Raw genomic sequence first — 143,683 nt, forward strand, 5'->3', positions numbered from 1 at the left:
CAGGGTGCCGGCCTCTTCTTCTTTAAGTCAGGCCACCTGAAGCCCAGAGCAGGCTTCTGCCACCAGGCTGCCTGAGGCCCAGCCCTGGGACTGCTGAGTAAGCTCCGTCCCAGAGTGGCCTTCCTCTTGCCATATCCCCACCCACTGGTCATGTTTTGGCGTTGCCCATTGTGTATGCTCACACTGCAGGTCCCAGTGCAGATCAGGTCTGCCCAGTCCCCGGCAAGAAATGGACAGGTGTCAGCACCCATAAACGGAACCAAAACATTTCAAATCTTAGCGTTAATAATAAACTTTCAGCCATAATGCAAAAGTGGAGCTTATTATAGAAGTTTATCTTTGTGGCAGGAATATCGATAGCTTTTTTCAAATATGTCTTTATGATGCATGCTTCCTCCAGCAGAACCCAGTTTTGTTGTGTTTCTTTTTCCTATGTTCTCATTTATTATGGTCCCCTCTTCTGCCACGGGAGACCCTGTGACTGACAACTTCATTCAACAACAAATCTGTATTGAGTACTTCTGTGTGCTGGGCGCCATGCACAGAGCACTTAACAAAAATCCTACCCTCATGGATCCTCCATTTTAGGGAGGGAGAGAGACAGTAAACAAAATAAATAAGGAGAATACATGATTTGTCATGTGGTGTTAAGTGCTGTGAAGAAAAACAAAGCAGAGAAGGGGCATAGGGAGTTTGGGAGGGGTGGTAGTCTGGGGGAAGTTTTCATTCTAAGTGAAAAGATCAGACATAGACTCACAGGGAGGGTGGCAGCAAGGCCCCAAAATCAGGAGGGAGGGAGTTGTGCAGATATTTGGGAGAATGCTATTCCAGGGAATGGATGACATGGTTCCTGCTGTGGCAGCAGGCCGGGCACATGGGGGAGCAGCAGGCAGGCCAGCCTGGCTGGGTGGATAGAGGAAATGAGCTCACAGAAGTGAAGCAGAAAAGGGAAGGGGCACAGGTCCCTCATAGGGTGAGATGCCTCATAGGCCACAGGGATGATGTTGGTGTGACTTGACATAAGGTGGGAAGCCGCTTCCAAATGCAAATGCATTCAAGGAGAAACAGTCCAGAGGAGTAAGCGTGAGGCCTTTTGCTATAGAATATTTTCACTTCCATTCTTTCAATAGCCTCGATCCGGAATTTGGAAGAAGGGTCCAAACCCCAAGATGTGGACTTCTAAAGCCCTGGGCTCCCCTGTGGCTGGGAGGTGGGGGACACATGCCATTTGGCTCTTGGGGTCTATCTACAACCATGATAAGAGTTTGCCTTTCCTGGGGCCGCCATCAGCCTCTTGCTTGCAGAATGCATATTTCTCTTCCTGGACATCAACTCAGGGCTGCAGGGAAGCAGTCGCAGGAGGGCAGGCTCAGTGCCACCATCCACACTCCATCACTCTCCAGGTGCCACACCACATGAAGCCTGTAGACTCTCTCCCCTCCCGCCCGGGGAGGAGCAAGAGTTGAGATGAGTGAGGTTCCACAGGCACTGCTGAGCACCCACTGTATGCCAGGTGTGCACAGGGTCTGGGATACAAAGTCCTTGCTTCTTGGACCTTAAATTCTAGGGAGGCAGACAGTGTACACATGAACTACTGTGTAGTCCTCTGTGCTGCTGATGAATGGCAGGAGGGAGGATCGAGCAGGGTGTGGGGGGGAGAGGACAGCTCTGAGAGAGAGAGCAGAGCCCTGAATGAGGTGAGGGACAGACCACACAAGGTTCCAGAGGTGTGCTCCTGGAGGAGGGAACAGCAAGGGCGAGGCTGTGAAGTGGGAAAGAGCTTGGCGGCTGGCAGGAAGAGTGTGAGGGAGGTATCGCCGGTCTCAGGGATGAGGATGGAGCCTATGTTTTTGAGGTGGTGGTCTGCTACACAGCTTGGGGCAGGGAAGTGATATGATCTGACTCCCATTTTTAAGAGATGATTTTGACTTTCTTGTGGAAGCGAGGGACACCAGTTAGGCCTTGAGAGAGGATGGTGGCTTGAAGAAGGTGACAGAGGTGGGGGTGGCAAGCAGTGGTTACATTCAGGTGTGTTGTGAAGGTAGAGCCTGTAGGACTTGCTGAGGTGTTGAATCTGAGGATCAGGAAGCAGAGGAAGGAAAGGGTGACTCTTTTAGATTTTGGGGTGACTTTGGGTAAAGCCCTAGGAAAGGAGCAGGGGTGGTGTGCATACCAGGGACAGTTGTGTTTGTGGATTCCTGGGGCACTCTCCAGTGACTTCTCTCAGGGTTGTGATGGTGAGAGCACCGACAGGAGTGAGAGCTAAAATTCACTTGACCTTGTGAGTGCCAGGCACTGGGCTGCTGGGTTTATGTGCATAGCTCAGGTAATCCACATACTTCCTTAATATCCTGGTTTTACAGATGAAGGAAACTGAGGCAGAGAGTGGTGATGAGACAGGACTCAGTTTTAGAGAAGGACTTCATTCCAGGGTGTTGCGGAAGTCTGCCTCCAGCCCCAGACCAGGCTGCTGCAGCACGCAGTCCTTATGACCGAGCAATCCCCCCTGCCTCAGCCTTTCCTTCGTGCACACACAACAGCTGGGTGTTGAGCAAGGACAGTGGTGGACTCTGGGGACCTGGGTGTAAGTCCTGCTTACTGGGAGCTTTGTTTGGGGAGAATTAATGAGAAAAGTTCACAGAATGTTGTCCAGGCAAAGTTTATTCCTGTCTGCTCTCTTTGCTCTGCTATGTGTTCCTTTTCCAGGCACCAGTCAGTTTCTGCCAGCCTAACCCCCTCTCGCCAAGTTTCATTTCCTGGCCATGCCAGCCTGATTACTTCTAATTGTCTTTGACTGCCTCCAGCTGGGTCCCTTAGCTGGCATTCTGTGGGAGCACATAGACAGTCTCCCAGCCATATGGAGGGAGGAGATGGGGAAGGAGATGGGGAGGAAGGAGGCAGCTGGTACAAGTCAACTGAGAAAGCTTTTTGCAGGATTTCCAGCCCGCTGTAATTGATAATGCTGTTTAAAGGGTTAACTCATCCAAGTTAGAGGGTAGCTCGCCTTTGACAAGACAAATGGTTTTATTTGTTGACCCTCAAAGGCAGCTAACAACCTAACTGCAAATGCTTTTAGAAAGTTATGAGAAATGTCCTCCCCCAGGACAAGTGGGGTCTGATGTCAGGTACAATGAAATTCCACTCAGTGGAGAATCAGTGAACAACCACTTTCATCATTTGTTCAACAAATATTTACTGAACGATGATATGTCTTGGGTATTGTGCTAAGTGCTCTAGGACAAATAAAATATAAAATAAGACACAGCTCTGGTTATCAATGACGCTAAAAGAGAAGACATTCATAGTAATATAGGACCTAAGAGAATGTGAAATGAATGATAATACAGTGAGAGAGAATGGAGGAGCGATCAGCTTCTTATAGCTCTTTGAATGGGGGGCGCTGTTTGGGACAGGAAAACATCTGTCCTTGATCGATATAGGTCTGAGGCAGCAGATTAGGAGTGAGTGTGGCATATGCAAAGGTCAGAGGCGAGGAAGCCCAATTCTGGAGAAAGAGCTGAAGTGTAGTGCCCAGGCAGACCCCCACAGAAGAATAAGAAATATAGTTTAGGATGATTAGTAGAGAATCTTCAATGCTGGACTCCTGCTTCAACCAGATGTTTTCTGCATATCTATTACGAGGACAATTTTGTTTTACGTACTGATTTGTCTTTGCATAAAGGTGTTTCTGGAGTTATACCTCATTAAACATGGCTGTTTCAGACAACAGGACCTGTAGTTCAAAAACAGTTACTAAGCCCAGCGAGGTTTAGGATTTGGACTTCTCTTTGGCATTCATCCCAGCTGATGGAATTAGCAGTGAACTTGAATCAAACCCAGGCATCAGGCTTGAAAAATATTTAAGGGGCCTGGATTTTCTGTCTTGTTCACCCCTTTCCTGACCTCCACCCTGGGAGGATTATTAAAGGAAAAAAAAATCTCTATTTCATTGTAAATGTCTTCTACCATTTTTGTGCCCCAAGCTTTTTTTTTTTTGCCGTAAAGTTAGGCTGATGAACAGTCTCTGAAATTTGCCTTACACCATAGTAAAGGAATTTTACATTTTCAGATAAAGCTAATAGTCCTAAAATTCAAAAAAGCCATACTCTATTAATAAATACAACACTACGGAAATTGCAAAAGCTTTTCTGATAGAAGATTCAGAATGGTTATGACTGCTGAGTTCCCTATTCCTCATTCATTAGACATTTGTTGAACATTCGCCCCTCAGGCCTTGTGCTGGTCATACATGTTACCATGTTAAAACTTGATTATTGAATCAGAGATATTAGAGTGATCAATTTGGCCTTGCAGAAACCGTGGGGGTGGGATGGCAAAGAAATCCCATAAGTACATACAGCAAGAAAACCACTTGAAAGTGTATCTTTAATATTGGAAAATGGGAACAATGAGCAGACTGTAGCAAACAAAGCAATCACAATAACTAGACTGGCGACGTGTAACGTGTGAGTAGTTGATTATAGCACATTTAAATTTGGATCTATTTAAAATAGGCGTTTCTCTGGGTCACTTTTAAGATGGGTCAGAGAGCCTCTAAGACATTGGATTAAAGACAGCTGTGCACCTCCCCCTGCCCCTTTCCCCATCTCAGAACCTTGATGGGAATGGCGCCACACTTGTTTACTGAGGAGTCCATAATGAAAGGAACTTGGTGAGGGCGGGCGAATCTTCTCTTTCAACTCTGATGTTTTAATACCAGGGGTTAAGTATGCACTAAACGCCGGCGCCTTTTATCTGGCTGCTCAACAGGTAGAATTTTGTAAATGCCTCTCCCTACCTACCCCCTAGCGTCTCCCTCGCGAGATTCTTTATTTTTGGTTTGAGGAGACACTGGGCATCCTGGGGAAGATCCGAGTCGTCAGGGCAGCTGCACTTGTTTATGAGGGATGCGCACAGTCACTGAGCGCACAGAACAAAAGCCTTCAGGAGCAGGGAGCACTGATCCACCTCCTGCAATCACCGGCATTTCAGTGGAAGGCGACGAAGGTGTACACGCACAGGCAGAGGCAGCAGACGCCCCGGTTCCTACGCGGCAGCTGCTACTATTATTGTTGAGGCTGCTTCTTCTCCAACACAGCAACCGGGTCTGCGTGCGAGCACGGGTAGACGCTCCGTCACCTCCCCATCCTTCCGTCCATCCGTCCATCTGTCAGTGCACCCACGGTCCGTAGGCCCTACTGTGTGCCAGGCCCTGGGCTGAACACCCGGCACCTAACCCACAGTCCCCTGGTTCGAGGGCGCCTCCCTCCCTCCCTGCTGCACCAGGTGGGTGCGGCTGACGGGGGATTTCATCGCCGAACGGTCCAGAAAGCCCAAGTCCAGAACCCAGGCGAGAGGCGCAGGCCGGGAGCGCGCGTCTCGGAGGCTGCGCGGGGCCCCCTGTCCGGCGCTCAGGTGGCTCCGCCGCTCCCCTCCCGAGGCCCTCCCCTCTCCAGCGAGGGTCGAGTTTGGCTGTTGCGCGCGGGGAAGGAGGGGCTACGAGGGATTTGAAAGTGCACAGGCTGTGGAGTGGAGCTCGCATCTGTTCCCGCCGCCCGCGACCGGATTAAATTTCTGCGAATTCAAACTGAATGTGGCTTTCTTCTGCTGCCTTCCAGAGGGCGCCTGCCGCTCGCTGCGCGCTGCTCTCGGGCAGGAGCGGCCGCCCGGCGCTGGGCTAGGATCGAGCGAGCCGGACCCAAGCCCGCGCGGTCCAGCAGGCGGCGGCCAGAGCGGAGGCTGCGAACGCGCCCGGCCCCGGGACCCCGGCTCCGGACCGCGCCCCCCGCCGCCCCTCCCCGGCCAGCGCAGCTGCCCGCGCACCCGAGCGGGGCGACTGTCATCAGCCACCCGGACGGGATCCGGGGCGGGCTCCCGGTGTCCGGAAAGGGGCCCGGGCGACCCTCCGAAGAACTTCTTGGGGGCGGGTCCCCGGCACCCCGGCGCCTGGGCGGCCGCTATTGTCTGCGCGCGGCGCTCGGCGGCGGCCAGGGGCGCGGGAGACGGGACCGGGCCCAGGGCGGCGGCGGGCGGAGCCGGGGGCGCCCGGCGGCCAGGGAGGAGGAGGAGCTGCGAGCGCGGGAGTCGGGCCGGAGTCGCGTGGGCCGCGGGCGAACGCGATGCCGGCGGCGGCGGGGGACGGGCTCCTGGGGGAGCCGGCGGCGCCCGGGGGCGGCGGTGGCGCCGAGGACGCGGCCAGGCCGGCGGCGGCCGGCGAGGGAAGTTTCCTGCCCGCCTGGGTGAGCGGCGTGCCCCGCGAGCGGCTCCGGGACTTCCAGCACCACAAGCGCGTGGGCAACTACCTCATCGGCAGCAGGAAGCTGGGCGAGGGCTCCTTCGCCAAGGTGCGCGAGGGGCTGCACGTGCTGACCGGAGAGAAGGTGAGCCGCCCGGGCCCCGGCCCGGGCCCTGGGCTTGGGGGTCGGGGCGGAAGGGGCGGCGGGGAGTTGCCGAGAGCACTACGCTGGGAGTCCGGCTGCCTGAGCCCCTCCGCCTGCCTTTCCTCTCGGGTTGAAAGGGGTCGAGCCAAAAGCGCGCGCAGGCCCCGGCAGCTGGTTTACCGGCCTTTCCCGAGGGGAGGTTTGGGGCTAGTTCTCTGGGGGCCGAAGGTGGGGTGGCGGGCGGCCAGTTTATTAGCTACCCCTCCGCGACCGTTTTGCTTCTCGAAGGGCGCCGCCTGGCGGTCACCAGCGCGGGTGGGTAGCGGTTCTGGTCTCGGGGCGCGTAGGGACGGCGGATTAGCGGAGAGGCTGGACCCTGGGCTGAGTGCGTGGGCCTTACTGGGAGGGTGGGAGAGCCGCTCGCAGAGCTTGCAGTCTGAGTTCCCCCCCATCCTGTGCTCTGCTAAGAAAAGGTGGGGGGGGGGACCCCAGGGAATTCTCCACCTGTGGACTGGGGCTGCTGGGGAAATTTTTCGTGCTCAGAGGAGGGTTTTCACGCGCCCTCCGCTCTGCTTCCTGATATAACGCACCCCTCCACGCCATTCATTCCCATCCTCTTTGCCCCTCTCGCGCCCTACCCCATTCATCTCAGCCCCTCGAGGGGAGCTGCAGTAAGGACCCTGCTCTGGCAGGTACAGAACTGCACGCTGATACCCTCAGACTTTGGAGAGTGAGCGATGCCTTGTTTTTCTGGAAGAAGGGAAAGCAAAGGGAGACCCCCAGAAACCTGGTGGGGCACCCTCTTCAGCCTTGTGAGAAGCTAGGTGGTTGTGAACCCTGGCCAGGTGAGACACGAGTAGCTGTACTTTGGGAGAAGAAACGCAAGCCAAGAGGACTTACTCTGGAGGTGAGGGGCCCGGACACTGGTTCGCCCCAGGCAGTGAGGCTGCCCAGCTTGCGAGCTGCCCTAAGCTTGGAACTGCTTCAGTCTCAAACTCATGGTCTTTTCTGCCTCAAGGCTCCCCGCAGGCTTGGGGGCTGTCAGCGCTGGAGGGGAGTAGCCCCTTTTTGTGGGCCATTGGCAGGGGAGATACCAGCAGCAAGGGAGGGACACGGAAGCTCCAGGCTTCCTGTCTGCCCTTCGGCCCAGCCTGGAGCTCCTGGGAGTGCTCTGCTGTGGGACCTCAGGTTGCAGGGCACGCTGTCCTTTCTCCCGTCCCCTGACTCAGCTACCTGGCTTTAGTTTTCGTCCTGGTTTCCCCAGCGTCTGCTGGAGCCCCTTGCATTTGAGTGCAGGGCTCCATCATCCTTGTCATTTGTCCTCTATTCCTACAGCTGTTCTGGGCAGGATACCCCTTTGTTTCGGTAAGTGGGTTTAGAGTGAGGAGTTGAAAAAGTGCCTCTTGCTTGAATTTCCATGTAAAAAGGGAGTGTTCAGGATGAACTCACTAATTGAGTAACTCTACAAAGAAGAAAAAAAACTAACCTCATTCTAGTGCAGAGGGAGCGTGGTGCACTTTACTCCTGGGGCTCTCAGTGGGCTGGCCCACTTATACAGTGGGCCAGGGCGCTGGGTGCCGGAGGCCAGCCTAATTGCAGGGTGCTCACTTTTCTGTCCCTGTGTAAATTCCCGTTGGCATGGGTGGTAGAACTTTGATTCATCCTGGTTGTGTTTGTTTCCTCTGGAAACTTGGCAAAAAGAGACCAGTTTTTATACCGACAGCGTAATGGCCAACATTAGGAGCATATTTGGGTCACCTGCCCTGCTTCTCAAGTGCTGCAGCTTCTCTCCAGTTTCCTACGTGCTGTTGTGTCTGCCCTCCTCACCAGTGCATGTTTGACAGTGGAGGATGCACTCAGAGCTCAGCCCCTTCTAGGTGCTGGGGTTCTGGAGCTCTGTGTTGGGCGCACAGGGCACACTGGGATGCAGCGAGTTCTTGCCCCAAAGGAGTCCAAATGTGGAGCCCCTTGCACTCGTTGGAGTTCGTGGCTGTTTCTCTCCCATCTTATCTCTCTTGAGTGATGAATCTCACTTTATCTCAGCAATGGGAACTATTTGGATGTAAAGTTATTGTGCTGGACTAATTGGTTGAATCTAGTTATTGGGGGGGATGAGGTTGGGGAAATTTTTCTGATGAGCTCTTCTCCAGCCATGAGAGTCAGTGCTCTGGGAGTGCCATTATCAGGAGAAATCTGGGTTTTAGTTCATTTAATTGCCAGCTTTAAAGAAATAATGGGTGTCATTCATAGCTTTTATCTCCCAAATCCAACACCTTTAATGCTTTTAACTAATGGATTTGGGTTTTGGCAGATTGTAGAGATTAAAGTATCCCGCACGCATGGCTTTGCCTGAGGACTGCTGAGTTCAGGAGTCCCCATCCCCACTCACAGTCTGGATATTGTTTTACTGAGGCCAAAACAAAGGTGAAGTCCACCTTACGCTATTTGCAGCCTTTTCTACTCTTTAAATGGTAAGCTAGTAAGAGAGTTTTCGCCTAGGAGAGGGCTCCTCACGTTAGCAGAACAAGGGAAGATGGTGCGGTGACAGGACCTGGTGGGAGGGAAATGAAGTGTCCCCCACAGTAGGTGATGTGAGTTCCCCAGCAAGGCCCCTCACTCAGTACTTCCCCCTACCTTTTTGGGTGCATACTTTCTTCTTTTTTAAAGGGCACAGATCACAGTGGGAGGGGAATTAAGTCATGAATACTGCAGTAAGAAATAGTAAGAAATGTTTGTCCCCTCATGCCATGCCCTGAATGGAAGGATCCAGGAGAGTTTGTAGTGGGAATCAGTTCATGAAAAAGCTGAAGGGGTGCATGGAGAAAGGGAAGAAGAGGGGGTTCCCAGGTTTGGCCTGCTTTACAGTTGTGTGTGTTGTGCCTTGACTCAGTGCACATTTGGGTGAAATCCTCCATGGCTTGCTGGGAATTACTGTTAAGTCCAGATGAGAAAACCCCCACTTTTTCCTGACTTTCATTCTAGGCTTCAGTCCTATCTTACCAAGAGGCTTCTTTCCCCATCACTGCCTGGAGGACAGTATTTTGCCTGCCTTTCCTCTGCAAGTTTGTTTGAAAGTCATTTGAATCTAGATGGCCCTTTTACTGCTTGGAAAGAAAAGATGGCTTTGGGTGAGACCTACTTCTGTCTTGCTTTGGCTTGGAGTTGTTGCAATCTCTGTGAACGTGGCTTGAAAAATAATTCACAAGGTCGCGTGAAGCTCTTAATTAGTAGGTTCTTAGTCACCTGAGTGTGTTTGACTAAGTGTAAGCTGATGATTGCAGGAGATGAAATGATCACAGAATCAGATTTTGAAAAGTATTCTCTGTCAGTTGAAGACAAAGAGCAAAGTTGCTGAGCAGGAATACCAAGTACTGACTTGGAAAGACCCATAGATTGTGTTTGCTGCCCCTTGCTTTGTTCCCTGATACTAAGAAACCCAGTCTCTGGCTCGTAATAGGTTATTTTACATTTTTTAAAAAACTGATAAAATGTAGTTGATGGCTCAGAGAGTAAAGCACAGGTGTACCTCAGGTATAGAGCAGGTTTCATAGGCAAAACTGTAAAAAAGGGGAAAATAGTTGATGACGCATTTACCTTCTTTTGTGATTAAGGCTCTAAGGTACACAGCTGGGTACATAAAATGATTAGTTAGGATGTTTAAGTATCTTGTTCTAACCCTTGGTTTAAAAAAGCAAGCCTGTTTCTCACTTTGTTGGAGCTATTTCGGGGCTAAAAATAAGGGTTGCCTGCTTAGCAAGTTGCCAATAATTATGCATTGAGCACACAGCGCCAGATACCTGGAGTTGAAGGAGTTACTAAAAATAGAATTTACTATGTTTTGCAAAGCAGGAAATATGACTAATTTTAGAGGTGGCCTTTTGGCAGATCTGTTTTTAGCAAGTATTTCTGAAACAAACAGGTGCTAAATCCTGTATTTTTTAAGTGCTAGAAATTTAGGGGTAATAACTGCAGAACAAGAAATGCTTAAAGAACTGGAAATTCCTATTAATCCTCAGCAGGAATTTCTTGGCAAGAAGGAGGTGTTTGGCAAAAGCACCTGCTCAGTATGTCGTGTGTGACAAGGCAGTGCCTATAATTTCCCAGATTGCATGCTGCAGCTGCGGACGCGTTCTTTTTGAACTTCCTGCCCAGGCTCATCTTTTTGAAGTACTTGTGAATGATGGAAATTGGCACGTTGGGCTTGGTTCTGAGTGCGCATTGATACACAGGTCCCGTGGACTTCAAAGGGTGCTTTGAGTCGGCACAACAGTGCTGAATGGTGTCCACGAAGAGGAGTCCAACCCTCAATTTTCTCTGCAGGGATTAAGGCACCCGCCCTGGCTGAGTTCAGTTCCGCATGCTGCCTGGCAGCCCTCCATCCAGTGCTTATCATCCTAGAACATGTGGGGAGTGGCAGCTGTGTCTGCCCTGGGAGGTGGGCAGGCCGGCGTCCTCTGTGGGAAGGTGGTTTGGGCACAAAGTATCATTTACCTTGGGGATATACACCCCCTCTCAATTATTTATGGTAACCCGGCGACCTACTCTCTCGGCCTTACTTGTAGCCGAGAGGTGGTGAAACCTCTTCTTCTGCTTAGTCTGGCTCTGGCCTCTGTCAAGTGCTGATCTGAATTGAATTTCACCCTGTCTTATGTGGTGCTGCTGGCTGGTAAGGCGACCAGTAGGAGAGAGGTGAACCGTGCGGTCTGAACAGTACCTGACTGGCTGATACCTGTACCAGGGTGGAGAAGGTGACTGCATGTCCTTTATCATAAGACCCTCTCAGTGGTGTAGTATTCTGTGGCTTATTCAGGGTCTTTCATGCATTACTCCCCAGATGCTTTCAGCCACCCTGGGCAGGTGACAACCTCTGGTCACATGAACTAAGTGGAGGAATGCCCTAAGTTTTCCCCCCACCTTCACTTCTCTACAGCTAACAAGTTGTCTATGTAACAAATAACCACAAACTGGGAGGCCTCAAACAATGGAAATTTGTTCTTTCAGAGCTGGAGGCCAGAAGTCCAAGATCAAGGTGTCAGCAGAGCCACACCCCCTTTGAAGGCTCTAGGGAGAATCCTCCCTTGCCTCTTGCAGCTCTGGTACTTCTTGGCAGGCCCTGTCATATAGCTGCAGCAGTCCAGTCTGCCTGTGTTTCCACTTAGCCTTCCCTCCAAGTGTTACCTCTCTCCCCAAATCTCCCTTTCTTGATAAGGACACCAGACTTTGGATCAAGGGTGGACTCTCATCCAGTAGGACCTCATCTTAATTTGATTCCATCTGCAAAGGCCCCATGTCCAATAAGGTGACATTCCCAGGTACCAAGGATTAGGACCTGAATGTATCTTTTTCTGGGACACACTTAACCCACAACACCTTCTTACTGTTAGGATTGTGTGGCAGGTGATTTCCTGAGAAGCATGCCTTGGACGGGAGACCAGTGTGGTCTTAGGGAGTATACTCAGGGCCAGTGCTTCTGGGGGTACAGGGGCAAAGCACTGTGCAGAGCAGAAGCTGAGCTCCCATTGCAGTCTCCGCTGGAGTGCCTGCCGTGCCACGGATAGCTCTGGAGCTGAGATGGCCCTTCAGAGGCGTCCAAGTGGGGGTGGGGGGACTGGCCTTTAAACCTCAGCTTGGACCTGCTGTTGGATGGGGGCCGCCCTGGGAGGGGTCTTGGCCTCAGACACTTGCTGAGGGCAGTTCCTGCAGCCGGCTCACAGCTGAGAGCCAGTGGCAGCAGCCAGGGGAGGAAGTTCTTCAGCCCTGAAGGGGAATCTGGGTGACAGGGTCGGATGGGGTCTAACTGAGTCCAGGCTGGTTCTGTAAAGAAAATGGGCAGCTTCCCCACCCCACCTTGCGGACCCAGTTGTGCATCCTCTCAACCTGAAATGGGGGCATACCAGAAGAATCTGTGTTCCAGGCACCCTTGGTGACCTGAGAATATTCTAGGATCATGTTTCTCTTCTTGGAGCTCTCTGTTGTGTTTGTGGGTAATTTCAGGATACTCTTATGTGTTTTATGTGCTTTCTCTGGAGAACTTTGTGCCAACACGAAATTCTAACTTGTCAACCCGTGTCCCTCCCCCATCACTCGTGAGCGGTGGGAAAGATCTGTCGCAGGAATTGTGGGAAATTGGATGATTGTCCACTGGAGTAATGACTCGGGACATTGAGCAGGGCAGAAAGACTACCTGGCTCAGAGACGTCTCTGAACAGCCCCTTACCACCTCCACCGTGCCTGCTCTCCCCTACCTTGCTATGCAATTTCTAATTACTGCATTTTTCTTTTTTCCTTTTTTTGGTTTTTAATCATTTCTGTGTGTTTTAGGATTCATTTAAATTTTGATGTAGTTAATACAGATACATGGTTTAATATTCACAGGTTTCAGTTATTGGCAGGGATGTGGAGAAAAGGGAACCCTTGTATGCTGTTGGTGGGAAAGTAATTGGTGCAGCCACAGTTGTTGGGAATGTAAATATGTGATGGAAAACAGTATGGAGGTTTCTCAAAAAACTAAAAAATAGAAATACCATACAACCCAGTAATTCCACTTCTGGGAATTTACCCAAAGAAAACAAAATCACTAATTCAGAAAGAAACATGCACACCTATGTTTACCTCAGCATTATTTGCAATAGCCAAGGTATGGAAGCAACCTTTGATAGATGAATCAATAAAGAAGAAGTGGCATCTATACACAGTGGAATATTATTCAGCCATAAAAAAGAATGAAATCTCACCATTTGTGACAACATGGATGGACCTAGAGGGTATTATGCTAAGTGAAATAAGTCAGATAAAGATGAATACCATATGATTTCACTTATATGTGAAATATAAAAAATAAACCAAACAGAAATAGACTTGAACACAAAGAACAAACTGGTGGTTGCTATAGGGAAGGGGTATGGGGGGATGGGTGAAATAGGGGAAGGGTATAAAGAGGTACAGATATCAAATATAAAATAAATGACAGGCATGACAAGTACAACATAAGAATATAGTCAATAACATGTAATATCTTTGTGTGTTGAAAAATGTGACTATCCTTACCTTGGTGCACATTTGTGATGTATATAATTGTTGAATCACTATGTTGAAAAAAACTCAAAAGTTTTCAAGATGGTTTATAATGAAGAGGTAATTCTGTCCCTCACCTGTGTGCCTCAGCTGCCGGTTCCTCTCCTCAGAGGCAACCCCTGCTTCTAGTTTCCTGTGTCACCTTTCAGAGACATTCTGTATGTATATAAGTGCATATAGATGTTTGCAAATGTATGGGCATAGAGAGACATATTTTTATACTGTACATGCTGTTCAGGATATTTCTTCACTTAGCAATATGTTTTGAACATCTTTCCTCAAAACTACAGGCTTGCCTCATCCTTTTAAATTAGCATACAGTATTCAGTGTGTGGAGGTTGCATATTCACTTACCTATTCCATGCTGCTTAAGTCACTGGACACTAATTAAATAATTAAAGACAATTAAGAATTTTTGTTTTTGTAAAATTTTGTTATTCCCATGCTATGCTGCAGTTAAGTATCTGTGCCCATTTATCATTTTGAACATTTTTGTTTCAAGTATATCTGAGGGATAAAATCCTAGCCTTATGTCGAAGAGCATGACTGTATTAACTGTTGATAAATATTGCCAAATTGCCTTCCGTCGAGGTTGTCCCAGTTTATACTCACATCTACCTGGCGGGGGGTTATCTTTCCACATCTTTGTCAATACAAGGTACTCAAAATTTTTAATCTTTGCCAATCTGGTAGATTAAACATGGTATCTCGTTTTATTTATAGTTTCTCTTATTTAGAGAGAGTTGAGCATATTTTTGTTCAACAACAATTTGAATATTATTTCTGTTATTGTTGATGTCCATTTTTCTCCTGGGATTTTGACCTTTTTCATATTGATTTATAGGCACTTTTTATGTATTAAGGAAATCAGTCCTCTTTCACTGGTATATTTTGCAGCCTCTTCCATCTTTCCCTGCTCTCTGTTTATTCTTTGTCTTTGTTTCCTGGTCATTGTTGCCATTGCAGAGATTATTTTCCTAGATTCCACTAACTGGGAAGGGACTATAGATGAGCTTTGCAGGTCCATGAACCCCTACAAATTGTATGTATATAATTATATTTCTGGGGAGAAGGTCCATGACATTCATGAGATTCTAAAAGGAGTTGTTTACCCCCAAAATGTTAACAGACAGTGCTTCATTGCCTACCCTGTCAGTTCTGCTGACCTAATGGAGATTTGTACATTATTGGAATGAAGATTTGGGTCATGTGTGTATGTTAACACCTGTGCTAATTGGGCTAAAATTGCAGATTACACTCAGGCTAGTCAGGCTGGTTCTGCATCCATGACCTTGGACTTGGGTCATGCGGGCATGGGGCATATTAGAGTGTAGATAGATTTTCAAAAACCTTGCTCTTGCTGGGGCAGCTCTCTCCATGTCCCATCATCTCTTCACAGGAAAGCGATAGATGAAATTTGTGGTGGGTGGTTGAGAAGAAAGAGAAAGGGGAAAAATGTCAAGGGAGATGAAACCTTTTAGGGAAGTGCAGCCATTTAACTTGGATCTAAATATACTAAGTCAAGTGTGAGTGCATGTGTGAAGATATGCCCTGGGACCCTCCCAGCTCTTCTGTCCACCCAAGGAGCCCTCTGAGGAGGGTGCTGGTGCAGTGAGCAACTGGGCCCTGCTGTTTGAAACTGGGTCAGCATGGCCTCGCCCTGATGACCTTCTCTAAAATGCTTCTGTCCCCATCACGCTCTGCCCCTTCACTGCCTTGTCGTTCCTCAAAGTGCTGTAATAGTTTGCTAGGGTTGTCATAACAAAGTGCTGCAAATGGGGACAGCAGAGATTCGTCTCACAGCTCTGGAGGCCAGAAGCAAAATCAAGGTGGTGTTAGGGTTGGTTCCTTCTGAGGGCTGTGAAGCAAGGATCTATTCCAGGCTGCCTTCCTTGGTGTGTAGATGGCTGTCTTCTCCCTGTGTCTCTTTTGTTATCTTCTCTCTATGTTGTCCATCTCTGTATCTGCATTTCCCCTTTTTATGAGGACCCAACCATATTAAATCAGGGCCCATCCTAATGACCTCACTCTAATTTGGTAACTTCAGTACAGACCACATCTCCAAATAAAGTCACGTTGTGAGGTACTGGGGTTAGAACTTGCTATAGTCTGAATATGTCCCCCCAAATTCATATGTTATCAACTAATACCCAACTTGATGGTATTTGGAGGTGGGGCCTTTGGGAGGTGCTTAGATGTGAGGGCAGAGAAGAGGTTATGTGGTTTTATAAAATAAACCCCAGAGAGCTCCCTTGACTCTTGCGAGAACACAGCAAAATGATGGTTTTCTACGAACCAGGGGTGAGCTCTCACCAGACATCAAATCTGCTTGGTGCCTTGATCTTGGGGCTTCCAGCCTTCAGAACTGTGACGAAACAATGTCTGGTGTTTATAGGCACCCAGTCTCTGGTCTTTTGTTATAACAATCTAAATGGACTAAGATAAGACTTAAACATATAACTTTTGGGGGTATGCAATTCCACTCATAACATCACCCGAGCCCATGATGTAATTTTATGTGCTGATGTATTTGTTCATTGTTCAGCTCCCCACTGGACTGTAAGCCTCATGAGGAAGAGTTCACTGCTGTACACCCAGTGTCTAGAGTAGTAGCTGGGACAGAGAAGGTGCTCAGTAAGTATGTAGTGAGTGGATCAGAGAATGCTTTAATCTTCCCAGGACATGACAACAGCCTTCTGGATGACAATGTGCAAGTTGGCTGGGAATAATTCTCAAGGGCTGTCCCTCACACTCCCTTGCAGCTCCTGGGTATGCCTGTGTGACTGTGAGTACATTGAGCAGGTTGTTTAGCTGTCACGCTTTGGGAAAAATCCCAGCCCTGGAACAGCTGAGCCTTCTGCAGGGATTTGTTAAGGAAGGCACCTCGGTATCAGAGTGATAGGTGACCAGACACAAGCAGAAAAATATTTTGCAGTGACATGGGACTGTTAATGGACCCTCAGCTCTTTCCAGAGAAAAATGTACCAATACTGCAACAGATGGCCAAAGTTGCTATTTGCAAACATACATTTTTTTGGAAGTTTCCCATGGAGATATATGGAGGTTTGGATCTATCTCTTTGCCTATAATTTTTTAATAAGTTTATCAGTCTCCTAAGCCAAGTTGCTGCCAAAATATTTTGCAGTCCTGCTTGCTTCTCTCGCCCATTCTCAGAGCCATTTCATTCATTCTCATTTCCCTCCTTGCATTACTTTGCCATTTTGATCCTTTACTGAGTTAAGGATCTCCGTGTAAGGATGAGAGGACGAAGTTCAGAATCCCAGTGATTCCTTTCTCTACCAGGAGCAGAATGAAGATTTCAGACATCTCAAATCACCAAACACCTACAGGAAAGAAAGGAGTGCTTGCTCTTTGCTTTGACTATGAGAATGTAATACTGATAATGTTTATAATGAACATTTATGGATCTTGTACCATCTGCTAGGCTATGTCCTAGATGCTTTGCTGCACAAAATAATTTATTCCATACAGTGGCCTTTGGTGGTAGGTACTCTTGTCTCGAGTTTGCAGATTAGGGTGACCAGCCATTCCTGTGATCCCAGGACCCTCTTAAGTTTAGCACTGGAAATCTTGCACTTTGGGAAACCCCTCAGACAATGGTAAAACCAGACTCACTTAAGGAAAAGAATTCAGTGTTTGGAATCCTACTGAAGGCTTTCAAATAAAAATATTAATGGGCAGCTAATCAGATCATGAGTCAGCGATGAATGAACCAAAGCCTAAAGCCCTCGGCATAACTGGGATGCTTGCAGTGGATGGTAACCTCCTCGTGTGGTGCCTGGTGGTGAAGGCGCTTCTCCTATCCCTTCTCTCCAATATGCTGGGGTCACAGTGCACTGCAAGTCTCCAGGCGTGTATTGGTCTGGCATCTTTTACGAGCCCACCATGAGATGAGAAGCCTGAGCCTTGTGTGTGTATGGATATATATGTGCACATACATATACACAAGAATATGTGTGTGTATATATATACTAGTGAATATAAGCCATATAATACTAAGCTAAATATAAATATGACACATACATGTTTTTGGTAGCAGGCTTAAAGAAGGAAGCAGGGGGACAGGTAGCTACTTTGAGTAGCTCCAGTTTGCAGTCTTATACCTTCCTTTTGCCCTGGAGGGAGGAAAATCTCAGAGGGGACAGAGGATTTTGAATCAAATGGTGAGGCTGCAGGTGCATGTCTTAGGTAGCATATCAAACAGTCTCTGAGAATCTCCTTGTTAAACCACCTTCCTACAAGAACTGAACACAGATTATTTATTAAAAACCAACCCAAACACTCGGTGCCTTCACCTTGCTTATTATGCAGTGTCTGGAGCTGGCCCAGCTTTTCAAGCCCCATTGGGCTGAGAAGAGACATCAGAGGCCAATGGAATGAGGAAGTGCCAGGAAAGTTGGCTGTGGAGTCTGGGATTAGAATATTCTAGCATTTTATCTGAGCCCTACTTTAGTGAAACCAAATAGATAAAGATAAGTGTTATCAGTTATGTAATCTGGTTTTCAGTTGGAATTACTGCTGCTCTGATGTAGAAGTCTAGCTTTCCAAGTGCATTCTTTAGTTCAGCTTAAAAATTTAATTAGAGAAACTAGTCTATGACTCAGTTCCCTGTAGAACATTTATATTTAGTAATATAAAAAAAAAATCCTTGTTTTGGAAACACTTCTCCAGGTTTGTAAAGTGTCATACCCACAGGATGATATTTTATTCTATTAAAAACTAACATTTGTGAGCAGTAGTTGGAATTTGAAGCCCAATGTGATGTAATGAAACTTGAATTTCCCTCTGGAGGGAATGTACTAGGGCTATTGTACTCCTACCTAATTAATTACTCTGAAATGCTTTTTCCTAGATCAGGAATGAGCTTTTTATCAGAGGGCTACTAAATTAAAGTACCTCAGAGTATGTGGAGTAACAAATAGTTTGTTTCTAATAATCAGGCTTAGAATGATATCGTCTAGATTTCAAAGGGGCATATTTATTTGAACATAAATACAAATCATCTGATATAAATCAGTGCTTTTCTTACAATCAACTGTAAATATTTTAAACATAATTTTTAAAGTATTTTTGACCAAGTATTTAGTGTTCTAAAATTCTCTAAACCAGTCTAGTCACAGGAACATTCTAGAATATTTGAGGTTATTAATCAGAATAACTGGGCTAATATAAAAAATTGCCCCTTTCAATTCTGATTAATTAAACATGATTTTTTTTTTATCCCTGGTTCCTTGTGGAAAATAAAGACAAAGAAGAAAGTACAAATTACCTGTAATCACACAACCCAGCATTAATCACTGTGAACATTTAGGTGTTTGGTCTGGGCACATATAAAACAGGTATATATATCTATATCTATATAGTTGATTTTTCCCCTTTGAAGCCATATGTTACAAAATTGAGACCACAATATTCATATTCTGACCTTAACTTTTTCCCCATATTAACATACAGAGAACATTTTCCTATGTTGTTAAATATTCTTTTAAAATTTTATTTTTGGTCATAAAGAGTGTTCTATTATTTGGAGTTACTTAAATTTTAAACACCAGTACCTAACACTAGACCATTGAGTTTATGTGATTTCAAGATTTTCCCAACATTAATATAGCTATTACTACCCTTGTATGTACATCTCTGAGCCATCCCTTAGAATAAATACTTAAAAGATCTGTGACATATTGCCAAGTTGCACTTAACAAAGATTATGCCAGATGACACAGTGATGTATGGAAGTGGCTTTTTTTTTAAATTTTATTTTGTTATCATTAATCTACAATTACATGAAGAACATTATGTTTACTAGGCTCTCCCCTACCCCAAGTCTCCCCAACAAACCCCATTACAGTCACTGTCCATCAGCATAGTAAGATGTTGTAGAATCACTACTTGTCTTCTGTGTTGCAAAGCCCTCCCCTTTCCCAACCCCCCCACATTATACATGTTAATCATAATACCCCCTTTCTTCTTCCCCACCTTTATCCCTCCCTACCCTCCCATTCTCCCCAGTCTCTTTCCCTTTGGTAACTGTTAGTCCATTCTTGGGTTCTGTGATTCTGCTGCTGTTTTGTTCCTTCAATTTTTCTTTTGTTCTTATACTCCACAGATGAGTGAAATCATTTGGTATTTGTCTTTCTCCGCTTGGCTTATTTCACTGAGCATAATACCCTCTAGCTCCATCCATGTTGTTGCAAATGGTAGGATTTGTTTTCTTCTTATGGCTGAATAATATTCCATTGTGTATATGTACCACATCTTCTTTATTCATTCATCTACTGATGGACACTTAGGTTGCTTCCATTTCTTGGCTATTGTAAATAGTGCTGCGATAAACATAGAGGTGCGTCTGTCTTTTTCAAACTGGAGTGCTGCATCCTTAGGGTAAATTCCTAGAAGTGGAATTCCTGGGTCAAATGGTAAGTCTATTTTGAGCATTTTGAGGAACCTCCATATTGCTTTCCACAGTGGTTGAACTAATTTACATTCCCACCAGCAGTGTAGGAGGGTTCCCCTTTCTCCACAACCTTGCCAACATTTGTTGTTGTTTGTCTTTTGGATGGTAGCCATCCTTACTGGTGTGAGGTGATATCTCATTGTGGTTTTAATTTGCATTTCTCTGATAACTAGCGATGTGGAGCATGTTTTCATGTGTCTATTGGCCATCTGAATTTCTTATTTGGAGAACTGTCTGTTCAGCTCCTCTGCCCATTTTTTAATTGGATTATTTGCTTTTTGTTTGTTGAGGTGCGTGAGCTCTTTATATATTTTGGACGTCAAGCCTTTATCGGATCTTTCATTTACAAATATGTTCTCCCATACTGTAGGATGCCTTTTTGTTCTATTGATGGTGTCCTTTGCTGTACAGAAGCTTTTCAGCTTGATATAGTCCCACTTGTTCATTTTTGCTTTTGTTTTCCTTGCCTGGGGAGATATATTCATGAAGAAGTCACTCATGTTTATATCCAAGAGATTTTTGCCTATGTTTTTTTCTAAGAATTTTATGGTTTCATGACTTACATTCAGGTCTTTCATCCATTTTGAATTTACTTTTGTGTATGGGGTTAGACAGTGATCCAGTTTCATTCTCTTACATGTAGCTGTCCAGTTTTGCCAGCACCATCAGTTGAAGAGACTGTCATTTCCCCGTTGTATGTCCATGGCTCCTTTATCGAATATTAATTGACCATATATGTTTGCGTTAATGTCTGGGGTCTCTAATCTGTTCCACTGGTCTATGGCTCTGTTCTTGTGCCAGTTCCAAATTGTCTTGATTACTATGGCTTTGTAGTAGAGCTTGAAGTTGGGGAGTGAGATCCCCGCCACTTTATTCTTCTTTCTCAGGATTGCTTTGGCTATTCGGGGTCTTTGGTGTGTCCATATGAATTTTTAAACTATTTGTTCTAGTTCGTTGAAGAATGTTGTTGGTAATTTGATAGGGATTGCATCAAATCTGTATATTGCTTTGGGCAGGATGGCCATTTTGACAATATTAATTCTTCCTAGCCAAGAGCATGGGATGAGTTTCCATTTGTTAGTGTCCTCTTTAATTTCTCTTAAGAGTGTCTTACAGTTTTCAGGGTATAGGTCTTTCACTTCTTTGGTTAGGTTTATTCCTAGGTATTTTATTCTTTTTGATGCAATTGTGAATGGAATTGTTTTCCTTATTTCTCTTCCTATTGGCTCATTGTTAGTGTATAGGAAAGCCACAGATTTATGGGTGTTAATTTTGTATCCTGCAGCTTTGCTGTATTCCGATATCAGTTCTAGTAGTTTTGGAGTGGAGTCTTTAGGGTTTTTTTATGTACAATATCATGTCATCTGCAAATAGTGACAGTTTGACTTCTTCTTTACCAATCTGGATTCCTTGTATTTCTTTGTTTTGTCTAATTGTCGTGGCTAGGACCTCCAGTACTATGTTAAATAACAGTGGGGAGAGTGGGCATCCCTGTCTTGTTCCCAATCTCAGAGGAAAAGCTTTCAGATTCTCACTGTTCAGTATGATGTTGGCTGTGGGTTTATCATATATATATATGGCCTTTATTATGTTGAGGTACTTGCCCTCTATACCCATTTTGCTGAGAGTTTTTATCATGAATGGATGTTGAATATTGTCGAATGCTTTTTCAGCATCTATGGAGATGATCATGTGGTTTTTGTCCTTCTTTTTGTTGATGTGGTGGATGATGTTGATGGATTTTCGAATGTTGTACCATCCTTGCATCCCTGGGATGAATCCTACTTGGTCGTGGTGTATGATCCTTTTGATATATTTTTGGATTCGGTTTGCTAATATTTTATTGAGTATTTTTGCATCTACATTCATCAGGGATATTGGTCTGTAATTTTCTTTTTTGGTGGGGTCTTTGCCTGGTTTTGGTATTAGGGTGATGTTGGCTTCATAGAATGAGTTTGGGAGTATTCCCTCCTCTTCTATTTTTTGGAAAACTTTAAGGAGAATGGGTATTATATCTTCTCTGTATGTCTGATAAAATTCCAAGGTAAATCCATCTGGCCCGGGTGTTTTTTCTTTGGTAGTTTTTTGATTACCGCTTCAATTTCTTTGCTGGTAATTGGTTTGTTTAGATTTTGTGTTTATTCCTTGGTCAGTTTTGGAAGGTTGTATTTTTCCAGGAAGTTGTCCATTTCTTCTAGGTTTTCCAGCTTCTTAGCATATAGGTTTTCATAGCAGTCTCTAATAATTCTTTGTATTTCTGTTGGGTCCGTCATGATGTTTCCTGTTGGGTCTGTCGTGATGTTTCCTTTCTCATTTCTGATTCTGTTGATGTGTGTTGATTCTCTTTTTCTCTTAATAAGTCTGGCTAGAGGCTTATCTATTTTGTTTATTTTCTCAAAGAACCAGCTCTTGGTTTCATTGATTTTTTCTATTGTTTTATTCTTCTCAATTTTGTTTATTTCTTCTCTGGTCTTTATTATATCCCTCCTTCTGCTGACTTTAGGCCTCATTTTTTCTTCTTTTTCCAATTTTGATAATAGTGACATTAGACTATTCATTTGGGTTTGTTCTTCCTTCTTTAAATATGCGTGGATTGCTATATACTTTCCTCTTTAGACTGCTTTCGCTGCGCCCCACAGAAGTTAGGGCTTTGTGTTGTTGTTGTCATTTATTTCCATATATTGCTGGATCTCCATTTTAATTTGGTCATTGATCCATTGATTATTTAGGAGCGTGTTGTTAAGCCTCCATGTGTTTGTGAGCCTTTTTGCTTTCTTGGTACAATTTATTTCTAGTTTTATACCTTTGTGGTCTGAAAAGTTGGTTGGTAGGGTTTCAATCTTTTGGAATTTACTGAGGCTCTCTGGTGGCCTACTATGTGGTCTATTCTGGAGAATATTCCATGTGCACTTGAGAAGAATGTGTATCCTGTTGCTTTTGGGTGTAGAGTTCTATAGATGTCTATTAGGTCCATCAGTTCTAGTGTGTTGTTCAGTGCCTCTGTGGCCTTACTTATTTTCTGTCTGGTGGATCTGTCCTTTGGAGTGAATGGTGTGTTGAAGTCTCCTAAAATGAATGCATTTCATTGCATTCTATTTCCTCCTGTAGTTCTGTTAGTATTTGTTTCACATATGCTGGTGCTCCTGTGTTGGGTGCATATATATTTATAATGGTTATATCCTCTTGTTGGACTGAGCCCTTTATTATTATGTAATGTCCTTCTTTATCTCGTTACTTTCTTTGTTTTAAAGTCTATTTTATCTGATACTAGTAGTGCAACACCTGCTTTTTTCTCCCTATTGTTTGCATGAAATATGTTTTTCCATCCCTTGACTTTTAGTCTGTGCATGTCTTTGGGTTTGAGGTGAGTCTCTTGTAAGCAGCATATAGATGGATCTTGTTTTTTTATCCATTCAGTGACTCTATGTCTTTTGATTGGTACATTCAGTCCATTTACATTTAGGGTGATTATCAATAGGTATGTACTTATTGCCATTTCAGGCTTTAGATTCATGCTTACCAAAGGTTCCAGATTACTTTCTTTACTATCTAAAAGTCTAACTTAACTCACTTAGTATGCTGTTATAAACACAATCTAAAGGTTCTTTTCTATTTCTCCTCCTTTTTATTCTTCCTTCATTCTTTATATATTAGGTATCAAATTCTGTACTTTTTGTCTATCCTTTGATTGACTTTAGGGATAGTCACTTTAATTTTGCATTTGCCTTGCAATCAGCTGCTCCACCCTCCCTACCGTGGTTTTACTACCTCTGGTGACAGCTATCCAACCCTAGGAACACTTCCATCTATAGCAGTCCCTCCAAAATAGACTGCAGAGATGGTTTGTGGGACGTAAACTCTCTCAGCTTTTGCTTATCTGGAAATTGATTAATCCCTCCTTCAAATTTAAATGATAATCTTGCTGGATAAAGTAATCTTGGTTCTAGGCCCTTCTGCTTCATGGCATTTAATACATCATGCCACTCCCTTCTGATGTTAGTCTGATGGGCTTTCCTTTGTATGTGATCTTATTTCTGCCTCTGGCTGCTTTTAACAGTCTGTCCTTATCCTTGATCTTTCCCATTTTAATTACTATGTGTCTTGCTGTTGTCTTCCTTGGGTCCCTTATGTTGGGGGATCTGTGGATCTCCATGGCCTGAGAGACTATCTCCTTCCCCAGATTGGGGTAGTTTTCAGCAACTACCTCCTCAAAGACACTTTCTATCCCTTTCTCTGTCTTCTTCTTCTTCTGGTATCCCTATGATGCGAATATTGTTCCGCTTGGATTGGTCATACAGTTCTCTCAATATTTTTTCATTTTTAGAGATCCTTTTTTCTCTCTGTGCCTCAGCTTCTTTGTATTCCTCTTCTCTAGTTTCTATTTCATTTATTGTCTCCTCCACCGTATCCAACCTGCTTTTAATACCCTCCATCGTGTTCTTTAACAATTGGATCTCTGACCTGAATTCATTCCTGAGTTCTTGGATGTCTTTCCGTACCTCCATAAGGATGTTGATGATTTTTATTTTGAACTCCCTTTCAGGAAGAGTCACGAGGTCCATATCATTTAAATCTTTCTCGGGAGCTGTATTAACAATTTTACTCTGGACAAGGTTCCTTTGGAGTTTCATCTTTGTATATGGCGCCCTCTAGTGTCCAGAAGCTCTATTCTGGAGCTGCTGAGCCCCTGAAGCAATGTCGGGGGTCACAGGGGAGCAGTACTGGGGGTAGGAAAGAGCTGTTCCCTGCCTCCTGGCCCCTGTGCCTGTCTCCACTGCCTGAGCCAGTGGGCCGGTCACACACACAGGTATAAGTTTTTGTCCCAGAGCAGCCAGATATGGATCCCTGCTTTCCACAAGCAGCTGGAATCCCAGTCTCCCCAGGAACTCTGCCTGTATTAACTTTCCAACCCAGTAGTTATGCGAGTCTCATGAAAGCACCATGAAATGTAGGTTTTTGCTGCCAGAGCAGATCTCCGGAGCTAGGTATTCAGCAGTCCCAAGCCTTCCACTCCCTCCCTGCTCCGTTTGTCTTCCTCCCGCCGTGAGCTGGAGTGGGGGAGGGGCTCGGGTCCCGTGGAGCCACAGCTCTGGTACATTACGCAGTTCTGAGGTCTGCTCTTTTCTCCAGGTGTGTGCAGTCTGATGCCGTCCTCTTTCCTGTTGCTCTCTCAGGATTAGTTGTGCCAATTAAATTTTCTAATTGTATCCAGTTTTAGGAGGAAGCCTCTGTCTCTCCTCTCACTCCACCATCTTTAATCCCATCTCCCCAAATTGTAAGTGGCTTTTTAAAAGTGCATTTTGATAATTAGGGTTAATGGTAATTTGTGTACTTGATTGAAAATTTGTGTTTCATATTAACTTACTGATTTCCCCCTATTTTTCTCCTACTTGTCTTATTGATTTGTATAAACTCTTCACAAATTAAGGATATTAGCTCTTAATCTTTGGTATGTTGCAAACATTTTCTCCCAGTTAGTCATTTGTCTTTTGATTAAGTTTGTGTCTCCTTTTTTTTGTAGGGGGGACACACATAGTAATTTTATATTTTGTCTAGTTAAATAAATTAGTCTTTTTAGTCTTATTTTTTATGCTTAAGTAAACTAGAGGGTTTGTTATTGGTCTTGCTTTATGAATTATCAGTTCATGCTAGTGTTTCATTGTTGTCTGTGGAAAAATCTTTGGGTGGGGTGGGTTTTGACTGTCTTTTCTAATCTGTTTTGGAATGATCTAATCTAATGGTGTCATGTACTTAAAGCACAGGCTTAGGGGCTGACAGCCTTGGGTTCCTGTCACCTTTCTGCTACTTAGTAGCTGTGTGATCTTGGGCAAGTTATTGAAACACACTAAACTTCAGTTTCTGATTCTGTAGAATGATGATAGTAATACCATATGGGTATTCAATGGGAATTTGATTAAATATGTGCACAGGTATAAAAACATATATATATATATATATATATATAATATACATGTATGTTATATATCCATATGTGCATGTATGTATGTATGTGTAAAATGCATAGTTAGTCTGAGAATATTTTCAATATTGTGTTTGTGAACAAAAGCTGTTGGTTATTCTCTCAGACTTTCATGTTCATATTTAACCTTTAAAGGTACGTGTTAATTAGGCTCTTTCAGATAGCAAGAGGTACCCACTCATTTTCTAAGGGGTGATGGAGTTATTTTAGGAATAAAGAGGAGGTAAAGGAGATTATGGCTGTACCTCTCACCTCTGAAGCCAACAACTCCCTGAAGACTGGAAGGCCCAGTGGGGACAGCTCACCCAGGGGGCCTAGCTGTCTGCATTCCACGAATTCCATTTCCCTCCTCTCTGCCTCTGCCAGGAACTTCTGGCAGCTTCCATGGCTCTTAGAGAACATTCCTGTCTGCCCTCCTCTCTGTCTCACAGCTTCTCACTAATGCTGGCTTCTCTGCCTTCTGGTCTTTACTCTCAGCTCTCTGTATTTCTTGGTTCCCTTACATTTCTTAGATGGGTGACATAGTGCTAGGAATCCTTACTGGTCTTACCTTCTTGTTACCCTCTCGGCACTGAACATTTTTTAACAGTAGAAGAAAGAGTAAATCTATAGGTGATTCCCCATGAGTTACCAGATGGGTGTGCAAAAATTTACTGGACAACCTAATTCCCCATGTTTTCGTTTGGTAGCCAAGTCTTCCCATAACACTCTGCAAAACGTTTAGGGGTTAATGATTTCTCCTGCATTGGTGGTTTTGGGGGTGTGCTGCTACATCTGTTAACTGGCCCTCTGCTGAAGTCCCATTATTTCCAGTGTACCTAGGATCTCTAGGTTCCCGGATGGGGCTGCAAATTTAGTCTTGGATTATTCTTATTGCCCAAGTTTCTGTATTGTCAGTTCCTGTGGTGCCCCAGACCTTCTCCCCTGCCTCAAGGCTACTTTATTCTTGTACCTTTTTAGCTACATTTGGCCACCCATGGACTTAAGATGTGAGAAGAGAGTACTGATTGTTTCCTGTTGCCTGTGGGTCAGGAATGCTTCTTGAATTAAGGCTAATTTTGGAGTTGAAAGTATTAAATGTCAGAGTTTGAAGAAAGCATGGCTAAGACCTCATTGTTGCAGCAGGGAAGGTCATCCAGGGCCGAGGGAAGGGAAGGGAAGGAGGAAAGAAGAGGGAAAATAGAAAACAGCTAATGACTTCCTTTTGCTAAATAATTCCATCCACACTCATGGAAAACCTTCCCATTTTTATAGTACCCTTTCTTTTTTATTGATTCCTTAATCTAAAGCTGTTTACTAGATATACTCTGAGGTCCCAATAGATAAATTTCCCAGTTACAACCAGTTTCGTTTTTTTTTTAAAGCATAATCTTTACTTGGCCGTTGGAGATGATCACATGTTTTTTCATTCAAACATGTATTAACTGCCTTCTGTATGCAGAGCTGCTGGTAACATTTATGGGCTTTGGTATGAATTGGAAAAGGTATTTCAAGGTAGACAGTTTAGAAAAAGGCATCCCCTCTGGGTAGACCAGTTGGAAAAAGGTGTTCCCTTTTTGGAGTGGCTGCAGCTCAGTAATGTATGGTTTGGCAAGCAGACAGCATTTTGGGAAGAAAAAAAATACCCTTTCCTCCAGGGCACACAGGTTGGCAAGTCAAGTGGGGTCTGCGTTTCTGTCCCAAATGGCCCCATCTTCTGGATATTTCGTGTAAGGCACCAAATGCACTGTGAACAGGCACGAGGATCAGATCTGCCCTCAAAGGGTCTGAGATTTTTTTTTTTTTTTTAGGTTTTTTTTTTTTTTTTTTTTATTGAAGGGTAGTTGACAACAGTATTACATTACATTAGTTTCAGGTGTACAACACAGTGATTCAACATTTATATACATGATAATTCTAGGTACCAGCTATCACCATACCAAGTTGTTACAATATTTTGACTATATTCCTTATGATCTGCCCTCAAAGGAACCTGGGTGCCAGAGTCACAATCAAGGCATGGTGGCAAATGTAACAGTTAAGGTCTTGGGGGAAATCCCTTCACTGGTCCCTCAAGACCTGTGACCCTCTCTGTCTCCTGAGCCATCATTCACCTGATGGAGGGGCCCAGGGCTGAGCCTTCTTGTGTGTGAAGAGCTGCAGCAGCTGTTCATCTGCTGTTCATCTACCGAATGGCCCGCACTCTGCATGTTGAAAAAGAAAAATGCCTCCAAAGTGTTGATTGCCTATCAGCCCCTTCTGCACAATCCCTTCCCTGGGTGGGTAAATAGTGTGACAATTTAATAAGGGATAGGTGACAATTTAATAAGGGATAGGTGACAATTACATGCAAGTGGAGAGAATGAAATATCTTTAAACAGAGGGTTCCCCCCACCCACCTTGGGAAAGGAACATGGTAGTTTGGGGTTTCTCTGTGTGTAATCTGAGAGGCTCATCCATCTCAGTGTGACAGAGGAAAATCTCAACATTAGGAAAGTAACTTCTGATTTATCACACACAGCTAGGTGGGCCATGCCCCACTGGTGCCCAGGCATAAGCAACCTTTTAAATATAGTTGCTCAGCGTGGCTTTGGCCTGTGAAAGGGCTTGCAAGCCTGTGCTTGGTGGTTCGCAGTGGTTGTCAAGCCAGTATTGTCCTGAGCATCCTCATTCGGACGCCCAGGTTCTGCTTCTGTTAAGGTCTTTGTTTATGGGCTCAACTGTGTCCCCACCAAATGCATGACTGGAGTCCTAACCCCCAGTAGCTGGCAGTGTGTGCTTGGAGATAGGGCCTTTGAAGAGGTTATTATGGTAAAATGAGGTCACGTGGGCCGGCTCTGTTCCAGTATGACTGGTGTCCTTATAAGAGGAAGAGACTTAGGATGCAGGCACTCACCAGGAAGAAAGACTGCGGGCCAAGGAGCCAGGCCTCAGGCGAAACCACGGCTGCCAATACCTTGACTTGGACTCCTAGCATCCAGAACTGTGAGAAATAAATCCGGTTGCCTAAGCCACCCAGTTTGTGGTCTTTTGTGAGGGCATCCCTAGCAAGCACACATAGCATTTATGTATCCAAATTCAGTGGGGGTCCCAAAAGCCTCAGGAGTCATGCCAGGAAACTTTGGTCAGTTACTGAGACCACTTTCTAATGGGATCCTTGTGTGTCTTCAGGTAACTTTCCTTTTGGAAAGAACTGGGGTTTTTTCCTCTCACACATCTTGCTTGGCTGAATTCTGCTCTGTAGTGAATTGCATTGTGTCCAGATACTGTAACACCTGGGAAGAGCCTCCTCTCTCAGTAAGGAAATGGGTATTGCTGACTTAACTTCTGACTCATTCTTGTTTTGTAGTGCTGTTCGCTGCCTGATTCCATGCAGGAACAGCAACAATAAACAAATAAACAAACAATCCCTCTGAAAATATTTAGCCCCAGTCATGTTTGCATCTTCTGGTGTATTTATTTCTACAGCCTTCAAAAGAATAAAGTGTTTTAAATTACTGTAGTTTCTTAAGGGACACATTTAGGCATATGAAATCATGAGGACAGTCCACAAAGGTACTTATATTTTGTTTGTTTATAGGATAGTGACGTGGGGCTTGGGAATAATTTGCATATGAGAATGATTTGCATATGATTTGCGTGAACCCAAAAGGCTATTTTGTGCCCCTCTTAAAATGTTTGCATGGAAAATGTTATTATCGTTAATAGCATTTAGTCATGCATGTTAGTTTCTCAGGGCTGCCTAACCAAGTACCACAGGCTGGGTGGATGAAACAACAGAAATGTGTTTTCTCACAGCTCAGGAGGCTGGAAGCCTAAAATCCAGGTATCTGCAGGGTTGAGTCCTTCTGAGGGTCGTGCGGGAGAATCTGTCCCAGGCCTCTCTCCCAGCACCTGGTGGCCTCAGGCAATCCTTGGCTTGTAGAAGGTGTTCTCCCTGTATCTTCGTATTGTCTTCCCTGTGTGTGTCTCTGGGGCCAAATATCCCCTTTTTGTAAGGATACAGTGAGATTAGAGTCCCACCCTAATGACCTCCTCTTGATCACCTGCAAATAAAGTCACATTCATAGGTACTTGGGGTTAGGACTTCCAGTATCTTTGGAGGAGGACACAATTCAACCCAAAACATACTGCTAGGATTTTCTTCCTCCTTATTTTGTCTGATTCACTCACTAGCCAGGAAAAGGCCCTGGGACCCTTGAAGCAAAGAGCAAGAGACAGGCAAGGTCAAGGAGGGTGAAGGATGTGGGGTGGTCAGGGCCGAAAGATACACAGCCTGGGCATTGGTGTTCCCTGGGCTTCTGGTGGGAAGTTGCCTGGACCCTCCAAGAGGCTTCTTCACCTCTGTTCCTGTGTTCTGACTTTCTGGTTCCATCAGCTGGCTTCTCCTCCCCCCACCCCCCACCCCCAGGATGCTGGTCATTGTTAGGGGTGCTCAGGGCTCACTGTGGCATGACAGTTAACTCAGGGAGAGAAGTGTGGGAGGCTGGGTGGAACAGGGGTGTTGTGGAAATGCAGATGGTCATGCCAATGTTCTGTAGAGAAGCCCCTGGGCTCTGGACGCAGGCTTGAGCGCCGAGGGCCCTGGGTGGGCTGGCTTCCATGGGAAGGCAGAGAGGTGAGCCACTCAGGCAGTCCTCTCAGCCTTTGGTTCAGCTCCCTGCCCCTGTGAATCCCCATCTGGCAAAGCCGTTTTATGTTTCATGGTTATTATCAGGACAAGCTTTATATTTTGTGGTTTTATTAGGGCAAAAGTATTGGGTATTGAATGTGTGCGTTTTGCAAGCTGTCTTCTCTTCTAGACTCTGGTGGCCTGGCCTTTCTCTGGGCACCCTTAGGGAAGGCTCAGCATTAAACTTTGCTGTGGGTGGGGTGGGACAGGTCCGGGTTGGGGAGAGGCTTCCAGATGTGTGAAGAGAGGCTGATTAATGTCAGATTAGCCCTGTGTGAGGCATGATTTGCGGACGTTTGAGAGAAAGGGCAGTTTCTGCCACCACTAAAGGAGTCTGATTTGAAAGTGAAGCCTGCATATCCGCAAAGCATCTGGTCAGTATGCCTAAATGGGTTTGTTAGGAGCTCTTGAGGAATCCCATCTGTGAACTTACTCTCTGTGTGGCTTAATGTTACAAACCTTTATAACCTGTATGTTAGAGTGGAAACAATTTTAATGGTTCTAAGTTGCTCTCATCCTCATCCACTGTGGTGGACAGGTAGGTAATGGATGCGCAAGGGAAAAGCTTGCTTCTTTTGGTGATTTTAAAGCTGGCAGTGATTTCCTGCTGAATTAACCTTACTTAGACCTTCTGTTCCTACATTCTGTATTAATTTCCTGGGCCTGTCTAAACAGTGTCACAAACAGGTGGCTTAAAACAACAGAAAATCATCGTCTCACGGCTCTGGAGACTAGAAGTCTGAAATCCAGGTGTCGGCAGGTCTGCTTCCCCTGAGATTTGCACCTCCCTGGCCCCTTTCCTGGCTGCTGGGGGTTTGCCTGCAGTCTCTGGTGTTTCTGGGCTCACAGGTGATCACTCCGTCTCCGTCCATCTTCACAAGGCATTCTCCCGGCGCCTCCTCTCCTCAGGACACCAGCCTTCCTGTGTATCCACCTTCCTGCTCCTTTGTTACCTCATTTTGCCTTAAGTAATTAATCCTTGATGATCTTAGCTCCAAATAAGGTCCCACTTGCAGGTACTGAGACCCCTAACACACTGCAAACATAAGTGCTTGTCCCCTGCCACTTCCCACCGTGCTCCCAGTTTCCATCTGTCCTTTCTGCTGCTCCTGCTCTGAGTTGTAGCACCTCGGGTTTCCTCCATCCATCGCAGCCTCTCTTGGGTTATATGTGAGCTCCACTGCTGTGTGGCTTTTCATTTCATCTCCTGTTGACCAGTCCCTTTGCCCCATGCAGGTATAGCCCTCAAGGCTTGAATCCACCCTCACTGTCCAGAGATGGACTCTGATCATGCTGTGGCTTTGCTAAACCTCCCTTGGTTGATTGGCTCCACTATTACCTACAGAGTGAATTCCAAATTCCATCCCCTGCATTGGGGGCTCTCTCTGATCAGTCCCCTAGCCTTGCTCTCATTTCTGTCCACCACCCTTGGTGTTGGCCCATGCGAGTGGGTGCTCTGTCTGAATGCCCTTTGTGGGGGGCCTGCTGGTGAGCCTCTGCTCAGCCTTCTAGCCACACTGAATGGCTCTTCTTCCAGGGAGCCTGCTCTGATCTACCCAGCCTGAAGCAATTTTTCCTGCCTCTTTGTCTTACTTCCCCATGTCTAATACCCCCATGTGATGTATTAGGCATTAGAAGTGGGTCTTTGCTTCCTGACCAGTTTGTAGGATGATTTAGGTAAAGCCAGATTTTAGTCATTAAAAAAAAAACAAAAACCTCATGTGCCTCTCCTGACGTTTCACAAGTGGTGGTTCTTGGACAGCTCAGTGGGGCGGTCTGCCTGTGGAAGCCCTGCCGCTCTCCCCAGGCTTTGTCGTGGTCCAAAGGTTTGCTCTGGACATCGTCACTCTGCTGAGCCCTGTGTGAGCCCTAAGTTAATCAGTACTCTGGAAATAAGCCTTTATCCAAAGTCAGCCGTCAGTTTATTGTGGTTTATTTTTAACTTCCTGATGGACTGGATGTGGAGCAGTTGGAAAGAATTTCCCAGGGGTCTGAGGGCAGACCAGTGCTGTCAGCCTCGAGTACTGCAGTCGCTTCCTGGGGCTGCTGTCACGCAGTAACCACAACCGGGTGGCTTAGAACAGAAATCATCCTCCCACAGCCCTGGAGGCCACAAGTCCAAACTCAAGGTGTCAGCAGGGCCGTGCTCCCTCCAAGGGCCCTGGAGAAGGCATTGTTTCGGCTTCTCCCTGGCATCCTGTGGCTCCTTGGCCTGTGGCAGCCTCACTGTGGTCTTCATGGTATTCTCCCTGTGGGCATCTCGGTCACCAAATTTCCCCTTTTTATAAGGACACCGGTCATATTAGATTGAGGCCTACCCTAGTGACCTCATCTCAACTAATTACAACTGCAGCAACTCTGTTTCCAAAGAAGGGTACGTTCTGAGGGGCTGGGGGTGAGGACCTCAACGTGAGTTTTTGGGGAGGGAGCACAGCTCTCTGTGCAACGAGTACTAAGCTCTGGTTCTCCCGCAGGGCGTGGGGCACGACTGCTGGGTGACCAGTGAGACACTGAAGTTTGCCAGGTGGGAGGGAGGCGAAGGGGGTGACCATTTCCATCCACAGCACTCCCCTCTGGCCCCGGAGAAAACAGCTGTGGGTGTGTATACTTGTCTGATGGGACGTGGCCAGCAGATCTTCCGTGTGGAGGCCTCAGGCTGGTGGCACGAGGTACTTGGGGATATAGGCAGTGGTCAGCCCTGCTTGGTCTGGTTAGCAGGGATGGATGGTGGGATCTCAGAGTTAGGACCTAGCCCAGCTGCATCCTGTGTAAACTTGTCACTCACCCTTTTCAGTTTACTGTCCCACCTGTGCTGTTTCTTCCTCTGTTAACCAAATTCTGATAATTGGTGTGATCGAACTACTTCCTCTATGCTAAGACAGCACAGGATGCCTCTTTAGGCAATGGAATGATGGAGAAGTTTGGGAATTTTGCTCTTGAAGTGCCCGGTGTGGATAGTAAGATATGTTGTTTTTGTTTTTCTTAGCTTCATTGGAATTACTGGTTTAGTGGCTGACAGTAATCAAATAACCCACTGGGTAGCCTCACTTGGGTCCCAACCCACGTCAAATGGTCCTTCTACATGGCAAGAAACAGCTTAGCTGTGGGTTGACAGCAAATCCAGGCTGCCCCATGTCCCAGCTGGGCGACCTATGAGCAAGTGTCTTCATCTGTGTAAACTAAGGGTTTCCCCTCTGTGAAAAAGGAGAACAATAGGATCTTCTTCACAGAGTTGTGGGGGTTATGTGAGACAAACGCATGCAGTGTCTTGCGAGCACTTGTGAAGTGCTTAAAAATGGGACTAGTCCCTGGCTGAGATTCATATGGTTTGGTGACTGTGATCTACCTGTGTGCCTTTTTATTTGTTTTCACACTAGGCAGTTAACAAAGAAATGGCAATTACCCAAATAGCTCATTAATTTTATGCTTATAGATACTAAACTAGGTAATTTAGATCACTAAATGGATCCCCAGCCAGTTTAAATATTTACATAGTTTAAGTTATTCAGACAGTTGCCTGCATTGTTGGATTGATTTATCTGGACCATAGAGACCCATACATAATTACAACATGAATTTTTAATACTATTCATGGCAGTTATTCTTTTCTTTCTGTTACGAGAAAAATGTATTTGATATGATAAGATTATCACCACAGATCTATTTAAAAAACTATGATAATGATCAAAGCATCCCCTTTTTCTTTTCTTGGTGGAGGGTGAGAGCTGGGTTTTACAACCAGAAAATCTTGTCTCCTGTGAAAAATAGTATTAAAATCTTTCCAGCCTGATTTGGACCTGACAAAGCTCTTAATTTTGAGAAAACATAGATAACTGGCACTTGACCCAAATTCACAGTATGACCCAATAGCATAGGAAATAACAAACTGCTCATAGTAACTCCAATCACTGGTACCCCTCCACAAAGATTTTAAAAAGATATCTCAGAATTTGCAGTGTGTTTTCATAATTAGTGATCACCTTCTTTTAAATGGGAAATGCCTCTGAAGTCTGTGGTAGTCTGTTCTCTTGAAATTATTTTATTGGACTTGACCTTGTAAACCTCATATTGCTCTATGTGTACATTTAATATTGCTTCATTAGTTACTATTCTGCCACTGGAATACTAAAATATATTTCCTAGGTATAAAAAATACTGAGTTGAAAATAATTTTAATTCCTGGCAAAACATATGAACTTATTCTTGCCAAAATGGTTACCTTCACAGCAGGCAGTTGGCTAAATGATGAATAAAAAGTCTATATTTCAAAAGAATTCTGAACATTGGTCTCCTGGATAGATGGGAATAATTGTGTTCCAGTCTGGGAACTGCCACATTTTCTGTGTCACCCTGGACCAGTTCCAGGGCCTCTATTAATACAGTCTACCCCCTTCCATTAATGGGAACAAAACTAAACTCCCAGCGCTTTCTTAATGGTCACATTTTCAGGGGGATTGTGCTAAGAAAAATGTACTTTCACAAGATGAGAAAGGTTTTAGAGAAATGTTTTAATTTTAAGTCTTTGTAAAACATACTCAAATTGTTTCGAGTGGGGTGAACAATACTGATTAAAAATGGTTGGTTTCCCTCTCTTTTTTCTTTTGATAGCTGATTTAGATAATGTTATCGTAAGTCATGGTACCTTTAGAAACCTAAACAATATCAGTGGTAGAAATAGCCTCTTTGGGAATGGGTGTGAATTTTTGATCTGATAGTTGTTTAGGGCAAAAGTTTCAAAGACCTTTTTAAGGAGAATGGAGCCCCAAACCAATTCTATTTCTTCCTAAAACCTTCTTGAAACCTCCTTTTCCTGCAAACTAAGCATGTAGACACAGATCTCTGTCCAGTATTCCAATCATGATTATTCACCACAAAGGACTTATGGGTAAAATTGTAATATTTCCAGAATATCTCACCTGGCTTTAGTGCATCTTCAAATCAACAGGCGTTACTCAGGGAGAGATAAAGATGGAAGTTCATCTCCGTATCAGTGGGTAATTACCTGGGAAACCTAGGGCTTATCTGAGCCTGAGAGGTTAGGGGGAGGTCTTGCTTGCTTCTGTCTGAGCAGGAAAGAGACGGCCCCAGACTGCAGTTTGTAAGCAATAAATGGGTTTTAAACTTTATTTCTCCCTTTGACTGATTTAGGTTTTAGAGGTATTTTTGCCCCAGGATTTCCTCTCCCTGTAGTTACAGGACTGTTTTCTTATGTTCAAATATTGAAATCCTGGCAGATTTTTGACGTGGATTTGCTTCAGGAAATCTTTCTGGGTATACTTATGTGACCCCTTTCTGTCTCTGTTTACTTTTGGCTAAACTTTAAATGAACAGTGGCAAAGAGTAGAAAGCAGAGCTTTGTGCAGCACTAAAAGCAGATGTAAAAAAAAGAAAAGAAAACCCACAGTGCCAAATGCAAATAAAAAGAAGGTGGCCCTCCTCTCAAAGATAAGCAGGAAGTAGGTGTGCAAAATTAAGATGATGCAAAAGGTACGCTTGTTTGTAGGAAAGTTAACAAAATAGGAAGTATATTGAAATTTGTAAGCAGGTCACAGAGATAAAAAGAAAGAGTACTGTGATTGTTGGAAATGAGTTTGCTCAAGTCATATTGCTTCCTCTTATTACTAAAAGCTGTGAGATTTTTCTGGGTGTTGAGGACTGAGTTCCGTCTGCCTCCAAAATTCATACTGTGAAGCCCTAACCCCCAGGAGCTCAAATATGACTATATTTAGAGATAGGGTCTTTAAAGTGGTAATTAAATTTAAATGAGGGTGGGCCCTAATCCAGTCTGACTGGTGTCCTTGTGAAGAGGAAATAGGGACACAGGGACACAGAGGGAAGGCCACGTGAGGACACAGGGGAAGATGGTTTTCTACAAGCCTAAGAGAGAGGCCTTAGGAGAAACCAACCCTGCTGATACCTTGATCTCAGAATTCCAACCCCCAGGACTGTGAGAAAATTAACATTTGTGTTGTTTAAGCCACCCAGTCTGTGGTAGTTTCTTACTGCAGGCAGTGCTTGCAAACCAATACACTGAGAGATAGTAATTAAAACAACTGAAAGAACAACCTGTATTAAAAACAAAAGAAGAGAATCAAATGCTCCAGTGTTAAATGGTTTCACCCAGGCTTTTCCATACAGCCACCACCCTGTGCCATGCACATGTAAGTGCAAATGCACATACACCTCCCACCGAGCAGCCTTGTTATCTACTTGTGAATTCCTTGCCCTTCCTGAGAGCCATTATGTGCTGTCAGTGGAAGCAGAGCATTCTAATCCCAGCGAGTAGAAGGGAGGCCAGGAGGATTTATGGTGTCATTGCAGGAACACAAATTCTGCTCTCATACAGACTGACAGCATAAATGTACGTGTATAAATCAGAGCAGAGTGGAAAAAAAGACATTGTCTTCCCTTTCTGATGAGCACAGGCGCAGGGAGCTAGCCCTGATATTTAATGTGTGATTTAAGTGGAAAGGAAGGAAGCCTTGTGTGCGTGGGGTGTAGGGAAGCCATCTGCAGAGATTTATGGGGGACCCCGTGTGAAAGGGTCACCAGCTGTCCCCAGGCCAGGAGATGGGAGAGCTGATAAGGATTCCTGTGCTCAGTTAGTGCACAACTATTATTTCGACTTTCCTTTGCTGGAATTACATCTCTTCTTCCCGTGGACCTTTGTCCTTCCCTGCTTTCTTGGGGGCCATGAACTCTTTTCTACCTTGAGCAGCACCTCCTGCCTCTGCAAAGATTTCCATGAGATCCCTTTCCCCCTCCCCCCAGAACTTTCTTTTTCCCCCATTAGCACTATCTGCATAGCTGAGTTGTACACTTACCCCACTGTGCTGTCGCTGTCATTTGCTCAGTTTTAACTGCAGCTAATGAATGAATGGTCACTGTGTGCCGAGCATTTTACGTGATGTACCTTGGCCACCATTGTTACCCCGTTTACTGATGAGCGACATGAGGTTTGCTGCGGTTGAGTTTCTTGCCTGGCATTTCTCAGTTCTGGGGCTCTGACCTTGGTTTGGTTCCAAAAGGCATGATTTCATTCTCACTACACATTTGTGTGATTGGTAATCTCCTTTGCAGTTTGCAGATAAGATAACAGAGTATTTCTTCAATCATTCACTAGAATTTTCTGTTGAGTGCCCTCGGTCAGGCAGTATGCCGGGTCCAGGGCTCAGAGGGTAAGTGACGTGGCCAGTGCCATGGAGCCAGGTCTCTGCTGTCCAGCAGTGGATACTCACCACGTGTGGCTTTGGAACACTGGAGATTTGCCTGGTCCAAATTGAGGTGTACTGTAAGTGTAAAATACATATCAGACTTCAAAGATGTATGAAAAAAAAAGTAAAATATCTAGTAAAGAATTATTCACAATAGCCATGATACAGAAGCAGCTCAAATGTCCCATCGATGGATGAATGGATAATAAAATGTGATATATATGTATGGATATTAGTCAGCCATAAAAAAGAAGAGAATTCTGCCATTTCTGATCATATGGATGAACCTGAGGACATTATGTAAAGTGAAATAAGCCAAATACAGACAAATATTGCATAATCTTACCCATGCCATTAAGGGAAAAAAAACCAGACATATAGAAACAGAGTAGATTGATTAGGTGATTACCAGAGGCTGGGGTGTGGGGGAAAAGGGGAGAATAAGAAAAGAAAGTAGGATGGTCCTGGCTGGAGGCTGAGTAGGGGGCGGGGCATGGGATTTTTTTTTTTGTCTAATGGGAACAGAGCTTTAATTCTGCAAGATGGAAAGTTCTGGAGATGGATGTTGGTGATGATTGGACAACAGTATGAATGTACTACTTAATGGTTTGTTTTATGGTAGTTGTCTTTCATCAGAAAAAATCCCCAAAAAACAAAAACTTAAAGGCTTTATGTCTCACTGTGACTATTAAAGATTGAGAATGTTGACTGAAAGCAACTGTGCGAAATTAAAATTGAAAGAACGTAAGCTAGTGAAAATGAATTAAAGAAAAGCAGAGGGGAGAGGTAAGGAGGTTTGCTGCCTCATAACGAATTTTTAACTTCTCATCAAGCAACTAAATGTATTTAAGGTTTCCAAGCACAGAAGATGGTCATAACCATCCTTAGAAAACTAATGCCTTGGGGTGGGGAAGGGAGCCGGGAGATACTTGAGGGAGTCAGGAAGCCCCCATAGGAGACTGGCTAACAACATTGGGGTTGGTGAGGAAGGAACCTTCCAGAAGAGACTTGGTGACTAGTTTCTGGGAGGGGAACAGGGGAGGGGAGTCAACTGCTCAGGCAACATGTGGGGAAGATGGAGCTTCCTGACAGAAACCTGGGGGAATGGTGATGACTGTGATCTGGAAGAGACTGGGTAGGGAGGGCTGAGGCGCAGGCTGACTGTGTGGGGTGTCCAGCGGGCAGTGGGGAAGTTGGTCTTTTCAGAGAATTGACCGTGATGGCTGGCTGAGGGTAGTCTTGCCTAACCAACCCATGATCTTTTGGGTTCCATGGGTCTAGTTGCTTTTTATATGATGTAATTTGAGGCGTCCTCTTTTTTGTCACAGAGTTATAGTCTGGTGATTAAAAATGGGGCCAGATTGCAAGTGCAGTGTTGCCATGAGGGGCCACTGGGAGATTGAACGGTATTTGAGACAACTGGGCATTGAGTTTTTTACCTATATATTGATTGATTCAATATATTTGGCACTTCTGTAGCCAAGCATTGTGGGGAATACCCAGATGAATTTCACATGGTCTGGGAAGACTTGTAATCTGTTGCTGAACTGGGCCTTTTGACTCTCCCCAAACCAAAGAGAAATAAAATGGCTTTATCATCACCTGTTGTAATTCATACCTCATCTCCCCTTAAGATTCCTGAGTTTTGATGAATTGTGACTGGGCAGAGAATTTGGAGTTACTTTTATCCTTGTGGATAATAAGTACATTTTGACGACAAGGAAAGCACGCAAAACTAAGTAGCCAGACTTTTGATAAAAATTCCAACAATTGCACAACTGCCGCCATTTATGTGCATACTGCCGGCCTACCTTGCTACCTCAAAATCCTCCGTTTTGCGTTTTTTCCTCCCTTGCCAGAGTCGGTTTCTGGTTTCCCACCAGCAGCATATCTCCAGGGTGTCAGGACGTGATTTGCTTTCTGAATCGGAGCTGGAGTCAGGAGGCAGAGGATCCCACAGGGTAGACGCGGAGGGTCTTCCTGCTCTGCCTTGTGAGCTGACTTTATTTTTTTTTCTTCAGCTAGAATAGAGTTCTTGCCTTTACCCGGCCCGGTTCAGTTATCACCAAGATCAGTTCTAATGAGCTCTTGTTTAAACTGGGGAAGGAAACTTTTCCCCTCGTTTACAAAAAGACAGCTTTTAGCGGGCAGCAGCGGGTGGCGGCGGCAGGGAGCCAGGGGTCAGAAGCTGCCACGTTTTGCTACGTAAATAGCAGCAATTAATGGGCCTCTGTAAAAGGCAGCAATGTGTGTTTGCGTGTCTAGCACGATTCTCTCTGTGAATTGGAGCAAGCCCGAAATTAATTATAAAGCCAGCAAAGGATATTTTCTGCTTTCTGTTAAATAAGTCTCCTCCACCCAGGAGCACGTTCCACTCTGATGCATTTACACATATCCTTTCCTGGGAAGAAGGCATTAAACCAGTTTATTTCCGAAACTTCCCACCGTGTCATGTTAATTACCACAGTTTTCAGACCTTTTATACCGAATTGAGGCTTGGGCTGGAGCCTCAGTCCGTTGAGTCCCAACTCCCCACTATTCAGTTCATTTTATCCATTGCTGTCACCTCGATTTTATTGTTACAATGAGATTTACAAAGTTAGCTATTCTATTATTACTAATAACTTTCTTAAAGCTTCTGTATTATTTTGCTAGGGTTGCCATAACAAAATACTGCAACTAGGTGGCTTAAAAAACAAAGTTTTCTCATAGTTCTGGAGACTGGAAGTCCAAGGTCCAGGTGTTGGAGGGTGTGTTTCTCCTGAGACCTCTGTCCTTGGCTTGCAGACAGCTGCTTTCTCCCCGTGTCCTTAGCTGGCTTCTCAGGTATAGTGAATCCTCTGTCTCTTCCTCTTCTTAAAGGACACCAGTCCTATTGGATTAAGGTCCCACCCTGTTTTTCTCATTTAACTGTAATTACCTCTTTAGAGGCCTTGTCTCCACATAGTCACATGAGGGTTAAATCTTCAACATAAGAATTTGGTGGGGGAGGTGGGAACAGATGCAATTACATCCATTACAGGTTCTGATGTAGTTAATAGAGTGTTTTTCTTCCAGTGGCACTTGCATTCACTCACTCATTCATTCATTCATTCAGGAAATATTCGCTGTCTGCCAGGGACTGTTGTGGACACCGAGAGCATGGCAATGAAGGAGACAGAGGACAGTCCCCTCCCTTCTGTTGCTTGCAAGAGTCAGATTCCACACTCAAGTCAGTAAGTTCTGTGAGATTTAAGAGGTGACAGGTGCTGTGGGAAACAGACTGGAGCAAAGAGGACTGTGAGTGCCAGGCAGGTGTAGCTGTGATAGGTGGGTCAGGGAAGCCTCTCTGAGAGGTGACACGTCAGCAGAGTCTTAGAGGTGAGGGCTTGAGCCTGCAGTCGCAGCCCGCAGGTGGGAATACACCTGTCACATCTGAGGAACTGTGAGGAGGCCAGAGGGTGAGCTGAGGGAATGAGGGAGACAGGGAGGTGAGGTCAGAGATGGGCCAGCTGCGTGATGGGGGCCTGCAGACAGAGTCAGGACCTTGGGTCTCTCTCCAGTCGTAATGGGGATTCCGGGTGCATTTGGTTGGTCCTCACTTCTGGGGAGCTTTCCTGCCGCCCAGATAAGCTGCTCTGGAGAAGGTGACAGATGGTCCAGACAGGTTTGGGATGGAGAAAAGGTACCTGGCAGGTGCATAGCCCAGAGTTTGTTGAGGTGAGAGGGACTTGGGGTAGCATGAGTGGGTGGCTGATGGGGAATGAGGGTGCCCAGACTGCATGCTGCGTTGCTGGTTGTGGCATTCTCTCCAGCATCCTTTGTCTCTAGTAACTTCTTCCAGCTCCCAGCCATAGTGGGCAGAAACTGCTTTCTGCAGGGATGGTGAGACGGTTCCAGTCCATGCAGTGAGCAGGGGCTGACAGTCCCCTGCCTTTTGTTTGGCTGTGATCCTAAATTACTCTCTGAGTCACCCAGAGAGGGTCACCAGGTATGCCCTCTGTTCAGTGGCTCCTTACCTGCTTTCTAGCGCTTGCATTTAGTTTAAGTTGTGTGGCTTTTGCCAAGTCCAAAGTGGGGTCGCAGGCCAGTGGGGCAGGCTCTGGCCATCCGTCCTGCCTCCCTCCCTCTCTTCCTTCTTCTCTCCTAATTCACACGTACATGCATCGGCTGTGTCACTGTCTAGCACATGTTTACTGGGCCCTTCTCTGTTTCTTACTCTGGGCTTGGCACTGCGTATGCAAGGGTGAGCCACCATTGGAAGTGACAAGGGGGATTGGTGCCAGGGAGAGGGTTCTAGAATAGTGTTCTAGAGAAAGGATGAGGCTTGAAAAAGGGTGAGAACGGGCCAGCAGGGCTGATCCCAGAGTCTGGGAGGGGATCTGGAGGTATGAGAAGTTTGTGCTGTGAAGGAAATGCCGTATCATAGCCCAGTAAGAAAACACAAGAGGGGAAGTGTGGGACTGTGGGTGCCACGGTGTCGTGCGGGCAGTGGGTACACCGTGATGTGCAGCATGATGAGGCTGGTCCGGAAAGCCTCTCTGAGAAGGTGACTGTTAGTCTGGGGAAAGGAAATCCCAGGACAAAATACCTCTAAAAACCGAAATCAGTCAAAGGGAGAAATAAAGTTTAAAACCTGTTTATTGCTTACAAACTGCAGTCTGGCCCATCTCTCTGTCCTACTCCAGCAGCAGCAAAACCGGCACTCCCCTCGCCTCTCAGGTACAGATAAGCCCTCCATTGCCCAGGTAATTACCCACTGAACTTCTCTCCACCCCTGAGGAATTACGTAAACCCACTAAAGCCATACTTCTCTCCACCCTTGAGCTCCTGTTGATATGCATATGTACTAAAGCCAGGTGAGATATTCTGGATGAGTAACAGTTTTACCCACAGGCCACCCCTTAGAAATCTCACTTTACAATTTACTCCTTCCCCCTCTTCCAACCAAACTAACGACAAACAATAGCAACAGCAATAAAATCATGATAATCCTCAAACTAGAGGATTCAGCCTATGCAGATTAAATAAATGTACTTTACAGCACAGTCTCTCACTAAGCACAAAATATGTTTCTACACTTGTTTATTCATTCCTAACTTACTCACAAAACTTTACCAAACATTAGACAAAGTCAGGTCTCTTTTAAGCAACACAATCATGATTCTTAAACCAGAGGATTCAGCTAGGTTCAAAATCCCTTGCAGATTAAGTCCAAAGCTCATTAATTCCAGCCATCACGTGGCAGCTGCAGCCAGGGGGCGCATCCAGGGCACAAGGACTGTAGAAGCAAATAACCATGATTGTGGGGGACCACTTTGCTATTATTCCAGGAATACAAAGGAGGCCAGCTTCCAGGCCTTTTCCCCAAGGTGCCAGAAGAACCAACCACCACTGGTTCATGTAACAAAATGTCCAGAGCCATGTCCATTCTATTCCTAATTGCTGCACCCATCCTTGCAATGCATGTCCAATAAAGTGGGTGCCTTGATTGCTCTCAATCACTGGTGACGGGCCATAGGCTGCAAAGAGGTGCTCTAGGCCTCTCTTGGTGGTTTGCTGATCTGCACAACATGCAGGGCACTCCTTCCAGGATTGGCTGACTTCTCCAAAGGTCAATGTCAAGCCCCACTGACGGACTACAGCCCACATTGTCTTTTGCCCCACATGCAACAAACACTGATGTAGCCACTGAGCCATGTCAGAGGCAGGCTTTCCTTCTAGCCAGCGCACCTGGGTCAAAGGCAAGTGGCCAGTCACATGATATATGGTAGGTGTCTGTGCCACACCACTCCGTGGCCTTTGGGTGCAATCTCTCCCCCACCCCTTGATGGGATAGGTGGTTATTACCTTGGTTGGAGCTTTTCTGGTGATGGGCTCCATAGTCAACAAGGCGTGGTACACAGCAGCCGGTTGCTTCTCTATGAAGATGTACCAGACCTCTGCTCTTTTCCATAGTTGTGACAGGCTCCAGCCGGCAGCAGAAGCAGCAGCAGTGGCAGAAGCAGTAGCCTTAGGCTCGGGCCACGCACGGGCTGGGGTCAGCATAGCCAGCAGCAGTGGTGGTGCCTCCACGATCACATGAGTGTAGACACATGACCCTTGGTGCAAGTGCCACTTCTCCCCATCATTTCTAGGGGCGGCCCTCGCAAAGGTTGCACCCATTATGACAGATTTCAGGTTTAGAGGAATCCTACTGACTGCTCCAGATGTAAGTCCAGGAAAAGGGAAAAGGAAATCCCAGGGCAAAATACCTCTAAAAACCGAAATCAGTCAAAGGGAGAAATAAAGTTTAAAACCCGTTTATTGCTTACAAACTGCAGTTCAGCCCGTCTCTCTGTCCTGCTCCAGCAGCAGCAAAACCAGCCCTCCCCTCGCCTCTCAGGTACAGATAAGCCCTCCATTGCCCATTGATATGGAGGTGAACTTCTCTCCAACCCTGAGGAATTATGCAAATCCACTAAAGCCATACTTCTCTCCACCTTTGAGCTCCTGTTGATATGCATATGTACTAAAGCCAGGCGAGATATTCTGGATAAATTACAATTTTACCCACAGTGACATTGCTCAAAGAGGGGGGTCTGTGTCTGTCACAGTCACGCACCCGCTAAAATCACATTCACAGGCGGCACCGCATCTTACAGTTTAGTGGTTGAAGGGAAGATTTGGGTGCCTGTGTTGTAGCTGAGCAAGGACTCTAATGGTCGGACTTACCCAAGGGTGAGCAGAGATGACCAGGAACTCACCATGGGGAGGCTGGGGCAGGCTGGGGAGACCTCCCTCCAGGCTTCCTCTCCCTTGTCTGCTCCGAAGAGCCAAGCCCTGTACGAGAAGCTGCAAAGACAAGCAGGGGTCAGGCCTGACTTCCTGGGAATCACAGTGGAGTGTGTCCCAGTTAAGCGTACATGGCCTGAACCAGTCTGCTGTGGAGAAGCAAACTGTCGTCTGAGGTCAGGGAGGAGTGGGATTCAGAGTTCGTGGGCTCAGAGGGCAAAGTGGCTGTGTGGGGGGAATGCCAGGCTGGTGCGGGGGCGGGGGGGGGGTGGCGGGGAGGGGTAGGGAGTGGGGAGATGAGGCCGGGAGGGGAGCAGAGAGGCCCAATCCAGGCCAGAGAGGAGGTTGATGTCCACAGACAAGTCACAGCTCAGGAGACAGGTGTGAGCAGTCCAGGGGTTTGGACAGTCATTCGAGTCACAGCAATGGAGGAGATGGAGGCATGTGCCTAAGGTGAGGAGGGGATGGCCTGGGCAGAAGGAAGCACCGGCAGGCTGGGCTGGGAGGAAAAGCAGGAGGTGTGCCCTGGAGTGCAGGGGGCAGCATGGCCTCCTGGATGGGGTGGTCAGGAGGGCACAGAGGCCCTGGTGAGGATTTCAGGGAGTGGTGGGGAGAGAACCTACCTGGCTTCTGTTTCCACTATTTTAACTGTTTGCACTGTTATCTCCCCTCCATTTTTTAAAAGAAGTGAGGAAACTAAGACTTAGGTCCAGGCTACCAGGTGGCATAGAGAGGCTTTGAAGTCAAGGCACCTGGCTGCGGTGCCCTCACGCCAGCTGCTCTGCTGGGCTACCCTCTGGACTGCCAGAGTATGGAAGGCAGGGAGAGCCCAGGAAAGACCCTTGAAGGTCCTGCCCAGTGCTGGTGAATGCACATGAGCCCTTACATTTCCATTCTTCTGCACGATAAGGGAATCCCACGGGACTGTGTGATGCTCAGATGGGCTGAGTCCACCTGCCCTGCCATAACCAAAGACCACAGACTGGGTGGCTGGAACAGCACACTTTTCTCACAGCTCTGGAGGCTGGATGTCCAACATCAAGGTGGCAGTAGGGTTGTTTCTGGTGAGACCGCTCTCCTTGGTCTGTAGGTGGCCATCCTCTTGTTGTGTCCTCACATGGCCTTTCCTCTGTACATGTGCAGAAAGAGAGCTGTCTGGTATGTCTTTCTCTTCTTATATGGACACCAGTCCTATCAGATTAGGACACCACTGTCATTAACCTTCATTACCTCCTAAAGGCCTTACCTTCAAATACATTCAGGTTGGGGGTTAGGGCTTCAACATTTGAATTTTGTGGGGGACACAAGTCAGTCCAGAACAAATGGTAAACTTTTAAGGCACTAGAAAGAATCTGAGAAATGGACCTGAAAAGCCACGTCTTTTTCATACTATACACTTGGCATGTAGCATAGTGTTGAGTATAGTTTAGGTGCCTAATAAATGTTTGCTGAAGAAGAAATGATTCATTTGAGCTTAACAAAGATTATTCATTTAGAAACTAATCATCCTGGAAAGAAAGCTGTTTTTGGCTAATTTCCATGTAAAAAGAAAATTTGGTTGACCAGGGCCTCTTATTCCCTGTGCATTCTGGTCACTTAAAACATTATGGTATATATTTGCACCAACATGGATAGAGCTGGAGGACATTATGCTCAGTGAAATAAGCTAGGCGGAGAAAGACAAATGCCAAATGGTTTCCCTCATTTGTGGAGTATAAGAACAAAATAGCAGCAGAGTCAGAGGCTCCAAGAATGAACTAGTGGTTACCAAAGGGGAGGGCTGTGGGAAGGTGGGTAGTGAGGGAGGGAGATGGGGATTGAGGGGTATTATGTTTAGTACACATGGTGTGGGGGATCACGGGGAGAACAGTGTAGCACAGAGAAGGCACATAGTGGACCTCTCTGGCATCTTACTACGTTGTTGGACAATGACTGCATTGGGGTATGGGTGGGGACTTGATAACATGGGTAAATGTAGTAACCACATTGTTTTTTCATGTGAAACCTTCAGAAGAGTGTATATCAATCATACCTTAATAAAAAATTTAAAAAATATGGTATAAAAGCTCTTAGATTAAAGAAAGACTATGAACTTTGGAAAACACAGTATACCATGTGTAATGGGTAAAACACATGTGTGTGTTTTTGTGATATTCAAGAGTCATTTCTCTGATCAGTTCTTTTTTCTTTCTCTCAGTCATATGGAAAATCAATTTTATATCTGACTTTTCATTTTGGAGATTGGGTACATCAACAATTCTTGATAAAGTTTCCGAGTAATGAATTTTAAAGGTGGTGAAGGGTGATCGAGGATGAAGGGATGAATTTTAAATCCTGTTAACTCTGATCTTATGTAGACAGTCTCAGCTAAGTCAATATTTAGAGAAGATGAGAGACTAGACTGATATTAAACCACTGCCTTGGGATTTAAAAGCAACTGTATTCCAGAGAGTTCCAAACGCTGACATGTGGTTCAGTTTTTAATACGCTAAAATTGCTGGTCAAGGAAAAGTATATTTTTTCTTAGCTGAACTAAGCTTGAATGCCTTTTCACCTTTTCCACATGTTGCTTCATGAACGTAAATGGTAACAAGTGTCAGTTTAAGGAGATTTACCATGTGCCAGACCTAGTGCCAAGGGCTTTCCATACATTATATTAGGTACCACTTAGTTTAAGGAAGCGTGTGCCGCGACTGGGGCCATATACTTTTGTGCATCCTCATTCTAAGTAAAACTCTACATGAAATATTTTCTCCTAATACATAATGGCCATTAAGCATGAATTCCTTTCTGCAACTGATCCCACTCCTGATGAATGGGATCCACGTGCTGCTGCTCCTAGTCCTTCCTGGTTGGAGCGAGTGGTTTTCCCCTTCCCCGAGGAGCAGACCCACCACCTGTCTTCCTTTCCTTCCTCAGTGTCTCCTGGCCTGCAGACACTGCTCCTCTCCTGTATCTTCTGTTTCTCCACCCCACTCATAGCTGCTGCCTAATCATCTTAGATCTACTCCTTCTTCCTTTTTCTTTTTTGTGTTGGGGGATTTCCTTTTCTTATGAGCAAGTCTGCATGCAGCAAGCGGGTCTCTACCTCTGGGCCTCTCTACCCCTACAGCCGTCTCAGTCTCTGTCCTCGGTGCTGCCACAACTCCAGTCCCCTCTCTGCTCTCCCGCAGCCTTGCAGCCCTGTGGAGCTCTTTATATAGAGTCAGTGACAATATTGCTCACACATGTGTATTGAGCTAGCCGACCACAGGAACCTTCACTTTATCCACAGCTACTTATCTTGGAAATGGGGGACAGTCTTTGAAAAATGGATTCCTTTGTAACATTTTGGAAGGCATTGCATCTTGGGTGGATCTTCCTTTTATTGACCTTTCACAGCAAAATTGTTTTTCTTGATTAGCTCAGGACAACATCCAGGCTTAGACATTCTCCTGATGGCACCCGCCCCCTCTCCCCAGCACACTCCCAATCTGGTCCTTGGACTTGGTCCTCAGTGAATCTGTGCAATGGGTAAAACATGTATGCATGTTTTTGTGATATTAAAAAGTCTAATTTTACTCTAATACTCTCCTCACCAAAGCAGTTTATCTTTGCAGCTAGAGACCCATCATCATGCCAGGCTTCAACCTGGTATCATCAGTGTTAGGTCTCCTCTGCTGGCAAATCACATCAAATTAGATGCCTCCCTTTGCTGATCATTGATTGCCTTTTCCTTAATTTCCTATTCAATGATTCCCACTTCAGCTGTTACAGGTGAAGTTGATTAAATAGTTTTGTGTAAGCAAGAATGGCTTTCCATTTTCAGTATTGTTAATGCAGAGTTTATATGTTTAGAAGCCTGGTGATGAGCTGGTGTTTGGAAATGGAGAGGGGGCTTTATGGGAAACATCCAGTGAGGTAGCTTTCATGGAGGGACTCTCAGAACCAGCAGAACCTGGCAACCAATACACCAAATGATGGTGGAGCACACGCCTATCTGTTCTAGCAAATTATGACAAACTTGGTGGCTTAGAACAACAGAAATGTATTTTCTCACAGTTCTGAAGGCCAGATGTCCAAAATCAACTTTACTGGACCAAAATCAAGGTGTTGACAGGGCCATGCCCCCCTCTGACGGCTCTAGAGGGCATCCGTCCTTGTCCTCTTCCAGCTCCTAGAGGCTGAGGCATTCCTTGGCCTGTGGCCCACCACTGCCAGCTCTGCTTCCTGCTTCACACAGCCTTCTCCTCTGTGTGTTTGTGAAAAGTCCCGCTCCCTCTGTTTTGTAAGGACACTTGTAATGATATTGAGGGCCCACCTGGATAATCCAAGTTAATCTCATCGCATCTCAAAATCCTTCACTTTCTCCAAATAAGGTCACATTCACACATTCCAGGGATTAGGAATTAATATCTTTGGGTGACCATTATATAACGTACTACAGCAATTAAGAAGCTTAATTGTTCTAGTAATAATTGTGTGCTTTGTTAAAAAAGGCAGATCATATTACTGCCAGGATTTTAGACTGTTGTTTATTCATAGACTTTTAAGAATTTCATTGCCAGAGGGTGTAATTTTTAAAACATTACAACACAGACTCAAGGAAAGACAGAATCTAATTGTATGTTACAGCATCCCTCTTTGTTCTCACCAGTAGAAGACAATGAATATACATAGGTACACACATGTATATATGTATGTATATGTATATGTGTGTATTTGTATATATATGTTTTTGGTTACAAATAATTACAGCTTTTAAAGCTTTTAGTCTAGCAGCTATTGAACTAGTTGGGGCCAAACTACAGCCAGAGCATAACTTTTTCTGAGCAGACAGTACCAGCCTCAGATTAACTTGGGATAATGCAGGCCTCCAGCCTGTCTGTCCCATTGGCTGATTGTCCCTTTTTAGTCATATCTTTGGATCAAGGCCTGAAAATGCCCCATTTTTAAATGGGTGAAGACAGTCAAAAGTTACAAACGTCCAGTTACAAATAAGTCCTGGAGATGTGAGTCCAGCTTGATGACTATATTTAACAATACTGTATAGTCTATTTGAAAGTTGCTACGACGGAAGATCTTAAAAATTCTTACAACACACATACAAGTTGTAATTGTGTGATGGATGTTAACTTATTGTTGTAATTCATTTTGCAGTATGTACACTTAATCAAACTACTATGTTGTACACCTAAAATTAATACGATATTATGTGTTAGTTATGTCTCAGTTTAAAAAAATGGGACTCTGCTCTCCAGAAGGCATAATAGATTAAGCTCTTTACAGCTATTTTTGCTCCAATGTTTAAAAAAAAACTGGTTCAATGATTCTCTGGGCTAGTAGTCTCTGGGGCTGTTACTGGCCTTTATTATCTATACAGTGTTGTGTGTGGTGAAGAGGGGAGGGTCCCTGCCTTAGGGTTGCTTCGGGATCACAGGTGGTAGGTGTGGTGGGCATTAGGGAAGGAAAGTTAAAGGAACTCTGGGAGGGAGGTGGGATTTGAGGTAGTAGCTGAAGGAAGGACCGGGAGTTTGAGTGGGGGTGGAGTGAGCTTGGAAAGTAACCAGACCTGTTGCGGGAGAGTGAGGGGACGCCCGGGGGTGCATCTGATGGAGGAGAAGCCCCAGCTCAGGGCCAGGGAGTATGGATCTTGTCCTTTGGGCAGCAGTGAGCCCCTGAAGGGCTTTAAGCAAGAAGTCAGAGTTCCAGACCCGCTGGTTTCCAGGCGGAGTATAGAGTGACTCCAAGAGGCCAGGATGGGCAGCAGGGCAGAGTGGTATGACACTGATGTCATCATCAGGGCTAGTAGTAGCCAGACTTTTATTTTATTTTATTTTGTTTTTTAACCACAAATTTGTGTCAAGAAAATAATGTTTGCGTTCCTCACTACAAATATCTGTCATTTATTTTTTGATCTATATCTATGTGCTAATATACTCAGTGTATCCTGAAATAATTACAAGCTATAATTATAAAAGAAGGAAATAGATAGAAATGGAGGGTCCCCTGTTTTCGCCCTGCACCCCCAGCCTTGCACGAGCCTGTCCCTTGGTTGCCTGAGTCCTCCTTAGAGACAGTGCGTCTGGGCACTGGGGGCATTGCCCTGAGAGAGCCCAGCTGGTGGTGAGGGGACAGAGAGGAAGGCAAGGTGAGGGGGCTTCACAGGGAGGGCTCGAGATGATGCTGGTGGCCGGTCACATGGGGGAGAGGAGGGGAGGCCTAAGGGAAGAACAGGGTGGAACAGAACAGTTGAGGGCCTGGTGAACGGCGAGGTGGCTGTCACCGAAGTAGAGGGGAGGGAAACAATGATCTTCCCTTGCCCGCCCACCCTCCCACCCAACTTTATGTAAAGCTGGGGGATTCATGCATGTGACAAGTGGATTGTGGGGGCATCACCCAGGAGGAGCACCCGTGGGTCACTGAGTCACAAGCCTGGAGCTGTAACTGGCTGGGGCCTAGCACAGGGCCAAGAGTTAACCTGCATGGTAACTCACCACAGAAACAAGCTGGTCACTGGAGGCCAGCAGCAGCCCAGCTGGAGGGCTGGTGCAGGACAGAGAAAGGGCATGGAGGAAGGACGGGTTCCCTGTCATTGGGCACTGCATCCCCCAGCCCCCTAACCATGCCTTAAAACTGAAGATGGGGGCAGGTTTGGCTGTTTTGGAAGTGGAGGCACAGCTGGAGGGATGATGGCGAGTCCTGGGAGATGTGGGGAGAGGCCCTTGGCTGGAGTAGAACTTGGTATTTCATCCTGTTGAGACCCAACTTTGATCCATCACCGAGCCTTCCAGATGACCATTCAAGTTCCCTTATGTAGATTTCATTCTCTTCCTTAATAACTGAAACTTTTGGTCTTTCCTGATGCTACATTCTTCTTTTTCTCCCTTGGTGCTATTTTAGATAAAGTTTTTCTCTTAATGTAGAGAAGTAGCTGTGTATTTTCCTAGGGTCCTTTGAATAGTCAGGATTAACCTTTGCCTGCGATGTCTGACAATGGCCATGTTCTTGGTGTCTCCTTAGGTGGCCATAAAAGTCATCGACAAGAAGAGAGCCAAAAAGGACACTTATGTCACCAAAAACCTTCGGCGAGAGGGGCAGATTCAGCAAATGATCCGCCACCCCAACATCACCCAGCTCCTTGATATCTTAGAAACGGAAAACAGCTACTACCTGGTCATGGAGCTGTGTCCTGGGGGCAACCTGATGCACAAGATATATGAGAAGAAGCGGCTGGAGGAATCTGAAGCCCGCAGGTACATCAGGCAGCTCATCTCTGCAGTGGAGCACCTGCACCGGGCTGGTGTAGTCCACAGGTAAGGGCCATGCCAGCGGGGAGGATCACCAACTAATGCTGATTGGACAGCACCGTGCTTTAGGACACTCTAAGCAAGGCTATATCACCGTGGCGTGTTTTACAATACTTCTACATTTTTGTCCATGGAGTTATTTTGTGAGCTGACTTACTGCCAGTGCGGGGGTTAAAAGAGTGGTGCCTGAAGCCCGAGTGTCTCGGTTTGCATCCTAGCCCTGCACTTTAACAGTTGTGTAATCCTCGGAAAATTACTTAACCATTCTGAACTTCAGTCTCTTCTTCTGTAAAATGGGAATAGTAATGATAGTTATCTTACAGTTGGTGTAAGGGCTAATATGTAGAGTGCAATGAGTTAATATGCATGAAGTGCTTGGAAAAGGGCTTGGCACCTAGCAAGGACCATGTAAGTGTTGGCTATTTATCTTCTTATTTGTAAAATAATGAGATCAGTTGCTCAGGTACCCAAAAGAAGAATCAAGAATCAGTGTTAGAAAGCATGAGATTGCCTTTTTTAGGCAAGTGCTGGGGATGGTGCTTTCATTGTATTTTCATTACATATTGTAGTTGCTCTGTAGCTGTTTTATTCAATTGAATTAAATCTCCATTTGAATTGTGAATTTGGTCTTGAAAGTGAGGGGTGTTCCCCATAAGCTAAACAAACCTTGCAAATTATTATGAAAATCTGATTTTTTTTTTTTACCAGCCAGTTCCCTCCTGAGGAGGAGTTCCCACAAGGAACATGAATGGAAACAGCATTCCTCTCAATGTTGCCGTGGGGGGTGGACGCCTACTTTCAGTGCTACATTAAAATAGAATAAATTTTTTTTTAATGTCCTCTTTTTCTCTGAAGAAAGTGTTGACCTCTTCCAGAAATACACAGTTCTTTCTTCATGGAATGACAATCAATAATTACTTATGGGTTGTTAAGAAGAAAAATATCATGTTCAACTGACTATCATTTAAACAAGCAAGATCAAAGCATGAAATGTGTGTGTGTATATATACATTTACATTTATATATTAATAATTTATATTTAAAATTTATAATATATTTAAAATTTTTTACACTGAGATACAGTTCACATACCATAAAATCCACCATTTAAAGTGTACAATTCAGTCATTTTAAGTATTCACAGAGTTGTATAACCTTCATCACTATCTAATTTTAGAATATTTTCATCATCCCAGAAAAGTGACCCTGTGTTCATTGTCCGTCACTCTCCATCCCTCCTCCTGCCATGCCCTCACATCCACTAATCTACTGTCTGGCTCAGTGGATTTGCCTATTCTGGGCATTTCATATAAATGGAGAAAAGCAGTATGTGATCTTTCATGGCTGGCTTCTTAGCATAATGTTTGTAAGATCCATCCTTGCTCTAGCATCTATCCATACTTCAATCCTTTTTGTGGCTGAATAGTATTCCATTGTATGGATAGACCACATTTTGTTTATCTAGTCATCAGTTGATGGACATTTGGGTTGTTTCTACCTTTTGGCTTTTATGAATAAGGTTGCTATGAACGTTTGTGTCTGAGCTACAGTATGAACACATATTTTCATGTCTCTGAGAATTCCCCTCTTAGTAGAATTGTTGAGTCATATGGCAACTCCATGTTGAACTTTCTAAGGAAACATTAAAAAAAATTCAACTTCTAATGGTGCCTTTTATCTGTTTGAAAGCCATTCATATTCTGATCAGAAAAGAAAGCAGTTCTAGGCCTTTAGTTAGAACGTGTAGGCTTTGAAGATGGAGATGGGCATTTCCTTACTAATAGGATTGGCATGGGAATGCTCTGCCAGTCTACCCTGTTGTACTGAAACCTAGGGACACTTTGGGGGAGGTCCCTCGGTTCAGGGCTTTCCTGGAGCCATCCTTGGCCAGGCATGTGGGTGGATCATTTCCTCACTGAGGTGAGAGGATCTCTTTATGGACATATTTTTAGTCACGCGTGTTGTCATGAAATCATGCTTCTCTAGAACTCTTTGAGGTGAGATCAGCAAGGAAAGGAACATTCAGAAATTTTAAGCGAATAATGCTATTTTTGGCTCTGCCCAACAATACTCCTGTGTAGCCTGCCGTGTCATAGCTCTGCCATTATTAGGAAAATGATGGTCGTAAGTGTGCCTGGTTCTATCTTTGCTTATGGAGATGACAAAGGCAGAAACCTCAGTAATGAATCAGCTTGGATTACCCACTCCTTTGGTCACAGTGGAAAACGGAACCCGGGGCGGAGATTTCTGTGGAACTCGGGGTGTTATTACAAGGGTTTCGTGCTGTCAGAAATCAGATGAGCACGGAGCTTCGCAGGATTTCGCCAACAACAAAGGAGAAGCAGGCAGAAGCTGTGCATTGCTCACGGTTGCTCCCGCAGGAAATTCTCAACAACCCTTTTAAAGTAATTTCAACAAAATCAATCCCGCTCGGCACAATTACTGTCAGAATGTCAAAGGAATGAATTTAATAATGTTTTGATAGCAAAGACACGGTGCTTTTTCTTTCTCTGATCTCCAGCGCTCTGCTTCTTCCCCTTGCCTCGGAAATATATTCACAAGCCAGCAATGGCAGAGGTTCAGATCTTTTAAAGTTAGGGAATACTGGAAGTAGAGGTATGAAGAGGAAAAGTTCCCCATTTTTCTCTCTGGAAATCATGAGTGAGTGTCAGCACGCACAGACTTAGGTGACTAGATGGTCGAGATGTCATATGAAAGTATTTGTGCAGAATATGTTCATGGGTGGCTTTAACTGAATGTCTTGACTTGCAAAGACTATATAATATCAATCTTTAGCAAACCTCATCCAGCTCACCACTGACATACTATTTACTCTAGCCCTTTCCCATGGTGGAGAATTTTGTCCTATGTGCTGCAAACATAGAATGAATCTTCATAAATTATTTTGAGGTTAGCGTTTTCAGATGAATAAGAAGATAGCATTTCAGAGATGGCCTGGAGTCCCTCATGGGAAGATTTCTGAGCACGTGGATTGGATCATCCAGGAGGACACAGGATGAATTTTGGTGGCAACATTTATACAATGATTCAAAGGGCTTTTTAGTTAAGTGTGTCAGAGGGTGCTTTCAAAATGCAGTTTCTAATTAGGCTGATACTATATTGTTATGTCGTCATCAACTTAATGCTTGCACAGCCCTCATTGCCTGCGATATTAAATCTAAATGTTTAATTATGTACTCAGAACTATTTAAATATCCCTTAAAGGAAGCAAATCTTTAAAAATCATGTTAATACTACAAATAGAAAGAAAAAAAGGACACTAAACCTCTAATCCCCTGTGTATTCCCTTTGCTAGAAGAGAACTTCAGTGTCAACTTGGATCTGCCAATATGTTTGTGTCTTTTGATGCAATAGGGCTGTGGTTAAGTCTTACACAGGCAGAATATGATCTAACTTCTTCATTATTTCGAGTTAGGGTTGTCTGAGATATACTCCCCATTGAAAACATAAGGAGTATTTTTTTCTTTTTCTCAGCCTGCTCACCCAGCAGGATGCTAAAATCTCATAATTTGCATACTGTATATAGAGCATTGACTCTTAACATCAATCAGCAAGAAGTCTGATTCCGCTGCAAGGCTAATTTGAGATTCTTCTGTTCATTCAAAATAACAGAGTCCAATCAAACTTACAGACAAAGCATAACAGGGTAACAATCCTGCTGTCCCTAAGCAGGAAGAGACAGGTCAGCGGGGGCCTGCAGAACTGAGAGAGAGGCATGATCAAAGGGGCGCGAGCCTGTGCTTGGATGTGCGTCAGCACAGCGGCTCCTGGGCCGTGACCTTACCCATTCATCAGTACTGGGAAACGGCCCTTCACACGCAAGAGGAATGCAGGGGACAAGAGGGAACCCTTCTTTGTTGCTGGGGCCTGACAAGAAGCAGGCACGACCTGTACTGGTGGGCTATGAAGAAGTCCTTTTAACACTTAGGTTTTCTTGGGGTGGGAAAGGGAGGGAGGCAAATGAGAGAGTAACGTGCTCACATCCAGGAGCTGTTTGGATCCCAGGGCCTTCCGCAGAGAGTGAGCTCAGAGCTGGAGGTGCTGGTTATGTGTATCAAAGTTCTTGTGTTTAATTGCGGTAAAAAATATGATTGGAAATAGGAGATTTTACAAAGCTCTAACCCAACAACTTTGTGGAGTGGAATGTGCAGTGCTCAGCGATGTTGTTGATTGTAGAGCAAGACCACTTCAGCCACAGGCCGGCTCTGCCCTTTAAAAGCTGCGCTAGGCAGGTCTCCCCCAGGCTTTGCTGCCTCTCTTTCCGCATCTACACAATAGGGACGATGGGTGATCCGCTCCACGTGGCTGTTGAGAGGATTAAATGAGTCAATTCAATTGAGTGCTGAAAACCAAGACACTTAGTAAGTGCTGAGTACCTGTGTGCTCTAATTAGTATTGGGTCTGCCTCATTCATTTTGTACTTGGGAAACTGAGGCTCAGAGGTCTGTGTGCGCAAGGCCTCACAAAGTTCTGACTCTGCCTTCTCTAGCCAAGCCCTGCTCACCCTTCAGGTCCCAGCTCTGAGCTCCCCTCTTCCAGGAAGCCCTCCAGGCAAGGCCCCCTGGGCATTGACTCCCGGGGGCCTTTCTACTTGGCTTTCCAAAAAACTCTTCACATGATAACTTACTTGTTTGATGTCTGTCTTCTGCACAGGCCACAACCTAGCCTGGCAGCCAGCCCAGGGGGCACACAGTACGACTTTGTTGAATGAATGAAGAGAAATTGAATGAGTATAGCTAGTGTCAGAGATAGCACATTCTGGTAGCCGGTTCCATGCTCTTTTTGGAATATTCCATATTGTCCTGGGAATTTCAAGGGAGTTGTTTCTTCCTTGATTTTGTATGAATTTGTTTTGTTTTTCAGGTCACAGTTTGTAGAGTGGCATCTTTTTCGTGAATGAAGAGTTCTTTTCATTTTATAAACAGAGGTCATTTCTGGAGCATGGCAGGAATTCAATAAAGGTTTCATTTTGGATAAATAAATCAGGTCCATGCTTACCAAATTATTCTTGTGCTTTACCAAAATGCCCATATTGTGTGTCAAAGATGAAAAAATCAATTGGTTTTAATCCAGTGCTTTTGAAGATAAAGCTCAACCAAGAAAAACCCTTGTTCCCTGTGACATGCCTTGGGGAGTTAGGTGCTTTTTGTAATGTTTTATTCTTAGCTTGTTACTAAAATCCATCGTAGGGCCATTCCACAGGCAAAGGTTTCTTCCTCAGACCCAGTCCTGTATGGGTTTGGTAGAGCCCACCCCCCACCCTGGCCTTTCATTTGAGGGCGGATGCCCCCCATACTGTTTGCTTATCACCACATTAATCATCCCTTTTTAGTCCTGTCTGGGCTCTTCCCCTGCACATCATCCTAGAATCTTTAACGTTGTTCTTCTCACCTCCAGCCTCTTGCCTTTTACCTGTTAGTGTTTGGTTAGCCTTGGGGTGGTCTGCAAACCACGGAGGCCCCACTAATGGTCCTACTCGGTAGCCCCTTTTTATGATGCCATTTTTCAAAGATGAATCTGCTCAGGGAGTTTAAATGCCTTGCCCAGGGCTGGTCAGTGGGTTGGGTGGAGGTCCTGACCCCAGAGCATGTCTTTCTCCCTTTCCCGACGCCCCCCATGCTGTGGGGCTTTCTTAGCCACTCTGCCCTGGGTCGTCAGCAGCCTTCTCTGCCCTTCCCTCCTGTCCTTGAATCCTAGTGGCTTCTCTTTTATGCCATTCTTTTCACTTCTACCTTTGGTCTTAATGCTGAGGGGCAGGACTCTCTCTGGTTCCTGCGCTCAGTCTGGGCCTAAGGTTTCTTAGAAGCCTGGCCTTTGACCCTCTCTGTGGGACTGGCCATGGCCTGGTGAGGCCCAGGGGAGAAACTTCCTTCATTCCCATCCCAGTATTCTGGATCTGTGTGTCTGTACATGTACACATGAATGTGTGTGTGCTCACACATATATATGGTCATGCACACAACATACATTCTCACATGCATGCATATTCATATCCAAATGTGTGCACATACACACACACATGTGCTCACATTCAAGTGCCTCTCTCACACACACATGCACACACCCCTGCTCCCACCTCCTCAGTACTGCTCCTGTCCCAGCAGATGCTTATCCTGCCTCCAGTGACTGGGCACCAGGCCCTGTATGTTTGTTATGGCCACAGGGGTCTCCCTGACTCATGCCCCTCCATCTGGGAGGGCAGTGACTGGAGTTCACCCTGGCCTGCTTCCAAACCTTAGATATTACCATCTTTAAAGAAGTATCAGGTGAGTCTGGGTGGGTGGGTGGGTGGAGGTGGGGGCCAGGGGAGTGCTTGGTAGCCTGTGGGTGAACTTGGAATTGTTCGCCAAGGCCTGTTTGAGCTTGTTCTTTGGAAATAACCTACAACAAAGGGCTAGTGATTGTGGCTCTTCCCTTGAGCTCTTCCCCAATGCCTGAAGAAACAACTCCCACCCCTGCCCTTCTGTCCCCAACCCCTCCAAGCCACGGTAGAGATGGGGCCCAGAGTCAGGTCTTGGAGCGCTGTGAGGATGAGCCCCATTGGGCATCTTTCCCTGGAAATGCACCAGTTGGCAGAGAAGGTCCAGAAGCCTCTGTGCCTGAGCCCTTGATGGCCTCTTCTGGGCTGGGCTCCCTCATGGTGATTCCTTTGTGCTGCCCCACCCCCCAAACTGTCTTGATAACCATTCTCCAGGCGCCCCTTATTTTAGGGCATGCCTGTCCCCTTTCTTCCTTGTCCTAACTCATCTTTGGAGCCCCTTTGGCCAAGGAAAAGCTATTTCCTCTCCATCCAAGGGCCATTTTCTTCTCTTCCTTTTGTTCTCAGTTACGAGTTCACATTAAGCTTCTAGTTTTCCTGCTGCTGGGAGGAACTCCTCACACTGCCTGACACAGGAAGGGTCATCTGCTTCTCGCTCCACCCTGCAAAGTGATTAATACAATCAAGGAGAATTAATGTGAAATTGAGCACTACATCCATCATCAAGTACAGGCCAGACAGCTGTCAGAACCTTCCCACATGGTAAATCTGACACTTTAAAGAGACAAATATTTTGATCTTGGGGATGGAGCTAGAGTGAGCATCATGCTTTTCACATGGACCACAGGGCGATTTTCTGGATAACTGAGGCCTACCATAAAGGTACTTTGTAATACACAAACATTAAAACCTTATGAATAAACCCATCCTTCTTCTATTCAGGAAGATGCCTTTCAATTTTGTGGTCTCTCGGGATCATTTGTGGCTTCTTTGGTTACAGTTGAGTAGCTGGCTGGAGGGTCCTAGTGGCCCACTGTGCTGAATGGACTTGTAATTAATTTCATGTGGTAAGGATGCTCCGCAGTGAACACTGAGTGAGGCTTGGTTGTAGCCATAGCATTCCTGGCACTGATCTCTCAGGAAAGGAAAAGATATCCAGAAGCTATGTAAAAAATTGATAGAGTTTATTTTTTAGGGCAGTTTTAGGTTTGTAGAAAAATGATAAACTACAGAGTTCTCAAATACTTCCTTCCACATTTTTTTTCCCTATTACTAATATCTTGTGATAGTGTGGTACAACTGATGAAGCAATACTGATACATAATTATTAACCAAGGTCCATAGTTCACATTAGGGTTCTCTCTGTGTTGTACAGTCCTGTGAATTTTGACAAATGCATGATGTCAGGTAACCACCATTATAGTATCATACAGAATGATTTCACCACCCTCAAAAAAGATGTTTTTTTGCATCCTCCTCATACTCTTCAAGCCTCTGGCAACCACTGATCTCTTTATTGTCTCCATAGTTTGCTTTTTCCAGAAATTCATTCAGTTGGAATCATACAGTATGTAGTCTTTTTAGATTGTTTTTTTTTCCACTTAGTAATAGGCATTTTAGTTTCCTGCATGTCTTTTCAAGACTTGATAGCTTATTTCTTCTCATCTCTGAAGAATATTGCATTGTGTGGATGCACTACAGCCTGTTTATCCATCACCTACTGAATGACATGGTTGCTTCCAAGTTTTGACAATTGTGAATAAAGCTGATGTCAACATTCATGTCCATAAGTTTTCAACTTGTTTGGATAAATACCTAGGCAAAGGATACTTAAAAAAATTTGATTTTAGGGGGTATTTTCCTAAAGGGTCTGAAGGAAAATATTTTCCCTGTCTTTTCTAGATAAGTTTCAAAAGACAAGGCAGGAGGTAGAAATAAATAAACAAAAGAGGCTGAATGTTTCTTTAATTTGGGTAGATTAGGTACAGTGATCTCCTGGACCAAGACAAATGTAGCTCACCTTTCCATTAACCACCCACGGGAACCTTTAGGTAGTTAAGATTGGTTATTGCTGAAATCTTTTAAAAACCTTGGCAAAAAGGTAATATTTGGGTAAACAACTGGTTAATCAGGGTTTTTCTGCACATTTTTCGCAGGGGCTGGTGTGGATTACTATGGGATGCAGTAGGTGAATTTGAAAACTGATTTCCTTTTTCTTAGTTTGCCTAATAATTAGTTACATTCTTATACTTCTTGCCCTGGTTTTGTGACATTGTCCTGATTTTAGAAGTGCATTTCTTATATTTTGTCTTCCATTTATATCATTCTTTTGATCATTGTGGTTGTTCTCTAGGCTTTTGTGGCCCAAATTATCCAGCTTAGTTTTATTATTCTTGGCAATTACTTCCTTTTACCTCTCACTCCTTTAAGCTGTTTTTCTCCACAGTATTTGTTCTGAGCCAAATTTCCCTTTTAACGCCTTAGTGTGGGTTCCATTTTTCCAGGGAGTTTTAGTTTTGTTGGAAGCCAACTGTGGACTTCCTTGAGATTTAAATAGTGCTGCTGCTTTATAATCAGTGTTCACAGAAGCACAGTTTGGGCTATTGCTGGCATGGTGGATGCCTGTGTTTTGGAATTACCTTATATGCTTGAATATAAGGTCAGATTGTTATTATGTCCTAATTATCTTCAGAAAAGACAAGTGCCTTACACAGCCCTTGCAAAGTCTCTCATTACGGGGGCATGATCTCAATTATTTTGTTTCCAACAACAAAGCACTAGTTGGAGAAGACATATTAACCAGAACTGACTCATTGATGACCCTGGAAGCTCTAGAAATCACCCCAGGAAACTGGTAGAAAGGGAGACCGAAGACCTTTTACGTTGTTATCATAACTTGTAGGGATAGGACCTCAACACCTGCAAGGGTTTGTGAGACTACTCTAAAAACAATGTACTGAGTGGTTAACTTACAGAGATTTTAAGTGGCACTTATTATTTAAATGGCTTGGAATAAGATTTCCAGCAAGTGTATCATATACAGTTTCACAAAGGGCTGTATACAAACATCCAGTCAACCTAAATATCACGGTTCACTGGAAGCACCACACAAGGACTGTCATCCCGGTCCTGCCAGTGACAAGTTTTAATAAAATTGCTTCATGACATATGAGGGTGTGGGGACACTATTTCTAAATATTCTAAAATTTTTAAAATTGACTAACATTATAGTATATGCTCTTAAATATAATGGTGCGGCTTCATAGGTAAATAATTGTTTGATAATTCCATTGTGTTTCCAAAAATTATGTATTTATATTTTCCAAAAACCTTTTTCTGAGGAACAGGATCTTCCTGTTGGAAAAATGATGTGTATGTGTTGGGGGGGATCAACCTATGTATTTGGGGTCACCCTGCATTTGGACATATGTGCTATCTTTCAAAGGCTGACAGTTTTAAAGGCTGTGTATTATTTCATTTGAATTGAAGTGAAAGGTATACTTCTTCTATGGTGGGTGGCCATGGATTGGGGAATATCCATATTCCCTGGCTGCAGGTTTCAACAAGGATCTCCCTTCTCATCCAAGTGTCCAGCCCTAAGGCTACCCATCTTCCAATCTTGAAATCCATTAGACACTTTTTAGACTCGCCTCTACACTTGGCTCCTTCACTCTTCATCCCATCTTGAAATGTTACCCCTTGTGTCCCCATGACAACAGCATCCCTGACTGGTCCCCCGCATTTGGCTCTGAAGGTCGGTGCTTCCCACCCACGTGTCATCCTTGGTCTTTTCTCCCCCTGATTCTGTACCTTCTCCCCCCACAATCTCGTGTCCTTCCAAGGTTCAGCTTCCACTCCAATGGAGGCTGAAAATTGGTAGTCTGCAGGCCTTCCCTTGCCTGCAAGGCTGGCCCATGCAGTATGGTTGTTAGTGTTTTAAATGTGAATTTGTCGCCAACTTTGAAAAATTGAGATCAGATCCAGATTTCTAGCTGGTCTTGTAAAATGGGATATGCTGGCTGTGCTGGGACCGAGCGGTGAGTGACTGTCCCCTTTAAATGGGCACCACTCTCCTGTTTACTGCAGTCCTAGCCACTGTTCTCTTTGTCTTGGGACTTTGATGTAGTATTATCAGTTGCCATTTTTGCCTATCATGATTATGCTATTCTATTCCTTATGATAAAGCTAAAAGGGAAGAAAATATTTCTTTTGCCCATGTCTCTATTTAAAAGTGGGAAAATAAAGTTGGACTAAGAAGGCTATGTGTTTCAAAACAATGGAAAAGAACATTGTTATGGTGTGTGTGTGTAGAAGAGAAGAATATTCTTACCCATTACCCAAGGTGTGTCTGAGCTGACAGGCTATAACTTAAGATGTTTATAGTCATTGGCCTAGATGGTTTGAAAACCCAAATAATACTTTTACCCACATTTTTCTCTTCTGAAATCCCAAACAATCATTTTAATGGTGTAGGTTCAATTGGTACTTACTAAACTAAACCTGGGGTGTGCAAAGGCACTGAGGTACAGTGGTTAGCAAGGCAGATAATGTTTTCTGCCTTAGGAGCTTCCTGTCAGGCTATCCCCAATACTACAGGCTCCTTGCACTCAGCAGGACCCCGAGTGCATGTCTCCCTCCCACCTCATCCAGACTCCCTCCCACCTCATCATGATCAGACTCACCCAAGAACTGATTAGCAATCTCCATTCTATCTGCAAACCTAATTTCCTTGGGTAATGTAACATTAATATATATCCTGGCATAATACCAGGGATTAGGGCCCTGATATCTTTGGTGTCTGTTTTGATCCCCACCATAATATCAGCTTGCTAAACAGATTAATTTCTCATCACCTGCCAGTTTGTGGATGATGTTTGGGCTCCAAGCACGGAGTTTGTCATTGGACTGATAAATTATGTCAACTTCCCATGTCTTTGTAACTGCTTCCCCAGATCCGTTCCTTACTGTGGCTGGTGTTGCTCACCAGCTCACCAACACATTTGTATTCCCTGCCTGCTCAGGCAGCGCCTGTCCTGACTGATGCTTTCCACTTCCTCCCAAACCCATTTCTGTTTAAATTCCAAGTTTCAGCTTTGTTCCCACTTCTTCCCAAAACATTTTGTGATTTGTTCTGCCCTCAGTGCTCTCTGTTTTCTCTGAAATCCTTAGGCTTTTTTAGTCTGCAGCAATTAATTATGTCATGTTTTATAAATATTTACTTATTGATTGTGTGAGTTTTGGCAGAAAGCTTTGTGGGGTGGTTCAAAGTGGCTATAACACCCTTAGTTTGCTTTCAGAACAAACTGTTATTCCGTTGTTTCAAATGCCTATCTGAAATGGTCTGTGCTTTTGTTTATTTCAGAGACTTGAAGATAGAAAATTTGCTACTAGATGAAGACAATAATATCAAGCTGATTGGTATGACTTTTTTTTTTTTTTTAAGCTAGATTATCCTTTAAGTGTTGTGTTGTCAATTCTCAGTTACTTATTTCTGGATTACTGACATTGAAATTATCCATGGTCTCTTTCTAGTCCCCAGACACTACTTCTAGACTCCCCTTTTTTACCTCCAAATATTTAATAATGGTTTTGAAACTGAAAAACCAAATTAATAATAAACATAATTAGAAAGGTAAAAATAGTTTAAAGAGAACATAAAATGAATTTCACAGCCACAAATAAAAATCTGTTAGTTCCTTCTTTTTTGATTTATTCAAACATGAGCCTCTGTGTAAATTCAGGTGGATCTGAACTTTTTAGACTTTTCAAAGTTTGTGTTAACAATTAAACTTACTGAAAGTGGTGGAAAATGATTTAGGTCAGAAGTACTACCCTTAGCTTGGTCATGTCTAACTCACATTCTCTTTCTAATATAATCTTTATCCACACCCAGTAGTATAATGGTGGTTGTGCAGAGAGGAATCCCCACCAAGGGATAAGTTAGAAGGAAAGTAATCAGAAGGTAATCAGAAGGAAGGGCAAGGATAGGCGAGTCATAATTGGTTCATAATTCAGGGTTCATAAACGAATTCACTGTGTGACTTAGTCTCTAGAAGAATTCTGTTTTTGTTTGCCTGTGTGGTTGCTCTTGGCAAGATCTTGGGGCATCATTTTTATACCCAGATGTTCACACCATCTTTATTCCTTTCCTTTCTTTCTTTTCCCACCTCAGGTGCAAGTAATTTCTTCTATTTCAATGGCCTTAAAAAGATTTTATATTAGGAGAAAGGAGAAGGATCAATAGAACTTTGCAAACTTAACATTGTACGCAGGGAAGAAATTTTGTTTGGCAAATGCTGAAAACCATCTCAAGAACCTCTAAAACAAATCATTCAAATGACCAATTAGATTCTTTGGAATTACTGTTGACTCCCAACCCAGAAACAGGCATGGGGCTGGAGGGATTCCAGACCCCTCCGCTGGGTAATAACACCCACGATTAAAAGATAAATAAGAGGAAACCAGTTCCCCCGCCCCCTGCCCCAGAGATTTTAAAGAATGTACTCTTAGAAGATTCTTGGACAATTCAAAGAATTTTCTTTTTTGTCGTATTGTTTCACTATTGCATTTCAGTTGTCCTGAAGGCCAAATTCATAAGCATTAAACAAGGCAGATGTTGAAATGCCTGTCAGGTGTCTTTCTGGTCCTGGTCTCCAGGATCTGTGGCATTAAACAAATACCTGACCTGGTGAGGGGTAAGGAATGGAGGAAAGGAGATTGTTTTTAGGTACCCTGGCAGGCTGACCTGTAAATTGTCTTCAGAAAATATGGAGGTGATGGGACAGAATTGCTCTAACAGCTGTGGAAATTGTAAGAAAACAGACTGTGTGAAGGACAGGTGTACATTACAGGAAAAGTTACAGTAATTCGTTTCCACTGCATGTGGTCCAGACCAAGGCTGGTGATTCTAGCAAAATGCCATTCACCTGTGGGTGGGTGGTTCCTGTCTCCCAATCCAATATGACCTATCCTGTTCCTTTCCTTTGGTTTTGCCTCCTTTCTGCCTCTCTGCATGCTTTCTCTCCATTCTCTCCCCATAGCCCTAGATGACTAAATATAAAAGTAGAAATATATGTGTAATAAGCACTGTTGAGAGCTGTCTTGCCAATGGGTTTCAGCCCTGGTGTGGATTCAGTGTGACCAAAGAAAATGACAGCAAAACGTTCTTTGGGGTGAAAGAGTTATACCCAACTTTATTTCCAGGTGGCAGGTCAGTCACTAGAATCCCATTCACTCAGAGCGAGTCTGTATGCAGCAAGCTGGTCCCTGCCTCTGGGCCCCTCTGTCCTCACAGCTGTCCTCTGGGCTTCTTTTGCACAGTTGTCCCACACAGCCGTCCTCTGGGCCTCTCTGTCCTTGGCGCTGCCACTACTCCAGCCTCTGCTCTGCTCTCCTGCAGCCTTGCAGCCCTGTCACAGTGTCACACCCAGAGTACTGGGTGGAGCTCTTTTTATAGAGTCAACAGCCATGTATTGCCCACAGGTGTGCAGTGAGCTAGTCAACCAGGGCCAGGTGAGAATCTTGGCCACAGGAACTCTCATTTTATCCACAAGAGCACAGATGTTTTTCTTGGTTAGCAGTTTGCTCTGAAGATTCTGGAAGAAGCAATCTCTATAAACAGTGGATGCATTTCTAAATAGCTCACACCTTGGCTGCCCAGCAAACCTTCTTAGAAGAGACCTGTACAATCACTATGCAGATAGGCTATACCTAAATGAGAGCCCACAGCTCCCCTTGGGGTGAGTGGGATGGTAGTTAATTTAGATACCGTTTTATTCAAATGCCTCAGTCATCGTGTCTCAGTTTGGCAACCGCTGGATTGGCACCCAAGCATTTCAGCTCATCCAGACAAAATGGGTCCTGTCAGAAGCCAGAGTTCCCAAAACTGCTGGAAAGGAGGCTCTGATAATTAGATTTCTCTGTTAGATTTCTCCACTCTCTCCTGACCAGCTGAAACAAAAGACCCCAAGTCACACCTGTAATCAAGAGACACTCAACTACCCAAAAGGCAACTGGGATTTAGAATCTGCATTTCCTCTATTTTTTCTTGCGATGGGGAAGGGTAGGTGCTGGAGGCAAGGAGGGCCAGTGTCTTGTGGGTTTTAGTGGCCCAAGGTTGGGCAATTTGAATCAAATGTTTCTACCACTGTCTTTCTGCAACTTGAAAGCCTTTTGGATGTTTTCTTCAAAGGAATTACCTCCTTGTCTTCAAAGGTTGATTATAGCTATTACCATTTCCTCTTAATAGTGTCTCTTTCTTTGAAATAATTTGATTTAAATAAATGTACTTAAGCCTTGTAAGCCATGTTTCAAATTAACTAGAACTAATGGATTGTAACATTCGATTTAATCAGGTTTTCCCCCCTTTCTACAAAAAGCAGTCTGCTGTGTGATAGTTTAGTATAATCTTAAAATGTAAGAGCCACAGGTTATAACAATTTTGCACTTCACTTTTCCAAAGCAATGCTCACTTGGGCATGTTTTGAGAATCATTTTGCAGCTCTCAGAGAACCGAGTGATAATTGGCTTATGTATTCCCCCGGTGGAATTGAGGCAGACCTGGGGGACATCCCTGGGAGGTGGACTTCTCTTTAGTTCCACCGTTCTAATGACAGGCATGTGTGTAAGATCCTAATAGTTATGAATATAAAATGTAGTGGTTATTTCTCTACAATGTATTTTAAATTAAACCGTTACGGCTAGGTCAACATTAAGTCACTTAGAATGCAGATTTGTCTCCTCCACTCCTCAAATCCTCTGCTAATTTATCTTCTTGAAACTGCTTAAGACAAAAGTAAGACTGTGTTCTCAAGCTTGCCTGGTGGCAGAGGGGCCTTGTCCCCTGCCTTCTCTGCATCCTGTGCTTCTTTACAGGGAAGTGAGCTGAGAGAGGCTATCCTTTCATTGATGGGACCCCACTGAGATTAGGAAGGGAGTCTTTTGCTTTGATCTCAGAAATCTAGTAATACATTTTCTGGGACTCCTAAGGGATTGTACTTCTAATAGGATTGCTTATGAAGCTTTGCTTAAAATGTTACCCCAAATAATATAATCTTTATTCCCTGGTGCTGTTTCCATTTCCAAAGAGCCCAGATTGGGTGCTCTTAATGCATTTTTTTGTTACAAGTTCCTTTAGGTTGATTTTCAAACCCAAAGCATTTAAACAACCATCCAGTTTCAAGCATGCTGTCATTTTTTTCTTAAAAAAATATTCCCACCCTCTTCTGCTCATTGGTGACAAAGGCTGGTGTCTGAGACCAGGATGCCTCAGATCCTTTGCACAAGAGAGGAATCCCAGAGCCTGGGGGCTCCTGGAGGGCCTTGGTGAGCAGGTGCTGTGAGGCCTACTGGTGCTGGTTGGGCTGTGGGAAGGAAAATGGGGGCCAGGGAGGTTGCAGGTGGAAGAGAGGAGAAAGGAGGTTATGAGGAAAAAATAGGATCATTAAAAAACCAAGAACACCAAAGAGTTAAATGTGTGCACATGCAGCATCCCGGCTGCTTTGCTAGTGTCTGGTGTAGGCTCTGATTCTTCCCGAATCTCCACCCCTGAGCTGCAGTGCCTGGGTGACCCATGGAGCCTGGAAGCATCTTCTGAGCTCGGCCAGGACAGGGTTCTGTTTGGAAACACTGTCTCATCACACAGCATGACCCAGCGACTCTTGGGAGAGTTCTTAGGAGTGCATCTTGGCCCACAGCGTGTGAGGACCTCTGTGAGCCCGCACAGCCTCCCCACTCATGTTGTGCCTTTCCTGAGCTTGCTGCACCTTTCCCGGTAGTCGTGCGCTTTGCAGGTGGGGACACGTGAGTCAGGGAGAAAACTCAGTAATGAAATTAGATGTAAATCCTGTCGGCTGAGAAAGTAAGAAGAATTTGTTCGTGGAGCCTGTCTGTGACCACAGCCCCTTTCTGATGGAGCCCTGTGGGTGGAGCCTTCTGTGCAGGAGCCAGAACCCTAAATATTACGTTCAAAGGAGGAACCGTGAGCTTAATTCTGCGATCCGCAGAGGTTGAGGAGGGCTCTCAGCCGAGGACAGGGCGCTAACAGCGCCCTGCTGACCTGTCAGTTGCAGTATCTTTAGATCAGAAGTAAACAGCGCAGCTTTAGATGCACTGGGCTCTTCGGTGCTCCTTCCGGCTGCCTTACTCATCCAAGGACACAGCAGTGCTAGGAGGTCCCCTCGCCTAGTAGTTCCCGTTGCAGTCTTTCTGGCGTTATGTTTCCAGCCAACATTCAGCGTCGTCTAAACCATTGGGTGTATTTTTTTCCCCTCTTCAAATCACCATATGTTGCCCATATGCATTGGGAGCATTTTTAAGAGACTTAGATGAAATGAGAACATAGAGCTGAAAAAGTCAACCTTAAGTGGTGGGATCCCATGCCACCTAGGGTGACACCAATACCAGCCAGGAAAAAAACAACCTCCCTTTAGCTTTTCCCCACTTGGTCACTGGGAAGCCAGGTCACTGACTCCAGGGGCGCTCTGCTTGTTCTTTCTTGCTGCCTTAGTCCTAGGAAGCGAAGCCTCTCCTTTTCCTGGATGACTCATTTCCAAGGTTTGATGAAAATATGCTTTGGTTCAACATAGTTTTATCTCTAGTCAGATTGTGCAGTGAGGCCTGATAGAAACATGGCCATTAGGCCAGGGAACCACCACCTGACATTCTTTTGCCTTGAATCCTGCACCCAGAGGTCATGGTTCACAGCCTCTGGTTTTTGTTTTGGATGCTAAATGATGTGTGAGCCTGACAGAATGTTTCCTTTTCTGCTGCCTTTCCCCCGACCCCCTTCTTCATTTCCACAGTTTACTAACTTGGACCCTCTTTGCAGACTTCGGCTTGAGCAACTGTGCAGGAATCCTGGGCCACTCGGACCCGTTCAGCACTCAGTGTGGCAGTCCGGCCTATGCCGCCCCTGAACTTCTGGCCAGGAAGAAATATGGCCCCAAAATCGATGTCTGGTCCATGTGAGTTACTGAGCTTATAATGCAAATGCTCCCTCCCACTGTCTCTGCTGTCCCTTTCCTGTGAAATAACATTTGAGTGTTGATGAGAATGTATTATATTATAGGCTGTGGGATATATATTTGGTGATTCTTTGGGGCCTGGCTTTCCACCTCTGTTTTTTCTGGCCTTTTCTCCACAAACTGCTAGAGAGGACTTGACTGACATTCATTTAGGTGCTGGGGAGACAGGAAAACAGTTGTGCACTCATAGACCTCATGGTGTGGTTTCATGAGTCACTCCTATCTTTCCCCTCTTACAATGCTCCCATAGCTTCCGTCAGCATCAGCATAAAATCAACCTGGGTGCCCCACCCAGCCCCTTTCCAGAATTCCCCTGGCCTCCACCTGCTGCTCCCCTCTGCTCACATCTTAGTCTCTCCCACTTCTAGGCTCTGCACTCACTATTTCCATCACCTGGAATACCATTTCCCAGCCCTTTAAATGGCCTGTCCATTCCCACATTCCGGTTGTAATCCAGGGTCACCACTGTGGATACCATCTCTGAGTCCCATGTCAAAAGGTTCCCCTGTGACTCTGTCTCCTACCCCTTTTAATTTCCTCTCTAGCATCCTGTCCTTTTCTTGTTTGCTAATCTGTTCATTGCTTATCTCCTCAGCCAGAAGGGAGGCCACCCAAGGGTAGGGACCTGGTTGGTCGGCTTCACCAGTGTCAAGACAGTGTGGGCCACTCAGCGAAAACTCAATAAATAGTTGAAGGAATGAGACACAGGTTGCTGCAGGGCCCTGGTCCCCGAATCCAGGTCCCTGCTGGTGCCCACGCTGAGCAAGGCCCTTATCATCATACGTGAATGGCACAGGGAGCCATGCAGAGTCCTGGGTTCTGGGGTAGGGACTAAATTCCTTGCCATGGGGAAACGGACTCTAGACAGAGAGTGGGCCCCTGATTAAAGAGATGAGAGGGCCTCACCTGAACCAAGGGTGTGTTCATGCAAAATATTTCTGGACTCCCCCACTTCTCTCCATCTTCACTCGCTTCTGTTGTCGAAGTTGGAGAGAAGCTATTGTTGGGTGTATGGCAGGCACTGTGCCGTTTAATTTTCATGGTAACCCAGTGAAACTTTAACTCTCCATTATCCTCCATTTTATGGGAAAGGAAACTATTGATAAGAGAAATTAATAAAATTTCCCCAGGTCACAGAGCTACTAAGTGGTGGAGTTGAGATTTGAACCAGGGCAGTCTCCAGGGTGCCAAGGTAAAGTACTGAGTTTTGAACATGACACACGCAGCCCTTGCTTGGTCCTGCTGCCCTGTCGGAAGCCGTTCTCTCCCCTCACCCTGCCATCCTCCCTAGCTAGCTCCACTTTGCGTCCTGTCCCTCGAACTCAGCCTGCCTCCCTCTAGGTTCCGGCCCTCACAGCACAGTTCCTTCTGCCAGGAGTTCTTTCTCCTGGTCCTGTACTCTCCCTTTCCCTTTTGTTTTGCTGGATGCCAGTTCCCCTGGGCAGCCCTCCTCCCTGTCTCCTTCAGGCGGCTTTGAGGCCCCTGGCATCGCCTCTTGTCCCTGCCTCCTGCTCCCGGGTCCTCACCCCGTGGTCAGTGCTCACTTGCTGGAAGCCCCTGGACCACAGGCCAAGGGGGAGGGACCACTGACTTGCTCCACGGGTTCCTCAGCATCAGGCCTGAAGCCTGAGCTAGGGACAAGGAAGGAAGGAAGGGCAGGAGTGGGCGGGGAAGGGAGGGACAGACATTTCATCCCGGTGAACAGAAGCTACAGGGTTGGGACAATAGTTGGCAGAGGAAGCAGACAGAGGAATGTGACCCAGTGCAAGGGCCTAGGAGTGAGGGAATTCAGGAAGTTCTGGTTGGAGAGGAGAGGAACCAGAGACCAGAGTGAGATTCTGAGCACAGCAGAATTCCCTGAGCTTTTCCCGAAGGGGCCGACTTTCCCCGGAGCCCAGACGCTGGGTCTGCCAGGGAACTAAACGCATTCAGGGATCAGCTGCCTTCCTGGGCAGGCTGAGTGCTCGGGGCTAATTTTCGCTTTTGGTCCTCTGCACAGCCTCTGGGGCATGTCTCCTCCCAGCTTCACACAAGCAGGAGAGAGCTCAGTGGTTGGTGTGGTGCAGAGAGGCACACACAGCCTGTGAGCCGTGGGGCTGTGCTTTGCACACAGACCTGGGCTCCAGGTTTCTCTTCTGACCTCTCAAGAGGAGGTGAGGCAGAGGCTGCAGAGGGAGAATGTGGACTGCACTGTGCCGGACGGGCCTCCAAGTCCTTCCCAACACAGCCATCCGGAAGCCACTCCCAGGGCATCAGAGTCAATACCTGAGATGAAATCCTTCCTTGGTCTCTTCCAATGCTTAAGGATTCTCAGAAGTGTCTGGCATATAATCTGCTCTCAGTAAATATTTATTAATGGATGAATATGAATGTTTGAATCTATGATCACCTTCTTAACAGTTAGAGAACTCATTTATGTTAATGAAAGTTATGAAAAGGACAATTTGTGCCAAAAAAATGAAGGTTTTGGAGAATGGGGAGGGTGAAAGACCAAGAGATCCAGGGGTGTCCTGTAGCTGTGGGGACAGGGAAGGAGGCGGGAGATGTAGTGACCAAAGGGTAAGAGACGTCAGTAGGCTGGAGAGCAGGTGACGGTTTGCTTCTGAGGTCCTGCTTTCTAGGGGACGGTGTTGTCACCACTTGTCATGGTGATGAAGCTCAGCCTGAAAATGGGGAACCCTTTCCAGTCCATGACTGGCAAAGTAGGCATCTCCCCAGAGTCTAGAACTGCTGGCAGAAGGAAGAGCCTCGTGGATTGTCAGAGCTGTAGGAGAGTGCCCGGCCCATTCAGGCAGCCTGGGGCCCCTCACCCCCTTGTGCCGACTGTAAGATGGGAACAAGTCATTTGTCCCTTCTGGGGAAATACAATGGGAGATGAAAAGCACTGGCTGCCTGGGGCAGCACCATCTCAGACTTTGTTCCCGTCCCTTCCACCAAGTTGCTTGATGTGGGAAAGGAACCCACATTTAGTGGCCACAGATGCTCTATTTCTCAGTTTAATAAAGGAACGTGCTGGGTCACCCCCTTTTACATCCCTGTCCACTAACTAGAGCAGCAGTTCCACCCAGGAGTAATGGTGGCATCGAAGGAGGGATGGACACGACCCAAGACACTTCCCTCCGCCACCCTAGCTGCTGGTTTGGTCAGGCTGTCTGTGGAGCTGGCTAATTGAAGGTCTTTTGAAAAGCACTGTCAGGCCTCATTCTTAATCCTGGTGCCATAAAGTAATGTATGTGAAAGCTTTTCATAAATGGTGATGCCCCAGACAGACACGGGCCCTTCAGTTGTCTGTGACATGGCTCTGGGGGCCAAGGGGACCTCCAGATGGACCAGGAACTGCAGCCTGCACGTCCGTGTTCTGGTGCCCCATGCTGGTTTGTTGAGGTGGAGATCCTCACTCTTGCTCAGCCACGAAGGACAGTGTTTTGTTCTTTCTTATACATGAGGTTTCCCTGGAGTAGCTCTGTGTTAGCTGACTCTCTGGAACATTCCCTAGGATATGAGGCCTCATGACCTATGCCTAATTCATGGGGATGGCAAAAATTAGGCCCTTTTTAAAAGCTGTTGGTAAAGCTTAAAAGACAAAAAGAAGCTGTGTGAATAATATCTGGCTTAGTAGAGATGTGTTCATTCGGCACATATTTGTTGAGCCAGGCACTGTGCCGAGTTCTGAGCACACAATGTGAGTGAACCAGCCTTGGCAGGTCCTGTTCCTGCAGTGCCCATCAGTAACCCCCATGTACCTTTGACTCTGTGACACAGTGTTCCAAGAGCTTCGCATGTGTTCACTCACCTCATCTGCCCTAAAAATCATGAAGGGAATGGTTAGTTGCCCCCATTTTGCAGATGAGGAAACTAAGGCATGAAGCACCTTAGGCCCAGATAGCACAGCCAGTTCGTGATAGAGCCGGCATTTGACTGGGTGGTTTCGCTCTAGAGTCAGCCTCTAATTACCACCCTCTGCTGATTCTATTCTGTTGTACTTCCTCTTGTAGGGTGTATATTCTAGTGGGGCAGACAGACAATTTTTTTTTTTTGAGAGGGCGTCTCTCATATTTATTGATCATATGGTTGTTAGGTTAATAACAATAAAATTCTGTATAGGGGACTCAATGCACAATCATCAATCAACCCCAAGCCTAATTCTCAACAGTTTCCAATCTTCTGAAGCATAACGAACAAGTTTTTACATGGTGAACAAGTTCTTACATAGTGAATAAGTTCTTACATGGTGAACAGTGCAAGGGCAGTCATCACAGAACTTTCGGTTTTGATCACGCATCATGAACTATAAACAATCAGGTCAATTATGATTATTCGTTTGATTTTTATACTTGATTTATATGTGAATCCCACATTTCTCCCTTATTATTATTATTATTATTTTTAATAAAATGCTGAAGTGGTAGGTAGATGCAAGATAAAGGTAGAAAACATAGTTTAGTGCTGTAAGAGGGCAAATATTGATGATCAGGTGTGTGCCTATAGACTAAGTATTAATCCAAGCTAGACAAAGGCAACAAAACATCCACAGATGCAGAAGATTTCTCTCAAAACAGGGGGGGTGAGGTTCTAAGCCTCACCTCTGTTGATCCCCAATTTCTCACCTGATGGCCGCCCTGCAACTGTGCCTGTCTTAGGTTGTTCCTCCCTTGAGGAATCTTACCCATCTCTGGCTAACCAGTCATCTTCCAGGGCCATACAGGGAAATGTAAAGTTGGTAAGTGAGAGAGAAGCAATATTGTTTGAAAATGTTAGCTTTTTACTTTTTTGCAGATTTATGCCCTGTGGCTTCTATGCCCAGCATTTGTCTTGAGGTATCTTTACCACTTGGAAGAATTATGATACTTGGTAATTTCGATATGAGGCACGAATTCTACTTAGGGGGTGTAATTATGAAGGAAGAAGAGAAGCTATAGAAGTAGCAGATGGAAGAGAACATGGGAAGATTGATTATTTCTTTGACATATCTTCTTGTAGTGTAACATAAGCATGTATAGGTTTTAACTTACTAATTAAATTGCGTGCACACATTAACATAATAGGAATACAGCTACATAACCAAAGCAGACTTACAATTACCAGCCATAGCCAGTGAAACCAAGAAAACCAGTTAGGCACCCTAGGCATTTGTGAAAAATTATCTATGATATGATGGATATTGTCTAACTGAATTTGAATATTTTGAGAAAAATCAGACAAATTAAAACAACACATTCCTGGGAACTGTTCACATCCCATATGTTCTTTTAACAGTAGATACTCTATAGTCGCAAGATTTTGGAGCGCTGCAACTTGCACTTCTCCTAATTCTTGGTTGAGTTCTGACAGTATAGATCCAGTCAAATTTGTTGTTTTACTGTATGCGCAGGCCAGCTTAGATATCTCCTTCTTCATCCCATGGCAAGTCCAGGAACCGGTGGGATGAATGCAGCTACAACTGCAGCATCGCCTGGATGTTTGTTGAGGTTTTTTGATGATCATCTTCTGGCATGAGTCTTCCAGAGAGTGCTAATGTTGGAAGTTCTTCTTCATATCGTATCTTAGTTCATTTTCTGGGTAGCCAAATTAGGCTTTGATCCTCTGTATAAACACAAACAAACCCTTTGCCCACACTTTGATATGCCCTTTATACCATTGTGAAGAACTTATTGGAGATAACCACACAGGAACTGCTTTTTTTTTTTTTCGTTAAGAGAAAGGAATATTATCAGAAAAATGTACTTCCATAGCTGATCATCTGACACTCTTTAAGTGATCAAAATTAAGGATATTTAAGGCATGCATTAATTGGTGATTTGCAGTTTTATCCTATCAGTGAGTAATCCCCCTTTTCTTTTTTTTCTTTTTTTTTTTTTGTTATTATTAATCTACAATTACATGAAGAACATTATGTTTACTAGGCTCTCCCCTATACCAGGTCCCCCCCCACAAACCCCCTTACAGTCACTGTCCATCAGCATAGCAAAATCAGACAGACAATTTTTTAACAAGCTGTGAGCAGAGTGTAGTAACTGCTGTGCCGGAAGCGGGTGGGGCACAGGAACAAGAGTGGGGAGGCCTCTTGACTGGGGGATCTCAAAGCCAAATCCTAAATATGAGAAGAAGTCCGGTGTGGGAAGAAGGAGGAGTCAGGGCGGAAGGCTCTAGGCAGAGAGACAGGATGTGGGAAGGCTGTGGGGTGGGCATGTGGGCAAAGGGTTTGGATTTTATTCTAAGGGTAGTGAAAGGCCACTGGGCAATTGTAACAGAATGTTATAGGTTGAATTGTGTCCCCCTCCCAAAAGACATGTTGGAGTCCTAACCCCTAGTATCTCAAAATGTGATCTTATTTGGAAATAGGGTCTTCACAGAGGTAATCAAGTTAAAATGAGGTCGTAAAAGCCAGTGTGACTGGTGTCTTTATAAAGGGGGAAATTTGGACCCAGAGAGACATGGGAGGCCATGTGAGAATGAAGGCAGAGATCAGAGTGATGTGCCTACATGCCAAGAAATGCTGAAGAAAGCCAACAACCCACCCGAAGCTCAGGGAGAGGCACAGGACAGATTCTCCTGCACAGCCTCAGGAGGGACCAACCCTGCTGACACCTTGATTTCAGACTTCCAGCCTCCTGAGCTGTGAGCCAAGATATTTTTCTTGTTTAAGCTCTGAAACTTCAGGAAACGGTGAAAATAAACTGATGAGTAAGAGCTCACTCCTCCGGATCCCAGGAGCGTTCTCCCTCCTAGTCAGCATGAAATAATTCCTTTATTGAATCGAGTTCACTAATAGACAAATGGAGGAGACTGAATTCTTGGCCACCCCTTACCCAACCGTGCAAGCCTCCGTCAGCTCCCACCCAGCAGAGGTCACCAAATGGTCAGGTCATAAAACCAAATTCTCATTCATGGCTGTTACCTATAGATGATAAATTATTGGCTGCATGAAAACCAGAAACAAAGCCACAGAATATGTAGAATTTCATCTGCATGGGGGAGAAAGAGTCCCCTGGAGGAAGGGAGGCCAGGCTCTAGTTCATAAGCACTTTTCAGGATGTTTCTGTGTCTCATTTGTTAAAGTCCCATTGGGCAGAGCAGGTTGCATGGCCAAGCCTGGAGTTAAGAGACAGACCCCACCCTTGGCGTGGGGAGTAGCGAAGAATTTGTGGCTTTTTTTCTCTTTTTTTAATCTAACACATTTACCCACTGCTGTGGACTGACTGTTGTCCCCACCCAGCTCATAAGTTGAAGCCCTGACCTCCCCGCGTGATGGTTTCCGGAGGAGGGTTCTCTGGGAGGTCATGAGGGTGGAGCCCCCAAGATGGGATTAGTGCACTTATACGAAGAGACTCTGGCAAGCTTGCTCCCGCCCCCGCGTGTGAAGGCGAAGCACGAAGGTGGCCAACAGCAAGCCAGGAAGAGAGCTCTTACCAGAACCCCACCATGCTGGTGCTCTTCAGCCCTCAGAACTGGTTAAGCCACCTAGTGTGTGGTATCTTGTTATATGGCAGCCACCGCTGAATAAGACACCCACTCACCAACAAGTCTTACCTGTAAACAAACACAGCATGTCAGGAGGCTCAGTGCAGAGCATGAACGAGGCTATACAGCTGGGTCAATTCTAGAAGGCATCAGAGGAGAACTCGCCAGGTGGAGAAGAGGGGGAGAGACTTTTCAGGCAGTGGGAACAACATATGCAAAAGCCAGGAAGACTGAATATCTGATTACTCGCACTCTTAATTGTGGAGAAAATGAAAAACTTGAGAGCCTTCTTTAAAGAGGTAAATTTTCTGTTGCGTTAGGGTGTGTTGTGTGAGATACAGTTAGGTTTCTGTTTGGTGCCCATGACTTTGTTGGCAGAAGTGGAAATGGAAAGCCCAAAGAAAATATAATTTAAAAGGCTGTTTAAAAAAGTGAAAATGGGACCAATGTTCTCCCTGGGCGGGACACTGTTGTTAGAGAACATCCCTTTTTATTGTTCTGAAACAATAGAATGAAGAGTTCACTTCCAAAATCAAAAGCAAACTCCCCTCTCTGGAGGTTTTGGACCTTGACAGGTGAATGGAGCCTTTCTCCAAGACTTCTGAGATTGGCTTAGGAAGAAAACCAGTCATTCAAGGAAACCTTGGCAATGAAAGCTCTTCTCTACAAATGAGGCCCCCAGGATCTTCCTTCTCTAGGGAATCAGGAATTAGCCATGTAAATGGGAAATGGTGCGTGCTCCCCTGGGGCTTTACCATCATTTTCAATGGTCCTTATTTTCATAAATGGACCATGTATAAATACCTTTAAAATCATTCACTTCTTTCTTTTAATCCCGATGACTGTAATATCTGTATTTCTATCTATATCACCAATGAACTTTGAGATTTCAGACACAAAGCCAAAAATGATCATTCTGGTGCAGTGAAGCTTTTTATTGTTAACTGACTTTTCCTTAGAGTGGCATACATGCTTGTTCAAAAGAGCTTTAATGCAGATATACTTCTTAAATGAAAAGAATCAAAATTAACTTTATTTTCAGATTACAGTGCTCTTTTGAGAACTCTGATGACTCTCTAAGGGTAAGGAAAATGGAAATGGAGAGTTCTATCACCAAAAGATTAAGGATGCAACATTTTTTCAGGCAAAAAAATGCTCTTTGATCTCATAGAGACTCCTGGGGTGGGGGAAGCATTTGTGTGAAGACCTGGTGCCTAGTGGGGAGTCATGCACAACACCCAGACCACTATCCCAGTCTCAGTAGGAGAAATCTCTTGTCTACAGTGCTGTCCCTTTGGGTCAGCACGTTGGCTGAGGGGGCCAGCCCAACCATCCCGTGGGGACCTGAGCATTCAGGAGGGAGAGTTGGAAAAGTTCTTCTGGGCCTCAGATTATTTTGTAAAAGTACTACCAAGACATTATCAACTACTGCCAGGGCTCAAACACGGAAGGACAGCATTTTCTCTCCAACCAGTCCTCTTCAATACGAACGAAGGCAGGAGAAGGAGGTGGAAAGTGGAGACGTGTGACTCCTTTTGTTTGGTTAAGGACTTTCAGTTTTCAATAGAGAAGCTTCCTTTAGCCTCTGAGGTTTTTCAGTGATAAATCTGAGACTTTTTTTTTTTGTAGCTAGCATGTGCATTTAAAATAGAAGAAGGGAAGGAAGAAAGGAAAAGGAAAAAAAGGCTTAAAATCCACAAGAAGATAATTTCTTGCAGGGACACAGACCGTTTCATGGAGCGGTTGTGAAGGTTGAGATTTTCCAAATGGATGGATCTGTTACCCGCTACTTTCAAGACCTTAAATTGGAAGTAGTATTGAACACTGATACTGAAAGATGGGAGGGTATTTCATTTAGGTGGAGAGTTATTTTTCGTTTTTCAGAGGCAGTTTCTTTCTTGAAGACTCACACAGAAGCCATGTGTGTCCTCTGATGTCTCCCTCAGTGCAGCTGGTATAAACTGGGCAGTTTCTGAGGATCCCACCTAGTGGCCCAGTGAGAAGGAGGTATCAGATCCTCTACGTGCCAGCATTGCTCTGTCAATTCCTTTGTCCCCTGTGTCTTGTTAATTAACTGCCTCCACGCCTCCCCAGGGAGGTGTGACTTGCTGTCTTCCTTGTTTTGGATGGCAGGTGAGAGTCTAGCTTTTCCTCCAGGGAATGTTTTGTTACTAGACTAAATATCAGGACCACCAGTTGGCTCCTGACTTAATCCCAAAGATACCCCATTTATGGGGTACTTTGTTGGGCCCCATCCTCTCCTCTTCCAGCTGCCCTTCGGTGTCATTTTTTTTTTCTCTCTTTTGATACAGAATATTCCACCGTGTCCACCTTTGGGTTTTCCTCTACCCGATCATGACTTGTCTTTCTTCCTGCTGGGAAAAACCCAAATCATGCACATTCATCCCGTCTCTCACTTGTTTCTTTAAAACTATCTGTGATTCTTGGGAGCCCCATGCCTGCAATGGAGACACTAGAAAGCCCCAGGGCCATATTTCATAAGACACATCAGGAAATTCTGAACATGTTTTGAAACTCGTACTAATTCTGTGAGATTACAGAGGTTTATACACTGCATTCCACTTTTTTCCCTGTGGTATTCTCACATACTTCTGAAATGGCAAAGGGACTAGATTTCTCTTGATCTGATATTAAACATGTAAGAAAACTCTGGGGGAGAGGAATTACAATGCTCTATCTGGTTTCCCATGTAAACTCTCCTAGGACTGAATGATTGTTATTGTAAGTTTCCATTATTATTTGGCAGTGAGATACAAACGTAATTGTAGCTTTGTCTGTCGTTTTAAAGTGTTTTGTGATGAAACGGTAGATTGCATTTTTCAGGAACTGAATTTATGCCAGGCACAGCACCCAGCACTTTCTGTGGCTTAGTTTGTTTGACCCTCCTGCAGCCGGAGAGGGAGGTACTGTTACTGTCCACATTTCACAGATGAGAGATTCTGGTAAGAGAGCTGGATCCTCAGTAAGGATGTGTGAATGTTTTTCTTGATAAACTTCTTGAAGAGAAATGGAATTGTGGAGGTTTGGTAAAATACTTCATTATAAAACCTGCTTGCTTTTCTTGCTGGGACCACTCTGTGCTGGTTCGCTGGCACCAGCTTTAAGATAAGCATCTGTACCCTTTATCTGCAGTCCATCCCAGCCAGATAATGGAAAAGGCAGTAACTGGACACTTCTGTCACCAAGCCAGTTCGTGACAAGGAGATGAGCAGTTTGATGTCTCAAAGACTCCTTGAAGAAAGAAACTTTCATGAAAGTTTTGGAGTCAGTCCTCTGGCCTCATATTACATTCAGCAAACTTGTTCCATTGGATTCCTCTCCCATTACCATAATGTCTTCCCTCCTGAAGCGTTCTGCCCTATTTTATGCACCCCACCTGTGACTGGAAGCCCTGTGTCCCCTAAAGGTAAAGGGAAATATCAAAGGTCATAGGGTAGTCTTCTTGCAAAGGAAGAACCTTCTTGGTAACCCCTCGTGTTGACTTAAGTTATTTTTATTTAAATTTTACTTAACGTGCATAAATGTAAAATTAAACTCCTTTTATTGGTGGCCCCGTACAAGTAGAAAACGAAGGCTAACTTACAAGTTAAATATAACCAAGACTAGAAAAACCCCCAAATATTCAAATTGGCAACATCAGTTACATGCATGGCTGTGGTTTGTGAGAGGCGAAGTGATGTGCAGTCAGAGTGTGGTTCTTACTGCTGGGCACAGGCTTTCTAGCTGCTCAGCCCTTTTGTGTGATCATCAGCTCACCCACCACTTTTCAGTCCTACAGGGGCTTTCAAACTTGAGCGAGTATCCAGAGCACCTGGCGGGCTTGTGAAAACCCTTGTGGGTCCCACCCCCACAGTGCCTGATTCAGTAGGTCTGGGTGGGGCCCAAGAATGTGAATTTCCAGTGAGTTCCTACCTGCCGCTGCTGGTCTGAGGACCACTCCGGGAACCCCTGCACCATTCAGATCATCAGGAGACTCTCTGCCACAGATGGAAACATCGTTGACACATTAAGTCCACCTCTGTTCCTTTCTCATTAGCCTGTGACAATAGAAGTGATGTACTTTAGCAGAATTTGTATGTTGGTAAAGACAAATGTGAAAGTAGACACTGAAATTGAGTGTGTGCAGCAAAGGGTACACTTGGTTACATGGTGATGGCTGATGTCCCTGGTCAGGCTTTGTAGAAGATTTTAATTGATCACCAGAAGAAGATCAAAAGGAGAGCTGCTGGACCCCCAAACATGTGTCCATGTACCTCAGTTTCAGAACGTCATACAGGTTGGGGATTATAAAACACTTACCTGTGGCAAAAATAATACTGTGTAAGTACCTGGCTCTTCAGCTTTGAGTGTGAAGTCAGACTGAGATTTCGGGCACAGGTGAGCTCACACAGGTGAGCAGGGACAGTCACTGGTTGTGTCCCACACTGTTGTGTAGAAGGTGGAGGCTGGCTTAGTACTGGGGACCTTTCCTTGTGCACAGGGTTGCTTGAATGGAATGAGCAACGTTAGGAAGGTGGGAGACAGCTTGTCCTGAAGACTGCTCAGGGGTCCCCAACAACTCTGCGGGGTGTTCGAGGGGATTCCCATCCATAAAAGCCACATGTCCAAGACCCCTTCAAATGCAACAATTTGACAATTTGGGGGCCTTCTTAGCATTCCCTCTTACAGTCTCCGAGGGTCCTCCAAGCGGGGATGGTTAGCTCTATCTCAGCCCTCTCCAAAAGGGGGCCTGTGGGTCTCAGACGTGTTGCCAGCTCCCGTTCCTTCCCTCCACCCCAGACTGGCTCTCCTGCCCAGCTTCCTCAGTTCTCTCACTGTTACCACCGGTGATCCGGCTTTCCAACTTGGTACCTGGCACACCCCCTCTGAATATCTCTGTTGCACATCAACCTTTCTCCTTCCACTGCTGCCAGTGTGTGGATTTCCTGCCCTTCTCCTCATTCGCATTTGGGACCCCTTTCATCCATTTAATACCAGATGGCTACTCCCCACATTATTTGGCCCTAGCACTTTTATTCACCCAACATCTATTCTTGTCCTTGGGAATGTGTTCCACTAACTGCACTTGGAGAAATGCTGCTCTGAACAGCGCCATATATGCCTGGTTCATTCTTGTCTGCATTTCTTACTCGGTGGGGTTTCTGTTCCCCAGCCTCACAACCAACCAAAAACATAAGCTCACACACAAGTACTCACCACCAGAGAGGCCTCCTGTCTCCCAGTACTTATGATAGACCTCTTTCTCCCTTAATTGAACTCCACTGTGGTCCAAAGCAACACAGGTGAGCATTTTCTTATCCCCTCTGCACTCATCACCACTTCAAAGAATTGTGCTTGTTCATTTGTTTACCTGTTGACTGTCATTCTGGTCTCAGCCTCCCCAGCATGCTTCCAAGTTCAAGATGGCAGGTCCTTGTCTGGGTCACTGCAACCCTGCCCAGCACCATGCTCGGGGCAGAGAGCCAGCCAACAAGCATTTGTGGGCTGAATGCTTACCTAGTCTCCCTAACTCGACTGTGAGTTACAGAGCAGGAACAGAGTCTTCACGTGTCTGCGGTTTTGAGAATGATTTCTAGCTGGAGCTGGTGAGCTCTGTACCTGTCATGATCTGGAGCACTGTAATTCAGAGGCAGCTCAGGGGAATTGGGCCTCATGGGTCTTAATTTCAGTCAGTCTCCCTGGATTTGTTTTGACTGGAAATCCTATTGCCTGTTTAAAAACATATTCCCTTGGGTGCTTTTGAACACTTGAGACTTCTTGGCAGGCAGGCATTTCATCCCTATCAAGAAATCTCATCAAAATGCTGTTAGGTTTGCACATCAGGAAAATAAAAATCCTCCAAGAAGATGTTGCTGTTCTCTCGATTGGCTTTGGATGTAAGTAGGTAAGCCCTTTCAGAAAGTATCTCGAGCACATCTGATAAATTGGGTCAAGGCTGGGTGGCAGAATCTCACAATAAACAATGACGAAGAAAATGAGAGGAGGAAGGAGACACCTCCCCCCAAGGGTTTTCTCTAGTTACAGGACAAAACAGTTCAAGGGAAGGACAGTGCCTTGAAGGGAAGGAAAGTGCCAGTTTGAGGTAGGAGATTTTTGCTTTGAAGGGCTGAGCGGCCCCCAGAGCATGCTGATTAGGCTGTGACTTGCCCTCCCATGCAGGGTCTTGCTCTGTGTTTTTGGGTCTGGCCTCCTCTAGTCTCCACCTTGTAAACCATACCTGGAAAACCAGATAATGGCAAGACTACTTTTATTCGAGGTTCCTAACTTCCACCTGAAATTTTTCACATAATTTGGTCTGGACTTGTTTCCAGAAGGAGAGGCATGGTTGCCCCTCCTTAGACGGGCAGCTCCTGACGCTCTTTAGATTCCTCTTCTCCCCATAGTCCCTTGTCCCAGCCTTCACAAGTGTGCTTTAAGCCATGCCTTTCACTTCTGCCGCTTCAGTGTGGTGCAGAGGGTTCCAGAGAGAAGGCCTCTTGAGGTCAGCCCAAAGGTGACAGGATTGAAGCATCACAAACCTGGGTGCCCCTTGTCTTGCCCTCTGGGGGCCTTATTCTGGTCTCATGTTTTGTGTCTCTCTTTTCAGAGGTGTGAACATGTATGCCATGTTGACTGGGACCCTGCCTTTCACGGTGGAGCCTTTTAGCCTGAGGGCTTTGTACCAGAAGATGGTGGACAAGGAAATGAACCCTCTCCCCACCCAGCTCTCCACAGGTAACACACCTGCCTCTCTGGACTCGGTTCAGGACTTGGGCCCCCACCCGACTTGCTGCATCTGTAAAGCAGTGTTTGTTTTGCAGCAGTGGTGTTAGGACTCTCCATGTCAGGTCTCTTCTTAGTAGTAAACCTAAGACTTCAGAGTGGTCGGGTTTCCCGTCCCTAAGTAGCCACTCCCCTCATCTCATCTTGATCCTTTCCTTTTCCATTATAATTCTGAACCCCTGACTCCCTCCTTTCTCCTTCCTCTTCCTGCACAGAACCTATGTATGAAAAGGATCTGTTCTCTAGTGGAAAAATAGTAGCTTTGATTGTTTTAAAACTCACCATATTACGATATTGACTTTGAAAAGAACGTTTATAATTACACTTCTATTGTGTCTTCGTCAATTTTCTGTAAGGAAATACTAGTTTCATCCCAGTTTGGTTTCTGATTTGTTTTGCTATTTGTATTTTTGAGCCTGTTCAAAAGCTTTTAAAAACATAAAGGTTCAATTACTTGGTTAGACTGAATCATCAGGTGTGTCTGGAAAGTCCGTTCAAACTTTAGCTGGTTCACATTTCAGTGAACAGTTCATTTTAAGGTTTGGTTTCAGAGCCAGTAAACTAGCACAATTTGTTGTTTTGTTTGGATCCCAATTCACTTCAAGTTCCTGGCTTCAGCTTGGTCTTGATTATTTAATTGGCTCTTTAAAATAAACTCAGCTTCATTGAGATAAGGCATGTGACCATACACACACAAAAAGTAATTACTTAATTTCTACTTATGATTAAGACATAGCATTTTAATTTTACTACTGTTATATATTTTTTTCTTTTGTGTTTATAAAGCCATCCATGAAACTGACCCTAGATTTATGCTTGCCAAGTGGAATCCAAACTGAAATGCATGCATTCTTGCATGTAATTACCTAATTTGATTCATACATCCACCTTTGCTAGGGAGCATGGAAGTCTCTTGTACCCTCATGCCTAGAAAAGGCAGACAGTGCTCCCTTTGAATCCCAGCCAAGACTCTGAGGAGCTAGAATACTGCTTCTCATTGTATTAGTCAGGATAGGCCAGGTTTTGCTGCAGTAATAAACAGCCCCCAAATCTCAGAGGCTTATGGTAACAAAAATTAATTTCTCATTCATGCCACATATCTATTGAGAGTTGGATCAAGGTTTTGAAGGGTTCTGCCCATGCTAGTCAGTCAGGGTCCCAGACTGATGGAGGAGCCACCACTTCAAACATATCCAGTCCATACAGAGGGAAATAGAACTATGGAAGATTTCTCATTGGCAATTAAGTGTCTCATCAACATTCCACTCCTTGCTCCTAACTTTCTAAAACATGTCACATGGGTTCACCCAACCTAAGGGGGTGGGGAAGCAATCCTACTGTGTGTCTAGATGGCAGAAAGCCAGATACATCTATTGAGCCACAGGCTGTTGGGGGAGGAGCAGGCAGTTCAGCTTACATTGTCCCTGGGGTGGTTTGGGTAGCAGGGCGTGGGTGGTAGATCAACACCACCAGAAATCAGTCTCATTGCTTTAGAACCAACCTGTTTTAAACCCAGTAATATTATGCAGCCTTAGCAGGCTGAGCTGGAAGTCTTTTCTGATTGTGAAGATTAAATTTACCCCTCAATAAGTGAAAGTTACACTTCTGAAGATGTTAAAAAATAGTCAAAAGGAAATTTCTAAGCAGATATATTAGAAATGTTCTCTGTGACTCAGCATCCCTGGAGTTGGCGCCCAACCCTGCACAGCTCCTGCTCTGAGCAGGCAGCTCTGACTTTGGCCTTTGGCTCTGTATGTGCTTGTTAAGATCCTCACATTCCTACAGGACTTTGTTATTCTGACTCGTCAAACATGAACAAGCATGAATTGCAATTCTCTATCTGCTTTTTCCAGTTAAGGAACCTAGGGTCCGTCTCCTCGCTACTTTTTTTTTTTTAACTATTAGATACATACATATTTTTCCTCAAATAAGGCTTTAACCCTTGGTGCCAGGTAGCAAGCATAGCATTTGCACATAATAAATGCTCAGGGAATCTAGGTTGCTGACTCTGTGTTAAAGTATGTGACCTGGGAAGGCAACCCATGGATTCACTTGACTGCTCTGGGTGGTGGGTCCTGGAGCTGTAGGCCTGCCACTGAGGAGGCCCAGGTCATCATTTCGTGTTTACTGAGTGAACGACTTCAGTTTTGGGGACCAGTCATCGCCCTCTGATAGGCCCCTGTTTCTCCAATATGCACCTCACCAACTTGACCACTTCTCCCTTCCAGCCAGCCTGGCCCACCATCAACCATGATACTGGATGGTACCTTCTTGTTTATATCCCCAAATATTAGCTTACCAGTAACAAGAGTAGATGCCATTTATTGAGTGGCCATGTATAAGTGCTTGTCATGTTATCCTTTGTTCCCATAACAACCGTGTAAGGTAAGAACTATTATTCCTAATTTATCAATAATGGAAATGACCCTCAGATGATGAGCTTTCCTGTTTTTGAATTCATATTTGCTTGACCCCCAAACCTGTATTTTCCTACTATGCTGGGCTGCTTCTCTCCCTTTCCTTATTTTGTTTAGTATAAGATGCTCCCCCTCACCCAGATTTGGGGGTATTATCTGTTGTCCTTATGTTTTGAGTAATGTCAAAATTGAAATGTCCAAATTGAAAATATGCCAATTTCATTAAGTGTCTCACTAACTCATCTGTATTCATTTAATGATTCTGTCACTCATATTTATAGTGATCTCTGTCTATTGTATAATACTACTCTTTTTTTAGATTAAATTGGAAGAATTTTTGTCAATTTGAGTTGGAAAAAAAACAATGTTATTGCCCTTGTGAGTCCATTGTGCATGCATTTGAAGAATTTCCGCTCGTCTCTACTATGTAGTTTGAAACTAAGTTTTTGGGACCTTTTCAATTCTCACTTCTAGACTGTCTCTTTCTGCTTGTTGGCACTTGCATATCAGAGAGTTGCAAAAGCCTTTCATGACTTCTACACATTTTTCAGACAGCTTACCTTTCCATCTCTACACCTCAGTGATGGCACTTACAATACATTCCAAACAGTCACTTCATTTCAGGAGGTTTTTGCACTGTGAAGTCGCTGAAGTGAAGCTGAAGGTTAAATGTTGGCATTTGTTGGGGTGAACCAGTGTCAATAAAGATCTCTGAGGAGGTTCGACTGTCAGGTAACTCTCGGTGCTTTTGCCTAGGAGGTGATGAGGAAAGGGGCCTCATGTGGGGATAGGACCCCACTTGTATCCAATAGGCTATACTAATGCAAAAAGCCCCATGGCTCTGGCTGTGTCCTCTGGTCCTTTCCCTAAGCTCAGTGTCGTGATATCTGCACAAGCCAGTCCAGACTTTGCAAAGCTAGTGCTTCACAGAGGAAACTAGGTTTTGCACCAGAGGCATGTGTACTGTGTGTGATATGGAGCATGGAGAGGGAGCACCCCATGTGGGTCATCCCTGCCCTTGGGCTTGAATGGAGATCCCAGTTGCTAGCTTAGAAGGGTGACCATGCACACCATGCTTTCTGGGACAGTGAAAATACTTTAATCCACTTTGTTCATGAGATATAGGGATGCTCAAGACTCTAACACAAACTTTGAAGAGCTCTAAGGGTGTTTTCAAAGTCCTTTTTGGATAGTAATGCAATGTTCTTGATGTTCAAAGAAATAAAATATGTCAGTAGAGATTCTAACTAAAATTACTTGTGCTCATCAGCAATTTATGAAGATGCGGAGTTCTGAAAATAGAACAAAAACACGCATCCAGACTGTTGTTAGCTCTTCTGGTTAGTCATATCTGAAAATGCCTGGCAGTAGCCTGGCTTGTTCAGATCCTTTGAGGGTAAGTGACAGGGGCACCTCAGAAACATCATTAACTCACAGATCCATGTTTCAATTCTTTTTTTTTTTTTTTTTTTTTTTTAATAATTATTTTTTATTGAAGGGTAGTTGACACACAGTATTACATTACATGAGTTTCAAGTGTACAACACAGTGGTAGAACATTTATATACATAATTCTAGGTTCCAGCTATCACCCTACCAGGCTGTTACAATATCTTGACTATATTCCTTATGCTATACATTACATCCCGGTTACTAATTTATTTTACCATTGGAAGTCTGTCCTTTTTTTTTTTTTTTTTTTTTTTTTCTGAGGGCATCTCTCATATTTATTGATCAAATGGTTGTTAACGACAATAAAATTCTGTATAGGGGAGTCAATGCTCAATGCACAATCATTATTCCACCCCAAGCCTAATTTTTGTCAGTCTCCAATCTTCTGAGGCATAACAAACAAGTTTTTACATGTAGAACAAATTCTTACATAATGAATAAGTTACATGGTGAACAGTACAAGGGCAGTCATCACAGAAACTTTCGGTTTTGCTCATACATTATGAACTATAAACAGTTCAAATATGAATACTGATTTGGTTTTTATACTTGATTTATATGTGGATACCACATTTCTCTCTTTATTATTATTATTTTTAATAAAATGCTGAAGTGGTAGGTAGATACAAGATAAAGGTAGAAAACATAGTTTAGTGTTGTAAGAGAGCACATGTAGATGATCAGGTGTGTGCCTGTAGACTATGTGTTAATCCAAGCTAGACCAGGGCAATAAAACATCCACGTATGCAGAAGATTTCTCTCAGAACGGGGGGGTGAGGTTCTAAGCCTCACCTCTGTTGATCCCCAATTTCTCACCTGATGGCCCCCCTGCGACTGTGCCTGTCTTAGGTTGTTCCTCCCTTGAGGAATCTTACCCGTCTCTGGCTAACCAGTCATCTTCCGGGGCCATACAGGGAAATGTGAAGTTGGTAAGTGAGAGAGAAGCCTTATTGTTTGAAAAAGTTAGCTTTTTACTTCTTTGCATATTTATGCCCTGTGGCTTCTATGCCCAGCATTTGTCTTGAGGTATCTTTACCACTTGGAAGAATTATGATACTCGGTAAATTTGATATGAGGCACGAATTCTATTTAAGGGTTGTAATTAGGAAGGAAGAAGAAAAGCTATAGAAGTAGCAGGCGGAAGAAAACATGGGAAGATTGATTATTTCTTTGATATATCTTCTTGTAGAGTAACTTCAGCATGTATAGGTTTTAAGCTACTACTTAAATTGCACACACACATTAACATAATAGGAGTATAGTTACATAACCAAAGCATATCTGTAATTACCAGCCATCTGCAGTGAAACCAAGAAAACCAGTTAGGCACCTTAGGCATTTGTGAAAACTTATCTATGATATGGTGGATATTGTCCAAATGAACTTGAACAGTCTGAGAGAAATCAGACAAATTAAAACAACCCATTCCTGGGGACTGTTCACATGCCATATGTTCTTTTAACAATAAATAGTTTGTAGTTGTAAGACTTTGGGGCGCTACAATTTGCACTTCTCCAAATTCTTGGTTGAGTTCCAACAGTACAGATCCAGTCCAATTTTGTTGTTTTACTGTATGCACAGGCCAGCTTAGATATCTCCTTCCTCATTCCCATGGCAGGTCCAGGAACTGGTGGGATGAGTGCATCTACAGCTGTAGCAGTGCGTGGATCTTTGTTGGGGTTTTTTGATGATCATCTTCTGGCATGAGTCTTCCAGAGGGTGCAGATGTTGGAAGTTCTTTTTCATATCATATCTTAGTTCATTTTCGGGGTAGCCCAATTAGGCTTTGATCCTCTGTATAAACACAAACAGACCCTTTGCCTACACTTTTATATGCCCTTTATACCCTTGTGTAGAACTCGTTGGAGGTTACCACACAGGAACTGCCCTTTTTTTTTTTTTTTTTTTTTTTTGCTATCACTAATCTACACTTACATGACGAATATTATGTTTACTAGGCTCTCCCCTATACCAGGTCTCCCCTATAAACCCCTTTACAGTCACTGTCCATCAGCGTAGCAACCTGTTGTAGAATCACTACTTGCCTTCTCTGTGTTGTACAGCCCTCCCTTTTCTCCTACCCCCCCATGCATGTTAATCTTAATACCCCCCTACTTCTCCCCCCCTTATCCCTCCCTACCCACCCATCCTCCCCAGTCCCTTTCCCTTTGGTACCTGTTAGTCCATTCTTGAGTTCTGTGATTCTGCTGCTGTTTTGTTCCTTCAGTTTTTCCTTTGTTCTTATATTCCACAGATAAGTGAAATCATTTGGTATTTCTCTTTCTCCGCTTGGCTTGTTTCACTGAGCATAATACCCTCCAGCTCCATCCATGTTGCTGCAAATGATTGGATTTGCCCTTTTCTTATAGCTGAGTAGTATTCCATTGTGTATATGTACCACATCTTCTTTATCCATTCATCTATTGATGGACATTTAGGTTGCTTCCAATTCTTGGCTATTGTAAATAGTGCTGCAATAAACATAGGGGTGCATCTGTCTTTCTCAAACTTGATTGCTGCATTCTTAGGGTAAATTCCTAGGAGTGCAATTCCTGGGTCAAATGGTAAGTCTGTTTTGAGCATTTTGATGTACCTCCATACTGCTTTCCACAATGGTTGAACTAACTTACATTCCCACCAGCAGTGTAGGAGGGTTCCCCTTTCTCCACAGCCTCGCCAACATTTGTTGTTGTTTGTCTTTTGGATGGCAGCCATCCTTACTGGTGTGAGGTGATACCTCATTGTAGTTTTAATTTGCATTTCTCTGATAATTAGCGATGTGGAGCATCTTTTCATGTGTCTGTTGGCCATCTGTATTTCTTTTTTGGAGAACTGTCTGTTCAGTTCCTCTGCCCATTTTTTAATTGGGTTATTTGTTTTTTGTTTGTTGAGGCGTGAGAGCTCCTTATATATTCTGGACGTCAAGCCTTTATCGGATGTGTCATTTTCAAATATATTCTCCCATACTGTAGGGATCCTTCTTGTTCTATTGATGGTGTCTTTTGCTGTACAGAAGCTTTTCAGCTTAATATAGTCCCACTTACTCATTTTTGCTGTTGTTTTCCTTGCCTGGGGAGATATGTTCAAGAAGAGGTCACTCATGTTTATGTCTAAGAGGTTTTCGCCTATGTTTTCTTCCAGGAGTTTAATGGTTTCATGGCTTACATTCAGGTCTTTGATCCATTTTGAGTTTACTTTTGTATATGGGGTTAGACAATGGTCCAGTTTCATTCTCCTACATGTAGCTGTCCAGTTTTGCCAGCACCACCTGTTGAAGAGACTGTCATTTCGCCATTGTATGTCCATGGCTCCTTTATCAAATATTAATTGACCATATATGTCTGGGTTAATGTCTGGATTCTCTAGTCTGTTCCATTGGTCTGTGGCTCTGCTCTTGTGCCAGTACCAAATTGTCTTGATTACTATGGCTTTATAGTAGAGCTTGAAGTTGGGGAGTGAGATCCCCCCTACTTTATTCTTCTTTCTCAGGATTGCTTTGGCTATTCGGGGTCTTTGGTGTTTCCATATGAATTTTTGAATTATTTGTTCCAGTTCATTGAAGAATGTTGCTGGTAGTTTCATAGGGATTGCATCAAATCTGTATATTGCTTTGGGCAGGATGGCCATTTTAACGATATTAATTCTTCCTAGCCACGAGCATGGGATGAGTTTCCATCTGTTAGTGTCCCCTTTAATTTCTCTTAAGAGTGACTTGTAGTTTTCAGAGTATAAGTCTTTCACTTCTTTGGTTAGGTTTATTCCTAGGTATTTTATTTTTTTTGATGCAATTGTGAATGGAGTTGTTTTCCTGATTTCACTCTCTGTTGGTTCATTGTTAGTATATAGGAAAGCCACAGATTTCTGTGTGTTGATTTTGTATCCTGCAACTTTGCTGTATTCCGATATCAGTTCTAGTAGTTTTGGGGTGGAGTCTTTAGGGTTTTTTATGTACAGTATCATGTCATCTGCAAATAGTGACAGTTTAACTTCTTCTTTACCAATCTGGATTCCTTGTATTTCTTTATTTTGTCTGATTGCCGTGGCTAGGACCTCCAGTACTATGTTAAATAACAGTGGAGAGACTGGGCATCCCTGCCTAGTTCCCGATCTCAGAGGAAATGCTTTCAGCTTCTCGCTGTTCAATATGATGTTGGCTGTGGGTTTATCATAGATGGCCTTTATTATGTTGAGGTACTTGCCCTCTATTCCCATTTTGCTGAGAGTTTTTAACATGAATGGATGTTGAACTTTGTCAAATGCTTTTTCAGCATCTATGGAGATGATCATGTGGTTTTTGTCTTTCTTTTTGTTGATGTGGTGGATGATGTTGATGGACTTTCGAATGTTGTACCATCCTTGCATCCCTGGAATGAATCCCACTTGGTCATGGTGTATGATCCTTTTGATGTATTTTTGAATTCGGTTTGCTAATATTTTGTTGAGTATTTTTGCATCTACGTTCATCAGGGATATTGGTCTGTAGTTTTCTTTTTTGGTCGGGTCTTTGCCTGGTTTTGGTATTAGGGTGATGTTAGCTTCATAGAATGAGTTTGGGAGTATCCCCTCCTCCTCTATTTTTTGGAAAACTTTAAGGAGAATGGGTATTATGTCTTCCCTGTATGTCTGATAAAATTCCGAGGTAAATCCATCTGGCCCGGGGGTTTTGTTCTTTGGTAGTTTTTTGATTACCTCTTCAATTTCGTTGCTGGTAATTGGTCTGTTTAGATTTTCTGTTTCTTCCTGGGTCAATCTTGGAAGGTTATATTTTTCTAGGAAGTTGTCCATTTCTCCTAGGTTTCCCAGCTTGTTAGCATATAGGTTTTCATAGTATTCTCCAATAATTCTTTGCATTTCCGTGGGGTCCGTCGTGATTTTTCCTTTCTCGTTTCTGATACTGTTGATTTGTGTTGACTCTCTTTTCTTCTTAATAAGTCTGGCTAGAGGCTTATCTATTTTGTTTATTTTCTCGAAGAACCAGCTCTTGGTTTCATTGATTTTTGCTATTGTTTTATTCTTCTCAATTTTATTTATTTCTTCTCTGATCTTTATTATGTCCCTCCTTCTGCTGACCTTAGGCCTCATCTGTTCTTCTTTTTCCAATTTCGATAATTGTGACATTAGACCATTCATTTGGGATTGCTCTTCCTTTTTTAAATATGCTTGGATTGCTATATACTTTCCTCTTAAGACTGCTTTTGCTGTGTCCCACAGAAGTTGGGGCTTAGTGTTGTTGTTGTCATTTGTTTCCATATATTGCTGGATCTCCATTTTGATTTGGTCATTGATCCATTGATTATTTAGGAGCGTGTTGTTAAGCCTCCATGTGTTCGTGAGCCTCTTTGCTTTCTTTGTACAGTTTATTTCTAGTTTTATGCCTTTGTGGTCTGAAAAGTTGGTTGGTAGGATTTCAATCTTTTGGAATTTTCTGAGGCTCTTTTTGTGGCCTAGTATGTGGTCTATTCTGGAGAATGTTCCATGTGCACTTGAGAAGAATGTATATCCCGCTGCTTTTGGATGTAGAGTTCTATAGATGTCTATTAGGTCCATCTGCTCTACTGTGTTGTTCAGTGCTTCCGTGTCCTTACTTATTTTCTGCCCAGTGGATCTATCCTTTGGGGTGAGTGGTGTGTTGAAGTCTCCTAGAATGAATGCATTGCAGTCTATATCCCCCTTTAGTTCTGTTAGTATTTGTTTCACATATGCTGGTGCTCCTGTGTTGGGTGCATATATATTTAGAATGGTTATATCCTCTTGTTTGACTGAGCCCTTTATCATTATGTAGTGTCCTTCTTTATCTCTTGTTACTTTCTTTGTTTTGAAGTCTATTTTGTCTGATATTAGTACTGCAACCCCTGCTTTCTTCTCACTGTTGTTTGCTTGAAATATGTTTTTCCATCCCTTGACTTTTAGTCTGTACATGTCTTTGGGTTTGAGGTGAGTTTCTTGTAAGCAGCATATAGATGGGTCTTGCTTTTTTATCCATTCTGTTACTCTGTGTCTTTTGATTGGTGCATTCAACCCATTAACATTTAGGGTGACTATTGAAAGATATGTACTTATTGCCATTGCAGGCTTTAAATTCGTGGTTACCAAAGGTTCAAGGTTAGCCTCTTTAGTATCTTACTGCCTAACTTAGCTCGCTTATTGAGCTGTTATATACACTGTCTGGAGATTCTTTTCTTCTCTCCCTTCTTGTTCCTCCTCCTCGATTCTTCATATGTTGGGTGTTTTGTGCTGTGCTCTTTCTAGGAGTGCTCCCATCTAGAGCAGTCCCTGTAAGATGTTCTGTAGAGGTGGTTTGTGGAAAGCAAATTCCCTCAGCTTTTGTTTGTCTGGGAATTGTTTAATCCCACCGTCATATTTGAATGATAGTCGTGCTGGATACAGTATCCTTGGTTCAAGGCCCTTCTGTTTCATTGTATTAAATATATCATGCCATTCTCTTCTGGCCTGTAGGGTTTCTGTTGAGAAATCTGACGTTAGCCTGATGGGTTTTCCTTTATAGGTGACCTTTTTCTCTCTAGCTGCCTTTAACACTCTTTCCTTGTCCTTGATCTTTGCCATTTTAATTATTATGTGTCTTGGTGTTGCCCTTCTTGGATCCTTTCTGTTGGGGGTTCTGTGTATTTCCGTGGTCTGTTTGATTACTTCCTCCCCCAGTGTGGGGAAGTTTTCAGCAATTATTTCTTCTAAGATACTTTCCATCTCTTTTCCTCTCTCTTCTTCTTCTGGGACCCCTATAATACGGATATTGTTCCTTTTGGATTGGTCACACAGTTCTCTTAATATTGTTTCATTCCTGGAGATCCTTTTGTCTCTCTCTCTGTCAGCTGCTATGCGTTCCTGTTCTCGGATTTCAATTCCATCAATGGCCTCTTGCATTCTATCCATTCTGCTTATAAACCCTTCCAGAGTTTGCTTCATTTCTGCGATCTCCTTTCTGGCATCTGTGATCTCTTTCCGGACTTCATCCCATTTCTCTTGCGTATTTCTCTGCATCTCTGTCAGCATGTTTATGATTCTTATTTTGAATTCTTTGTCAGGAAGACTGGTTAGGTCTGTCTCCTTCTCTGGTGTTGTCTCTGTGATCTTTGTCTGCCTGTAGCTTTGCCTTTTCATGGTGATAGGAATAGTCTGCAGAACTGGGACGAGTGACGGCTGGAAGGACTTCCTTTCTTGTTGGTTTGTGGCCCTCCTCTCCTGGGAGAACAGCGGCCTCTAGTGGCTTGTGCTGCGCAGCTGCGCGCAGACAGGGTTTCTGCTTCCTGCCCGGCTGCTATGGAGTTAATCTCCGCTGTTGCTGTGGGCGTGGGCTGGCTCGGGCAGCTACTCCAAAATGGTGGAGTCGCGTTGGAGCAGGAGCTGCTGGGAGGCTATTTATCTCCGTAAGGGGCCTCCCTGCTCCCTGCAGCCCAGGGGTTAGGGTGCCCAGAGATCCCGGATTCCCTACCTCTGGATTAAGTGGCCCGCCCTGCCCCTTTAAGACTTCCAAAAAGCACCCGCCAAAACAAAACAACGACCACAAAAAAAAACAAGAAAGAAAATTTTTTTAATCAAAAAAAAAAAAAATTTTTTAATTAAAAAAAAAAAAAAAAGGTGGTCGTTCGTTTTTCTTTATTCTCCGGTGCCAGCCTCAGGCCTCTGCTCACCGGTCTTTCTGCCCTGTTTCCCTAATATCGGGGTCCCTGTCCCTTTAAGACTTCCAAAAAGCGCTCGCCAAAACAAAGCAGCAAAAAAGCAAAAAAAAAAAAAAAATGGTCGCGCGCTTTTCTTATGTCCTCTGTCGCCCAGCCTCCAGTGCCTGCTCACTGTTCTTGCTGCCCTGTTTTCCCAGTATCGAGGGCCCTGCACTCTGGCCCGGATGGCTGGGGCTGGGTGTTCGGCAGCCCTGGGCTCCGTCTCCCTCCCGCTCTGCCTGCTCTTCTCCCGCCGGGAGCTGGGGGGAGGGGCGCTCGGCTCCCGCGGGGCCGGGGCTTGTATCTTACCCCCTTCGCGAGGTGCTGGGTTCTCTCAGGTGTGGATGTGGTCTGGATATTGTCCTGTGTCCTCTGGTCTTTATTCTAGGAAGGGTTGTCTTTGTTATATTTTCATAGATATATGTTGTTTTGGGAGGAGATTTCCGCTGCTCTACTCACGCCGCCATCTTCCGCCCCCTCCCATGTTTCAATTCTTTAAGTCCACATCTTTCTTTGATCAATAGATGCCCCGGAGTAAGCATCCAGATGACTCTTAGAATGTAGGGAAGTCAAGAGAAGGGAGATAGAGTTTCCAAAAAGAGACATCTCTTTTTGATGATCTGTTTGCTTTTCAGATCGTGGAGGAATATTTTAGGAATGTTTTACTGGGAAACCTGGCTATAAAACTTAGAGTATGAAATGTACCTCATGACTGCTCTGGCATCTACACATGTATTTTTATCCACGACACTCTTAAAGGGAAGTGACCTTCTGGTGACCTCATCAATTGTACAGGCACCCACCTGGAGGGGTGACCTGGGGGCCTGACCGAGCAGAAGTTGTTTCTTTTGGGTTGATTCTGGCATCACCATCAGCCCCTCTTTTGACAGCTTGATTTTTTACCCCGCAAAAAAAGGGTTGACAGAAATGACACCCATCATTTTGTAAAGAACAGTATTAAAGTGACAACTGAAGCCTATGAGAAAGTGAGAGATTTGGTTTTTTTGTTGTTTTTTTTTTTGAAAGGTTATTTTAGAAAACTGAAAAAATAGCTTTGGAGAGAAGGATTTGGGAACTTGGTATTATGGAAACTGGATATTGTGTACAAATCTACACACCAAAATATTTTGTATATTGCAAAGACAGTATGACGATGCTCTATTAAAAACAGGATATAGAATAAGAAAATATCACAGTCCCTGAGTCTGTGAGTGGCCATGGAGAATGGCTTTAAAAGAAAGGACCAGAAAGAAAGCAGGACCTCCCTGGCTGCTTGAGACCCTGGGTGCCACATGGTGAAGGCCAAGTTAGAGGGTCTGATTTCTTTCTCTCTTTTTTTTTTCTCACACCCGGAAGCCATGCTGTACCCACTGAACACTTGTGCCTGACCTCTGCTGGTATTGTCCCTCTTATTTCCTATTGATCTGGATCCTCGTTCCCTCAGAGATATCAGTAGATTTCTACCATCCCTGGTCTCCTCTGGGAGTAGTAGACTCTCCCAAACATGTCTACAGTTGGTCTGAATTTACTTTTACTTTTCTTTTTAACTGAGGGGTATACAGTAAAATGTACACATCTTAGTATACAGCTAGATGCATTTTGACCTGTGTAATCATCACCTAGACTAAGATACCAGACATTCTCACTAATGTTTTTTTCTCCAAGTTAGAGGGTCTAAGTCAGTATGCCTTTACCCTCTGGTTCCTTTCTGAGTGGTTGAGAAAGTATTTTCTCTTCACTTTCTCTCATCCATTCAAACCTGTAGTAGAACCCCTTCACTCACCTTCACCGGTAGACCACGAGAAAAGACCACAGGTTGTTCTGGCAAGTGCATGGGGAGACCTGAATTGGTTCTTGCTTTACTGTGTACCCGTTGCATCCCTTGGACAGATATCTTAGACCCCTTGGACTTGTGGCACCCAGAGATCCAGAAAGTAGATCTAGCCTGGCAGTGGCTGAGGAGAGGTGGCGGGCCACCTGCCCCGAGTGTCAGTGGCATCTGTGTTCAGCCTGTAATAAGGGTGTGTTTGCCCAATGTCTTCACAGGAGCCGTCAACTTCCTGCGCTCTCTCCTGGAGCCAGACCCTGTGAAGAGGCCCAATATTCAGCAAGCACTGGCGAATCGCTGGCTTAATGAGAATTATACCGGCAAAGTGCCATGCACTGTCACCCATCCCAACAGGTAATCAAGTGCATGCAGGGGTCCCTTCTCGGGCCCTGTGGGGCCTGCCTACAAGCCCTGAAGAATTCTGGATGGGAAACTGTACATGATTCAAGGAAAAGTTGTGTCTTCCTTTGGCTGCCCTCCCTCTTCCACACCCACACAAGCACAGGCAGGCCCACCTCAGTGTGCAGGAGAAAGTGGAGACTGGGCCGACCCGTGTGGTTATGCAGAGGGCACCCTGAAGGGGGTGCCAGCTGAGGGGGCTGGTGGAGACCACACTCCCCTTGTGAAACCCACTCCTGAAGGCCTGCATCTTCCCAGAGTCGTGCCTCTTTCTAATTCACAGACAGGGACCCTTTACACTAGCTATGTCCTGAGAGAGAAAGAGAGGGTGTGTGTGTGTATGTATATGTTATATGTCTATGTGAGCATGTGTATCTGTTGTGTATATGTCTATGAGTGTGTGTTATGTGCCTGTGAGCGTGTATGTGTGTTTATATGAGTGTGTGTAGGTATGTGTTACGTGTATGTGAGTGTGTTGTATATGTGAGTGTGTATGAGCATGTCTGTCGTGTATATGTCTATGTGTATATGTATATTAATGTGTTATGTGTCTGTGAGTATGCGTTTGTCATGTATGTCTATGAGTATATATATGTTACATGTTTGTGTCTGTTGTGTATATGTCTGAGTGTATGTTATATGTCTGTATGTGAGCGTGTGTGTGCCGTGTGTATGTCTGAGTGTATTTGTGTGTGTATATATTAATGGTGTGTCTGTGTGTATGTGAGCATGAGTGTGTGTCTGTTGTGTACATGTCTATGAGTGTGTGTGTGTGTGCATGAGCAAACATACATGAGATCCACTCCTGAGCTCTCCTGCCAGCATCAGGCAGGAGGTGGTAGAATTTCCCCATCTCTGCCTAGAAACCCCCCCTTGGGCTCCTCTTCTGCCGCATCTTTGCTCCGGTGTTTATTACACCACCGAAAGTGTCAGGGGCAGGAAGAAGAGGCAAGAGAAGAAGTCACTTGCTTCCGGCCAGCCATGCATCCCTGTGGATTCTGTGAGGGCTTCACTGTAGCGCTTTCCACAAGGACAAGGCTTTAAGGAAGGCTTCCAGGCAGGATTCCATGGCACAGAAACATGGGGGCAGCTCTCGATGACCCACACATCTCCATGCTGGGTTGCTGACTACAGATTTGAAACCAAGCTAGGAGAACATCTCCCTATACTTCTTTCGTATTCATTTGACATATTGTTGACTGGAGGGAGGGCATGAGGACCCTGACCTTGGTGACTTTAGAGCAAACTTGAAGACCACATGGGTAAAATGCCTTCCAGGACTAGGACCCACTTCTTCCTCAGGACCTAGAGTGGCCTGCACGCTGTAAGTCTGAAGCTCAGCCGAGGACAAGAAAACCACTGAGAATGGGGACTGATGGCAGGGAAAGAGGCATTCTCCATGATTGTATTTTCAAAATGCCCAGGAGTCTGGAATCATCCACATGCCTTACAAAAGCTGCACTGCTGCGTTTTCCAAATGAGATGGAGCAGACAGGGCTCTGTCTTGGGGAGGAAGTTCTAGAAGAACTTAGCGGGGTGTGGGTGGACATTCTAGGATCGGCATCCACACCACTGGGCCAAGTTTACACTTGCAGTGGCCAAAGATGAGGTGTTTTCAACTCAGTTGCCATCTAGAATTCTAGCATTTGAATTACTCATGGAGGTCATCTACACAAAGTCTAGGTTACTTAGGTTACCAAGGGAACCTCGAAATAGACTGCTGGTTTCCAACACTGGCTTGATTTAAGCCAGGATCTGAAACAGACACCAGAAATACTACCCTAACAGCAAGACAGAAAGCAAGGCTGAGGGGCCATGCCTCATTGCCAGCGCTCATATGGATAGCAGCATACAGGCATGCTTTCTGTTAAGGGAGGGGCCGTTGGTGGCAGCCAGATGGGGCTTTAAGCTAATGTAATCACTGCCTAAATGGGTATCATCAAGCCACTCAAGGTGGCAGCTGCGGAAGGAAGAGGAGCTGGTAGTAGAAACAGCCTCCACCTCCTTGCTGGCCGCATCTTCATTCACAAAGACACGTGCTGGGCTGTCTCCGGCTGTAGCTTTTCCGCAGGTGTAGACAGGCTTTTGTAGATTAAATCTTCAAGTCAAGTATCCTACTCTGGTTTTGTCAGATTAGTAATTTTTGCATTTGAGGTTGGTTAGAAGCATGAAGGCTGCACATGAGCTGGTTAGAAAGGCAGTAAAAATGGTCAAGATCTTGTACGTTAAAGGAAACAGCAGCTACATGTCTTCTGTGTACACAAGGCCCGTAACTCATTTTATACCAGAGGCAAATCAGTGTTCAGTTTTTAAGTGATGAAACCAGAATCTAAACTGTTGGTGGAGGGCACATGTTAGTTATAGTCTTTATTTTGAAAAAATGTTTAAAGCCAAAAAGAAAAATACACTTTTGGTAATTATTTTTCTGGTTTTAACAGCACACAGATAAGCGGGCTAAGAGCATGTGACCAGGGAAATAAATATTTTCTTTATAATGTGTATTTTATGGCTTCCCAGCACACCTAGCCCCAGATCTAGTTATTTTGGATGTTGTCAATGTTTTACTCTTGGGAAAGAGATTCTAAAGGTCCTGTGTTTCATATCACTCTTCTGTAAAGCCTTCTGTTAGGTCATTTGGGCCTCCCAAGTTGATCTCCAAAAGGCAAGAGGAAAATGTCTTTAAAAGTAGACTTTTTATATAAATGTTCACGCCAGTCAGTCAGTAGCTGTTTGCTGTGTGCTGGGCTGGCCTCACTGTTCTGGGAGCAGACTGTCTGACAGAGCACACCTTGGCTGCTTCCCCCCCTGCTCCCCATTGGGGCCTGGACAGTCTCTCACCCCTCCGCTCAGTTCTGGGGATGGGTGGGAGGGGAAGGAGGCCATTAGTAAGACAGGACAGAATTAGGGCAGAATGGTCTAAAAACATAATATGAATGTACTCAGAATTATACCTAGTGTTCTGGAACATTTGACTATTGTCTGTATCATTCAAATGAGGAGAGATAATACAAATTCAATAGCTGATATTGGAGGGGACCAAGTATAGGCTTTGCTTATTGAAAATGTTTAAAACATTCTTCTCAGTTGAGCGTCAGTCTGCGGTCTGTACTTTGGCAGAGTTCTCCTGTGTTTGAAGACAATGAACATGAAGGGCAGGGATGGGGTGTCTGCCCCTGCTCACTTCCCTCCTCTCACCTCCTTCCCAGCACCCACACCTGGAGCACTCTCCCTCCCAGGACCCGCTCCTCAGGGATGGGCCATCTGGGGGGACCCGGGAGTGATCTGCCAGGGCCAGGGTCATAAGGTCCTGATCTGATGAGCCGGTGCCAAGGCCATGAGGCTGTGGTCTGACTGGCCAGGGGCATGGCCACTCCCACACTCATTAGTTACCAGGTAGTGTCAAACAGCCCTTTTCTGTGTTGAGTGTTCTGGCAAAGTCAGGCCATTGTATGCTTTTTCAACAAACACTATAGTTTTTTACCACTAGTTATCCAACACCCCCACCTACCCCCCAGCTGGATTCTGTGGCCAACAGGAGAGAGGAAGGCAGATTTCATGGTTTCTGGACGTGTGTTTCATGGCCACACTTTAGGGTCAGCGCAGGGAGAGTGGATACAGGTACGTTGACCGTGGAAGTCAGTCAGCAGACCCATGTTGGCCTTGCCAGCCTTACCAGCGGGCCTGTGTGATCTCGGCAAGTCAGTTTCCTCCTCTGTACCATGGTGGGGTTGTACTGTGTGGTTAGAGTTCTGAGGTTCCATCCAAAATGTCTTCAGACCTTTCAGGGCTGTAGAGTTCTGCAGCCAGAGGTACTTCCTTCTGCTTGTAGATGCCCTATTTGTGTCTCTCTTAAGGGGTTTAGAAGGGCCTGTCTGATGACATATCCCCGCTGCCAACACACTTATATACTCCTCAGCTTTCTTCTCCACAGCCAGTCCACAAGTCTGTTTATTTGAGAGGCAGTGAGTGTAGAGGTTTAGCATCTAGACTGTGAGCTGCCTGAATGGCTTTGAATCTGGGCTCCATGCTGCTGTGTTTATGAGTGTCCCCGGGATGCCCCAGGCCTCTCGGTGAAGGTGGAGAGGTGACCGTCCTCTCTCACTGCTCCAGGATTTCCCTGGAGGACCTGAGCCCAAGTGTGGTGCTGCACATGACGGAGAAGCTGGGCTACAAGAACAGCGACGTGATCAACACTGTGCTATCCAACCGCGCCTGCCACACCCTCGCCATCTACTTCCTCTTGAACAAGAAACTCGAGCGCTACCTGTCAGGGGTGAGTGGGGCCCTCATGGCGGGTTTCCCTGGTCTCTGCGGAGAAATGAGCTCTCCATGCTGAGTGTTGCCCAATTGCTGACACTTGATCTAAGCTGTCAATTCAAACTAAAGTGAGGCCGAGTTTCCTGAATGTGGGAGAAAATAGTAGCAAAAGCTGCTTCTCAGGTAGCCAATGCTTGTCACCTGAGATGTTTTTCAGATACTCTCCCATGGCATTACCCCTGGTCAGCACAGTGACGGAGTCCCCCCTCTTTTCCCCTTAGCTTTTTTGTATGCTGTCTCTTAGCCCCTTAGGTTCCCCATGTTAGAGACATTGGGGACTTGTCTGGTATAGAAGTTGGGGAGCACTCAGGCATTGATCTCTAAAGCAGGGTATATGAGAAAGCCACTGTTGATATTACTTCTTCAGAAGTAAGAATGGAATTGAGCTTCCCTAGCTTGACCCCGGCCCCTCCTCTTAGCCTGGATGTGGGTGTGTCTGGTGTGTGTCGCATGTGAGTCACAGCTGGGGGTCCCTCAGCCTGGGGCAGACACTGCTACCCTTACAACTTGGTTTCCTCATCCTCTGCCACAAGCAGTTCATATGTGAGCCTGGGCAAGGGAATTTATACACTTCCTTATCAGGTCTCGACTAAATCATCTCTGTCCAAATGGACAATGGCTTAGAAATAATTCTGTGAAGAAAACAGTATGCATGCTGTATACCATGCCTATTTTTCCTGCTCAGAATGGGGGAGGCTGACAAGATCTAACGAAGTCAGTCGGAGAAATTCAGAATTGCCAGGAAGCCTCTCTGAAGTTTGATTTTGCATCCGCTGTTATGAAGTATGACCTTCACCCTGTGTCGATGGCCTTGATTTGATTGCATGGGGTCATCACTGATAGGAAGATGCTTCGGAAACAGAACATGAGGACAGACTTCTAGGGTTTTTTCAGTGCTATTTAAAGTCATGTGATAGTCAACCCACTATTTCACAAAATTCCGCTGAACAAGAGGCTTAGAAACCTTTTGTGAGGTTTCTATATTAGAGCTAAAGATGAAAATTCACCTGTAATTGGGGACGCAATGTTCTCCCTGCCATGGCAGAAATGACCAAAATAAGGCCCAGAAGGCAAGATGGTCAGAATGTGTCTCTTGAGCAAAAAGGATCTGGGAGACATCTAGAAAGCTTGCTGAATAGATAAAGCAGCTTGTCAGGAGGTTTGTTAAACAGTTGGGTGAAAGTACAGATTTTTCTAAGCTGATTCAGCTTAGGGTATTTGCTAGATTTTGCTTCAACAGGAAATTAGCCACAGAACTACTTTTTTTGGTGACACACCAAAGGGAAGATGTACATGAGAAGGCGCCTTCTCAACAGTAAAAGGCTTTTAAAAATAAGACCAGTGTTCATGAGGAAAAATGTGCTCTGTGTGAGCAGGGATGGGATGACACTTGAGGACAAATATGCAGCTTTGAGGCTAGATTTTAGAGACGGTGTCATGATTGCAGGGAAGCTACTGCAGGAGAGAAGTTGAGGCCAGAAAGACAGGTCCTTTGATACATACTATAGTATTTATATCATTTTATTACATGAGAAGGAATGATTAAGAAAATATTTTTCACCATGCAGAGATTCTCTGTTCTCCCATGATGACTGAACTTAGGACATTGTACTTGAAGCTGTTTCTCATTTTTCTTATAAGACCGTATGTCCCACATCACTTTCTTACCTTTTCCTTTTAAACTCCTAGTGTGCGATGTACTAGTACAATGGTACATGCTTATAATTTATAAATAAAGATGCATATATTGTAGATACAACTTTTTCACTTGTCACTCAAGGTCACACCATTTGGGGACCACCATGGTAGAGGAACAATAGTTATGAATTTAAATAGCTGTCAGGTAGAAGGAAGAAAAGAGGATCAACACACTGATTTCCTTTTCAAATTTTGAATGTTGTTCAAAAGTTAGTTTTGAAAAAGTGTCCCCATGAAACTAACTGTGAAGTTCATGATTTCACATATTTAAAGGATGACATTGCTGTTCTCATGAGTTAAGTTTGCAGATTCAAACATTCTTCCTGTGGCAGAACTGGTTATTGGTCTTAATGCTGACCAATAAGATGGAGGGACTTTAGTTTTTTAAATGCTTTTTTGCCCTGTGTCTACCTCTACATCCATGGATACAAACTTTGGTTACACCCTTACTTTTCTGGAAGCTCAGGCTGTGTCTTGATTTGTCTGGGTGCCTTGTTATCTGCTGTGCTTCTGCCCCTCTTCTTTGCCCAGCATCAGGGCTGCAAATGTTGACATGTGCTAGGGCTGAGCAGGGCTTTGTCCACTGAGACTGTTCCCTGGAAACTCAGTGAATGTAGTTCTAACTGGAGAAGGTTTTTATTTTGTCGTGTTTAACACTTAACCTTTAAGTCACAGGATGTACCTGATCTGAGAACCAGGGTCTAGGCCAATGGCTGCTTTTAACTAGAGTGAATTAATCCCCACAGACGTACAGCTGGTCTGCGCAGTAATTTCCATGCATGGCAAATTTAATTGCACTATATACACTCTCCCAGTTATTAATCTCATCAACCAATTACCAACAAACCATCTATCATTTTGAAATGGAAACTGTAGAACTAAAAAAGTAAGATTGTATACTTAATTGTTGGTCATTTCTCCCCTTCTCTCTTGGTTCTGATTTCTTCCTTCTAAAACCAAAAAGCATGGGTTTTACACTGGAGAGCCTGGAAGGGGTTCTGTGAATATTTTGGTTGATTAACTAATTAATCATTTAGTTCTACCTGTCACCAGGCGGGATTGTACCTCAGTCAGGCACCGGGGTCATCTGAGGTGCAGTTGTCTGTCATCTTCTTTAAGCTCTATTATGAATTGCTGTGACTTTCATTGGGGGAGGGTCATTTTTTTTTTTTTTTAAGTTCCCTGGATAATTCCACTGAGCAGACATGGTTGGAAACCATGGTCAGGTCTTCAAAAGGTGGAAATGAGATGCTCAGAAATACAAATGAGTGTAACTCAAAGTGTCAGACAACAGAGGAGGAGTGGGAAAAAGGTTTTATTTTTAAATCAGCAAATAAGCAGGACTGGTATCCTATTTAGTAGTTGAGTAAAATAAGTTATTGTTAGCTTGTGCACTTGGTTTCTGCTTCCCCATCTTAGAGTAGCCTTCACTGCACAGATGAATCAGCTGAGGCCAGTAAGGAGCAGAGACATTGCCCAGAGTCGCCTGGGCAGAGCCAGTACCAGAAGTAGGTCACCTGACTCTGGGTCCAGGGCATCCTGCCTGCAGGCCGGCCTCGGATGAGGCTTTGCCTTGTGATTAACTGGCTTGACAACCACTGTCGGCGCTCTGTCAGCCGAGCACTGGCTTTAAAAGTTAATGGCTGCTTAATGGACATCTCTGTTTCCTGTGAGTTAAGCCATGCTTGTTTCCTCTCCTCCCCTGGTAGAAATCTGACATCCAGGACAGCATGTACTACAAGACCCAGCTGTACCAGATCGAAAAGGGCAGGCCCACCAAGGAGCCCTATGAGGTGAGTGATTCCCCAAAGCAGAACTCAGGACCGCTTAGGGAGAATGGATTTCTATCTGGGGAGGAGAGTGGAAAGGAAACCAGTTATTGTGGGACACAGAAGTAGGAGAAGGCAAAGGCCTACTCACTTAACTGAGCCCCTGAGAGATGGTTTGCAGTGGAGACGCCACCACTCAGCGCGCTGTGGCTGTGCGTTAGAGTCACCGGGAAGCCTTTAGACATCTGCGGGCTCAGGCTGCCCCTCAGACAGATCCCATCACATCTCAGGGTATGGAATCAGGGGTCAGTCTTTTTTTTTTTAAGTTCCCTGGACAATTCCGTTAGGGAGACAAGGTTGGAAACCACTGTCAGGTCTCTAGAAGGTGAAAATGAGATGCTCAAAATATGTAAGTGAATATAACTCAAAGCATCAGAAGACAGAGGAGGAATGGGAAAAAGCTGTGGAGGAAAGCAAGCTTTTCCAGGCAGCTCTGCCCAGTAACCTGATGCCCCCGCACACATGCCTCGAGGAAATACCAAGATTCTTTCATTTCAGAGTAAATGCTAGTGTCATTTGGCATATTGCCCCAAGTTCGCACCCCAAGTTAGTCTCGTAAAGAGCTTATGCCTGGGAACTCCAGATTCTTCCGTCCCTGGACTTCCTACTCGCCGTTTCATCAAGTGGGGCTCCTCTGCATCTCAGTGATTTTCCCAGAGACCTACGTCCATTTCCCTCTGGAGCCACATGCATGTGCCCCATGTCCCCTGTCACCGGAGCCTCTCCCAGGAAACCCAGGAATCCCAGGAATCCTCCCTCCACTCCCCGTGTGAGGCCGGGGGGCTGCCGTGCCCTCCTCCCTTTTCCTACTTAGGCTTCCTTCTGATTCCACAAGCCCTGAATGTCACCAGGAAAGAAGTTCTCGGGGCTTTTTCTTGAGTGTGAGTCTGTAGGGAGGCCTGGGCGATAATAGCTGCTATCTGCAATCAAACAGGATCATGTCACTTCCCTGCTCGAAACCTTGGAAGGCTTTCCTAACCTGGAAGGCAAACTCTGACATGGCCTTTGTCATGAACTGGACTGGCTCCTGCTCACTTCTCCAGCCTCGTTCCCCAGACCTGCACACACAGCTCTGCTTCTTGCTTTGTATTCAGATCTATGGGCCTTCCAGACTTCTATGTTCTCTTGGCTGCCAGGGCTGAGCACACCCTGTTCCCTCTCCCAGAGTGTTCTCCCCACCCTTCTTTGCTGAGTTAATTTCCACATCCCATGGCAGGGTCAGTTCCTTGTGGCCCTCTGCCATTCTCTGGCCTCTGCCCCTGGGTCACATCCCTCCAGTACAGGCTGTCACACCACATTCTGCATCCTGGGGTTCACTGCACCCCTTTTGCAGTGTTTTGTTTGTTCGGGAATTGTTTGCTCAATGTCTCTCTCCCCTGCTGCACTGTGAATTCCAAAAGACCAGGGAATGTGTCCCTTTTGCTCCTCACAGTACCCCTAGAGCCTGCAGGATGCCTGGCACAAAGTAGGTGCTCAATAGATATTTGCTAAATGAACAAGGGAAGAATCAAGTGGATCCTGACCTGAGTCTCAGAAAATGGATAGAACTGGGACAGCAACTGGGGAAAAGAGGACCATTCCAGGTGGGACACCGAGCTTGATTAAAGTAGGAGGAACACCTGCAGAACAGTGCGCAGCTCACATTGTCATCATCAGACCGCCGAGCCCTAAGGCAGGGAAGGACCTCTGATGGTCACCGGCACTGAGGGTGGTCACCTTGGCTGGGGCCCAGGGGGTACAGACTCACTGTGAGGCCCCTTGCCTCTTGGTTTGCATTTGGTTCTTAGGACCTCAAGTAATCATGCAAACTGAGGCACACTTAGTACCCCCATGTGTGTGTGCCCTCCATGGCCTCTAAGCCACGTTGCTGATGCCCAACTCCTTGGATACCCTCATACCTGTGCCCCTGCAGCTGTGTGTTTGAAAGTTTCAGAACTGTGGTGGGAAAGGGCCCTCTTTTTTCATCCAGATTATTTTTCTTAGATAATTATTTCTTTTGGCCTAAAAACACATGGTGAGCATTTTAAACATTTGTTGAAATATTTAACAGTTAGGGTTTAAATGGGAGCACTCATGGGAAAATAGCATTTCAATTTCGTACGATCCATTTGTTTCCTCCACACTGAAATGATACATCTGCTGATTCAGTTACAGGCTATTACTGAAGTATCTGACTTGTCCCTGTTGGAACCTAGGAAGTAGAATGGGGCCAGTTAGAAAAAGTGTTAAGAAAGTCTGAAAGAACCCAGATTTTCTAGGTACATCCACTCTGTGGTTTCACTCTGGCTGCCGTCAGGTGGTGCAGGAAGGGAAACTGCCCAGGTGGGAGAGGCAGGGGTGGAGGGAAGTGCTAGCTGTGCACAGCCGGCGGGGTGGGGCCCAGGGCTGTGCCCCTGCACTCACAGAAAGCAGGCCTCCTGTTCTTAGTTCCAGTTTTTTCTCTCCTAGGAGACAGAGGAGCTGAATTAAGTTGAAAAAAACTTCCCTCTGGGGGTTGCAGTGCTATGATTTTAAACCTTTACCACATTTTCTATCACTTCTTCCTGAACAAGGCAGGGAATGTGTCTGTAGAAGTGGGACAGCCTCTCATCTAAAACACCTCAGGCATGTGCCCCTGGGACATTTCTTCCAAAAAAAGAGGCCCTTGAGGACTGAGGGCTCAAGGCACGGCAGTCACCATTTTTAAACTGTCTTCTTATAGCCATAGGAGCCATTTCTGTTCAAAGTTTTTAAAAATAATGTTAATTTGTAGGAGAATGTAAAATGGAACTAATTTGGAAGAAAAGTCATGCAGTCGGTTTGCTAGGGCTGCTATAACAAAGCATCACAAACCTGGGGGCTGAGAAGTGTATTGTCTCATGGCTCTGGAGGCTGGAAATCTGAGCAGAAGGTGTGAGCAGGGCTGGGTCCCCCTGAGACTGTGAGGGGGAACCTGCTCCAGGCCTCTCCCCCAGCTGCCGCTGGTTGCTGGCAGCGTTTGGCATTCTTTGGCTCAGAGAAGCGGTACCCCAATCTCTGCCTGCATCTTCACATGGCCTTCCCCCTAATGTCAGTCACATTGCACTAGAGTCCACCCCAATGACCTCATCCTAACCCGGTGACCTCTATAGAGGTCACCAACAGGCCACTTCCCTGAGGTATGGGAGAGTAGGCTTTCACACTCCCCTGACCTCAAGGCTTCAAGGAGGACAGAAGGGGCCTGTCCTGGCCCTGTCTTTAAATTAGGTCACATTCTGAGTTTCTGGGGGTTAGGACTCCACAGTGGGAATTTTGAGGGAATAGAGTTCAACCTGCAATAAGGACTATAAATTTAAAGGTAAAATATTAGAATGTTTACTTTCTATCTCATTTCAAAATCTATATAACTTTTAAAACTGAAGTTTGGAATCAGGTGAAAGAATCTGTGTTGTTAGAGATCAGAATGGAAGTTACCTTTGGGGACTGGAAGGGGACACTGGTGGGGGTGGGAGGGACTTCCATGCCCACTGGGTTCTGTTTCATGATCTGGGTGCCGTTTCCATGTGTGTTTTTGCTGTTGGAGAAGATAAATTGAACTGCTCACTCATCAGTGGAGCACTTCTCCTCATGTGCCTTAGACTTCTTAATAAAAAGCTTACCTAGAAAGTCTATTTAGTGCATGAATAAGGACATCTGCTGCCTGCTTCCATGACAGTGTAGGAGTTTGGTTTCTTGTCTATAAACATTGAAATAATTCTCAGAGCTGCAAGTGGTAGGAGAGAGAGTTAAAGGAATCAACAGCAGGTGCAGTTTCTTGAGTTGTTGAAAAATGCTGCTTTTCACAGGCCTCCCTGGACACTTGGACAAGAGACCTTGAATTCCATGCTGTGCAGGTAAGAACTCGGGGGGTTATGATGGATTAGTCAGAGCTCTCAGAGAAACAGAACCAAAGGGGGGTGGTGTGTGAGAATCTCATGCTTGGACATCCAGGGAAGAGCTGACAAGCCGCCTACAGGCAGAATTTCTTCTTCCTCAGGACACCAATCTTTGCTCTTAAAGCTTTCAACTGATTGCACATTGTGGAGGGTAGTCTGCTTTACACAGAGCCTACTGACTTAAATTTTACTCCCATCTCAAAAATACCTTCACAGCAATATCTAGACTGGGGCTTGACCAAACACTGGGTACCATGGCCTAGCCAAATTGACACATGAAGTTAACTTTCACATACGGCCTTAAAGGTTGGTGGGTATCTGCCCGGGGCTCTGGACTCTGCGCACCCCTGTCCTTGTCCTGAGTTTAAAACATGCGGATTCCTGTTGTGGGTGGGTTTATTGGAATTCCCTCAGATCAGATCAGTGCTTTCCATGTTTAGCTGACTTTTTTTTTATTGTCCTGCTGTAACTACATGCTTGGCTCTGCCTGTGACTTGCTGCAGGTCATCCTGCCACACCCTAATGAGCAAGCCTGGGAAAGAAGGGAGTGAGGTGTGGCTCTTTGGAAGGCAGGAGCCTGGAGTCACAGCAAACAGTGTCGCAGGTCTCCAGCCAAGGACCAGCTTCCTTCTCCCGCTGGCTGTGGGACCTGCAGACATCTCCCTCCAGAAGCCCAGTGGGTCACCACTCACTGGCTTCTTCCTCTCCTACATCAAAGAGTCCACAGTTTTTAAAGGGTACATACTCCTTTACAGGCCACATTTTCAAAGTGTCCAGTTTGGTGACTGTCCATGCACATGTGCAGTGGGTGGGAAATGGTTTAAAGAAAACAGGGAGTTGTTCTGTGTAGGGCTTGTCTCTGAGGCCTTGTGTGGGCCCCTGTCTGGTCTGCCTTGAGAGCCTGGAACTGGCCTGAGGATGCAGGCACACACGGGTGTGGGGGGTATTGCCCCAGTGAATCATTAGGAAGCCGGGGAGGCCTGGCAGGCAGCAGCTCTGCTGGGAGGGGTGCGTGGGGGTGGGAGCAGGCATGTTGAAGAGGGAGCATAATCAGTCCCTCTGAAGATCTGTTTCTGTTATATAAGGCAATTCAACATCCTGCTTCCTAGAAATAGGCCACGCAAAGGAAAAGGTGCAATTGGAGGGTGGGTTGTATTTGGTGACCTGTGTGTGGAAGGCACTGTGATTGGCTGGTTGTGAACAAACATGGTTCCTGTGGGCTGTTGACCCTTCCCTGTGGACCATTGACCCTTCCCTGTGGACCGACCCAGTGGAGAGTGGTCAGGTGGCGAATTCTTGGCATCCCCCTAGAAACTGGGCACTATGAAATCACCCATTCTTCTAGGCTGGAGGAAGGCATTCTGCAGGGGAGGAGGGGGTTGAAGGAAACACCAAGGTGCAGGACCCTGGGACCTAAGCTCAACAGGGTGGCCTTAGCAGGGTTTCCTGGAGTTGCCAGTCCTCGGCCCATTTTCCTTTTCTTCTGCCCCACAATGAGCTGCTCTTTGCCAAATACCCCCTGGTCAGTTACAGGAGAGATTTCTAGGGTCAACACTGGTCTCTTTCTACAGAAAACTCACATGCCGTGTATGCCTCTTGGAGCTAATGAAGTCTTCTGGGTGGAAACACCGGCCCCCAGAAGTTTTACGTCCTGGTCCTTTAGCGTTAGAGAACCTGGAAGAGCAGAGTGGAGAGGAGGTGAGCCTGTGAGGCCGCCTGCAGTGCCAAGCGCAGGCTCACCGAGCAGCCCAGAGGAGGCGGTGGGCTTCGTTCTAAAATCCTGGAAAGGGGGGAACTGCAGTTTCATCTTTTCTTCTAAATACTGTTTGACAGTGTATCGCAAAAGTGCATTTGATTTTTTTCTTTCTCTATTTAAGGTGTTAATAGGTAGAATGGGTGGCTTTTCTCATAAGAACAGAGATAGAGAGAATGGGGCAAAAGGAGGAGATTCTGCCCGACTTTTCTGGACAGGCCTGGCATGGTCCCCTTTGAGGCTTGGGATAGAGGGTGTGTGGAAGCTGGCTCTCCTTTGCCTTAGAGAGTGGGGGCCCGGGGAGGTTTCACAGAAGCAGGGAGAGGTGGTGCCCTATGATTGGCCTTGACCAAGCCCCTTTTCCTGCCTCTTAGCATCCGCACAATGACCTGGAGCACATGGCCTCCTCTGTGGCTTCCCAGATACCGACCTGGAGCCCCACAGCTGCAGCCTGCTCCCTGCCCCTGGCCGCTGCTGTGTCTGGCCTTTCTCTCTGCCACTGGGTTCGCCTGGCCCTGTGCCAGGCTTCCAGAGGGTGTCCGGGAGGCAAGGGTTAAGAACATTGGTTCCTGGGTGAATTATTTAACCTCTCCGGGCATTCCCTCCTCTGTAAGAGGGGATAGCAGGATTTGCCCCACTGTGGGTCATGCCCTTGGTGCAGCGTCTGGCTCCCAGTGTCCTCAGGAAGGGCTGGTGGCAGCTGTTCAAGCTGTTGGGGAAGGAGTTTGAAGAAACTTGGCCTCCCCTTTTTCCTGCCTCACCTCCACCAGGGACGAGCCACCAGGGTACAGACCACAGGGAGCTGTTATCCTCTCAGTGACACTCAAGGCCTGGCTGGGCATGCCCACATCCCATTTCCTCCCACTCAGAACCAGGACATAATGAACCCCAACTCAGAAAGGCTTTGAAATCCTCCTTAGAAAGGGCTGGACCGACACAAGATGTTTCCCTGAGAAGCCTCTCAACATCAATGAAAAATGGATGAGCTCTCTCGAGTTGCAAATGCTCTTAAAGTTTAAGGCAAAAATGCAAAAATCTGGTTTTTTTTTTCTCCTCATTTGAGGTGAGGCCAGGGATTCAGTTGCCTGTTGAACAAGAAACACCAAACACAGTGTTTAGGGCCAGAAAAAGAACTTTTACTCTTCCCAGAAGTTTGAACTCAATTTAAATCTGTTTGTTTTCCACTGGCTTTTTGTTTTTCTTTTTTAGCATTTCAGTAACTGTTTGTTAAACTTCACATGTCTGGCTTTATGCCAGAGGCTGTGGGGTTGAAGATATATAAAAGAGCCAAATTCATTCCCGCCAGAGGAATCATAATCGAGTTCAATAAGGCAAGACTTACAGCAAGCGTGGCTGCCTAGCACCAGTCTTAAGTATACAAGCAAGTGCTCGTGTGACCAGAGGGTGGAAAAGGGTCAGAAACTCACCAGGATGCTCAGGGCTCCGTGAGTTTGTTGTCTACCCCCTCGGCTTGACTGAAAATGCAAAAACTGAAGTGAAGATGGGGTGGTTACAGTGTTATTTGTAAAGTTGCCTCTACCAAACCACACCCTGGGCAGCATCTTAGGGCCCGACTTTAACTAAGATGGCAGATTTCCAGAAGTCCTCCTCTGCTTGTTCATGCAGCCTGTTCTAGAATGACTGACCTCCTAGAGATGACCTTGCTCTTGCTGGAAACCTGAAGCAACGTGGTGCAGGTTGCTGGGGACGCCCTGAGCCCGCTCACAGCTCAGGGACGGGGGAGGCGGGTGCCCTGGAGAACCTGCTGGGCCTCAGCTCCTCTGTTGTTCAGCATGCCGCTGAGAGCAGAGAGTTTTGAGAAGCTGGGCTTTCTCGCATCTACTTCACTAACTATCATGTACATCTGAGTACATACATTTGCTTCTGATTTAAAGGATGAAAAGCCCAAAGAACAAGAGAGAAGAGGGGATTTTCTTCATCGGCCATTTTCCAAGAAGTTCGACAAGAACCCGCCCTCGCACAAACAGCCCTCGGCCTCGCTCGCCTCACAGATTCAGAGCGCCAAAGCCCTGCTCAAGGACCGCAAGGCCCCCAGGTCCGGCTTCCCTGACAAAGGTGGGTCAGCACGGTGTCCCCTCCAGGCTGCTCGTGTCGAGCTGTGTGGCCGCGGGGACCCTGAGAGGCACTGGGGTGTGACTGACGGAGGTTGGGTTCTGCTGCAGGGCTCCGTGGCCTGTTGTGGCCCAGGCTCCTTACCCTCTGAGGATACTGACTGGTTCCCTCACTTGGGAAGGGAAGCCTGTCTGTCAGAGCTATTTGGTGGATTAAAGGAGGGAGACACATTGGCTGGGTCAGCGTCCAGTGCATCAAGTAACTGACAACCGAGTATCCCTCCCCTGGGACGAACACTGAGGGATGCGGGAAGGAAGCACCATCTAGGCTTATCATGCCAAGAGGAACGGGAGAGGGGGCCCAGGGAGCCAGGGGTGTCCTGCAGCAGAACCATAGGGTAGAGGAGAGGTTCTTATTTCTGCAGGGGGATGGGAGAGATTGTGGAGTTCAGTCTTCAGTCCCTCTGTTTTAAATAGGAAGAGGGCTTACATGAGGGGAGACCTGGTTCTCGCCAGGAGAACAGCCCCACTGCAGCAACTCTGCTGGTCCTCCTTAGTAGGTGGGGCCTCCTTTCTGGCTTTGTAATCAGCAGCAAACTGGGGCCCTTAACAGTGGCACCCTCTGGCTATCACCAAGTGAGTCTGGGCTTGCGCTGCACATTTTTGGGTAACTGCCACCCCAGAGGTGGAGTTAGTTCCTTGGTACTTTCCTGGGCCAGCTGTCACTTGTTCCTTTGCATTTTTCCTTCATCCTGGGATTTGAAAGCATACTTTCTTAGAAGCTCCTGGAGCTTAGATAATGGCTAACATGTGCCCTTCACTATGTGGCAGGCACTGTTTCAAGCTCTTCTCCACCCCATGAGTTTATTTCACCCCCATTTCCAGAGAGGAGGAAATAGGCACAGAGAGTTGTCCAAAGTCAGAGAGCTTGGTAAGTGGTAGAATCCAGATTTCCAAGCAGGCAGCCTGGCTCTGTCCTGACCAGTGTAGCTGCTGCCTTCCAGATGGTGGGATGGGGAGGAGCTGGCATGTATGCTCACAAGGTTAGGCTGGCGACCAGTACAGTGTCCAGGTCAGGGGCCTGGGGGCTGACGGGAGATGGAGATTGGCAGGCACGTGTGGGAGGTATCCTTTCAGGATGCACACCTCTGAGGAAGTGGAGGGTGCAGGACCGGGCAGAGAAGAGGTTTCGGTACAGGTTGGGAGCAGGCAGCCAACCCTGGAAGGGAGGGGATGCATACATGCCAGCTGGAACCCTGGAGACATTAGCTGTTAATGGAATTTTACTTTTTTCTACTGGTGAATCTCAGGCATCTGTGCTGGCCTAGGGAAGAGATTTATTTCAGCATCTGTGTATTTATTTATATAAGGGGATTCCCAGCACCTTCGGCTGCTCCTAAAATCACCGTGGTGGGCAACAGCTTGTTCCTGCAGCTGGGCCCCCATGGGGGCCTGTAAAATGTGATGGTATAAAAAGGAAGCTAAGACAGAGCTTGTTCCCAATGAATTCGGCTTGATTTCCCTCAGCTCCAAATTTGTGGGGGTATCCCTTTCTTTTCTGGCACAGACTGCAAACCTGGATCCCAGTCTGTGCCAACTTGGGATGGAAACCATGGGGACTGGCTTGTTGCCTTAAGTATATAGACGAAGAGAGTTTCACTGCTGTTCAGAACTGGAAGAGGCTCTGGTGAGACCAAGGTCATGAGGGAGCCTTTTTGGGAGCCAGCCACAAGAGGACAGGTGCTGTGGATGCCACTGACATGAGGCACCTAGTGTGGTCAACTGCAGAGACAGAAGGGAGAAGGCTGGTGGCCAGGGGCAGAGGGAGGGGGGCTGGGGATTAGTGTTCAGTGGGCACAGAGTTTTAGATTTGCTAGGTAAAGAGATCTGATTTCCAACAGAGTGAATATACTTAACATTTCTGAACTGCACACTTAAAAGTTCTTCTAGATGGTACATTTATGTTATGTATTTTTTAAGATTAAAAAGAAAGTCATGAGGGATACACACCTCCGATGTGGGTGATCTGAGGGCCAAATCTGCAGGTCCTCAGGAAGCTGGGCAGTGGCCTCTGGCAGTTTTGTGTTGTTCTGTTAAGCCACATACCTTTTTCATCCAAAGGCTCTTGGCTCCTGGAGCAACCAAAAGAAGGGCAGGTGTTCAGTGGTACCACGAGGTAATGGGGACCCAGGAGACTTCCTGTCCCAACCTTCTCTCCCCTCCACTCCAGGGAGACTCTCTGGTCCTCTGCGGGGACAGTCAGGTGCTGAAGTCATTTGCTTCCAGTTCCTCCGAGCTCCTTGGGCACGGCGCCGTCTCAGTTGAGCTGGAGGGAGGAGCAGGCAGGAGAAGGGCACACTGTTCACGGGGCTATCCTTACGACTTCCTTTGCTTTCCTGGGTGCAGATTCCTTCGGCTGCCGCAATATTTTTCGCAAAACCTCAGACTCCAATTGTGTGGCCTCTTCTTCCATGGAGTTCATACCCATCCCACCGCCCAGGACCCCCAGGATTGTCAAGAGACTGGAGCCCCCTCAGCAAGGGCCTGGGAGCAGCAGCATCCCCGCCCGGGAAGACCCCCTGCTACTGGACATGGCGCACTCCTTCGAGTCTGTGGACCGTGAGGACCACACAGACCTGCTCTCCCCGACCCATCATTGCAGGATTCTAAACTCACCTGGGGGCTTGGCTCGTGGAAGTCTGGGTGAGCGGGCACTCTCCCCAGTCCTGCTGGCCGGAGGCCTGTCACCTCTCCAAACTCCTTTGCATCCCACTCTGGTGTCCTTTGCTCACGAAGACAAGAACAGTCCCCCAAAAGAGGAGGGTGTGTGCTCCCCACCTGTGGTTCCCAGTATCAGCACCACACAGCCCCTGGGGAGCCCAAATTGTGTGAAAAGCCGAGGCAGGTTCCCCATGATGGGCATCGGACAGATGTTGAGGAAGCGGCACCAGAGCCTGCAGCCCTCCGTGGACAGGCCCCTGGAGGCCAGCATGCCTCCGCTGCAGCCCATGGCCCCTGTGAGCCTCCCCTTTGACATGGCAGATGGGGTCAAGGGCAAATGCTAACCTGGGCCCCTGGTGGGATTCTGGGTGTTTCTAAGGAAAGCAACCAAACAGAGCTCCACACATCTGTGAGGGTGTGAGGATTCAAAGGCCTAGCGTGGAGTGTTCTTCCTGGCTTCATCTCCTCCTGCCATGCAGTGTCCCAGCTAAAATCCATGGACCCAAGCCTGCGCAGCCCAGTCTGTAATAGGGACCCCTGGAGATGTGGAAATTTCAGTCATTCATGTCCTCTTCCTGCCACCCACTCACTGGCTCTCCGCTCTCATCCCTCTGCTGGGCTTGGGGCTGAAAAGCACATATCCACCTCTGGGCTACTCAGATTACAGACTGTTTCCAGATCTTTCTTCACTTCAGGCTTTATATGTGCTTCTCATGGAATTGTTCTCTTTTCAACAGTTGGCGACAGTCATGGGGACTGACGGTGGCATCATAGAGTGGCTCCTGCAGGCCCTGCTCTCCTCCTTTCTTGTAGGTGAATCCCTACAGGCTGGCGGGAGCTGGTAACCCACTGCACTAGACCCCAGGAACCTCAGAGGAAGCTAGGCAGAAGCCTTTACCACCAGCACCACCCCTCTGAGCAGACAGGGGCGGCTGGGCAAGGACTGCTCCAAACGGTGGGGACCCAGATGAAAGGAAAGATCACAGGGGACACTCATTTGCCAAGCAAGGTTTTGACGGATTTCTTTCTTTTTTGGTTGATACCTGCTAATGGTGGAATTATCTTCTCCAAAGATGATTTTCCTTTGTGTGATGCTTTTCAACTGAAGTAACAATTTTTTAAAACCTGGGAGGAGAGACAAGAAGTGATTCCATCAAACTTGTGTTTTCATGAGCGACTGAGCATGGAATACATAACAGCTCACCAACTAATGTTTTTAGTAGCTGGTGGCCTACAGTAGCCTGTAGGAGGGGCATGATGATAGCCACCCTATGTTCTTTCCATCCTATCAACATAGCCCCGTCCTTCCAGAAGGTGTTGAGCAGAGTTACAACTGGTTATTTAGAAAAAAAGCAAATATTTGGGTTGAATTTTGATGCATCTGGAAGTTTGCTGTGAGCTGTGAGCAGGCTTGCCTGATGGGGATCATCTTAAAAATACAGTATCATGTCTTCTTTGAGCAAAGTGGTGTTCCTCAAACAGGCTTTGAGCCTATGTTCTGTTTTCACACCTTTTGCCAAGGATCGAACCAAAGATGCGTCTCTGGTTGTGTCCCTGTCTACACGTTTTGTGGACCTCAGTGTTGTCTGACTGTGTCTAGCTGGAGCCTGCGGGGTGGCTGTCTCCACATGGGCCCTGACACTTAGTGGGGACTGCTCGGTCATGAGCAGGATTAGAAAGAGAAGAATACTTAGCACAGGTTGGATAGTGGTTGACTCAAAAAACAGGTTATACAGCAGCTTGGAGTCTTCAGCTCTTGACAGTGCAGGCGTGACCAGAAACCACCACCGTAGCCACCCCAGGGCTGGTCCTCTCAGCCCACTGATTCTGAAACAGACCATGGCCCATGAGAATTACAAAGCCCACCTTCGTCTCCACTGGCAGACAGCCTGTGCCAGTGAGCAGTGGGGTGGTTCTTCATCTTCCTCATTTACCGATGGTGACCTCCTCTTCCCCACCCGTCTCTGACACAGCAAGGAGACAGCCGATCTCAGGCTGATCCCTGAAGCACTGCCACGCTCAGGTGGCCGACCTTGGTAAGGACCTAGAGCTGATGCTTCCCCCTGGGTGGGATCATCCCAGCTCTAGGGCCTCTTAGACGGGACTCAGGCTCCTGGCTGTCGGTGTTACTCTTGTGTCTGGCTTCAGACAGGGTTCTGGAGCTTTCCATTGAACACAGAGCTGTTTAAGTACAGAGAAGAAAAGAAGCCTCTGAAAAAGACCCCTCTCTCCATTTGACATGAAGCATTTGGCTTTCGACTGGTGAAGATGGTGGCCCGCTGTAAGCATTCTGCTCCGTAGGCTCGTGTGCCTGTGCCTTGTGAACTTCTAGGCCTTCATTTCTGTCTCTTGTATCCAACTTCCCTTGAGAACATGAGTGTTTCTGTAGCGCTGTTGGCTTGCTGGGACATGTTTCTCATTCCTCGCATGCTTCAAGAACAGCTGCAGACCGTCGAACAACTAACTGACCATGTTGCCATTGGTAACTTGAACTGTGAACTCAGGTTTATTCCCAACCCAGTGAGAGGTGAGGGCAGTGAGGAAGGGGGGTAAACTGTATTTTTTGTATGTGAGCACCTGACAAATCTATGAAATTGAGTGAAAGAAGAAATGTTAAATTCTTTATTATTTTATTATATTTATATGGAAAACTTGACTATCCCTTTGGTAAGTACGAAGCGTGTTGTCTGTTGTTGACCCCCGACTGTGTCATCCATCTGTGCCCGTGATCTCGGTCAGTCTGTAGTGACTGATGGAAGTGACTGAGCTATCATCGTCTGAAATCGGGAGGAAAAGTCAACTTTAATTGTATGATTTGTTCATAAGTAAGGACTGTATCTATGTCACCATTATTAAGTATATGTACTTTTATAATGACTGTGAAATACACTTTTCCCTTACTGTGACTGCTTCATTTATTTTGCTGATACATCTTAAAAGTTTTGAGTATGTTACAAAGAGTCATACCATCTTCTATGTAGGTCTTGGCCCAGCAATGGACAGGATACAAGTGGAAATCGAGTACTGGGGTATTTGAGGGCATTTTCTGCTCCAGGATCCCTGCTTCGTGTCACTTGGCAACAAGTGCATCTGTGGAAGTCGGTCTGACTGACACATGGCACATGGCAGTTCAGGACGTAGCAGCATTTTTCTTTTATGGGGGGATCAGCCTCTCCTATGGAGACTCTGAAAATGGCACATAAAGGATGACACCTGTGAACATTACTCCTAGATTTGTTGTTTTAGGCTTCGGTGGGGGTGGGGGAGGGGAGAGGAGGCAGAATGGGAGGGTCAGGCTGTCGGATTGTCCCAGTTCCGACATTGTAACTATTCACAAAAAGGTTTTCATACATGTCACCTCACTTAAACCCTTGTTTCTCCCTGAACACTGTGGCTTAGAGGCTGGCCTGGTAGGTAGTGAGAGGTTCACAGTTTCCACAACATGAAGCTCTCTCCAAAGTTTGCCAGAGGGTGGGTGGCAAGAATGAATATCTAATTTTGATGACGATGTTTTCTTTTTGCAGTCAGAACTTTTTAGAACAGAAAGTGATTTGAGGACTCCCTAGCATCCCTGAGCGAGCTAGCCTTAGAGCAGGTCTGGGGTGCAGGACCCTAAAACATGGAGAAATCAGAGTGTGTGGCTGCTGTGGACAGAGGGGAGAGTCCACAATAGATCCAGCCATTTCTACAATAGATATCTTTAAGGTCCCCACATGGGCCAGGTCTTTTGCATTTTTAAATCATTCTTGAAGTTGTGTCACTTCCTGAGACTGAGCATCCCCCGCTTTCCTCCATGTACTACCGACTCTTGAAGCTGGAGAAAGACTTTCTCACCAGTCTCCCAAGTAAGCAGCAACCCCTGGGTAGCCTTGTTATTTACTTCAGCTGTGAAAAGGCTGTTGGGTTTTACTAGATTAAACCAATAAAACATTTTCTATATAGCCATGTTGGAAAGTAAAACAAGTTCAGAAAGAATGCAAGCCTGATGTTTTTAGGGGGCTCTGGAAGCCCTTAGTTACTGTGTTTGTTTTCTTTGTAGGACCCTGTGTGTGCTACAGGCACTGTAAGAATAATTCAGAGCAGTTCTGGGAGCTGGTTCAACTTAATGTCATCACTTTTCAATGAAAGGAGCGTATTTCCTGAGTAGTAAATGAGTGTATTATTTGTGGCAGTTTTTTTGTCAAGGGAGGTTTTCAGACATCTGTTTCCAAAGACAAATGGAGTATATATTTGTGCTTGTTTTCTGCGGACCTGTTTTTTATATCTGAGCTCAGATGTTTGTGGCATCAAGGGATTGGGGGTGAGGGAGCATTTCAGCCCTTGAAATGCCCTTTCCGCAGGTGTATCCATGTCTGAGCTGGTGTGCAGATAAGGAACATTTGGGGGAACCAGCTCTGGGAGTGTAGAGTAGCTTGAATGTAGAGCAAACTCAGAGATCAACTGAGCGATGTAGAACTAACCAAGGCACATTCAGGGAGAACAGTGCCAGGAAGCTGTATTTTCTGCAGCTGACTTAAGGGCCTGAGCTATTTACACACATATTCTCTGCTTAAAAGATGGCTCAAAAGCTATTTTGAAGGGAAAGCCTTTGGCTGATTATGCTAAACCCTGAGGAATAACAAAAAATTTATTCTTTCTAGGCCTTGTTACCATAACCAGCTGGAATAGGGCAGGATGCAAGCCTGGGTCAGGAGCAAAGCTTCTCATCCAAAGTCAGGCAGTGAATTCATGGCAGGTCTGAGATGAGAATGCCTCCCACGACCCCACCCTCAGGTTTCATCTCTTCTCTGCCAAGCAGGGTGTTAGATGGATTAAGCTTGGCTGTGATGATAAATTAAACCCCAGATCTCTGTGACTTGCCCAATAAAGGTTTATTTCTTACACCATTTTTTGTGCAGTTCAGCTGACTCCAGAGCAGCTGTCTTCCATGTGGTGACTCTGGGATTCAGGCTTCTGGCTCCATCCACTAAAAACTAAACTGCTCTGGCTGCTATAGCAAAGAAAGGGTGAGCTGGAGAGTTTTCCACTGGCTCCTGAGTGCTCTTTGAAGGCTGAAACTAGTGCCTATGGTCTTGGCCTATATGAGTAAGAGACTGAGAAATGGGGGAGGGGGATATGGATATTTGGGTTACAGTTAATCAGTTAATGTTTCATGGGGAAGGTACAAAAACCGGACTGGTCTTTCCCATTGTAACACAATTATGGCTCCTCTTAGTATATAAGGATTATTTGTTCTAAGTAAAGGGATAAGCGTTGTTAATTTTTAATATAAGGGCGGGTATTATGAGCTAAGTTGTGTCCCTCCACTCCAAATTCATATGTTGAAGCCCTAAAGCCCAGTACTTCAGAATGTGACTGTGTTTGGAGATGGGGCCTTTAAAGAGGTAAGTTAAAGTCACCAGCAGGTGAGCCTTAACTCAATCTGATTGGTGTCCTTATAAGCAAAGGAGGTCTGGTTAGACAGAGGGACACAGACAGAGGAAAGGCCAGGTGAGGACACAGTGAGAAGACTGTCTACACGCCGAGGAGTGAGGACTCTGGGGAACCAAACCTGCTGGCACCTGGATCTTTGACTTCAACTTCCAGAAATGTAGAAATATCTGGAGTTGAAGCCGCCGAGTCTGGTATTTTGTGACGGCAGCCCTCACAGACTGACATGGGGGAGGTCAAATAGAGATATTTATATATTCTGCAAATCTTGCAAATTTTGTCCCATATGCTGAATCTCATTTACCCTTGTCTTACTACTACCATTATCCCCAAAAAGTTGTTTTTTTTGGACAGAAGTCTCACTTTTTCAAAGTGGCCCCCATATGTGAGGCTGTGTGCCAGTAATTTCCAAGTATCTCTCTTCCTTGAATTCAGCCAGAGATCTGCAAACTTTGTCTGAAGGGCCAGATAGTAAATGTTTTATGCTTAGTGGACTACCGTGCAACCTGTTGTTTGTGTTTGCAGTCTTTTTGTTTGTTTGTTTGCAACCTTTTAAAAATGGAAACCATTTTTACCTGGTAGGCATGCAAACACAGGACACAGCAGACATCACCTCCAGCCCTCCTGCTAATCTTCCCACAAGCCCTGTGAAGAGGCCATGTTGGCTCTATTTTGCAGGTGACTTTGGGTAACTGGCCCAATTTGCACACCAGGACTTCTCAGTCACACAGTACAAATGTTCATTTTAGGAATTCAAAGCCTGAAAAAAGAGAAAAGAGCTCCTTTTGTTTTCCCTGGGCTGGTGAGTGCTCAGAAAGAGCCCATTGATCATGGTGATGAACTGACTGAGGGCTTGGGAGAGGATTTAGCCAAGGGGAGTTGGGAGGCGGGGAGAGACCCTGGCCTTTCTCTTAGCTGCTCCTGCATTGCTTTTGGTAGATTTCCAGGCTTGGTTGCCATCCTCGGACATGGCAACGCTTCAGGAGAGCCGACCCAGTCGTGAGTCTGTTGCTCGCATTTAGTCCGTACGCTGGAACTCACCCCTGCCTGCATTTGTAGAGAACAGAGCACAGCCCTGGTGTGCAAATCATTTTCCATTCGGGACGTTCCCCGTTGCTCTTTGTGAATGGCCTCAAAAATAGGTTCTTGCTTATGAAAAGAGCTTATTCAAAGTCCTAGGGAACAAATTAAATCTAGAGCAGACGTGAAGCTGAGTGATGTCTTGTAGACAAATCATCACCATTACTCATACTTGAGTGACGCAGTATCACCACAGATTGGACAAATGTTCCCTGCACCGAAAATGAGTTGTGCCACTTCAGTCATAGAGCCGCGATGAGCCCATTCAGAGTCCTTCCCATCCACAGCCACTTCAATTACATGAGCCATTTTCACGTTCAGAGCATTCAGGACCAAGTCACGAAACCACAGGGACCTTGGGGGTCACTCAGCCCTGGGCTCAGTCCCTTGAGAGTTTGGCAGTCTACAAAGAGCAATGAGAAACATGAGGTCTTAGAATAAGCATGAAGCAGCTTCTTGGGGCAGAGTTTTTATAACTCACTGTTAATTTTTAAAAACTTTATTACCTAAAACTAATGTGTTATGTATTCAGATGCAAAATCAGAGTGACTCTTCGGAGTCCAGTCTTCATTGTCCTCTCTGCTTTGTACATTTCAGGGAATAATTTTATGGGACAGAGGTCAGGGTCAACCTCCCTCATTTATAGGTGATGCATTTTAGGCAAGAAGGGAGAAACAAGGCCCTGGAGAGGTCACAACTTGGCAGTGGCAACATCTGCTCCCATGGTCAGTTCTCTTCCTGCCACCCCAGTTGAAGAGCCCAGTATTAAGGCAGGGCCTGGGGTTGCTCAGGGGTGTCTGGGGTCTATTAACCCCCCTTTTTAAGTGTTGGGCCACAGGGAGGGGGGCATGATAATGACCATACTAGAAAGAAGGAAATTGATCTGTGAGGAGTGTTTGAAGGAAGAGGGTATGTGTAAGTGCTTTCCACCTTCCCAAGCGTGATTCATCCCGCCCTCTTGAGTACTAGCTCTCTGTGTTGTGCTGGGTACACTGTGTGGTAATTGTTAACACATTGCTGTGTCTTCCAGGGCTTTGGGGTGCTGTGTTACCTGTGTATTTACACCACTATCTAAACACACAAATGGCTGGCTGGCTGCATGTTTAGGTAGGTGAATGGGGGGAGATGGCTGGATGGGTGGGGAGACTGATGAATGAATAGCACTGAGAGTAAGTATTGATGATTAGACCAGTGGAAGGCTGCAGGGCACCAAAAGAAAGGAAAATCACTCCCCTAATCTTGAATATAAGCCCTCAAGTACATTATAAACATAAAAATGGAGGGCTTGGGGAAATAAATAGGGCTGTAACATTGGGTGCCAACATCCTTCACAGAAGGCAGCCAGACCACTGCCTCCTCCTCTAGGTCCATTCACCACCCTGGAAACAAGTGATCATGGAATTTGGTTGCATGGCAAAGCCACTGCCCTATTTATCAAATACATGTATGTCCATTTGACAACTTTTCTGTGGTAACCTTACAAATTTGGCAAGAAGATGTGACAGCTATGCAAGAAGCTGGGACGGTTACCTGGCCCACCCTCCCTCAGCACACGGTTACTAGGCCATATCCCATGGCCCAGACTCTTCTCTGCATCCTAATACTGACTTGGAAATACCCCGTTATCCCCACTTTCCCATCTTGTCACTGCAGCCTCCCAGCTCTGTTGTACACAAACCATCTAAAATCTATAAACAGGTAATGCATTTTTACAAGGGAGAGACATGGCTCATCAAGATGGCATTCACACAACTCTGTCTTACCCAGCTGACCCACTCTATTCCCCACTGCAGTGGGCTGAATTATCCTCCCCAAATTCATATACCAAAGCCCTAACCCCCCAGTATCTCAGAATGTGACTGTGTTTGGAGACAGGGCTTTTAAAAAGGTAATTAAGTTACAGTGAGGCCACTGTTAGGGATGGCCCTAATCCACGCTGACTGGTGTCCTTATAAGAGGGAATTGGACCCACAGAGAGACACCAGAGATGCTCGGCCACAGAGGGAAGACCACATGAGGACCCAGTGAGAAGGTGGCCATCTGCAAGCCACGGGGAGAGGCCTCAGGAGAAACCAGTCCTGCTGGCATCTGGACCTGGGACTTTCAGCCTCCAGAACGGTGAGAGAATTCATTTCTGTTTAAGCCACCCAGTCTCTGGCATTTTGTAATGGCAGCCTTAGTAAAGTAATATACGCACAAATCCCAGGTGTGGAAATAAGGAAGACATTCCAGCAAGGAAAATCAGAGGCTATTTATGAGTGCTCGCTGTAGCAAAGGAGTTAGAACCATCACTTGAGTTTGGCAGAGACTCAGTGGCAGGCAGAGGAGTGGGACAGCCTCATGGTGGAGCAAAGGGAGGTTTCAGGTGATGGTCTGCACAGGTGGGAGGGAGGTGCTGGCTGAGGCAAAGGGTCCTGTCTCAGGCAGAGGAAGTTTCCTGACTCATCAATGGGGGAGCTGGAGGCAGGCTAACCAGAAGCAGGATGTTCTATGTGATTGGTGAGGGGAGCATATTTGGCCTTTTCTGATTGGTTCTGAGTTGGAAGGTAGGGAGGGCAAAGGGCAAAACTAGGGAATTTGGCAGTCACTGACCAAGCCCTGACCATCTGCACTAATTGCTATAGAGGCTGAGCATCAGAGTTGTATTTTCCTAGATGATCTGCCCATTGTCCATTTGTATGTCGTAGGTCTCACGGTGGTGGTAGGATGTTCTCTCCCGTTTATCTGGCTGTGTTAGTTTCCTGGGACCGTGGTTGGAAATCACAGACTTGGTGGCTTAAAACAACAGTGGTTTACTTTCTTTTGAACGCCACCAATGGTGGCAAGTCCAATTCCTTTGCGAGTGGATTTTAGAAATATTTTAACAACTGAAAGTCATTTGGAATCCTATCTGATGAAAGACGTTGGTAATCTTTCATCAACAATAATGTGACAGAACATAGGTGGCAAACCAGAGCACAGACATGGTTGAGAAACAAAGCAGAGCCAGAGTTTTTTTAACAAGGAATCTGATATTTCCTCATCACTTTTGTATTTATGCATAAAAAAACTGATCAACTCTCTGCTTCTGTGGGATGAATTGAACATGAACAATGTCAGTGAAACAAACGAGCACATTCTACACTTCTGCTTGGCAATGGGTGTTTTTTCTAAGTCTTAGGGATGTTGAAGCTTTCTGCCACAGGCGGTGACGTTTTGCTTCTGGATCATAACAGAAACACTGTTCTGGGATCAGTTACTATTCTTCTGAAAAACATGTGTTCTTCTGTATTTTTTCAAACTGCCGCCCTTGAAAAACCAGAGCAAATGCTAAGGTTTTAGTTTTAAGTTCATCCTTCAAAACCCTTGGCAAGTTTTCACAGAAATTTCCCTGGTGTTTAAGTTCTCTTCCATCTGAATGGAATACTTCGGGCATCCTGCTCCAATCACTTGTCAAACGAGCTGACCTTTCACATTTCCATTGCTCTTGTGAGCGACAAAGCAACTCCTCTGTGCTCTGTTGGCAAGCCCCCTCCTGCCTTTCTTCAACTTTTGTGACAATCCAGACATTCTCATTTGCCATCTGTTCTTAGCTTTTTCTCCAAATGCTTCCTTTTAGTACGTCAAAACATCTAGCTTGCCCATTGTTTTACTTCATAGAAAATTTGAGACTCTTTGCTTTTAGAATGGCTATCGTTTTTACTCGGGCGTGCAGCACCTTGGACATCTTCTTCAGTCCTCTGCCTGCTTGTGTGGGGGGTCCTGCTGAAGCCAGGCAAAGACCACTGCAGCAAGCCCCCTTCAGGATCGCTCTTGGACCTCCCCAAGCCTCCCAGGCCTTTCCTTGGGATACACAGAAATCCCTTGAGTGGATGGACAGATATTCATGATGTAAAGAGCTACAAATGGGCATCCTGTTTGTGATGATTAATTCTGCCTGTCAACTTGACTAGCTGTGGGGTGCCCCGATTAAAATCACTTCTGTATATATATATATACACACACACGTGTGTTCTTCCCAGTTGTGTTCTTATGGGGATATTTCCAGATGAGATTAGTATTTGAATTGGTGGGTTTAGTAAAGCAGATGGCCCTCCCTACTGTGGGTGGGCCTCATCCAATCCATTGAGGGCTGAATAGAACAAAAGTCAGAGGAAGGAGAAATTCTCCCCTTCTTTCCTGCCTCATGGATTGAGTAGGCACATCTTATTTCATCTTCTCTGGTCTTTGAACTGGGATTTAAACCAGATGTTCCCCTGAGTCTCGTGTCTGTGGACTTGGACTAAATTATGCTACTGGCTTTCCTGGGCCTCCCCCTTTGCAGATGGCAGACTGTGGGACTTGTTGGCCTCTATAATCCCATGAACCACAATACCTTATAATAAATCTCTCCCCTCCTATGTACATACATATGTTTATGTGTGTGCATGTATATATATTATTGGTTCTGTTTCTCTGGAGAACCTTACTAACATTCTGTCCTCAGAGGGATCAAAGTCATCTGGCTAGAAGGCAGCCCCAGAAGTGCCCCACATAGCCTTATTCTGCAGAGCCCCATACATAGCTGTAAGTCACTCCAGTCTGCCCTAACTGATGCAACACAATCCCAATTCAATCTGCACTTTGTCTTCCAATTGTTTCATCCCATTGTATCCAGATTAAGTGAGGATGGTCTCACTCTATGACTCATTTAACCTATTACTTCCTTAGAGGTCCCATCTCCAAATATAGTCACATTGAGGGTTAGGGCTTCTACTTAAGAATTTTAGGGGTAGACAATCCTGTCCATTATGTCCCACCTGAGGGCTGATCTTGGCTACACTAGTGAGACATACGAGCTTAAAGACAGCCTTTCTGGGCAATTACCCTGCCTCTAGCCTCTGGGTGATGCCACCATGCTGCATGGATGATCTGGTACCCCTGCCTTGGCTGCCACAGACACGCCTGTGGAGGGGGTGGGCGTTCCAGGACCCCACATGTCTCCCCAGCCTCATCTTCCGCTTTGGCTGCTGAGTGCAGCCACTGCCAGTCGGGACCAGGAGTGTGAGTGGCAGGGGATCCTGGTCATCGCCCTCCGTCAGGGTACCCCAGGGGGAAGCTCCCAGAGGAGCTCACGTTGGCAAAGGGCAGGCAAACTGTGAAGGAAGGAGCCTCTCAGACATCCCCACGCACTGCCCAGGAGCGGCATGCCGCTCTGGCGCCCAGCTGTTCCCATCCACCTGCTACCAAACAGCCCCTGGGCGGCACCAGCGGGAACTTCATGGCTATCATCCCTGCTGGCCATAAACCCTGGCTTTCTGGTTTCAAAGGCTTGAGGCCAAGTGTACCTCCACAATGTGTTATGAGTTTATAAACGAAGCCCCAGATAGGAGGCTTGCCAGCATTTCTGTATCATGTGGTGATTTAGGGGTTGTTGATTTAAGGGTTTAGTAAACTTTGATTTAAGGGCTTAGTAAACTTCCCTCACGGTCTTGGTGCTGGCAGCCAATGAAATCCCACCAAATCTTACTGTGTTAATTCTGGAAAATGGTTCTGAAATTCTCGGCGATCACAAAATGTCCCCCTCTCCGTCTCATTTGGGATGATTGCACAACTTTCCGAGGATCTGCTGGATTCCCTGTGGAGATGGCTCTCACCACCCTGCATTCCTGACAGTTTGTCAAACTTCCCTTTTGCAGGTAGGGTAGGGATGGACCACTGCACAAGAGGAAGGCCTTATGGCAGTTTCTGCAATGCTGGAAGCTTCTGGTTCATTCCCACCACATGCACCGTACGCGTGGCCGCCTCTTCTCACTGCACCTGTATGCTACAGAATGTGGCGCAGAGGTGAGCAGCCCCCAGCCACTCTGGCCTTTTTCTAAAGGGTGACCTTGGTGCTGTGGCTGTGGGGTCCAGACAGTCTGTTAAGGAACTAATCAGACTAATTGTTAAGTATGAAAGGGATTCCGCTGCGGACAGACAGCTGTTCATGTGTGTTTGTAGATTAATCAGTTAAGATGATGCAGCTCTAGTGCCTCAAGATCCCATCTTTAAAAAGAGTTTTGCTTTCAGATATTTACCCAGCCTTACTGAACAGAATCCAGAGAAAGCATTCCTATGTGGTTGTCCCCCAAGCAGAATTCCTTGGCATTGGCACTACTGGTGCTTGGGGGGCTTCTTTGTTTGGGGAGGTGGGGGCATCAGTGTGTTGCAGGGCTGCAGCAGCACCCCCAGCCTCAATGGGAATATGCCCCCCCTGAGGGCAGGGCCCTTCTCCCCCGCATTCACGGCTGTGTTCTCAGCCCGCTCAGAGGAGGCCGCCACTGGTGAGGGTCAGTCACCTACTGAAAGGAGTGGATGAGCAGGAAGGCGCGGGTCTGTCCTCTGAGATGTCCCAGGTAATAGCGAGCTGCAGCCGAGATGCTGGGCAGAGCACCGCAGCAGGAAAAGTGGGGAGCCTGGGGTCCCAGGGGCAGGGCTTTGGGGGAAGCAATCGAATCAGCTTGGTGAGAGTGGCTGAGAGACAAGCAAGGGCCCAGCTCTGCTCTGGCCAGCCCTGAAAAGCACTCCTTCTCACCCCACATACTCCAGGCTGATAGCAGACCACCCAGAGGGGCGGTTCCCCCATGCCCAGTGGGGAAGAGCAGGCAGTGAAGCCCACCCCAGACCAACAGTGGTGCTCAGTGGCCCACCAGCATACACACCCAGACCTCGACACAGAGGCTTCAGGAAAACTGCATTGGCCTTCCTCTGGGGAATTCCACCTGCGTCCATCACTGTGCATTTGTCAGCGTCCCCTGTGTCCTGCCTGGGCAGAGGGATGGGAGGGCTGCACAGCTTTGTCCAAGATGAGTCGTGCAGGGATGAAGGGGTGTGTGTTAGAGACTAGGTGAGCGATGTGTGTGTGTGAGAGTGTGCATGAATGTGAGTGAAAGTGTTCGCCTGAGAGTGTGAGCATGTCTGCGTGTGAGTGAACATGTGCAGGAGTGAGTGTGTGTGCACATGTATGTGTGTGTCTATATGTGAGTGGATGTGTGTGAACCCGTATTCTAGTGAGTGAGTGTGCATACACGCCCCTCTGTGTTCATGGGAGAAGCCCCATAGGTGAAGGAAGGGCCACCTGCCCACCTCCTCTCACTGCCTTGTTGTGGACCTCCTTCTTCAAGACTCACAGGAGGACGGGGGCACTTCCCTGTGGGGGACCCTGAGAGGTTATTCTGGTATTGCTGAAAACACTGGATCAGGACAACCTTCCAGACCTGAAATAAAGGCCCTTCTAGCCTCATCCAGGAGCAAGTCCACCCCTCACAGGATGACTGGCAGATATCAACTCCAACCTCAGACAGCAAAGGCATCCATGTCCTGTGCAGGGAGGCAGAGGAAGTGAGCCCCATGGACTCCTCCTGGGAGGGGCGTGGGTTGGCACTGCACCTGAGTGGAAGCCCCCAGTGGGCGGGGGGTCACAGTTAAGGCCAGGTGATCTCTGGTGACTTCCGTGGTGCCCGTGATGTTGGTGTCACTGTTGGGCACCCACACATGGGGAACCAGGCAGAACAAGGCTGTAGACCTCGTGTTCAGGTCCTCTCTGATCCCCGCACTTCAGACACTTGGGTTGAACTTCACACACTGCCCCCTGAGTGATGGGTGTGAACGTGAACTTGCTTCCTGACCCACCCCCACTCCGTCCAGGTGGAGGTTCCAGCAGCGACCCCAGTCAGAGACTCAGGATCACCATCCCCATGGCTGGCCCGAGCCCTCGTCCACAGGCAGGCTGCACAGTCAGGCCTGGCTCTCTGTGACCACCACCCCTTCCTGAGGGGCCCCTGAGAAGCGTGTGGGCACACACATCTTAGTCTGGGGACATGTGCCACTGAAACCCAGAACACCACTGGGCTGAGCAGCAGACAGCATGGCTGTGGTGCGCCCGGACTTGTGTTTCCAGGATTCCATAAATACTGGCAGAGAACATGTTCATGTGACACCCACAGTGACCAGCACCAGGAGGGAGGGAGCCTCGGATGACGGAGATGCCGGGACCCTGGTGGACAGCAGTGGAAATCCCTGAAGCAGAAGAAAATGTAAAATCAAGAGGCAGGGCCTCAGCTGGAACATGGCCCAGCACCTCTGCCCTGACTTGCCTTCATACACAGAAAGGGACCTGGCCTGGCTCTGTGTTGTCCCCTAGGTCTGCTGCAGGGCCAGGTGGGCCTAGACTGTCAGAGCTCCTGGCTCGGATGGGCCTTTCCCTCCTGCCCTGTGGTGACATCACTTCCTCCATCAGAGCAGGTAGGGAGATCAGTGCTCTAGAACCTGGCAGGCCTCCCCTCCTCCTCTAACTGACCTGCCCCATTGGTATGGCCTCTGTTGCCCTTAGCGACGGAACTCTGCAGGGTTCTGAGCAGTCCCCTGTGACCAGACACTGGCACTTGGAGGCAGAGCTGTGGAGCCCCCGCAGCCGTGGAGGGCCTGCTGCCTGCCACGGGACCCATGTGCCCACTGATGCTGGAGCGCCTGTGGGGGGCCCTGCTGGTGATCGCTGAGAGCTGGGGATGCCTAACAGGACTCCTTGGAGTCCCCTGGGGGACCCTGTTATGTTGTGTGGGGCTGCTTTTCATGGTAAGCAGAGGATGGAATTCACGAAGCACTGAGGCTCAGGGCAGAAGCTGTCCCGCCTGCCATGAAGTACCTGGAAACCATGGTGACACTACAGAACGAACAACTCCAGCCGATGACACCGGCAGGCCACCTACGGGGGAGGCCAGTCCTCCCACCCTACAAAGCCTGAGCTTGGCAGAGGTGACCACACACCTGAGGCTGTCCCTTCAGATCACTCTGGGGCTTCTGGCAAAGGAATGGGGCAGCCAGTCTCCCACACTTCCCAAGGCCACTGATGAGAAACCCACCCTCAGGGCCTCACAGAAGGATGGAGAGCAACTTGGAGAGAAAACGCTGGAAGACTGGAATGGAAACACTGCTTTTCCAGAGAGGGCAGAAGTGCTCGCCCAGGACTTCGCAAGATGCAGGCAGAAGCTGAAGGACGAGGAGAAGGAAGGACGGTTGCAGTTGAATGCACGTGCAGAGCAGGACCTGAAAGGGAGTCAGCTGACTACCGTCAGTGGCTGGGACCCTGCTCCATGCAGTCCCTGCACCTGCGCCCCTGAGACATCTCCTGGATGGCAGGAGCCTGGACATCAAGCAAAAGCGGGAAGCGGGAAGCGGGAAACTGCAAACACCCCATCCTCGGAACAGAGGTGGCACTGAAGGCTGACATGCACGATGCTGACTCCCCTGTGTCCCCTCAAAGTCCTGAGAGAGCCAGATCATGGAGGGAACAAAAGCAAGTGAATGAAGAGCTGAGAAAACAAACAGCTGCCCTCCAGGCAGAGAAATCATCTCTGAGGTGTGAAATTCTACAGCTGGAAAGTCACCTACTTCAGCTGAAGCTCCAGCGTCTGCTTGAACTACACCAAGAACGTACCATGCAACTTGAGAGCCAAATCGCTGAGGAAGAAAAGAGGTGGAGAAATCGAGAAGAAACTGACCTTGTGCAGAAACCAGAACTCCGAGTTTCAGATTCTCCAGCTTCACAACAAGACAGTCAAAGACATGAGCAAAGAACTGGAGAGAAGCAGGTCTTTCTACCAAAGGGAGTTCCTCTTGCATGAGAAAAGGGCTCAGGAAAGCTGGAAGGCAGCCGTGCTGACAGAGAGAAACTGCATGGAGCTAAGAAGAGAAGGTGACCACATCAGACAAATACTGACCGATGCCCAGGCCATCCTGCAGCCTTTCCCAAGTGGCCCTTCTGCTCCTGTTTCTCCACCTGCAGCCCGCAGAGGCCACAACCTGTCCCAGGATCCCCTGAATCCTCAGGACCCCCGCCAGGAAGGAGGAGGGTGTCACTGTGAGGGCCCAGGGGGCGGGGTGACCTGCAGGTGTGACTCAGCTCACGGCAGCCAGGTCCTGACCACCCACAGCCATGGCACAGCTCTGCAGGTGTTTCTGTCTTTAAACTAATTTTGATTTATGTCTTTTAGGTTTAGCTACTGTTATTTAACTGATACTACAATTCCCTTATCCAAGTAAGCATAGCATTATAATTTTAAGAGTATTTTTCAAATAAAGTTTCATTTAATATAATTATTTGGGATACGTCCTTTCACATCATTGGGATCTCTAAACTTAGAAGTATTGTATTTTGATTTCCACAAAAGCTCCACTGTTGTTTAGCTATCTTTGACATGTGGCAATGGAAACAGACATTGGAAATGTCAGGAGCATATTGCATGCCATTCTGAAATACGTGAGCATGTGTTAGAAATCTGGAGAGTAAGTAATCTAATGTTTACCAGAATAAATTTTGCTTGATCTTTAAGAAGCAATTGGGAAAAAAAGGCCTAAACAACAACATGCCATTCAAACTTCATAGTATTTGAGTTAGATTAGCTCTAAATTCATAGATTAATTTGGGGGGAAGGGTTATGTTTTGCAATCAAATTTTCTTATTTGTAATTTTTTGAAACTTTTTGTTTTATGACATTGTTTCTTAGATGTTTTAAAATTTTACACAGTTAAACATTTTCCCTTGATGGTAAACATACACACCCCATCCCAAGAGCAGGCCCAAGGCACTTTTAGTCCACATGCCAGTAACTGGATAATACAAAAAGATATTTTTTAGATGCATTTTTTTTTTTAATTTTAAGGAAAGGTCATGCACACACGATTTGTATGTACAGAGAAAGTACCGAAGTCATATACACACACAAGAAGGGTTGCCTGGTGGATCAGAGAAGATGCCCACAGGGAGCACTTGATTCCCAGGGGTGCCGAGGAAGGCTGAGTCCGCAGAGCTGTGGGCAGGGGGAAGGGAGGAGGAGGGAGGGGAGCCTGCCAGATGCTGGGGGCAGCTGTGCCCACCCTGGGCCTGGAGGCAGGAGGGGGTGTCAGCAAGGAAGCAAATCAGGGAGGGGCCAGGGGAAACTGCCCCAACCCCCCATCCCCCCATTTAGTGCTGGAGCAAATGCTGAGCAACCTGGGGCCTGGGGTTGTGGACAGTGGAGTCAGCCTCAGGCACAGGGCAGACAGAAAGGTCCAGAATGAACCTGGAGAATGACCAGCATCCTAGAGTGTGTGGAGTGGGAAGTGTGCATGCTCACTGTCTTCATTCACACCATCTGAGTCAATCTCTCTGGAGCATCTACCAGGTCTTCACAGTGCTCTGGGGGCATGGAATTTGGTGATGGGAAAACAACCCATTGAGGCCCGCGGACCCCCAGAGCCTGTGCCCTAGTGAGGGGCAAGGTTGGAAATGAAAAGGAAGCAGCAGGAGGGATGGGGGAATGGGGAGGAGACCTTGGCGGTGGAGACAAGATCCCGAGGCTAGTTTGGAGCTGTAGCTGGGCCGGCTCCTACCTCTGCAGGGAGCACCACGCCGGCTTCACCTGGAAGCCTCTTCCTTCCTTGCTGGTGTGATCACTCCCACTGGGGGGTTTAGTGTCTGGACCTGCCTCCTCCCCGCTGACCGGGGATAGCATGGTGGGGCAGAGGCTGACCCCCGGGACCTCCTCACGCCAGCTGTGTGCCCTTGCAAGCCTCTTCAGCTCTCTGTGCTTAGTTTCTCAAGCACATACAGAAGTGCCAATGCCTAGGACCTCCACCTGCAGTTGGTGTGGAGTGCGTGAGGACAATACCAGTGAAGGCCGAGCCCAGAGCCTGGTGCACAGCAGGTCCTGTGCCCGTGTTTGCCAGCAGCAGCCATGGTGGCCGTTTCCCTCTTGACCAGATGGGGCCCCAGGTGCTGAGCTGAGCCACCTGCGGTGAGACAGGTGTGTGGGGCCCCAGGAGCTGATGGGGATGCAGGAGGTGCAGCCAGCCTGGTAGGGCTGGTGTGAAAGAGTGGGGGGTAGTGGGTGGGCTGGGCGTTCAGGAAGCCAGGGCAGGTGTACAAGAGGGAATGGTGACCACAGGGAAGCTGGCATGGTCCCAGGCCACTGATTCTGAGCCATGGCACCAGGCTCCTGCCAAAGCCCTCCCTCGGTCTCCAGGAGAGGGGCAGGGCTGAGCTTGCAGGTTAGCTGCTCATGGGGACAGAGCTGGGCTGGGCACCATGCTGGCTACCTAGAGGGGGCACCACCAGCACAGACGGGAATGGAGCTAATTCTCTGATGCCCTTGGGGACAGCAGGGGGGTGGGTGGGGGCAGATCTGGAAAAGGGAAGCTGAAAAGCTCAGAGGTGGCCCAGACACCTGGCCTTGCTGGGAAGCCGGGGGGTCCATTTTCTAGGCTCTGGAATACCCCTTTCCCTGTTGCCATGTGCCTGGGCCTTCCCTGCTGCCCTTGGCTGGCCACTAATGATGCCCACTGAAGCCTGACCTTTCCCTACCGGGCTGATTCGATAACAGCACTTTCTGCTCTTCCTTCCTCTCAAAGGCCCTTTCCTGAGTCCTCGTCAGGATCCTGGGCCTGGGATGCAGAGCATATACTGCAAGGGTCTGACAACCCTCAGGAACATTTGTGTTTTTAAAAATGCTGCCCAATATCCAAACGCATGTGGAATTTGAAGAGGTCTTGAGCAGCGTTTTTTCCCAATACCACCACTCCTTGATGATCTCCTCTCCCATCCCTTCCCCCTCCCCGTGGCCCCCAGCACCCCCCCGGGGGAGGTGCCATTCCTTCCTAAAGGCGTGCAGCCAGAGGCAAAGGGGAGAGAGGTGTCATCAGAATTTCTTTTTCAAAATCGCACTGCTCTTTCATGGTATCTGCCCAGAAATGAACATTTCTTCAGGTCTTTATGATTTTTTTTTTGGTGGAATTTCTGGTCTTCCCTGGAGTTTTTTAAAAGAAAATTTTAACTGATACCTAATATACATGACAGTGTGTCTTACACATGTAAACATCGTAAATGTACAATTCACTGAGTACAAAGGAAGCACTGATGTAATAAAATAGAACCTTCCCGGGACCTTTCGGCTCCCTCCCAGTGGCTATGCCCTTCCTTCCACCTCAAATTCTAACCACACAGGCTTAGTGCTGAAACATCTTATATTGGTCTTGTTTGAACCTGGCTTTTTTCCCTCCATTTTATGCTTTTGTTTGCAACTGTGGTGCATTCATCTCATTGCTACCTAGTATTCCATTGCATGAGTATATCATACCTTCTTTATTCATTCTTTCCTTAATGGACATTTGGGTTGTCTCTGCACTATTAGTAATAATGCAGCTATGAGCACTCTTCTTTGGGTCTTTGGGTAAACATACGTTTAGGCACAACTTTAATAGATAAAGCCAAAGTTTTCCAAAGCAGTATTTATCTTCTATTAGCTGCATGTTAATAGTTTCAGCTGCTCCATTTTTTGGCCACCAGATAGTATTGTCAATCTTTTTCATTTTAGCTTTTCTGATGTGTATGCTTGGTTTTCCTTAGGTCTTAGTTTGGCATTTTTCTTATGGCTAATGTGATCAGGCATCTTTTATTTATTTTCACTTATTTTATATTTTTGATCTGATTAAACATCTTGTAGCTGTAGCCTCAGGAGACTGATCCATGGAAGATCCACGATGGGGAATTTAAGATCTAAATCCATTTCCAAAAATGTTCTGGGCATCTTGTTAATTTCCTAGGATTGCCATATCAAATTATCACAAACTTAATTTTTAGTTTATTGTATTTATTTGTATTGCTTATTAGGATAGCCTCTTCTGTGAGGTGCCTGTTAAGCTTCTTAGCCATTATTTTCCTTTATGTTGTCTTTTTGCTATTGTTTAATTAGAGAAGCTCTTTATATAGTATGGATACAAGTCTTTCGTTACTTATGTAGAAAGCAGCTTATTCCATTTAATGATTTTATTCTCCACTCTTTAGTACTGTCTTTTGATGAATACAAGTTCTCAATTTTGGTGAAGTCCAGTAGATCAACATTTTTCCACTGTGGTTAGAGTTTTATGTATCTTTATAATCTTTGCTTGCTCTTGCCATTAATACATTCCCCTACTGTACTTCTAGAATTGTTATTGCTTTGCTGTTCACATTCAGATTTACAACTGATCTGGAATTGATTTCTATGTAAGATGTGAGGTGGCTGTCAAGAGAAATATTTTTCCTTATGGATAACCAATGGACTCAGAACCATCTATCAAAAATCTCTCTCTCCTGTTCTACATGTGTAAATCTTTTGTTCTATATCAAAAACAAAGGTGTCCATGTATATGTGGCTCTGTCTCTGGATGCTTTATTCTTTTCATTGCTCCATTTAGTCCCTTTTTGCCAGTAGCACACTACCGTCACGGCCATAGCTTTATAATAAGCCTTGATTTCTAGGTAAGGTAACTACTCCATCTTTCCCATCTTTGCAGGTGCTCTCCACAGTTATCTTGGCTATTCTGAAACTTCTGAATTTCCATACACATTTTAGAATCTACTTACCAAATTTCACAAATACGTAGATTTTTACTATGGTTACATTTGGTCTACATTGTGAGTGCATTAGCCCCTCGGGGAAGAACTGATATCTTTACATTACTGAACCTTTCAATCCATAAACATAACACATACCTTAATTGTTTAGACCTTCTTCAATTTTTCTTAATAATATTTTATATTTTTCTGTGTAGAGGTCTTGCATAGCTTTTGTTATATTTATTCCTCCATACTTAATATATTTGATCCTATTATAAATGGTGCAGTTTAAATTTTTTATATTTTGTAATTATTCATTACTTTGGGTATAAGTACTATTAGTTATTGATTTTTTTTCAAATTGATCTTGTATTCAATAAAAATCTAAATCCACTTCTAAAAATATTCTTATCAGTTGGCATCTGTGTTAGTTTCCTAGGGCTGCCGTAACAACTCACCACAAACCTAAAACAGGTGGCTTAAAACAGCACACATTTATTCTGTCATAGTTCTGGAAGACAGAAGTCCAAAAACAAGGGTCAGCAGGGCCACCCTCTCTGAAAGTTCTGGAGAAGAATCCTTCCTTGGCCTCTACTAGCTTCTGGTTGCTCCAGGTATTGCTTTGTGGCAGCATAATTCTAATTTCTGCCTACATCTGCAGTGACCTTCCCTCTGTGTGTCTCAAATCTCTTTTTCTTTAACTCCTGTAAAGACACTCATCATTTAGGGCCCAGCCTAAATCCAGGATGATCTCATCTCAAGATCCTAAACTTGCTCACATCTGCAAAACCCCTAGTTCCAAATGAGATCATATTCACAGGTGCCGGGGGTTAAGACTTGGACCTATGTTTCTGGGGGATACAATTCAACCCACCAGATTATCCAAGCAAATATATATATATTTAACCCCTCTTCACCCAAGTGAAATTCTGCACATTGCATTTTTTCACTTTGCAATGATGAGTCTTGAAGACTGTTCCTTATCAGCCCTTCAGGAGGGCCCTCTTTCTCTCGAAGGCTGCATAGTTCTCCATGATGGGGAAGTACCACCATTTATGAGACCCATCCTTTGTTGCTGGACACTAGGAGAAGCCAGAACTGCAGTGCCCACTCAGCCACATTCCGGCAAGTGACCCTCCCTGGGCAGCTGCTTCCAGTCCCTGGCCTCAGAGTCCTCCTCTGTAAGATGAGCGGTGGGAGAGAGGGTCAAAGCCTGCCTTCCAGCTGCCACGTGTTGAGGTATATGCTTCCCCAGTTCCTCCTCCTGTTTGTGCTCAAGTTGGGGTCTGAAGGAAAGGAGAGGGCCGCCCTACCTCCCCTGCTTCCTGCGCTGGCACAGACTGATGGTGGTTTGCGCACATGGGAGGGACATGCGGAGGAAGCCAAGGGTCCTGTCTCAGGCGGAGGAAGCTTCCTGAATGAGGTCCAGATGGCTGAACACTCCTGCACCGTCAGTCACATCAAAACCAGGGGCTTGGGCTATTGGCTGGAGAGAGATTGCCACTCTTAAAAGCACAAGCAGCACTGTCCCAGCCTTCATAAGGTCCAGGCCACTTTTCAACATCTTGCCTTTGTTTTGTGATCCTCTTGGTGACCTCCATGACTTACTGAGGTTTGGGTTTCTAAAATAAAAACCAGATGTTTGATGTTTCAGCTCTGCGAATGCTTTCTAAAAACCCTTTCTGAGCCACTCGCCTCACATAGTACGCAGCAGCCGCAGCAGTGTGGCTGGCGGGGGCTGCAGGAACTCAAAAGCTCTGCCGCCAAAGTCATGTGTCATAATATTTTTCCTTAGACTGGGCTAATTAGAGCAATTTTTCTCAGCTCGCAGCAGCCAGAAAACTCTCTGTGACATGTGAGAACCCAGGTTGGTGGGATCTGGGCACATCTGCACTAAAGGCCTTCCCCTTACCTTGGCTTACCCAGCCACTGCTTAGAAGCTGCCGTCTTTATTCCTTGGGTCACTTGGTCTGGGTGTGGGCAGAGGCCTGTCTCCATGATACAGGCCATTCTACCCTGACCTGCTGGGAGGTAGGGATGCAACTGGCATGTGATAGGTAGAGGCCAGGGATGCTGCTGGACACCCTAAATGCACAGGACCCCCTCCCCCAACTGAACAAAGTATTGTCCTTCCTCCAATATCAATAGTGCTGAGGTTGGAAACCCTACTGTCAGGGAAATGGGGGCCAGTGGAAAGTGCTAAGCTGGAGAGAGGTGCCCACAGCCTTTCTCAGGAAGCCACCGTAGGAGCCCCAGCAGGCAGGTCTGAGTGGGGAAATACTGGAGGAAGGGTGTTCTGGACAAGAGATGTGATGTTCCAAGCTGTGAACACACAAATCATGGCTGTGGTCCAAATGTGGCCTGCCATCTGTTTTGTATGACCGGAAAGCTAAGAATGGGTTTTAAATTTTTAAATAGTTGGGGAAAAAATGAAGAATAATAGATCATGACATGTGAAAATTACATTATATTCAAATTTCAGTGTCTATGAATGGTTCTATTGGAACATAGCCACGTTTATTTGTTTACTTATTTTCTAGTATTGCTTTTGAGCTGTGATGATAGAGTTGAGTAGTTGTGACAGAGACCACATGGCCCATGAAGCCTAAAATGTTTGCCGTCTGGCCCTTTATGGAAGAAGTTTGCCAACTCCTGCCTCGAACCAAGGCGCTAAGGTGGAGATGGTAGCAAGTTAGGGGGGCTTGGCCGCCGATTGAATATGAAGTGAGGAAAAGATATTTTCCAGCTTGGGAGCTTTGGTAAGAGAGAAATAGGATCCAGATTTCAGGGGAATATGATGAGTTAGATTTTGGACATACTGAGTTTAAAGAAACTGTAAGACATGTAGGTCAGATCCTCAGGACAGGTGCTTAAGAGCAATGCAGGGGCTGCGGATCTTCAGCCTGTGGAGGGTTGATCAAGCTGGGATGGCGGGTAAAATGACCCAGGACAGGAACATTTCCCTTGTATGGCTGCAGCACTCTTAGGGAATCAGCTGAAAGCTTTTTCCCTCTTTCCAGAAAAATAGCACACCCAAAAATCTTTGTCTGGTCTCTGCTCCAGAATCATGGACATCATGAAACCCTGGACTCAAGATTAAACACCTGGCCTAGAGCAAACTTGAGAGCTGAAGAGGATCAAGCATGGCCTTTTGGGTCACATCAACATTCAAGGTGTGGGCCGAGGAAAAGGAGCCTGCCAGGGCGGCTTGTCAGGGAGACGGAGGACAGCCAAGATGCTCCGAGGACCGAGCCAGGGCGAGTGGGTCCCAAGAGGAACTGAGCGAAGGGTCAAAGTGTTCTGTGCCTTTAGAGAAGTTCACCTACTGCCTGGGTGAAGGGAGTCTGTTCGGCAGCGGTGGTCACAGGTGAGCTTTGTCTGGGCCTCTCAGCAGCAAGGGGAAACTGGGCGAGTGCCGGAAAGCGACTGGGAGGCTGGGCAGGGTGGGGAGGGAGTGCAGGCTCACCTGCTGGGGGCCTGGGTGTGAGAACAGAGGAACAGAGGATCGCTGCGGCCGTGGTTGGGCAGGCCACGAGGAGCTGAGGGACAGGCAGCGTGTGGTGCTGGTATTCATCTGAGGGGACTGAGTTTTAAATGTTGGCAGTGAATGGGCAGACAAAGAGAGGTTGAAAAGAAGAGAGCAGAGAATACTGAGAGGCAATATTTGGGTCCTTTGGGAGAGGGTGCAGGCAGGAGTGGGTAGGGAAGACAAGAGATTTAGCTGCCGACTCTCCAGGTTTCCACACTCACCTTCACCCACCAGGCAAAACCTTGCCCACCTGCCATGGCTGGAGTGACGCCAGCTGAATGTGTGTGGTCCTCCTTTAATCCTTCCTGCTGGTCTGTGATAAACACTGACCTGCTTGGAAAAGTTTTTAGAACTTGTATCCAAAATACTTAGCCTGACTTCAGTCTCACCAAAGTCTGGGATGTGAACAATACTTGAGCTTGAATTTATTGATGCCATTAGCTGCTTTTAAGGGAATGAGTAACTGTTGATAACTTAATGATACTTATCTTGTTGAATGGCATATATAAAAGTAGTCATTTTAAGGTGTTTAAACCAGTTAAATACATACTATGTCAAATGAGAGGTACAAATTAGTAGTAATATATAAAGAACCATCATTTCAGAGGTATTGCTGAGTTTAAGAATTCCTATATAGGGAAATATAAATTGTATTACTAATTGATCAGTTACATTTCCGGAGAACTTGCTAACGTAGCCTGTGAATGCTGACTGTGGGGGCCTATGCCTTTGATGGCCCCCAGGGAGTGCTGGCCCCTCCTAGGCTTCCCTCCACTTGAACCTGGAATGGACTGGGCTGCTTTAACGAATAATGTGGAAGAAGGGATGCTGTATTAGTTAAGTGCTAGTTCTTAGAAAGGCTCACCAGCTTCTGATCCTGTACACGGGGGAAGCCAGCTGCCATGTCAGAAGCCCAACTACCCTTCAACTACCCAGGAAGAAGTCCAAGCTGTGTGAAGCCACGTGGAGGAGAATTGAGGACCACCACCCCCTCCCTGGCAGTAGTGAGAGGCAAGGCTCCAGACATATAGCCCAAGTTGAACCGTTTCAGCAGCCATCCCTAGCTGGTCAAGCTGCCAAGTTGACACCAAATGGAGCAGAGACAAGCGCTCCCCCTAGACTATCCAAATTGCAACGTCTTAAGCAAATAATAAAACGGTAATGTTTCAAATCACTACATTTTGGGTATGTTGTTTTGCGGCAATAGGTAACAGAAGCATGGAGCTTTCTAGTATGTTTAAAATATACAGAATGGGAGAAAGTCATGCGCATTAAACATTTGCAGAGGATCAGTCAGTAGAGATGAATCAGTTGGTTGGCCTTGGGTGAGGAGGAGAGGGATAATGTCAGATCCTTCACTTCAACCTAGACAAAAATGAATTCCAAATAGTATTTGTATAGCACTGTGAGATGTTATAAGACATATCAGTGAGACTGTGTATTATCAGCTTTTGTCAGGATGTAGGGGTGGGAAGGGAGCAGGGACATGAATTATGTATGTTGATTATATAAAAATTCTGGAGTCCAGATAAGGAAAAAAGGAGAAAAAAAAATTATCCACAATCCCATCACACAGAGATAACTACTGATTACATTTTTGTTTATGTACTTCTAAGGAATTTTCTATGTATGTTAATCATCATAGGAAGTGCACTTATATTGTATATAATTGTTATCTATTTTTTTTACTCCACACTGTATCGCAAACATTTTTTCATGTATACCAATAATGTATGTATCAGGGCCGCATAATATTACCTCCAATGGATGTTCCATAATTTGTTCAACAAATTTCTGATTGCTGGACATTGAGGCTGGTTCCAATTTTTTTCAATTCCACGGTGAATGAATGCTTCAGTGAACATCTGTGTAACCAGAGCTTTGTGCACATATGTAATTATTTCCTTAGAACAAATTCTGAAAAGTGGAATGGCCAAGTAAATAAGTTTGTATATAGTGAAGGCTTTTCAATATGTAATTTCTAGTTACTGTGAAGACAGAGACTAAAAATGTCCATCCTCGCCAGTGGTATTAGAGAGTAACTTTCCCTGCATATAAACTCTCTCAAACTAATAGCTAATCTCACTATTTTAGTTTTCAAAGAAGGCCCTACTTTTTGAGAAGTGTTATTAATGTTGCACTAAAATGCACATATGCTCCTACTCCAAATAGCTAAGCCCCAACTTGGTGGGATGGCGGGGGGTGGGGTGGGGCCATGCAGCTAGTAAATATTTTAGGTTTTGTGGTCCAAAAGGCATGATCAAGGAAATTATATAGTTATTTAAAAATATAAAAACTGTTCTTAGTGTGTGGGTGTGCCCAAACAGACAGTGGGCCAGATTTGGCCTGCAGGTCTTGGTTGCTAACCGCTGCTCTGAACTGTTGCTCCCCTAGCCTGAGGCACTTCATCTGACCATTTTTTGAAAGTCAGGATGGTGAATCTACATTGAGTAACTATTAAGGTGGAACTTTGCATAGAAGTCCCCTGTGGAAGAATTAACTGGAACCCTAGGTAGCCATCATGTTGTGTGGCCTCTTAAAATTCCCCGCCAGAGCTCCAGCATCTGGGTGGGCCGTGGGCCTGTGAGGGTGCAATCGGGGCTGCGGAGCAGCTGGCTTACAGAACTGTGCTGTCAGCTGTATGGCATGGGGCTCATTCTCACTGTGAATTTTATAATATGAAGGAGGGTTTTTTTCTGATTGTAAAAGTATTATGTACTTGTAAAAAGGTACAACAAATTACTAATACCTTCCCCCTCTCCCCATTCAGACATAACCTGTATTAATATTTTGGTTAATTTCCTTGTAGTCATGTGTGTGTGAGAGAGACAGAGAGATGAAGAGACACAAAGAGAGACAGAGACAGAGAAATGGTGGGAGACAGAAAAAGGAGAGAGGAAGACAGAGAGACAGACATAGTGGCCAACAGAAAGAAAGAAGGGCGAAGAGAGAGAAAGGCAGAGAAGGAGAAGAGCCAGAGAGGGGAAAAAAGGACTCTCCAAAGCTGGAATCGTTTGCACAGCATGACATAATTTTAGTCACTCAGCTTTGAGTTGTATCATTGGTCAGCTGATAGTACGTCATACTATGCACCTCTTTCAAATGAATTCGCAGCTGGTGGCCACTGGGGCCTTTCCCAGTTTCCCAGTGCTATAAGGAATACTACTGCAAATATCATTAAATGTGAGTCTTCATCCATGTCTTTATGTCTTTTATTATTTCCTTAGAATAAAGTTCAAAACCAAGAATTGCCTTTCAAAGAGTAGATGTGTATTTCATATCTTTTATGCATATTGTCACCTTGCACTCAAAGAAAAGTTGCACCAATTCATGGCCATGTACTCATGGGATCATGATCACGTTTGGAACAACATAATTTTCAAAATATTGTCTAGTTTTGATGGGTAAAATGATATTTGATTACTGGTTTAAACAATATTTATTTGATTTCTAGCTGCTTTTACTACCTTTATATTTGTATTTCCATTTGTATTTCTTTTGACAAATAGATATTTTCGTTCCTTATCCATTTTACTATTTTTTCATGTTCTTGTTTTGTAAGAATTATTTTAAATATTAATCATATTAACCCCACTGTATATGTTGCAAATATGTTGTGACTTGCCCTTTAATTTTTGCTGAGGGTGTCTTTTTGGTCCAGTGAAGTTTTGTATTTTTATGTTTTCAAATCCAGCAAGCCTTTTCTTTGTGATTCCTTCCTTTGCTTTTATGTTTGTTTGGAAGGTTTAACTGTGGGATCATCTTCTAACCCGTAGCACCTTTGAAGTTTCTTTTCTAATGGGTCCATGTTTTATATTTAATTCTTAAGCCATCTGGAATTAATTTTAGTCTAGGTTGAAGTGAAGGATCTA

The 143,683-nt window shown here is 45.7% G+C and overlaps 1 protein-coding gene and 1 long non-coding RNA gene across 3 annotated transcripts; both read left to right on the forward strand.

Annotated features, from left to right (window-relative positions):
- Positions 1 to 6,083: 6,083 nt before the first annotated feature.
- On the forward strand, positions 6,084 to 118,325 carry HUNK (hormonally up-regulated Neu-associated kinase). 2 transcript variants are annotated; one of them, XM_036880267.2, is made up of 11 exons: positions 6,084 to 6,380; positions 51,530 to 51,822; positions 63,459 to 63,514; positions 68,925 to 69,060; positions 83,189 to 83,316; positions 96,956 to 97,091; positions 101,247 to 101,409; positions 104,861 to 104,944; positions 108,784 to 108,831; positions 112,522 to 112,702; positions 115,105 to 118,325. In XM_036880267.2, the coding sequence occupies exons 1-11, from the start codon at positions 6,120 to 6,122 to the stop codon at positions 115,761 to 115,763; spliced, it is 2,145 nt and encodes a 714-aa protein (XP_036736162.1). In that variant the 5' UTR covers positions 6,084 to 6,119; the 3' UTR covers positions 115,764 to 118,325. The 2 variants fall into 2 exon arrangements, with proteins under 2 accessions (XP_036736162.1, XP_057360014.1); XM_057504031.1 differs by lacking the exon at positions 108,784 to 108,831.
- A 9,280-nt stretch (positions 118,326 to 127,605) lies between these two features.
- LOC130682962 (uncharacterized) lies at positions 127,606 to 141,076 on the forward strand. The gene is made up of 3 exons (XR_008996473.1): positions 127,606 to 127,734; positions 139,346 to 139,649; positions 140,748 to 141,076. It is a non-coding gene; the product is annotated as an uncharacterized LOC130682962 (long non-coding RNA).
- Positions 141,077 to 143,683: the final 2,607 nt, after the last annotated feature.

The sequence above is a fragment of the Manis pentadactyla genome, chromosome 1, assembly GCF_030020395.1.
Source record: "Manis pentadactyla isolate mManPen7 chromosome 1, mManPen7.hap1, whole genome shotgun sequence".
NCBI lineage: Eukaryota > Metazoa > Chordata > Mammalia > Pholidota > Manidae > Manis > Manis pentadactyla.

What these genes read in the sequence shown, in the direction of transcription:
- HUNK (XM_036880267.2), top strand. Translation starts at nt 6,120, where the DNA reads ATGCCGGCGGCGGCGGGGGACGGGCTCCTGGGGGAGCCGGCGGCGCCC. An exon ending in AAAATCGATGTCTGGTCCAT is followed by an intron (nt 69,061 to 83,188) that starts GTGAGTTACTGA and finishes CTCTCTTTTCAG; the next exon opens with AGGTGTGAACATGTATGCCA. An exon ending in CCCCACCCAGCTCTCCACAG is followed by an intron (nt 83,317 to 96,955) that starts GTAACACACCTG and finishes ATGTCTTCACAG; the next exon opens with GAGCCGTCAACTTCCTGCGC.